Below are 144179 nucleotides of genomic sequence, written 5' to 3'. Positions count from 1 at the left end.
TGTCTGGATCTGTTTGTTCTCCCTCCCTGTCTGGATCTGTTTGTTGTCTCGCTCTCTCTGGATCTGTTTGTTCTCCCTCCCTGTCTGGATCTGTTTGTTGTCCCTCTCTCTCTGGATCTGTTTGTTCTCCCTCCCTGTCTGGATCTGTTTGTTGTCCCTCTCTCTCTGGATCTGTTTGTTGTCCCTCTTTCTCTGGATCTGTTTGTTCTCTCTCTCTCTCTCTGGATCTGTTTGTTCTCCCTCCCTGTCTGGATCTGGTTGTTGTCCCTCTTTCTCTGGATCTGTTTGTTGTCCCTCCCTGTCTGGATCTGTTTGTTGTCTCTCTCTCTGGATCTGTTTGTTGTCCCTCCCTGTCTGGATCTGTTTGTTGTCCCTAGTTTCTCTGGATCTGTTTGTTCTCCCTCCCTGTCTGGATCTGTTTGTTGTCCCTCTCTCTCTGGATCTGTTTGTTGTCTCTCTCTCTCTGGATCTGTTTGTTGTCCTTCCCTGTCTGGATCTGTTTGTTGTCCCTCTCTCTCTGGATCTGTTTGTTCTCCCTCCCTGTCTGGATCTGTTTGTTGTCCCTCTCTCTCTGGATCTGTTTGTTGTCCCTCTTTCTCTGGATCTGTTTGTTCTCTCTCTCTCTCTCTGGATCTGTTTGTTCTCCCTCCCTGTCTGGATCTGGTTGTTGTCCCTCTTTCTCTGGATCTGTTTGTTGTCCCTCCCTGTCTGGATCTGTTTGTTGTCTCTCTCTCTGGATCTGTTTGTTGTCCCTCCCTGTCTGGATCTGTTTGTTGTCCCTAGTTTCTCTGGATCTGTTTGTTCTCCCTCCCTGTCTGGATCTGTTTGTTGTCCCTCTCTCTCTGGATCTGTTTGTTGTCTCTCTCTCTCTGGATCTGTTTGTTGTCCTTCCCTGTCTGGATCTGTTTGTTGTCCCTCTTTCTCTGGATATGTTTTATCTCCCTCCCTGTCTGGATCTGTTTGTTCTCCCTCCCTGTCTGGATCTGTTGTCCCTCCCTGTCTGGATCTGTTTGTTGTCCCTCTTTCTCTGGATCTGTTTGTTCTCCCTCCCTGTCTGAATCTGTTTGTTCTCCCACCCTGTCTGGATCTGTTTGTTGTCTCTCTCTCTCTGGATCTGTTTGTTCTCCCTCCCTGTCTGGATCTGTTTTTTGTCCCTCCCTGTCTGGATCTGTTTGTTGTCCCTCTATCTCTGGATCTGTTTGTTGTCCCTCTCTCTCTGGATCTGTTTGTTGTCTCTCTCTCTCTGCATCTGTTTGTTCTCCCTCCCTGTCTAGATCTGTTTGTTGTCCCTCTCTCTCTGGATCTGTTTGTTGTCCCTCTCTCTCTGGATCTGTTTGTTGTCTCTCTCTCTGTCTGGATCTGTTTGTTGTCCCTCCCTGTCTGGATCTGGTTGTTGTCCCCCTTTCTCTGGATCTGTTTGTTTTCCCTCTTTCTCTGGATCTGTTTGTTGTCTCTCTCTCTCTGGATCTGTTTGTTCTCCCTCCCTGTCTGGATCTGTTTGTTCTCCCTCCCTGTCTGGATCTGTTTGTTGTCCCTCTCTCTCTGGATCTGTTTGTTGTCCCTACCTCTCTGGATCTGTTTGTTGTCTCTCTCTCTCTCTGGATCTGTTTGTTCTCCCTCCCTGGATCTGGTTGTTGTCCCTCGTTCTCTGGATCTGTTTGTTGTCCCTCCCTGTCTGGATCTGTTTGTTGTCTCTCTCTCTGGATCTGTTTGTTGTCCCTCTCTGTCTGGATCTGTTTGTTGTCCCTCTTTCTCCGGATCTGTTTGTTCTCCCTCCCTGTCTGGATCTGTTTGTTCTCCCTCCCTGTCTGGATCTGTTTGTTGTCCCTCTCTCTGGATCTGTTTGTTGTCTCTCTCTGGATCTGTTTGTTGTCCTTCCCTGTCTGGATCTGTTTGTTGCCCCTCTTTCTCTGGATCTGTTTGTTTTCCCTCTTTTTCTGGATCTGTTTGTTCTCCCTCCCTGTCTGGATCTGTTTGTTCTCCCTCCCTGTCTGGATCTGTTTGTTGTCCCTCTCTCTGGATCTGTTTGTTGTCTCTCTCTGGATCTGTTTGTTGTCCTTCCCTGTCTGGATCTGTTTGTTGCCCCTCTTTCTCTGGATCTGTTTGTGTCCCTCTTTCTCTGGATCGGTTTGTTGTCTCTCTCTCTCTGGATCTGTTTGTTCTCCCTCCCTGTCTGGATCTGTTTGTTGTCTCACTCTCTCTGGATCTGTTTGTTCTCCCTCCCTGTCTGGATCTGTTTGTTGTCCCTCTCTCTCTGGATCTGTTTGTTGTCCCTCTCTCTCTGGATCTGTTTGTTGTCTCTCTCTGGATCTGTTTGTTCTCCCTCCCTGTCTGGATCTGTTTGTTGTCCCTCCCTGTCTGGATCTGTTTGTTCTCCCTCCCTGTCTGGATCTGTTTGTTTTCCCTCCCTGTCTGGATCTGTTTGTTCTCCCTCCCTGTCTGGATCTGTTTGTTGTCCCTCTTACTCTGGATCTGTTTGTTGTCCCTCTCTCTCTGGATCTGTTTGTTGTCTCTCTCTCTCTGGATCTGTTTGTTCTCCTTCCCTGTCTGGATCTGTTTGTTGTCTTGCTCTCTCTGGATCTGTTTGTTCTCTCTCCCTGTCTGGATCTGTTTGTTGTCCCTCCCTGTCTGGATCTGTTTGTTCTCCCTCCCTGTCTGGATCTGTTTGTTCTCCCTCCCTGTCTGGATCTGTTTGTTCTCCCTCCCTATCTGGATCTGTTTGTTGTCCTTCCCTGTCTGGATCTGTATGTTGTCCCTCTTTCTCTGGATCTGTTTATTCTCCCTCCCTGTCTGGATCTGTTTGTTCTCCCACCCTGTCTGGATCTGTTTGTTGTCTCTCTCTCTGGATCTGTTTGTTGTCCCTCCCTGTCTGGATCTGTTTGTTGTCTCTCTCTCTGGATCTGTTTGTTGTCCCTCCCTGTCTGGATCTGTTTGTTGCCCCTCTTTCTCTGGATCTGTTTGTTTTCCCTCTTTTTCTGGATCTGTTTGTTCTCCCTCCCTGTCTGGATCTGTTTGTTCTCCCTCCCTGTCTGGATCTGTTTGTTGTCCCTCTCTCTGGATCTGTTTGTTGTCTCTCTCTGGATCTGTTTGTTGTCCTTCCCTGTCTGGATCTGTTTGTTGCCCCTCTTTCTCTGGATCTGTTTGTTGTCCCTCTTTCTCTGGATCGGTTTGTTGTCTCTCTCTCTCTGGATCTGTTTGTTCTCCCTCCCTGTCTGGATCTGTTTATTGTCTCGCTCTCTCTCGATCTGTTTGTTCTCCCTCCCTGTCTGGATCTGTTTGTTGTCTCACTCTCTCTGGATCTGTTTGTTCTCCCTCCCTGTCTGGATCTGTTTGTTGTCCCTCTCTCTCTGGATCTGTTTGTTGTCCCTCTCTCTCTGGATCTGTTTGTTGTCTCTCTCTGGATCTGTTTGTTCTCCCTCCCTGTCTGGATCTGTTTGTTGTCCCTCCCTGTCTGGATCTGTTTGTTCTCCCTCCCTGTCTGGATCTGTTTGTTCTCCCTCCCTGTCTGGATCTGTTTGTTCTCCCTCCCTGTCTGGATCTGTTTGTTGTCCCTCTTACTCTGGATCTGTTTGTTGTCCCTCTCTCTCTGGATCTGTTTGTTGTCTCTCTCTCTCTGGATCTGTTTGTTCTCCTTCCCTGTCTGGATCTGTTTGTTGTCTTGCTCTCTCTGGATCTGTTTGTTCTCTCTCCCTGTCTGGATCTGTTTGTTGTCCCTCCCTGTCTGGATCTGTTTGTTCTCCCTCCCTGTCTGGATCTGTTTGTTCTCCCTCCCTATCTGGATCTGTTTGTTGTCCTTCCCTGTCTGGATCTGTATGTTGTCCCTCTTTCTCTGGATCTGTTTATTCGCCCTCCCTGTCTGGATCTGTTTGTTCTCCCACCCTGTCTGGATCTGTTTGTTGTCTCTCTCTCTGGATCTGTTTGTTGTCCCTCCCTGTCTGGATCTGTTTGTTGTCTCTCTCTCTGGATCTGTTTGTTGTCCCTCCCTGTCTGGATCTGTTTGTTGCCCCTCTTTCTCTGGATCTGTTTGTTTTCCCTCTTTTTCTGGATCTGTTTGTTCTCCCTCCCTGTCTGGATCTGTTTGTTCTCCCTCCCTGTCTGGATCTGTTTGTTGTCCCTCTCTCTGGATCTGTTTGTTGTCTCTCTCTGGATCTGTTTGTTGTCCTTCCCTGTCTGGATCTGTTTGTTGCCCCTCTTTCTCTGGATCTGTTTGTTGTCCCTCTTTCTCTGGATCGGTTTGTTGTCTCTCTCTCTCTGGATCTGTTTGTTCTCCCTCCCTGTCTGGATCTGTTTATTGTCTCGCTCTCTCTCGATCTGTTTGTTCTCCCTCCCTGTCTGGATCTGTTTGTTGTCTCACTCTCTCTGGATCTGTTTGTTCTCCCTCCCTGTCTGGATCTGTTTGTTGTCCCTCTCTCTCTGGATCTGTTTGTTGTCCCTCTCTCTCTGGATCTGTTTGTTGTCTCTCTCTGGATCTGTTTGTTCTCCCTCCCTGTCTTGATCTGTTTGTTGTCCCTCCCTGTCTGGATCTGTTTGTTCTCCCTCCCTGTCTGGATCTGTTTGTTCTCCCTCCCTGTCTGGATCTGTTTGTTCTCCCTCCCTGTCTGGATCTGTTTGTTGTCCCTCTTACTCTGGATCTGTTTGTTGTCCCTCTCTCTCTGGATCTGTTTGTTGTCTCTCTCTCTCTGGATCTGTTTGTTCTCCTTCCCTGTCTGGATCTGTTTGTTGTCTTGCTCTCTCTGGATCTGTTTGTTCTCTCTCCATGTCTGGATCTGTTTGTTGTCCCTCCCTGTCTGGATCTGTTTGTTCTCCCTCCCTGTCTGGATCTGTTTGTTCTCCCTCCCTATCTGGATCTGTTTGTTGTCCTTCCCTGTCTGGATCTGTATGTTGTCCCTCTTTCTCTGGATCTGTTTATTCTCCCTCCCTGTCTGGATCTGTTTGTTCTCCCACCCTGTCTGGATCTGTTTGTTGTCTCTCTCTCTGGATTTGTTTGTTGTCCCTCCCTGTCTGGATCTGTTTGTTGTCTCTCTCTCTGGATCTGTTTGTTGTCCCTCCCTGTCTGGATCTGTTTGTTGCCCCTCTTTCTCTGGATCTGTTTGTTTTCCCTCTTTTTCTGGATCTGTTTGTTCTCCCTCCCTGTCTGGATCTGTTTGTTGTCCCTCCCTGTCTGGATCTGTTTGTTGTCCCTCTCTCTGGATCTGTTTGTTGTCTCTCTCTGGATCTGTTTGTTGTCCTTCCCTGTCTGGATCTGTTTGTTGCCCCTCTTTCTCTGGATCTGTTTGTTGTCCCTCTTTCTCTGGATCGGTTTGTTGTCTCTCTCTCTCTGGATCTGTTTGTTCTCCCTCCCTGTCTGGATCTGTTTATTGTCTCGCTCTCTCTCGATCTGTTTGTTCTCCCTCCCTGTCTGGATCTGTTTGTTGTCCCTCTCTCTCTCTGGATCTGTTTGTTGTCTCTCTCTCTCTCTGGATCTGTTTGTTCTCCCTCCCTGTCTGGATCTGTTTGTTGTCCCTCCCTGTCTGGATCTGTTTGTTCTCCCTCCCTGTCTGGATCTGTTTGTTCTCCCTCCCTGTCTGGATCTGTTTGTTCTCCCTCCCTGTCTGGATCTGTTTGTTGTCCCTCTTACTCTGGATCTGTTTTTTGTCCCTCTCTCTCTGGATCTGTTTGTTGTCTCTCTCTCTCTGGATCTGTTTGTTCTCCCTCCCTGTCTGGATCTGTTTGTTGTCTTGCTCTCTCTGGATCTGTTTGTTCTCCCTCCCTGTCTGGATCTGTTTGTTGTCCCTCCCTGTCTGGATCTGTTTGTTCTCCCTCCCTGTCTGGATCTGTTTTTTGTCCCTCCCTGTCTGGATCTGTTTGTTGTCCCTCTATCTCTGGATCTGTTTGTTGTCCCTCTCTCTCTGGATCTGTTTGTTGTCCCTCTTTCTCTGGATCTGTTTATTCTCCCTCCCTGTCTGGATCTGTTTGTTCTCCCACCCTGTCTGGATCTGTTTGTTGTCCCTCTCTCTCTGGATCTGTTTGTTCTCCCTCCCTGTCTGGATCTGTTTGTTGTCTCTCTCTCTCGATCTGTTTGTTGTCCCTCCCTGTCTGGATCTGTTTGTTGTCCCTAGTTTCTCTGGATCTGTTTGTCCTTCCTCCCTCCCTGGATCTGTTTGTTGTCCTTCCCTGTCTGGATTTGTTTGTTGTCCCTCTTTCTCTGGATCTGTTTGTTTTCCCTCTTTCTCTGGATCTGTTTGTTCTCCCTCCCTGTCTGGATCTGTTTGTTCTCCCTCCCGGTCTGGATCTGTTTGTTGTCCCTCCCTGTCTGGATCTGTTTTTTGTCTCTCTCTCTCTGGATCTGTTTGTTCTCCCTCCCTGTCTGGATCTGTTTGTTGTCCCTCTTTCTCTGGATCTGTTTGTTGTCCCTCTCTCTCTCTGGACGTGTTTGTTGTCCCTCTCTCTCTCTGGATCTGTTTGTTGTCCCTCCCTGTCTAGATCTGTTTGTTGTCTCTCCCTGTCTGGATCTGTTTGTTGTCCCTTTTTCTCTGGATCTGTTTGTTGTCCCTCTCTCTCTCTGGATCTGTTTGTTGTCTCTCTCTCTCTCTCTGGATCTGTTTGTTGTCCCTCCCTGTCTGGATCTGTTTGTTGTCCCTCTTTCTCTGGATCTGTTTGTTGTCCCTCTTTCTCTGGATCTGTTTGTTCTCCCTCCCTGTCAGGATCTGTTTGTTGTCCCTCTCTCTCTGGATCTGTTTGTTGTCTCTCTCTCTCTGGATCTGTTTGTTGTCCCTCTCTCTCTGGATCTGTTTGTTGTCTCTCTCTCTCTGGATCTGTTTGTTCTCTCTCTCTCTCTCTCTGGATCTGTTTGTTGTCTCTCTCTTTCTCTCTGGATCTGTTTGTTGTCCCTCTTTCTCTGGATCTGTTTGTTCTCCCTCCCTGTCTGAATCTGTTTGTTCTCCCTCCCTGTCTGGATCTGTTTGTTGTCCCTCTCTCTCTGGATCTGTTTGTTCTCTCTCTCTCTTTCTCTCTCTCTCTGGATCTGTTTGTTGTCCCTCCCTGTCTAGATCTGTTTGTTGTCTCTCCCTGTCTGGATCTGTTTGTTGTCCCTCTCTCTCTGGATCTGTTCGCTGTTCCTCTTTCTCTGGGCATGCTTACTCTCTCTCACGTATACAGCTCACATGTTGATCTCTGCCTTGCATAGAAGCTTCTCTTTCTGCATGACCCATCATTTATTTATGCCTAACAAAAGTAAGACATGTGCTGTACAAATTTATCTGAATGCTTAAACATCTACTCGCTTTAAAAAAAAATCACTAACCTTCATCAGATATGCTCCCTCAGCCCTGTCAGCCTTCAGGTTCTTTACCTCATTCCTGTCTGCTGTGTTTTGACATATATTGTGATTAAACTCATATTTATAACAACTCGAGGCTTAATAGGTGATTAATCAGTTTAAGTTTTAATTTGTTTGTTTGAACTGCCTCTCTTGAAGAATTTACGTATATCCATCTAACGTTAGTCGTTAGCTAGCCTACCGTTGAGAAATTGAGGATAATACAAAGACATTGTTATCAACACTATGTCACCTTTTCTACACATGACCTACTTACAGTGCCTTGCGAAAGTATTCGGCCCCCTTGAACTTTGCGACCTTTTGCCACATTTCAGGCTTCAAACATAAAGATATAAAACTGTATTTTTTTGTGAAGAATCAACAACAAGTGGGACACAATCATGAAGTGGAACGACATTTATTGGATATTTCAAACTTTTTTAACAAATCAAAAACAGAAAAATTGGGCGTGCAAAATTATTCAGCCCCCTTAAGTTAATACTTTGTAGCGCCACCTTTTGCTGCGATTACAGCTGTTAGTCGCTTGGGGTATGTCTCTATCAGTTTTGCACATCGAGAGACTGAATTTTTTTCCCATTCCTCCTTGCAAAACAGCTCGAGCTCAGTGAGGTTGGATGGAGAGCATTTGTGAACAGCAGTTTTCAGTTCTTTCCACAGATTCTCGATTGGATTCAGGTTTGGACTTTGACTTGGCCATTCTAACACCTGGATATGTTTATTTTTGAACCATTCCATTGTAGATTTTGCTTTATGTTTTGGATCATTGTCTTGTTGGAAGACAAATCTCCGTCCCAGTCTCAGGTCTTTTGCAGACTCCATCAGGTTTTCTTCCAGAATGGTCCTGTTTTTGGCTCCATGCATCTTCCCATCAATTTTAACCATCTTCCCTGTCCCTGCTGAAGAAAAGCAGGCCCAAACCATGATGCTGCCACCACCATGTTTGACAGTGGGGATGGTGTGTTCAGCTGTGTTGCTTTTACACCAAACATAACATTTTGCATTGTTGCCAAAAAGTTCAATTTTGGTTTCATCTGACCAGAGCACCTTCTTCCACATGTTTGGTGTGTCTCCCAGGTGGCTTGTGGCAAACTTCAAACGACACTTTTTATGGATATCTTTAAGAAATGGCTTTCTTCTTGCCACTCTTCCATAAAGGCCAGATTTGTGCAATATACGACTGATTGTTGTCCTATGGACAGAGTCTCCCACCTCAGCTGTAGATCTCTGCAGTTCATCCAGAGTGATCATGGGCCTCTTGGCTGCATCTCTGATCAGTCTTCTCCTTGTATGAGCTGAAAGTTTAGAGGGACGGCCAGGTCTTGGTAGATTTGCAGTGGTCTGATACTCCTTCCATTTCAATATTATCGCTTGCACAGTGCTCCTTGGGATGTTTAAAGCTTGGGAAATCTTTTTGTATCCAAATCCGGCTTTAAACTTCTTCACAACAGTATCTCGGACCTGCCTGGTGTGTTCCTTGTTCTTCATGATGCTCTCTGCGCTTTTAACGGACCTCTGAGACTATCACAGTGCAGGTGCATTTATACGGAGACTTGATTACACACAGGTGGATTGTATTTATCATCATTAGTCATTTAGGTCAACATTGGATCATTCAGAGATCCTCACTGAACTTCTTGAGAGAGTTTGCTGCACTGAAAGTAAAGGGGCTGAATAATTTTGCACGGCCAATTTTTCAGTTTTTGATTTGTTAAAAAAGTTTGAAATATCCAATAAATGTCGTTCCACTTCATGATTGTGTCCCACTTGTTGTTGATTCTTCACAAAAAAATACAGTTTTATATCTTTATGTTTGAAGCCTGAAATGTGGCAAAAGGTCGCAAAGTTCAAGGGGGCCGAATACTTTCGCAAGGCACTGTATAATTGTTTTGCAATGGCCTACTGAATGAAAGCAATTGAGTATGAGAAGATATGTGCATGATGTTACGTCATCTGTCTCATTTATAGCCTGGAACTTTGATTATGACCAAAGTCTATAGTAGTGAATACTGAATATCTTCACTTGAATATCTCTCTCTCTCTCTATCTCTGTTCTAACTTACCATAAATTCACATCATAGACTATTTGCATGAATCCGTCCTGTCAGAGCCTTTTCTTGTCAGTTTACTGTTAGCTAGTAGTCAAGCCACAGCAGTAGCTAACGTTAACCAAAATGTTAGCTACAAGTAGACCTAACTGTCAGTAGCAAGTGCAGCAGCCTCTGCAGCAGCAGCCCCCTCCAAGTCCTAGTGCCCGCCCGGTAAGACGTTTAAGATGCGATGGAACGGTTGATAAAAAAAAAAGAAATCACATAGAAAACGCCCCCCTAAAATAGGCCTAGCGACGCCCCTGGGTGTGAGCATGCCTGTTGGGTGGTCTATCCCCTCACTCTGACAGACAGACAGCTGGCAGCCAATTAAAGGAATGTTGTAGTTAATCATTAGACTGAGGCATGTACCCTACTCAACATGAACTCGGTGACCTAGTGGTTAGAGTGTCTGCCCTGATAAATCAAATACACATTTTTTGGTCACATACACGTGTTTAGCAGATATTATTGTGGGTGTATTGAAATGCTTGTGTTTCTAGCTCCAACAGTGCAGTAATATCTAACAAGATTTATTTAACAATTTCACAACATATACCCAATACACACAGATCTAAGTAAAGGAATGGAATTAAGAATATATCAATATATGGACAAGCTATTTCAGAGCGGCATAGACTAAGATACAGTAGAGCAGAATAGAATACAGTATATACATATGAGATGAGTAATAGAAAATATGCAAACCTTATTAAAGTGACTACTGTTCCATTTATTTAAGTGGCCAGTGATTTCAAGTCTATGTATATAGGCAGCAGCCTCTAACATGCTAGTGATGGCTATTTAACAGTCTGATGGCCTTGAGATAGAATACGTTTTTCAGTCTCTCGGTCCCAGCTTTGATGCACCTGTACTGACCTCGCCTTCTGGATGATAGCGGGGTGAACAGGCAGTGGCTTGGGTGGTTGTTGTCCTTGATGATATTTTTGTCCTTCCTGTAACATTGGGTGCTGTAGGTGTCCTGGAGGGCAGGCAGTTCGATCCCAGTGATGCGTTAGGCAGACCGCGCCACCATCTGGAGAGTCCTGCGGTTGCGGGCGGTGCAGTTGCCATACTAGAAAGTGATACAGCCCGACAAGATGCTCTCAATTGTGCATCTGTAAAAGTTAGTGAGGGTTTTAGGTGTCAAGCCACACTGTCTGTGTGGGTGGACCATTTCAGTTTGTCAGTGATGTGCTCCCTCTGCTGTTTCCTGGATCATCTCCTTTGTTTTGTTGATATTGGAAGGTTTTTGTATTTCAATGTTTAAAATATTTAACCAGGTAGGCCAGTTGAGAACAAGTTCTCATGTACGACTGCGACCTTTCCAAGATAAAGCATAGCAGTGTTACACAGAGTTACACATAAACAAACATACAGTCAATAACACAAAATAAAATAAAATAGAAAGAATCTATGTACAGTGTGTGCAAATGTAGAAGAGTAAGGGAAGTAGAAATTAAATAGGCCATAGAGGCGAAAATAATTACAACTTAGCATTAATACTGGAGTGATATATGTGCAGATGAGGATGTGCAAGTAAACATACTGGGGTGCAAAAGAGCAAGAAGGTAAGTAATAATATGGGGATGAGGTAGTCGGTGTGCTATTTACAGATTGGCTGTGTACAGATACAGTGATCGATAAACTGCTCTGATAGCTTATGCTTAAAGTTAGAGAGGGAGATAAAAAACTTCAGCTTCAGAGATTTTTGCATTTCGTTCCAGTCATTGGTAGCAGAGAACTGGAAGGAAAGGCGACCAAAGGAAGTGTGGCTTTGGGGATGACCACGACAAGTTGGTCAGGATGATATCTAAGAGGGTGCCCATGGTTACGGATTTGGGTTGTACCTGGTAGGTTCATTGATAATTTGTGTGAGATTGAGGGCATCTAGTTTAGATTATAGGACGGCTGGGGTGTTAAGCATATCCCAGTTTAAGTCACCTTACAGTACAAGCTCTGAAGATAGATGGGGGGCAATCAATTCACATATGGTGTCCAGGGCACAGCTGGGTGCTCAAGGGGGTCTATAACAAGCGGCAACGGTGAGAGACTTGTTTCTGGAAAGGTGGATTTTGAAAGTAGAAGCTCGAATTGTTTGGGCACAGACCTGGAAAGTATGACAGAACTCTGCAGGCTATCTCTGCAGTAGATTGCAACTCCGCCCCCTTTGGCGGTTCTATCTTGTCGGAAAATGTTACCGTTAGGGATGGAAATTTCAGGATTTTTGGTGGCCTTCCTAAACCAGGATTCAGACACGACTAGGACATCCGAGTTGGCAGAGTGTGCTAAAGTAGTGATTAAAACAAACTTAGGGAGGAGGCTTCTAATGTTAACATGCATGAAACCAATGCTTTTACGGTTACACAAGTCAAAAAATGAGAACGCCTGGGGAATGGGTGTGATGCTGGGGACTGCAGTGCATGGGTTAACCTCTACATCACCAGAGGAGCAGTGGAGGAGTAGGATAAGAGTACGACTAAAGTCTAAAAGAACTGGTCGTCTAGTGCGTTCGGGACAGAGAGTAAAGGGGGCAGGTTTCTGGGCACGGAAGGATATATTCAAGGCATAATGTACAGACAAGGGTATGGTAGGATGTGAGTACAGTGGAGGTAAACCTAGGCATTGAGTGATGATAAGAGAGGTTTTGTCTCTAGAAGCTAGAAGCCTCCAGAAGCCAGGTGCGGTCACCGCATGTGTGGGAGGTGGAACAACAGGGCTAGCTAAGGCATATTGAGCAGGGCTGGAGGCTCTACAGTGAAATAAGACAAAAATTACTTACCAAAACAGCAATAGACAGGTTGGGCGTTTGATCACCGGTTGGGTCATACAAAAGACAAAATATGGAACCTGATGCATCTCTTCTTGGCACTCAGTATACAATTTTAAATAAAATACAATATAATCAAGATAAACAATCAAATTTCTCAGCAATCAACATTTTGTAAATCAAGCTGCCTGTCGCTAGAAACAGAAGATAGGCTACTATCCTATAGGCTGTTCTAGCTCAGACGAGGCTTACTGAATGCTGGTTACTCTATCCCTCTCAGAGAAACAGAAGATAGGCTTCTATCCCATAGGCTGTTCTAGCTCAGATGAGACTTACTGAATGCTGGTTACTCTTTCCATCCATCAGAGACCATGGAGCAGATGGAGAGGAGACGGCAATTAAATCCAGTAATTGTTTTATTAATTAGACTATCATGGAGAGCAGGTGGGCAAGACGCTCTTATGAATTACGTAGGGAGACTGATAATCACCATACATATATGTTTTCTGGTTGATTTATTAATTATCAGATGTTTTAGATGTTTATCAAGGATGATCTGTAGTTTGAATGGCGTAGGGAGACTGATAATCATGTCATCATACATGGAAGTGTTTTGGTTTGTTTATTCATTATCCGATGCTTTGGATGTTTGTATAATTGGGATGGATGCAGTTGTTGACGTGGCAACAATTTATTATCATCCTAGTGTCGCTGCTGTAGTGGTGACTGGTTTATTATGCATACTATTTAATTATGTAACAAAGTTAATTTATTGAAAATTAAATACTGAAATATCTTATTTACATAAGTATTCACACCTCTGAGTCATTCTTCCAAGATGGCGTAGCAGTCAGGCGTCTTTGTCTTCGTCTGGTCGTGTCCCGTGTATATATCTTTATATATATATTTTAATATCTTTTTTCTTCACATATATTTTTTATATTTTTCTTAACCCCAACTTCAACATAGTCTCCTGCAACCCGCTTCACCCAAAGTGGTATGGATCTGATATTTTCTTTACTTTAGAACCGGAACCCCCAACAGAAGCTAGCCAGCTAACTAGCTACTAGCTACTAGTCAGCTAGCCACTGCTAGCGGTCATCAGCTAACCTTTAGCCTGGACAACTCGTGCCAGTCTGCACAGCGCGATTCAACCCAGATCTTATCGGACCTCTTTTTCTCCAAATCTCTGGAGTCCTACCACAAGCTCTGAACCTCTTCACCTGGATCATCGCAGCTAGCTATCTGCTTTCCGATTGGCTTCTCCTGGCTAACATCTCTGTCCAGATGCAAGCACCAATTAGCCTGGAGCCAGCCTATGCTAGGCCCATCTCCCGACTAGCTGAAGACATCCATCAGCCACTTCTTGGGCTACAATACCTATTTTGCCAATTGGCCTGGACCCCTTTTATTGCCGATACGGAGCCCCGCTGATCCATCATGACTGGACTACCGACGTAATCCGCCAGGCGGGTTTTTTTTCAACAGGCTCCTCCTTTGCGACGTCCCCTGAATGCCCATCTGCTAGCCTGCTAGCTGCGGCCCGCTAGCTTCCCAGAGCATACCAGACTGTTAGCTGAAGAGGTCCATCACCCAATTTCTTGGGCTACTATACCTATTTTGCCAATTGGCCTGGATCCTTTTACTACACGGACCCCTGCAGATCCAACACGCCTGGTCTGCCGACGTAACCGCACGAGGGGGCTACAACAGACTTATTCCGTCGCAACTTCCCTCTAAGGCCCTTCTGCTAGCCTGCTAGCCCCGGCCCGCTAGCTGTCTGAATCGCCGTGTCTCCAGCCCACCCAGCTACTCACTGGACCCTATGATCACTTGGCTATGCATGCCTCTCCCTAATGTCAGTATGCCTTGTCCATTTCTGTTTTGTTTCGTGATTATTGTCTTATTTCACTGTAGAGCCTCCAGCCCTGCTCAATATGCCTCAGCTAACCCTCTTGTCCCACCTCCCACACATGCGGTGACCTCTCCTGGTTTAATTGATGTCTCTAGAGACAATACCTCTCTCATCGTCACTCAATGCCTAGGTTTACCTCCACTGTATTCACATCCTACCATACCTTTGTCCGTACATTATGCATTGAATCTATTCTACCGTACCCAGAAACATGCTCCTTTTACTCTCTGTTCCAAACATACTAGACGACCAGTTCATATAGCTTTTAGCCGTACACTTATCCTACTCCTAGCTTCTCCTTTCAAAATCCACCTGTCCAGAAACAAGTCTCTCACCATTACCGCTTGCTATAGACCACCTTCTGCCCCCAGCTGTGTGCTGGACACCATATGTGAATTGATTGCCCCCCATCTTTCTTCAGAGCTTGTGCTGTTAGGTGGCCAAAACTGAGACATGCTTAACACCCCTGCCATCCTACAATCTAAGCTTGATGCCCTCAATCTCACACAAATGATCAATGAACCTACCAGGTACAACCCGAAATCCGTAAACACAGGCACCCTCAAAGATATCATCCTAACCAACCTGCCCTCGAATTACACCTCCCTAAAACACTTCAGTGAGCAGGCCTTTCTAATCGACCTGTCCAGGGTATCCTAGAAGTATATTGACATCATCCCGTCAGTAGAGGATGCCTGGCTGCTCTTTAAAAGTGCTTTCCTCACAATCTGAAATAAGCAAGCCCCATTCAAATAATTTAGAACCAGGAACAGGTATAGCCCGTGGTTCACTCAAGACCTGACTGCCCTTGACCGGCACAAACACATCCTGTGGCATACTGTATTAGCATCGAATAGCCCCTGTGATATGCAACTTTTCAGGGAAGTTAGGAACCAATATACTCAGGCAGTTAGGAAAGCAATGGCTAGCTTTTTCAAACAGAAATTTGCATCCTGCACCACAAACTCCAAAAAGTTCTGGGACATTGTAAAGTCCATGGAGTATAAGAGCATCTCCTCCCAGCTGCCCACTGCACTGAGGCTAGGAAACACTGTCACCACCGATAAATCCACGATAATTGAGAATTTCAATAAGCATTTTTCTACGGCTGGCCATGCTTTCCACCTGGCCACCCCTACTCTGGTCAACTGCCCTGCACCCCCCACAGCAACTTGCCCAAGCCTCCCCCATTTCCCCTTCACCAAAATCCAGACAGCTGATGTTCTGAAAGAGCTGCAAAATCTGGACCCCCTACAAATCAGCAGGGCTAGACAATCTGGACCCTCTCTTTCTAAAATTATCAGTCGAAATTGTTGCAACCCCTATTACTAGTCTGTTCAACCTCTCTTTCGTATCGTCTGAGATCCCCAAAGATTGGAAAGCTGCCACGGTCATCTCTCACTTCAAAGGGGGAGACACCTCTAGACCCAAACTGCTACAGACCTATATCTATCCTACCCTGCCTTTCTAAGGTCTTCGAAAGCCAAGTAAACAAACAGATCACCGACCATTTCTTATCCCACTGTACCTTCTCCGCTATGCAATCTGGTTTCCGAGCTAGTCATGGGTGCACCTCAGCGACGCTCAAGGTCCTAAACGATATCATAACCTCCATTGATAAGAGACAGTGCAGCTGTATTCATAGACCTGGCCAAGGCTTTCGACTCTGTCAATCACCACATTCTTATCGGCAGAGTCAACAGCCTTGGTTTCTCAAATGACTGCCTCGCATGGTTCACCAACTACTTCTCAGACAGAGTTCAGTGTGTCAAATCGGAGGGCCTGTTGTCCGGACCTCTGGCAGTCTCTATGGGGGTGCCACAGGGTTCAATTCTCGGGCCGGCTCTTTTCTCTGTATACATCAATGATGTTGCTCTTGCTGCAGGTGATTCTCTGATCCACCTCTACGCAGATGATACCATTCTGTATACTTCTGGCCCTTCTTTGGACAGTGTGTTAACTAACTTCCAGACGAGCTTCAATGTCATACAACTCTCCTTCATGGCCTCCAACTGCTCTTAAATGTAAGTAAAACTAAATGCATGCTCTTCAACCGATCACTACCAGCACCTCCCTGCCCATCCAGCATCACTACTCTGGACGGTTCTGACTTAGAATATGTGTTCATCTACAAATACCTAGGTGTCTGGTTACCCTGCTGAAAGGTGAATTCATCTCCCACTGTCTGGTGGAACGCAGACAATCATGTTTTTCTCTAGGATTTTGCCTGTGCTTAGCTCCATTCCGTTAATTGTTTATCCTGAAAAACTCTCCAGTCCTTAACAATTACAAGCATACCCATAACATGATGCAGCCACCGCTATGCTTGAACATTTGAAGACTGGTACTCAGTAATGTGTTGTATTTGATTTGCCCCAAACATAACACTTTATATTCAGGACAAAAAAATAATTGCGCTTCCACATTTTTTGCAGTATTATTTTAGTGCCTCGTTGCAAACAGAATGCATGTTTTGGAATATTTTTTATTTTGTACAGGCTTCCTTCTTTTCTCTCTGTCAATTAGGTTAGTATTGTGGAGTAACTACAATGATGTTAATCCATCCTCAGTTTTCTACTATCACAGCCATTAAACTCTGTAACTGTTTTAAAGACACCATTGGCCTCGTGGTGAAATTCCTTCCTCTCTGGCAACTGAGTTAGGAAGGATGCCTGTAACTTTGTCATGACTGAGTGTATTGATACACAATCAAATTAAGTGATAATGCCCGAGAAGTCGGTGTTTGGAGGATATATTGGCATGGCTATTGTTAAGCCCAAGATGAAGTTGAGGGTTGGAAAACTGTGCCAATATAAGGAATTGGAGTTGTACAACTGAATGCATTCAACTGAAATGTGTCTTCCTCCATACAACGGGCTACCAACATACTCAAATAATGATTGACATATTTTCATAAAACATTTTATTTGGATGAATTTATTCATACTATTTCATCCTTCCACAAGATATAGTCCCGACACAAATCTAGGGTTGCTACCCAAGCCGGCTGGTCATTCGTTCTATCGGTTCGGTTGCCAGAGACGCGACCCAGTCTTTTTATTCTGTATCTATTGAAGCGACCCAGTCGTTCGTTCTAAATGTTCCATTGCCATACTGGCTGGCAACGTTCTTATCCCTTGCTTGCTTGCTAGCTAGCTAGCCAAATAAGGCTAACTTACAGTCACATTAAACAGTACAGCCAGAATAACAACAGTAGCTGCATTTGCATTTGTTTAAGCTTTTCTAGTGACATTTATTTGGACACATCCATGACAATGAGCTAAAGGCGCAATTTCACCTGGCATGGAAAATCTGCTCTTGTCAGGACACTGTTGTTCAGAGGAGCTAGCCAACCACACCGCTAACATAATCACTTCAAACTGAAGTTGGAAAGACAGCAAACTAGCTGCATTTCATTTCATTATACCTTTTTTCAATTGACATTTACTTGTATATATCCAATCAAATTATGCTATCTGATTCATGATTTCGAATGGCTGAGAAACTCTGCCTGCCTCTCTGTCTTGTCCCATCTCCTGAAATAGGACAGCTGGAGATCAAATTGGAATATTAAAATAATGTTGCAAGTGTCGAAGAGACAGACAGCAAGGTTTATACAAATCTCCGCTGTTGAAAACTCAATGTTAGTCTAAAAGAAATGTGAGATAATGTCTCGATGCTTTTTATAGTAGAGATCAAGTGTATAAATTGCCTGGATGGGCTGATGAGACAGGGGATTGTGCAGTCGGTTGGAACAGAGTAAATAGGCATTTCAAAATCATAGATTTTGGTAACTTGTGGTATAGACACCGGCTGGAATGATGTTTTAAGCTATTAGCATTCAGGATTAGACCCACCCATTGTATAAATTGTAATTAATAACTTCACCATGCTGAAAGGGATATTCAATGTCTGCTTTCTTTTACCCGTCTACCAATAGGTGCATTTCTTTGTGAGGCATTGGAAAACATCCCTGGTCTTTGTAGTTGAATCTTTGTTTGAAATTAACTGCTTGACTGAGGGACCATACAGATAATTGCATAAGTGGGGTACAGAGATGAGGTAGTCATAAAAAAATAATGTTAAAATAACTATTATTTCACACAGAGTCCATCCAATATACAGTTGAAGTTGAAAGTTTACATACACCTGAGCCAAATACATTTAAACGCAGTTTTTCACAATTCCTGACATTTAATCCAAGTATAAATTCCCTGTCTTAGGTCAGTTAGGATCACCACTTTATGTTAAGAATGTGAAATGTCAGAATAATAGTAGAGCAAATTATTTATTTCAGCTTTTATTTCTTTCATCACGTTCCCAGTAGGTCAGACGTTTACATACACTCAATTAGTATTTGGTAGCATTGCCTTTAATAAATTGTTTAACTTGGGTTAAACGTTTTGGATGGCCGTCCACAAGCTTCCCACAATAAGTTGGGTGAATTTTGGCCCATTCCTCCTGGCAGTACTGGTGAAACTGAGTCAGTGTTAAAGGCCTCCTTGCACGCACACACTTTTTCACAACTGCCCACAAATGCTCTATGGGATTCTGGTCAGGGCTTTGTGATGGCCACTCCAATACCTTGACTTTGTTGTCCTTAAGGCATTTTTCCACAACTTCGGAAGTATGCTTGTGGTCATTGTCCATTTGGAAGACCCATTTGTGACCAAGCTTCAACTGATGTCTTACCATGTTGCTTCAATATATCCACATAATATTCCTTCCTCATGATTCCATCTTTTGTGAAGTGCACCAGTCCTTCCTGCAGCAACGCACCTCCACAACATGATGCTGCCACCCCCGTGCTTCACGGTTGGGATGGTATTCTTCGGCTTGCAAGCCTCCTCCTTTTTGCCTCCAAAGATAACGATGGTCATTATGGACAAACAGTTCTATTTTTCTTTCAACAGACCCGTGTCCCCATGTGCAGTTGCAAACCGTAGTCTGGCTTTTTTTATGGCAGCTTTGGAGTAGTGGCTTCTTCCTTGCTGAGCGGCATTTCAGGTTATGTCGATATAGGACTCATTTTTACAATGATATAGATACTTTTGTACCTGTTTCCTCCAGCATCTTCACAAGGTCCTTTGCTGATGTTCTGGGATTGATTTTCACTTTTCGCACCAAAGTACGTTCATCTCTAGGAAACAGAACGCGTTTCCTGAGTGGTATGGTGGCTGTGTGGTCCCATGGTGTTTATACTTGCGTATTATTGTTTGTATAGATGAACGTGCTACCTTCAGGCATTTGGAAATTACTCCCAAGGATGAATCATACTTGTGGAGGTCTACAATTTTTTTCCTGGGCTGATTTCTTTTGATTTTCCTCTGATGTCAAGCAAAGAGGCACTGAGTTTGAAGGTAGGCCTTGAAATACATCCACAGGTACACCTTCAATTGACTCAAATTATGTCAATTAACCTGTCAGAAGCTTCTAAAGCCATGACATAATTTTCTGGAATTAGTGCATCTGGTCTCCAGTGCGTCTCCTCAGGCCGGGGTACATGGCACCAGCCCTACGCATGGTGTCCCCAGTTCGCCAGCACAGCCCAGTGCGGGCTATTCCACCTCGCCGCACTGGCCTGGCTACGGGGAGCATTCAGCCAGGTAGGGTTGGGCAGGCTCGGTGCTCGAGACCTCCAGTCCGCCTTCACCGTCCGGTCTATCCTGTGCCACCTCCATGCACCAGCCCTCCGGTGGCAGCCCCTCACACCAGGATGTCTTTCCGTCTCCTCCCCACAGGTGCTCCCGCCTGTTCAGTGCTGCCAGAGTCTCCCGTCTGTCCTGAGCTGCCAGAGTCTCCCGTCTGTCCTGAGCTGCCAGAGTCGCTCGTCTGTCCTGAGCTGCCAGAGCCGCTCCGTCAGTCAGGAGCTGCCAGAGCCGCCCGTCAGTCAGGAGCTGCCAGAGCCGCCCGTCAGCCAGGAGCTGCCAGAGCCGTCCGTCAGCCAGCAGCTGCCAGAGCCGTCCGTCAGCCAGGAACTGCCAGAATCGCCCGTCACTCCGGAGCTGCCGGAATCGCCCTTCACTCCGGAACAGCCGGAGTCTCCTTCCTGTCCGGTGCCGCCGAAATCTCCCGTTCGTCCGGTGCTGCCGGAATCTCCCGTCCATTTGGGACCCATTACTAGGGTCCCCAGTCCGAGGTCGGCGGCGAGGGTTGCCGCTCAAAGGAGGCCACAGAGGTGGTTAAAGAGGCGGAGAAAGACTATAGTGGAGTGGGGTCCACGTCCCACGCCAGAGCCGCCACCGCGGACAGACACCCACCCAGACCCTCCTGTCAAACAGGAGATGTCTCTGAAGGAAAGACGGATATCATGTTGTGGCCTTTAAAGAGTTTTAAGTTTCTCCAAAATAACATACTTGAACATACTGTAGCTATAGTCATCACTCACTTAAGTTTGTCAAGGTCCCGCAATCAGCATTCACTATCCTGCTAGTTTAGGTGGGTTGTCTATGTTCCTTTTTCTATGTTTCGGGATTTCTGTGTTTGGCCTGGTATGGTTCTCAATCAGAGGCAGCTGTCAATCGTTGTTCCTGATTGAGAACCATACTTAGGTAGCCTGGTTTCACTTTTGAGTTGTCGGTGATTATTTTCCGTGTCAGTGTTTGTGCCACACAGGACTGTTTAGGTTATTTAGTTCTTTCACTTTGTTATTATGGATTTTGTAGTGTTCAGTTTTACATTAAAGTGGACACTTACCACGCTGCAAATTGGTCCGATATCGCTTACTCCTCGTCAGAAGAAGAGGACGAACGTTACAGTCATGCACAAAGTACATGTCCTAAATGACTTGCCAAAACTATAGTTTGCTAACAAGAAATTTGTGGAGTGGTTGAATAACGAGTTTAAATGACTCCAACCAAACTGTATGTAAACTTCCGACTGTATTACGTGAATTGTTAAGCACATTTTTACTCCTGAACTTAATTAGGCTTGCCATAACAAAGAGGTTGAATAGTTGTTGACTCAAGGCATTTCAGCTTTTCAATTTTAATGAATTTGTAAACATTTCAAACAACATAAGATAGAATACAGTAGACGGCACACGTCAAACGTGTGATTTATGACCCTATATGACATAGGGTCATAAATCACACGTGTGTATGCTCATATATGGACATCCTGACAGGAAGTTCTCACGTGCTCTAGGGAGTGCCCATATATGGGCATCCTGTCGTTCGGTTCTCACGCTTTAGAGTGAGTGTTTATTTAAGCATATAGTGCATCTGTTCCTTTGAAGTTGTCATGATGATGTGTAGGGACCTCGTTGAACTGGGGGATGTGTTTGAACATTTCAAAGAGTATGGCCCCCACCCTGTTTTAGTGACCTTAGGGTAGTTGTCTATGAAACAGGAATATCCGGGGGTATTGGGGGGCAGAAGCATTATAAATAAAGCCCAGAACACCACAAGCGACCACGATAAACCACTAAAATAAATTAAACATGGATTTTGTGATCAGTGACACACACGTGATGACTGTAACAACGGAAGCAGGACCTTGTTTGAAACATAGAGAAAGGTCTGAGTATAAAGCATCAATATATGATGTGCCAAAAAATCGGTTTATAAATATGTATAGAACCCAAATACCGCCCGCAACTGCGCTGAAAGATCAAGTGATGCTGTCTAATGGACAGCTATGGGGTTATCTGTTTGATTACCCAGCCTGTAGAGTGAAACTCTATACCGTAGGCGAAGAATATACAGACCAGACTTTATGAGTGGACTACAGGCTTGAAGACTGGCAGATGTTTCGCAAGGTGGTGTGTCCCGAACTGAGAGTTATCACAAAGGGGTATAGCTTGTTCACGGGCTACGAGACCCATTGGGAAGGTGCCCCTGACTCCTCAAGAAGAATATTTCATAGGGTGAAAATACAAAGAAAGAATGGACTTCCATGTGGGTGCGTGGAGTTCTGTATCAGCAACGAGAAAATCCGCAACGGCAACAACAGGGATGGTGGCCTGACTGGGGATTTTAGGTTGCGTATGCTTATTCCTTTTAACTTCTTATGGGCAGGTGGGACGGTAGCGTCCCACCTGGCCACCATCCGGTGAAATTGCAGAGCGCGGAATTCAAAAATACCAAATTCAAATATTTAACATTCTTGAAAATATGTGTTATACATAAAAATAAAGCTTAACTTCTTGGTAATACAGCCACTGTGTCAGATTTCAAAAAGGCTTTACGGCGAAAGCAAACCATGAGATTATCTGAGGACAGCGCCCCGCATACAAACACATGAAAATCATATTTCAACCAGGCAGGTGCCCCACAAAAGTCAGAAATAGCGATATAACTCATGCCTTACCTTTGAAGATCTTCTTCTGTTAGCACTCCAAAATGTCCCAGAAACATCACAAATAGTCCTTTTGTTCGATAATGTCCTTCTTTATGTCCCAAAAATGTCAATTTATTTGGCGCATTTGATTCAGAAATACACCGGTTTCAACTCGCCCAACATGCCTACAAAGTATCTAATAAGTTAACTGTAAACTTGGTCCAACCATTTCAAACATTCCTAATCCAACCTCAGGTACCCAAAAACGTAAATAATCAATCAAATTTGAGACGGAATAAACTGTTTCCAATACCGGATAAAAACAATGTGAAGCGCGCTCCAGTTCACACGCATCAAAACAGTAGTCCGCCTGGACTGACACTTACAATGAATAGGACTACTTCATAATTTCTCAAAAGAAAAAGCTCAAACAATTTCTAAAGGCTGTTGACATCTAGTGGAAACCATAGGAACTGCAACCAGGTTCCTCATAAATAGGGGTTCCCATAGAAACCAATTGGAAAATCCTATGACCTAAAAAAAAAAGCCCCCTGGGTTGGTTTGTCCTCGGAATTTCGCCTGCCATATCAGTTCTGTTACACTCACAGACATTATTTTAACAGTTTTAGAAACTGTAGTGTGTTTTCTATCAAAATCTACCAATTATATGCATATCTGGGCCTGAGTAACAGGCAATTTACTTTGGGCACGTTTTTCATCTGGAGGTGAAAATACTGCCCCCTACCCAAGAGAGGTTAACCTCTCTAGGGTATGTGGGACGCTCCCACCTGGCCAACATCCAGTGAGATTGCAGAGCGCCAAATTCAAATACAGAAATACTCATTATAATAATTCAGAAAAGATACAACTATTTTACATCATTTTTAAACCTATCTTCTTGTGAATCCAACCACGGTGTCAGATTTGAAAAATGCTTTACGGCGAAAGCATACCTTATGATTATTTGAGAACATAGCCCAGCAGACAAATCATTACAAACAGTAACCAGCCAAGTAGAAGAGTTACACAAGTCAGAAATAGAGATAAAATGAATCACTTACCTTTGATAATCTTCATATGGTTGCACTCAGAAGACATTCATTTATTCAATAAATGTTCCTTTTGTTCGATAAAGTCTCTTTATATCCAAAAACCTCCGTTTTGTTTGCACATTTTCTTCAGTAATCCACAGGCTCAAACGCAGTTACAACAGGCAGACCAAAAATCCAAATAGTATGCGTAAAGTTCGTAGAAACATTTCAAACGATGTTCATAATCAATCCTCAGGTTGTTTTCAGCCTAAATAATCGATAATATTTCAACCGGACAATAATGTCGTCAATATAAAAGGTAAACAAGAAAGGCACTCTCTCGGTCGCGTGCATGAAAAAGCTCTGTGACACGGCAGGGTCCACTCATTCAGACTGCTCTTACTCCCTAATTTTTCAGAATACAAGCCTGAAACAATTTCTAAAGACTGTTGGCATCTAGTGGAAGGCATATGAACTGCAATTTGAGTCCTAAGTCAATGGAGACTGTAATGGGGTGGTCAGTGGTCAGTACTATTTTTGTGGAAACCACCAAGGCCTCTGTTGCCGTACATTTAGACGTGGTGATTGGAGAGTATATAAGAGAAAAAATAATCGGTTGTGAGATCAATCACCCCAGCCAACGACGACATCCGTGTTTATATGTCCCACAGCGGTATTACTTCTTCAACCATTTTGAGGAGCTGGTGAAAAGACTGTGGTCCAGCCACTTTATACATTCGATGGTCAGAGCCCTGGAGTCTATGGGTCTTGTGCCATCTATTCCCAGAGTTTAAGGGTTAACCGAGGCTTTCCTACATGAACTGAAGGAGTCGATCTACATCCACGAGAAACTCAAAGAAATCCGGCACACACTGGTGGACAACAACAAATACAAGGAAGATTTTGTGGCTGATGTGGAGACTTTCTGGCTCAATAATCCGATAGAGAACAAGTAGCAATACATATTGGAGCAAATCATGAATCATGTAAGACATACGGGCGAGAGTCTACAGTCGTGGCCAAAAGTTTGAGAATGCGGAAATTAAAATTTGTGTCAAAGTTTGCTGCTTCAGTGTCTTTAGATATTTTTGTCAGATGTTACTATGGAATACTGAAGTATAATTACAAGCATTTCTTAAGTGTCAAAGGCTTTTATTGACAATTACATGAAGTTGATGCAAAGAGTCAATATTTGCAGTGTTGACCATTCTTTTTCAAGGCCTCTGCAATCCACCCTGGCATGCTGTCAACTAATTTCTGGGCCACATTCTGATTGATGGCAGCCCATTGTTGCATAATCAATGCTTGGAGTTTGTCAGAATTTGTGGGGTTTTGTTTGTTCACCCGCCTCTTGAGGATTGACCACAAGCTCTCAATGGGATTAAGGTCTGGGGAGTTTCCTGGCCATGGTGTCACGTTCTGACCTCAGTTCTTTTGTTATGTCTTTGTTTTAGTATGGTCAGGGCGTGAGTTGGGTGGGTTGCCTTTGTTCGTTTTTCTATGATTTGCTTTTCTGTGTTTGGCCTTGTATGGTTCTCAATCAGAGGCAGCTGTCAATCGTTGTCCCTGATTGAGAACCATACTTAGACAGCCTGTTTTCACCCTTGAGTTGTGGGTGATTGTTTCCTGTGTCTGTGTTTGTACCACACAGGACTGTTTCGATTTTCGTTTGTTCATTCACGTTGTTATTTTGTATTTTTGTAGTGTTCAGTTTTATATATTAAAATGGACACTTACCACGCTGCGCATTGATCCTCCGATCCTTCCTACTACTCCTCTTTGTCAGAAGAGATTATCAGTATGTCCGTGATGTTTTTCCTGGAGAGAAGTGGCTTCTTTGCTGCCCTTCTTGACACAAGGCTATCCTCCAATATCCAATATTCACCGGTGCAAAGGACTGGAGGCATGTGCTCGCTACTGTGCTGAATCTCAAGAGTTTCATCTGCTAGGGCCTATTCACTCGGACATTTTCTTTCGAGAATGTTTACTCTTAAATTCAGTTGATTTAAGGCTAAAATTAACCAGGGCCAAGGATGAGTTTTGTCTGAAGTCTGCCCAAGAAGGTGACATTAGTTTAAAATTTTGGGGGCAACGCTTTTTATTTTAAAAAGTGTCTGTATCTCCGGCCTTTTGTCTGGGTCATTCACAGGCTTTGATGAAAGGAAATGCCCTTTACCCTCTCCAAAGAATTACCATGAAAACCTTTAGCATACCGGTGGGCAGTAGAATCTGTAGTCAAGAAAACCCTTTTCTAGGCCCTTTACCCCGCTACATGGTTATAGACTTGGTTGATCACGCCTCTAATACGGGCAGTTTACATTAAAAAAAACGTTCATTTTCAACATTTCAATGCAAAGTATGTAGCTCTCTGTCATGACGGATGTCAGGTCCCTGCTAAGGCTTTCCAACCTCAATTTAATAACATATCTGTGCAAGAATTTTACAATCTATTCCTGGCTACCGGGAGGCATCGATAAGGTCTCTCTTTACATATTGACAGAAATTATTTTGCACATGGTTACACATTGTATGTATTCAATTTATCATCTGATGATGACACCTCGGAAAATCTGTCTGTGGTGTCCCAGATTCCAAGAACACAGGATGAGATGTTACTATCCTTTGTGCAAGCACTCCCAAGGTAACCTCAGGCTGGAAATGCGTTTCCATACACCTTTATTCAATCTTGGAAGTGAATGCCCGAAGACAAGTCTTAGTGGATTATTATTAATTAAGGATTGTTGAGCAAAGACATGAACACCCAAGAGCTAGAAGGTCTCATGAGCCCCTTAATTGGAAAACAATTTCGTGGAGTGTGGGCTTGTGGTGAATTACCTATTGAGAAATGGCAGGAGCGACCGGCCATGTTTATTGTCAATATCCATCCTAAACACATGCCGGGTGAACATTGGCTAGCTGTGACATTAGAAGACGAAGGACGAAGAAAAATCTAAACTTTTTTTGATTCCTACGGCTTTCCCCCCGGATTTTCACATTTCCCCAAATCTATTAAACAGTTTTTGACCAAAAATGGATCATAATCTACTACAGCATCAAACAAATACAAGATAACCTTTCCACTACATGTGGTCAACACGGTGTATTCTACCTATGACAAAGAGCCCGTGGATTTTCTTTTGAAGATGTTATGTCTCTATAATGATGATGTAAGAAGTAAGGATAGTGTTGAAGATTGTTTTGTTAGAAAATATAAAAAGTGTTCAAGTATGTGTCCTTTAAGACCCTGTAATCAAGGTGTATGCTCACGTCAAATGTTTCAAGAATGTCACAAATGTTAAATTGTATCATTTTTCAAATAAAATGTATTGAATTTAATCATAGTCCTTCAAAAGTCATTCAAAATTCTAACCACACTGAGATATCAGGATTACGAAAAGGTCTGGAGACATTCAGGGGTGTAAATGAGTTATCATCATCATCATCCCTTTCAAAGGGGGGAGGGGTTGTTAGAACATCTTTAGGGGTGCTGTAGCTCATTGAAGGTTTTTGTTATAAAGTTTGAATCTGTTGACGAAGCTTATAATTTGGTACACCCAATAGGGGAATATTGAGGATTGCCAGGGCCTTAAGAAACTGACGCCACCTGGGAGGTCTACTGTCATCAGCAACCTTGTGGGCTGCTGTGGTACTTTTAAGCAAGTCCATCATATGAGAACCCTTGACAACAGCGCCCTGAAAGATTAACTCTCCTTTGTCATTCCAAGTAGCAGCCCCCTTTGAGTTTTTTATCTTGTTCATAATGTATCTAACATTTTTTCTGTTACGTGCCAGAACATGTGTCAACATGTCATGCATAACATTATCTTCAATAGTCATTTGATCTTCAACCGGTAAGATCGCCAGTCCAGGCATTACAGGGGCTTGGCTCTCTCTAGGCACGTCATCTTTTAAAGGGTCCGGTAGGGAAAGCGATAAATGTTTGCTCTCTCTCTCACCTTGTTTTACCAAGGCCAAATACCTTTGCAAGAGGTTTGTGTATTTTTGGACCTTATCATAGGGGTTCAATCCTTTTCGGTTCAAAATATCCTTCATGGTCATATCCAAATCATTTCCCGCTGTTTGTATGATATTTTCAGGACCCTGTAATTGCTGTTTAAGTCTATTCAACTCTTGTTGAGGCACCAAGTGGATTTTATTTTCCATCACACTCTGTGTTCAACACCCACGTCTGGCAGCAATAAGGCTGGTGATGAAGGGCACTGCTATACTTATTAAAGGTAGGAGAAAACCCCCAGACTGTTGTATGCTTTGTCTTTTCTTTTGAAGACTGGCCCTTTAATTGGCAAAGAGTTTGATCGCGGTCTTTTGTCTCTTTATTTTTTTAAAATTGTGTCAGGGTGAGTGGAATGCGTCCTTTGAGAAGATTCAAAGCAATCTCACATAGGAATAATATGAGATCTGAAAAACAGTGACCCAAGATGGCCTTCTGTTCTTTAGGGGTAGCCCCAACTAGGGGTAGCCCCAACTAGGGGTGGCCCCAACTAGGGGTGGACCCAACTAGGGGTGGACCCAACTAGGGGTGGCCCCAACTAGGGGTGGCCCCAACTAGGGGTGGCCCCAACTAGGGGTGGACCCAACTAGGGGTAGCCCCAACTAGGGGTAGCCCCAACTAGGGGTAGCCCCAACTAGGGGTAGCCCCAACTAGGGGTAGCCCCAACTAGGGGTAGACCCAACTAGGGGTAGCCCCAACTAGGGGTAGCCCCAACTAGGGGTGGACCCAACTAGGGGTAGCCCCAACTAGGGGTAGCCCCAACTAGGGGTAGCCCCAACTAGGGGTAGACCCAACTAGGGGTAGACCCAACTAGGGGTAGCCCCAACTAGGGGTAGCCCCAACTAGGGGTAGCCCCAACTAGGGGTAGACCCAACTAGGGGCAGCCCCAACTAGGGGTAGACCCAACCAGGGGTAGACCCAACTAGGGGTAGCCCCAACTAGGGGTAGACCCAACTAGGGGTAGACCCAACTAGGGGTAGCCCCAACTAGGCTTCTCAAGAGCGGCAGGTTTCTTTTTAAACGCAGAGACATAGAGGTTACTTTTTAGGAATGTAAGTCGCCGGCCACTCCCAAGGAAACAAGTCTGTTCGGAGCCTCAGGTGTTCTGGAGTATTTTATTTTCAATCCACGATTTGGTAGCGTCCTCATAGCTCTCCATAAAGTAGGATTTAATTCCAGGGTACATCTGCTGAGCTAGAGTGTTTATTTGTAGTTTGTCTCTAAAACCATGTAATTGGCGTTCAAACTAATGGTACGGCTATTTTTACCTTGGTGAAACACATTCTGCACCAAGTAAAGCACGGACAGGTTTCTATGATGAGTATATTGGGTAAAAGCTTGTGCAATTTCAGGATGTTCGCTACCTGCAAATAGCATATCGTCCAAAACCAGCAGATTGTTTTTATGAGGAGGTAAAAGTTCATCATCACATAGGGATGTGGGTATATTTCTATTTTCTTCAACAGCTCATCATACAAAGGTTGATAACATGAATAACACCACACAATATTGTCAGGTTTCTGAGATAATACATGTTCAGAATTCTCCAAAATACTTTTTACAAAACAAGTTTTACCGCTATTGGATGGGCCTGCGATTAAGGCCGAAAATGGTAGTTGCAACCTGGGGTCAAAACCTTCTACAGCAGCCAATATATCTTAAGGTTTAAGACACACGGGGCTTGTAACCTAAGTCAGTAGCCAAAGGGCAAGGTGGTCCCGTCAGGTAAAAGCAGTCTCTTGTCATAGACTACCCGGAATCTTTTAGTAAGTGGGGCATTCCTTAGATGGAAACCCTTTTTATCCCTAACCCTCTTTTTGTAGGAGCTCAAAATTTCCAATTCACTATTCCGGTCATTTATGAACCCCTCGACCATTTTCATAGTTTTGAGTCACGCCTTTGGCTTTCAACACCACATGCTTGTCTTTAGTCCTAAAAGCATAGCTTTTGGGATCACAGGAGGACCACTCTGTGATATGGTCACCATCTTCGAGTTCACTTGTTAAACCACCCAGATAGTTGCTAAGAGGGGGGTTCCAATCACCCGGTTTGCTTACATAGACCACATAGTCTGTGTCATGATAAAGAACACGCCTCTGCAACTGTTCCATGAGCATGTACAGTTCAAGTCGACCATAGGCCGTGGTAAACGCTGCAAGAAATACATTTACATTACCCGGAGGTAGAACCCACTTATTGTTACGTCTCCATTGCACCAGGGCAATGTCTTGACTCAAGAATGAAAAATGTGAAATTTCGTATTGGTCCAAAAAAACAAATTACAAAAATGATTCTGGGTTTTTAATGATTGACGTTGTTAGCATATTGCTTCTCTGGGAAAGTTTGCCCCAAAGCAAGTTTAAGTACAATTTCGACAGATTTCTTTTGGTTTTGTTGACCTCTATTCTGTCAGGGTCAAGGCCTATACCTTCTCTGTCGTGATAGTCTTGAATGTACTTGTCTTTGCTCTCTTGACCTGTGACCGATGCAGGATAGCCTGAAGCCATTTGCTTGCATCTCAAGAAGGTCTTGATGTACTCTTTAAAAAGAGTGTCTGATTTCCTGGAAAAGTTCCACTCTTCAAAGATTTTGGCCACACAATACCCTTTCTCTAGAACCTTAGAGAATTCAACTGTGAACCATACACCTGTCAGGGCACTTTCTTGATCTGAATGATCACAAGGCTTTTCCTGGTTGTTGTTTTCACTGCAGGTGCGACAAAGGGGAAAGAAAAGTATTCCTTGAGGTCCCTTGTAAGGCAACACCGGCAGAAACAAACCCTGGGGCGGGTAAACAGTTGCCTTGATCAGACCTAAATAGTTTTGGGGTAAGTCAAAGTCACGGTGAATAATTTCAGGGTGCCCCATAGGATAGCAGGAGGAACTCATTACATGAGGATAAAGGGATGTAAAATCTACATATCCTATTGTCTCGTCTGGTTGTGCTACGTACCATAATGTCAAAGCATTGGTACAACCTCCATACAAGGCCTGTCGGGGTTCCAAGGGTTCTGGTGTGTCAAAGCTGTAAAGGAAAGCTCGAACATGAGGATCAGACTTTTTGAGTTGGGTCCACTCATGTTCCCACATCACATTCACTTTCAACCTGTAAGTCGCCTGTAAAGATTCCAATTTGTCTTGGAACTCCTGGTACATATCCCCAAAAGTATTTTGGGTTAGGACACACATGGCCTGGGGCACAAAGCAAGAATACAACCTTGGAAGAAACACCCGTTGTACTCAAACACTGTTTCAACACTGTCAATCTGTGTGTATCCATCTATGTGATACGGCCCAAATGCCTTCTCCCCACTATTCAAAGCATGTTGAATATTTTTTTTAAATCCTGGGCCAAGTACTCCAACCACTCCAGGGATCAATGCCGGCATCTTTGATTACCTCTTCTCTGAATCTGAGGCATCCTTCACGAAGTATAACCACATCATTGTCACAGTATGACTCCATCTCTTTATGGAAATCGAAGGTGCTATGACATACTGTCTCATACCATGTCATGAATCTCTCTCGCTCTTTGGGAGACATTTGGTCACACCCGGACATTTCGGGGCTGGGATAAGATCCAATATAATGTAGATTCTCCTCAGACGTGAAGAAATGAGGAAACCAACCTTTCACAGAGTTTTCAAAACCCAAGGCCTCAGGCATTTGAGCCAGTCTCATGGGTAAGAAACTTAAACTGTCAATGTATCTCTGGTTGAAGGCAGGGTCTACAAAACACAAGATTTTACTACCTTGCGTTATCTTCTTAAGGTATAGGGGGCAGCATTTTCACTTTTGGATAAATAGCGTGCCCAATTTCAACTTCCTGCTACTCATGCCAAGAATATAAGATATGCATAGTATTAGTAGATTTGGATAGAAAACACTCTGACGTTTCTAAAACTGTTTGAATCATGTCTGTGAGTATAACAGAACTTATGTAGCAGGCAAAACCCAGAAACTTTTCACCCTTGAAAGTCACGGTAGATACAACAATAGGCAAATTAACCCCTGATTGCTGATTAGTCTCAAAATCATAAAACACATATTTCTCTGAATGTTCATCTTCAGCCAAGGGCTGAATATAACACTCATGTGGCACTTCTTGAACCACTTCAGCGTCTGCTTTTCAAAGGCGCTTTACAGATTGGGCAATGTATGATTCCACACACATGAGGTTTAGGGCTGTCTATTTTAAGGTTCTAATTGCAATGGCATTTTGGACATATCTTGTTATTGTCACAACTGCTTACAGATTTACATGCCTTGGGGTGCCACGTTTCAATTTTGTGTTTTTCGTAGCAGTAGGCCGAACGACATGTGCGTTTACAATCCGCACAGGGTGTTAGGTTTAAGGGTTGCATCGGACATGTTTCATCCAGACATACTGAACAGTTATAACAACAAGAGTGCCCCCCCCTTTCGGGTGTAACCTGTATGACATGATGGACACACATGGCGCTCCTAAAAACACGGTGATGTTGGTAATAGCATAATAATGGCCGTTTTGCACATAAAAGTACAGAATCTGAGGATGAGGTTGTGGGTTGTTCTGGAATTTCAAGAGAGCTGCATTAGGTCTACTGTGGTACAAAACCACAATCTTGATGTTCAGAAATTTTTCAAATTTGACTATGTCAGAGAACGCCACAGCATCCTGTATACCTAGACCCATGTCATTTTGGAGCTCCCTAGCATTTTGTAAAGCCTCTAGATCAATACATCCAGGGTTGAGTAAATGTGCTAGGCCTATTGCAAAGCATAACTGATTACCAGGATTGTGAACGTTTATGAGATACAGTGAGGGAAAATAGTATTTGATCCCCTGCTGATTTTGTATGTTTGCCCACTGACAAAGAAATTATCTGTCTATAATTTTAATGGTAGGTGTATTTGAACAGTGAGAGACAGAATAACAACAAAATAATCCTGAAAAACGCATGTTAAAATGATTTATACATTTTAATGAGGGAAATAAGAATTTGACCCCCTCTCAATCACAAAGATTTCTGGCTCCTAGGTGTCTTTTATACAGGTAACAAACTGAGATTAGGAGCACACTTAAAGGGAGTGCTCCTAATCTCAGCTTGTTACCTGTATAAAAGACACCTGTCCACAGGAGCAATCAATCAGATTCCAAACTCTCCACCATGGCCAACACCAAAGAGCTCTCCAGGGATGTCAGGGACAAGATTGTAGACCTACACAAGGCTGGAATGGGCTGGAATGGGCTACAAGAGCAGCTTGGTGAGAAGGTGACAACAGTTGGTGCGATTATTCGCAAATGAAAGAAACACAAAAGAACTGTCAATCTCCCTCGGCCTGGGACTCCATGCAAGATCTCACCTTGTAGAGTTGCAATGATCATGAGAACGGTGAGGAATCATTCCAGAACTACACGGGAGGATCTTGTCAATGATCTCAAGGCAGCTGGGTCCATAGTCACCAAGAAAACAATTAGTAACACACTATGCCGTGAAGGACTGAAATCCTGCAGCGCCCGCAAGGTCCCCTTGCTCAAGAAAGCACATACACATGCCCGTCTGAAGTTTGCCAATGAACATCTGAATGATTCAGAGGACAACTGGGTGAAAGTGTTGTGGTCAGATGAGACCAAAATGGAGCTCTTTGGCATCAACTCAACTCGCCGTGTTTGGAGGAGGAATGCTGCCTATGACCCCAAGAATACCATCCCCACCGTCAAACATGGAGGTGGAAACATTATGCTTTGGGGGTATTTTTCTGCTAAGGGGACAGGACAACTTCACAGCATCAAAGGGATGATGGACGGGGCCATGTACCGTCAAATCTTGGATGAGAACCTCCTTCCCTCAGCCAGGGCATTGAAAATGGGTCATGGATGGGTATTCCAGCATGACAATGACCTAAAACACATGGCCAAGGCAACAAAGGAGTGAAGAAGAAGCACATTAAGGTCCTGGAGTGGCCTAGCCAGTCTCCAGACCTTAATCCCATAGAAAATCTGTGGAGGGAGCTGAAGGTTTGAGTTGCCAAACGTCAGCCTCGAAACCTTAATGACTTGGAGAAGATCTGCAAAGAGGAGTGGGACAAAATCCCTCCTGAGATGTGTGCAAACCTGGTGACCAACTACAAGAAACATCTGACCTCTGTGATTGCCAACAAGGGTTTTGCCACCAAGTACTAAGTCATATTTTGCAGAGGGGTCAAAAACGTGTTTCCCTCATTAAAATGCAAATCAATTTATAACATTTTTGACATGCACTTTTCTGGATTTGTTTGTTGTTATTCTGTCTCTCACTGTTCAAATAAACGTACCATTAAAATTATAGACTGATCATTTCTTTGTCAGTGGGCAAACGTAGAAAATCAGCAGGGGATCAAATACTTTTTTCCCTCACTGTATTCCCTTTTATTGTTTATGATTTCTGATTGCATGAGACTATCAGGTTTCCTTCTCTGACCCCCTTCACCTAGGGGTTGAGGTACTATTTGTACAACGAGCTCCAGGGTTCTATCAGCTATGACGGATAAATTAGATTGAACAAGTCGTTCCAGCAGGGTAAAACACGAGACACAGTGTTTTGCATGCTATCTCCACAAATTTCAAGCTGTAAGACATCATGAGGTCTGGCAAAATCTGTTGCCCTCTCTAAAAGTTCGCTCAGAGTATCCAAGATCATCACATAAAAAACTGCATAATCAAGGTTCTGATTCATCCATGTGAAATTAAAAAACGGACAAATCTCTTTATTGCTGAATTTATTTCGGTACACAACCCGAACACAACCCGGAGTTAAAGGAGGTATGTGTGTGTGGTCTGGTGTTGAAGATCTTGTGCTCTCATTAATTTGGTTAATTAAGGATAGGAGTTCTGCCGGGATCTGCGATAACAGGTTTTCATCTGTTGACCCTGTCTCATTCATTTCATTAATTAAGGATATGAGTTCTGCTGGGATCAGCGATAACAGGTTTTCATCTGTCGGAATTATGGAACCCCGTTCCGCTAACGGAACCCCTCGCCAACAGCCAATGAAATTGCAGGGCGCAAAATTCAATCAACAGAAATCTCATAATTAAATTTTCTCAAACATACAAGTATTAGATACCATTTTAAAGATAAAATCTCCTTAATCCAACCACAGTGTCCGATTACGAAAAGCTTTTAGGCGAAAGCAGAACATATCATTATGTTAGGTCAGCAACTAGTCACAGAAAGCAGATTTTCCAACTAAATAGAGGAGTCACAAAAAGCAGAAATAGAGATAAAATGAATCACTAACCTTTGATATTCTTCATCAGATGACACTCCCGGGACAACATGTTACGCAATACATGTATGTTTTGTTCGATCAAGTTCATATTTATATCCAAAAACCTCTGTTTACATTTGGCTTTGCCTCCCAAACATCCTGTGAATTTGCACAGAGCCACATATATTTACATAAATACTCATAATAAACATTGATAAAGATACAAGTCTTATTCACAGATTTAAAGATATCCTTCTCCTTAATGCAACCGCTGTTTTAGATTTTTTTCTTTTACTTTACGGAAAAAGCAAACCATGCAATAATCTGAGTGCAGCGATCAGAGACCAAAACAACCCAAAAAGATATCCGCCATTTTGGAGTCAACATAAGTCAGAAATACCATTATAAACATTCACTTACCTTTGATGATCTTCATCCGAATGCACTCCCAGGAATCCCAGTTCCACAATAAATGTTTGATTTGTTCCATAAAGTCCATCATTTATGTCCAAATAACTCCTTTTGGTTCGCGCGTTCAGTACACAATCTAAACTCACGACGCACAGCAGCTCCTGGCAAAAGTTCAGACGAAAAGTTACGATACAGTCTGTAGAAACATGTCAAACGATGTATAGAATCTATCTTTAGGATGTTTTTAACATAAATCTTCAATAATGTTCCAACTGGAGAATTCCTTTGTCTTCAGAAAAGCAATGGAACGAGAGCTACCTCTCATGTGAATGCACGTGACCAGCTCTTGGCACTCTGCCAGACCACTGACTCAAAGAGCCCTTATGAGCCACTCCTTTATAGTAAAAGCCTCAAACAAGTTTCAAAAGACGGTTGACATCTAGTGGAAGCCTTAGGAAATCCTCCGGTTGGAATATGTAACCCATATGTCCATCACTCATATCCAAAACTCCTTTAAAACATTCAGGGGCCTCACATAAAATGTCCTCGAGGCTTTTGTCAATGGGCCTATGAGACATGTTTAATTTGCTGTTTAATGTTCTGGGTTTATTTTTAATTTCTTGTTTAGTGTTCTGGGGTTTATCGTGGTCGCTTGTGGTGTTCTGGGGTTTATTTATAATGCTTCTGCCCCCCAATACCCCCGGACATTCCTGTTTCATAGACAACAGCCCTAAGGTCACTACAACAGGTTGCGGGGCCATACTCTTTGAAATGTTCAAACACATCCCCCAGTTCAACGACGTCCCTACACATCAATCATCATGACAACTTAGAAGGAACCGATGCACTATATGCTTAAATAAACACTCACTCTAAAGCGTGAGAACCGAACGACAGGATGCCCATATATGGGTACTCCCCAGAGCACGTGAGAACTTCCTGTCAGGATGTCCTTCCTGTTAGGATGCCCATATATGAGCATGACATAGGGTCATAAATCACACGTTTGACGTGTGCCGTCTACTGTATTCTTTCTAACATATTTCCACTTTGACATTATGGGTTGTTATGTCTCAACCTTTAAGTCTTTACTGAAGAATCATCTCTTCAGTGGGTCATATGATTGAGTGTAGTCTGGCCCAGGAGTGGGAAGGTGAACGGAAAGGTTCTGGAGCAACGAACCGCCCTTGCTGTCTCTGCCTGGCCGGTTCCCCTCTTTCCACTGGGATTCTCTGCCTCTAACGCTATTACAGGGGCTGAGTCACTGGCTTACTGGGGCTCTCTCATACCGTCCCTGGGAGGGGTGCGTCACCTGAGTGGGTTGAGTCACTGATGTGGTCATCCTGTCTGAGTTGGCCCCCCCCTCTTGGGTTGTGCCGTGGCGGAGATCTTTGTGGGCTATACTCAGCCTTGTCTCAGGATGGTAAGTTGGTGGTTGAAGATATCCCTCTAGTGGTGTGGGGGCTGTGCTTTGGCAAAGTGGGTGGGGTTATATCCTTCCTGTTTGGCCCTGTCCAGGGGTGTCCTCGGATGGGGCCACAGTGTCTCCTGACCCCTCCTGTCTCAGCCTCCAGTATTTATGCTGCAGTAGTTTGTGTCGGGGGGCTAGGGTCAGTTTGTTGTATCTGGAGTACTTCTCCTGTCCTATTCGGTGTCCTGTGTGAATTTAAGTGCGCTCTGTCTAATTCTCTCTTTCTTTCTCTCTCTCGGAGGACCTGAGCCCTAGGACCATGCCTCAGGACTACCTGACATGATGACTCCTTGCTGTCCCCAGTCCACCCAGTGCTGCTGCTCCAGTTTCAACTGTTCTGCCTTATTATCATTGGACCATGCTGGTCATTTATGAACATTTGAACATCCTGGCCATGTTCTGTTATAATCTCCACCCGGCACAGCCAGAAGAGGACTGGCCACCCCACATAGCTTGATTCCTCTCTAGGTTTCTTCCTAGGTTTTGGCCTTTCTAGGGAGTTTTTCCTAGCCACCGTGCTTCTACACCTGCATTGCTTGCTGTTTGGGGTTTTAGGCTGGGTTTCTGTACAGCACTTTGAGATATCAGCTGATGTACGAAGGGCTATATAAATAAATTTGATTTGATTTATGTGTAGGCCATTGACAAAAAAATATATATTTTATAAAAAATGTATTGATTAAATGTCATATTTCTCAAGGTTCGAGAATTAGTTGCATATTATAGTATCTTGTGTGCCTGATGATGCTCCTCATCCCTGTTTTTCTGCTGGCCGCGCAATATCAAGTGCGCCTGGTGTGGTCTCAATAAAATGATCCACAGCATATACTATAGGCTATAGGCCTAGGCTATACGAAGTGCATGCTCGGAGAAGCACAGGGCAAAGTTATATTTCTAAGAAAATGTACTTCTTTCCCGAGTTTTTGCACTGCTTGGATGGTGTAGATAAAACTAGGCTACATTGCATTACACACTGCAATGGATAGGTGTTCCCAATCATGAGCCCCAGCCTGCCCTGCTCTTGATGATGTAAACTGTTTTGTGCTGCCTAACCAAGGACTGTGCTGTGAATGGTGGCACTTCAGGAGGTGAGTCAATTTGTTTTAGAAAATCTGTGCATGAGGACTAGGCCTACAGATGTCCTATTCATTTGAAAGGGAGAGTGCAAAGATGAGAAGGAGGACCGGAGGTAAGCTTGTTATGGCTATAATTGATTTGAATAAAAACAATATGTTGTTGTCCATAATGAAGCTATTCATACTGACCTCACAATAAGCCATATCGAGTAATTTACATAATTTGCATTACTATGAAGCGGCAGCCACGGAGATGGACAGGACATGGGTGCTGAAAGTGGGTTAACAGTCTTCTTTTTAATTTGACTTAAGTCTACTAACAACAAAACATCTTTGTATTGGGGGCTATTTCTTCATATTCACGAAATAAGCGGTAGGCCTACCTGTTTGACAGACAAAAATATAGTCTACTGTCAATGGATTTCGTTAGCCAATTCCTTTCAGTCACCATTAGGGTTGAATCTTTTCCCAGTATATTACAAGTTTTCCATCCCAAGAATAAATCACTTTTCTCCTGGTAACCCGGTATTTCCCGCCAAAACTGGAAGTGTCATTCAAAAGCATATTAATAGCCAATGTCTGGATTTCATTGGAGCTTTGGTCGGCATTAACATTGAAGCCTGAGCCTGATGAGCCACACATTAAATACATTTTATGAGCCCTACATTAAAGACATATAAGCCCAAAAAAGCCACAATTATTGTGTCACTATCTAATACACAGTCTATGATATATAGGCTACTTCACAGAAAAGCATAAAAGCCTGTAGATGTGGCAATGTTCTCTGAGAATTAGATATGGCTATGCGCTGTCTGACCCCACCCTGAGCATTCTTATTGATCATGCAGATAGCCGAGAGAAGGGCATAGAGAAGCCAGATTTAGACAATAAATACAATTTAACAGTTCCATTTTACATCATGCTGTTCATATAAATAAGGTATTATAATTTCTCACAGTCATTCATTTCTGGAAAAGAGTGTGGATTTGGGCGGTAAATCTCAGTAGCCCAGTTCTCGCTATTCAACCCTAGTCACCATGCCCACCTTAAATATCTTTGTCAGTGAAGAGCTTGGTGTGTAAGTTAAAACCTGCGCTCGATTAAGGGGGTATCTGAGGGTATTGTGGCTTTTGTTAAATAAAATGGCTAAAAGCATAGGCCTACCCCTTGTCAGCTTAAGATAAAAAATATATACATAGATATATACAGTGCATTTGGAAAGTATTCAGACCCTTCAACTTTTTCCACATTTTGTTACCTTACAGCCTTATTCTAAAATGGATAAAATTGTTTCCCCCCCTCATCAATCTAGAAACAATACCCCATAATGACAAACCAAAAATCGTTTTTTTTTTTTTTTTTTTTGCAAATGTATTAAAAACAAGCAACGGAAATATAAAATTTACATAAGTATTCAGACACTTTACTCAGAACTTTGTTGAAGCACCTTTGGCAGTGATTACAGCCTCGAGTCTTCTTCGGTATGACGCTCCAAGCTTGGCACACCTGTATTTGTGGAGTTTCTCCCATTCTTCTCTGAGGATACTCTCAAGCTCTGTCAGGTTGGATGGGGAGTGTGGCTGCACAGCAATTTTCAGTTCTCTCCAGAGATGTTCAATCAGGTTCAAGTTTGGGCTCTGTCCGCTGTCACCATATCTATTCGTTATGGCCATGGAAATGCTAGCTATTAAAATCAGATCAAATACAACATTAGAAGATTAGAAATCAAAGGCTGAAATGTCCATGTATGCCGATGACTCAAGTTTTATGTTAAGTTGTCACGCCCTGACCATAGAGAGCCTTTTTATTATCTATTTTGCTTAGGTCGGGGTGTGACTAGGGTGGGTAATCTAGGTTTGTTTGTTTCTTTCTTTTTGTTTGGCAGTTTCGCGCAAATAAATATGTGGAACTTTAATCACGCTGCACCTTGGTCCGTCTCTCCACACAACCGTGACATAAGTCCGCAAGCTAGACTCCTGCAATGTTTCATTGAAGATCTAGATAACTTTTCTGTACTCTCTGGACTAAAACCTAATTATGATAAGTGTACAATATTACGCTTTGGATCTTTAAAAAATAAAACTTTTACTTTACCCTGAAGTTTATCAGGCTGACAGTGAAGTAGACATACTTGTTATTCACGTCACAAAATATATGAATGAGCTCTCCACAATGAATTTCAATAGAAAACTTGAAAAATATCCTGCAAAGATCCTGCAGCCATGGTGGTAAATACCTGTCTATTTATGGAAAAATGGCCCTGATTAACTCCTTAGTCATATCTCAGTTTACTGACTTACTTATGGCGCTGCCTATTCCTGATGATTTGTTTTTCAAATCATATAAGCAAAAAAACATTTTGCTTTATCTGGGACGCTAAACCAGACAAGATAAAGAGTGCCTATCTATATAGTGAATATGAATTAGGTGGGTTGAGATGATTAAATATAAAAGCACTAAACCTCTTTCTAAAAGCTTCACTTATTAAAAAGTTTTACTTTAACCCTAAATGGTTCTTACTTGTAGTGCCTTACCATAGAGCACCTTCTATCTACCAAAATGTACTATTGTGTACCTTAGTAGCACTTCTCTTCCTCTTCTTTCTACTAGTATACCAGTTTCATTTGAGGACCAGGATGTTGACAGCTGTGCCATACAGATTGCAAAATAGTTGGGAAGAAATTTTTGATGTACCGATTCCATGGTAAAGGGTGTATGAGTTGATATATAAAACGACTCAATATTCAAAACTTCGTGCTTTTCCGCTAAAATTATTATATAGATTTCTTTCCACCAACAATCATCGAAGGGGCATACAATCGTCAAAGCTCTGCCGATTTTTTTGTGAGAATACAGAATCAATAGTCTATTTATTTTGGTATTGCCCTCATGTAGCCTGTTTCTGGTCTCAGGTTCAGGTATGGATGAAAATGCATTGATCATTGATCTAAAATTTACCCTAGAAATAGTACTGTTGGGAGATATGGAGAGACCGGGTCAGTCAATTACTAATATAATAATACCATTAGTAAAAGTATTCATCTTCAATTCGCAATCTGTGGATTATATTCAATTAGATAGATTGAAATTTTATGTTAAACATCACAGCATAGTAGAAAGATATGGTGAGTGGAAATCCAAAGAGGGTGGCCAGCAGAGAGTCTGTTAGATGACTAATTTGACGTAGTTGTTGAGCAGCTTCACTGCAAGTATATTGTATGTTTTAAATATTCAATAATACTATCTATATATATTCAAAAATACTGCAGAAATGATAAATTGACTGGCCTGATAAATTTGGGATGGCCGGGCAGTGATAGTGGTTCCTCTCCATCGCTCGTTGTGTTGATTTCATCATGTCCATTTGGTGATGTTTTTTCACTATTGAATCATATTGCAAATGCACTGTGCATTTGCAATATGTTTCAATGGGCTTTTACCATCACGAATTGTTCATGCTCAAAAATACTGCAGAAATGCAAAATTGACTGGCCTGATGAACTCGGGATGGCTGGGCAGTGATTCTGGTTCCTCTCCATCGCTCGTTGGGGTTGATTTCAGAATGTCACTTTGGTGATGGTACCTCACTGTTTAAACATATTGCAAATGGACAAAAGTCAGCCAGCAAGTCACCGTCCATCAGTCAATTAGATGTCATTCTGACACCAAACTGATAAAAACTGACACCACACCCACTTTTTCCAACTCGTTTAGAAGCCAACTATCACATATTTCAGAGCAGGCCCAAAATTCACAGCGCCTTCTGTTCAAACCATAATAAAAACGTAAAACATGTAGTTACATAGTTACGATAGTTTTGTTCATTATAACTACAGCCTACTCCGGTTGTTAAGTGGTGCCATGTCATGAACTCAATATTTATAGGTTAGAAATACATTGTATATTCAGACAAAGCTGTGACTCTCCTGTCTGTAACTAGAACAGTAGTTGCTTTAAAAATGATCTTTCTCCCACAATAGCATTTTGAACAACGGTCATATGCATGCTTGTGCTTCTCTGAATCTCTCCCTACTCCGTGCTCACAGTGTGGAGCGTTGTGAGAGTTGTGAGAGTTGGCAGCTGACAGGGAAACAGGGGCAGGCAGATACTTTCATAGCAGGAATCAACATAATGAATAGGTTATTACCAAGGGTGCAACTTTGTTTTTAGAAGTGAGGGGGTCCAAGTCGGTCCTTGCTCAGAATTTTTTTGAACACCTAAAGCTAATTTCCTGCATTTCTACTAGAGCTGCCCCTGACCAATTAAATATTTTATTTTGATTAATAAATTTGTTGAACATTTTTTAAACTTTTTTAAACATATTTTTCCATATATAGACACAATGTATGTGTTTTAATCAAATCAACTGTATGTTTTAAGCATGCTTTGACTAAATAATGAAGACACAAATTACTCAAAGTGAGCCAGAGATCAAGATAACCTGTTCCCGACCCACCTGCTGCTGCTGGCCTTTGGCCTTCCTAGATTCTGCTGTTATGCTCCTGAAGTTGGCTACACCAGTGGTTGGCAACCTTTTTTGTTTGGGGTGCCAATTTATCTTACTATTTCCACCAATCTGCATGCCAGTTCTGATTTTCATATGAACATTTTCATGAAACAGTTTTATTTCATTTATAATAGTCTTTGTATCTCAAAATTATTGTATCATGACACAAGGCGAGACCCAGATGCAGACACAGGAGGCAGATGGTTGGAGTCTTACAATATTTCTTTATTCTATTGTAAGGCAAGAGAATGGTCGTGGACAGGCAAAACCAGTTCAGAGTCCAAAAGGTACTGAAGGGCAGGCAGAATCAAGGTCAGGGCAGGCAGGATGATCAGGCAGGCGGGAAAGTATTCCAGAGTCAGCCAGGGGTCAAAACCGGGAAGACTATCAAAAAGCGAATAGCAAAAGGAGTACGGGAAAAAAACGCTGGTTGACTTGACTAACATACAAGACGAACTGGCACAGAGAGACAGGAAACACAGGGCTAAATACAATGGGGAGAATACGCAACACCTGGAGGGGGTGGAGACAATCACAAGGACAGTGAAACAGATCAGGGCGTGACACATTGTCTGTGGTTATTCTATAGTCTATCTAAATATAAATGAAAATTGTACAAATCTGAAAGTATATTTTATTGTCATTGCCAACTATGTAATAATAGCCTACATAAAGCCAACACATAAAAACATTGCAGCCTGCAGGTAAAAAAATATCCTGATAAAAATAAATACTCTATAAATCACATTGGCTATGCATGGCCTGTCTGCAACAATCTTGAAACATTGTGTGAACTATCAACTGGTTCGCACCCAAAAACTCTCTCTAGCAAACTTTAAACATTCTATAAAATATTCTGGGCTCCCTCAGAGTTTCCATTGCCAGTGAGCTATAAGGGATGAGAAGTAATCTGTCATTATGACGTTTCTACTGGATCAGAGCGTTACATTTTTCTCTTTCATGTCGAGTGGTTATCGATCTGGAAATATTTTTCAAATACTTGACTGCCTCCTCAGATTCAAAGTTAAGATCATCCATGGCGAAGGAGAGCATCTATTCAGCAAGTTCGCCCCAGGGGTTCCTCCCGTTTTCCCTCTGGGTGGGCCAGGCTGCTATTGTCATTCTCAATTGATTCTAAAAACACTTTGTTTACTCGCATTCTGAGGTGAAGAAAAAATGACTTTGAGAAGCCCAACAGCTCAAAAGTGGTGGTGAGTTTTAAGACAATCAGAAATACTATCAGACGTCACCAAATGGGCACATGTATAGGCCTACATTGCACGCAGGCCAGGTAGACGAGCCCTACTTCTACACTCAGCAAAAAAAGAAACGTCCTCTCACTGTCTACTGTGTTTATTTTCAGCAAACTTAACATGTGTAAATATTTGTATGAACATAACAAGATTCAACAACTTGAGACAAACGGAACAAGTTCCACAGACATGTGACTAACAGAAATTGAATAATGTGTCCCTGAACGAGGGGGGGGGGGGGGTCAAAATCAAAAGTAACAGTCAGTATCTGGTGTGGTCACCAGCTGCATTAAGTACAGCAGTGTGTCTCCTCCTTATGGACTGCACCAGATTTGTCAGTTCTTGCTGTGAGATGTTACCCCACTCTTCAACCAAGGCACTTGCAAGTTCCCGGACATTTCTGGGGGAATGACCCTGGCCCTCACCCTCCGATCCAACAGGTCCCAGAGATCTGGGCTCTTCGCTGACCATGGCAGAACACTGACATTTCTGTCTTGCAGGAAATCACGCACAGAACAAGCAGTATATGGCTGATGGCATTGTCATGCTGGAGGGTCATGTCAGGATGAGCCTGCAGGTAGGGTGCCACATGAGGGAGGAGGATGTCTTCCCTGTAACGCACAGCGTTGAGATTGCCTGCAATGACAACAAGCTCAATCTGATGGTGCTGTGACACATCGCCCCAGACCACGACGGACCCTCCACCTCTAAATCGATCTCGGTCCAGAGTACAGGCCTCGGTGTAACGCTCATTCTTTCGACGATAAACGTGAATCCGACCATCACCCCTGGTGAGACAACCGTCAGTGAAGAGCCCTTTTTGAGGATTGTCTGGTCCAGCGACGGTGGGTTTGTGCCTATAGGTGATGTTGTTGCCGGTGTCTGGTGAGGACCTGCCTTACAACAAGCCTACAAGCCCTCAGTCCAGCCTCTCTCAGCCTATTGCAGACAGTCTGAGCACTGATGGAGGGATTGTGCGTTCCTGGTGTAACTCGGGCAGTTGTTGTTGCCATCCTGTACCTGTCCCGCAGGTGTGATGTTCGGATGAACCCATCCTGTGCAGGTGTTGTTACACGTGGTCTGCCACTGCAAGGACAATCAGCTGTCTCTCCTGTCTCCCTGTAGCGCTGTCTTAGGAGTCTCACAGTATGGACGTAGCAATTTATTGCCCTGGCCACATCTGCAATCCTCATGCCTCACGCAGATGAGCAGGGACCCTGGGCATCTTTCTCTTGGTGTTTTTCAGAGTCAGTAGAAAGGCCTCTTTTAGTGTCCTAAGTTTTCATAACTGTAACCTTAAATGCCTACCGTCTGCATCTTCATGTTGCATGTTCATTAATTGTTTATTGTTCATTGAACAAGCATGGGAAACAGTGTTGAAAGCCTTTACAATGAAGATCTGTGAAGTTATTTGGATTTTGATGAATTATCTTTGAAAGACAGGGTCCTGATAAAGGGATGTTTCTTTTGTTGCTGAGTTTATGTGCGTAATCAGGTGCGGTCCTTACGCTACATTGACAGGAGCATTTCAAACAAAAGACAATTAATAAATTGACAAAACTCGTAAATGAAATAAACAGAGTTGTTTCTCATAAGTGTAGCATAGGTTGTGAGTCCTAAAAAACACATATCCACTCAGACAATGAGAACGAACAGTAAATTACTGTAGTAATAATATACTGAGTGCATTAAGAGAAACGATACAACCAAACAAACATTGCAGATTAGAAATTATGGTAATTAACAGTAAATGTAGGCTACTACTGGTGATTCATTTAATGGGGAATTCATAGGCACAGCTAACAATGCACACAATGAATTCAATGAATTCCCACGAAATGGTGGGAGAGAGCGCATTCTGGAGAGAGACGTGCCTTGTGCATCTGAGCCACAATCCACAAATTCTTGGACTGTGCCATCCCCGCAGCCTCCTCAATGGATTAATCCACTGAGACAGGCACAAATCACACAGGTGTCTCATGTGCCATGAAAAAATATGTATATTTGTGACTGCTTGACAACAACAAAAAATTATGTTTTCAATAAAGACCCCTACCCTTTTGTCATACATATTCCATATAAGGTACCTTATGAAAGTTGCACAGTATACCCTTAATCTTGTAATAAATCAAATATAATGACAGACAACTTGACATTTCTGCCATCCATTGGATAACCAACCTTCCAATGAATGGAAATGCATTTCTTAGTCGCTGTAAATGCTAGGTTTCACAGTGTCTTCTGATAACAGTCTCCAAGATCAACATTTCCAAGAAAACAAAACCAGGGAGAAGGGAGAATCTGTGACACTCTGAGATAAAATAATACTCTTTGCCAGAATTCTGCCAGCCTTCACAAGATCATAACATATGCAAATATGTCCCCTTTTGTGTGTTACACCTCCAGCAAGGAATTACATTTCTGAGTGCATTATATTTAGTTTCACTGGCAAACGTCAGTAATTTATTTCTGAAATTATGTGAACATGACTGGGCACTCAAACATATCTGTATCCATTCATTATCATCCATAGTTTGTTGTGTACTGACTGTGCACCATGATAGTGTCACAGGTGTAGAGAGGAGTAGGCAGGAGGCAGGAGGCAGCCGCAGGTTTAGAACTACTGAATTTATTAAAGCACCATAGATCAAAGCTGGACAAAACCCAAAGTGCAAAATAATAAAGTACTCAAGAAATAGTAGGAGAGATTCCTCTCAGGAGAACAAACAACATTTACAATGACCAACAAAGACAAATGACAGAGGGAGTATATATACAGTGATAGAATGGAGATTGGAATCAGGTGTGTGTCATGATGATGAGACAAGTCCGGGGTTGATGAGTGAAGGGCGTTTTCTAGCAGCAGGTTCGGCAGCAGCTAGAAGCCCTGCGACGCCGAACGCCTGAAATGGACAGGACGGGGAGCCAAAGCAAAGGCCGGTGTGAGATATAGTGTAGTCTGTAGAGCTGTTTATACTGTGTCAGTGTGAAAAGTAGGGAATTAACTGGGCAAACTGACAGATCAATAACATTACATTGCTATACTGACTCACATTGGGCTGTCAAAAAATGTCAGAATATCTGTCTTCAATCATTTGTCCACTGGTTTCATTGTTTGATTCAGGTCTAGTGTGATTGAGGCAAAAATAATAGCTAAAGTTAGTGAGCTAGCTAGCTAATGTCAGTCAACTTTTGGCTAGCTCTAATGGTACATCAACTGCCGAAAACTAGCCTAGTTAATTTACTTCTGTTGGAACGGGACAAAAAAGCTACAAAACATTTCCATACACACAACAGATGTTAGATACTGCTACATTATCTGATAGATACTGTAGCTAGAGGCTAGAGCTGAACGAGCTGTAGAGCTGAACTAGCTGTGGGAGCTGATTTAGTTCTGGGTGCCGAGATTAGGGTTTCACTTAAGGGGCTCTATTTTAACAGAAAAAGTCACATCCGGTCAGTAGCTGTATCAAAGTGGCATGAAAATAGTGTTTCTCGGAGGCGAAAGGGCTGGGTTTTGATGAAGCAACAAGTTGTGGGTGTGTCCAGGCTTGGCCCCTCATTATCCAGTCAGAACATGCTCCATGGCTAAATATGTGGTTTCTTCAAGTTATGTATTTATGGTCTTTTATGTATTGTGTTGATATCAACTCCAATTCAAATGTTAGTCCGATATAGCCTAGTTCATTAAATAGCCGGCCCTATATTTGCTAAATATTTTGAAAAATGTTCAGTCCACATTGTTCTAATGGCATTGCTTCAATATGGAAACACAATGTTAAACATACGCTGTAACATTCACACTTATATAGGGGCTAGACCTACTGTAAATTGTAGTCTTGTCATGGACATGCCACCATAGTCAATAAGAACGATTACATGCATTAGGCTATTGATAAGACCTAAAAGACAGCTTATAATTCAAATAAAATCATAACAACTTTTTTTTTTAAAGGCTATGTCTAAATACAGTTACAGGCACCATTTGCTCCCCATAGGCATATAATACAGACTCCACTTAGATTATAGAGGTTTTACACACAGAAGCTGGATAAAGATCCTATATAAAGAGTGTCGTGTCTTTGGCTATGCCGGAATAATTGTTATGACGTCAACATTAATCATCATCTTACTTCAGTCTCATATTCTGAAAGTTGTAAATTCTTGGTTATCTGCAAGAATCCTGGCTAAAAAGTTGCAATAAATATTTATTCTGAGCTGCGCTTCAGTAAGTTGGTGGTAGATGGAAGGCCGTGTTGCCAAACCGAGTCCTTTGTCCTTTGAAGAATGTCTCTGGTGGTCACTTGAATAAGTTGTAGTGACGTCGTTGTGTGGTAAAACGCTGTTGTGTGGTAGATGGGATACTCTGTCTGTTCCTTCCTAACCTGCGTTTGCAGCTGCGGTCGCTAACTCAACGGCTAGGAGGTATCACTTCTGTCGTGAATAAGAGTTCAAAGTTCATACCATTCGCAACCAAAGCTCATGCTGATGTTGGCTTCGTTCTTGTAGTTTTGTCTGACCCATTCGGACATGGGATCGTCATCTCACATCCGCGGAACAGAAAGTTATGTTGTAGTCAAGAGCTTATATAGGAAGGAAGAGGAGGGTGTGTTTGAAAAGTTTTATAGCCTTTGTCCCTTCACAGGGGAGGGCCACTGATTGAGCAGCCCTATCTTATGAAAACCCAAATCTCACATTTTAGAAGCTAAAATCACATTTCATCCCATCACAAATAATTTCATATTCAAACATTTAAATTGAACAACAATTCCATGTGAATCAGATAACTCTGATGTATAGACTTTCCATTGTGGAGTTTATGTCATCTTATCATTGATGAGAATGTCTCAGATGACAACCGAACTGACATCATATTCATTAAGTACCACTGCACATGTTTAATTGTTCGGATTACCAGATTACCATTTCCCCCACATACTGATATTCCCAGAATATCTATGTTAACCAAGGGGTTTTTAAATGTAACCTCAGTAGGTTAGAGAAGAGAAAAGGGGGGAAGAGGTATTTATGACGGTCATAGACCTATCCCCCAGGCCAATTTCATGACAAGAGAAAGGGGGAATGTCCACTCACATTTATACTGCTCACAAATGTAATGTTTAAAACATCATAGACCTATCTTACAGATCATATTTGCAGTTCTCCACGCAATTGCATTGCATTTGAGCCATGTACGTTCTCACTTTCTAATTAGTTTGGCTTTTTATTTCAATTAAACAACAAAACAATGTGTTTTTTAAGCATACTTTTTAAACTACTGACCACAACCACAAAACTACTGACCACAACTACTGAACCACAAACCTACTTACCAAAACTACTGACCAAAACTACTGATCACAGCTACGCAACTACTGACCACACAACTAATGAACCACACAACTAATGACCCAACCATACAACTACTGACCACAACTACTGATCACAACCACAAACCTACTGACCACTACTACTGACCACAACTACTGATCACAACCACACAACTACTGACCACTACTACTGACCAGAAATACTGACCACAACCACAAAACTACTGACCATTACTACTGACCACAACTACTGATCACAACCACAAAACGACTGACCACTACTACTGACCACAACTACTGACCACAACCACACAACTACTGACCACAACTACTGACCACAACTACTGACTACGTCCATACTGAATGGCTCAAAGATCCTGCAACACAACTGCACAACTACTGACCACACAACTACTGACTACAATTTCTGACAACAACTACTGCTCTGTCCTGCACTAGCTTTGTTCCTATGTGTAGTAGCCAGCTCTAGTTCGCACTAGCTCTGGTATGCACTATAAATTATAACTACATATATCGACATAAATATGCATAAATAAAAATGCATACATTTAAATATGCATCAATTAGTAAGTTGATCTGCTAATATGTAGATGCAAATTATTGTGAGGTAGAAAATGGCGTCCACCAATGCTGCTCGAATTGGATACAACAAAGCTGTCTCCGTTCTCTCACTTCATATTTCATCCGATCACTTCCCAATGCACTTCTTTCAGTTTTCACACGCAACAACTGTAGCTTAGACACTGACCACAACTATTGACCACATCCATACTATAGGGCCCAAAGAACCTACAACACATCTACAGAATTACTGACCACAAATACTGACCACAACTAGACCACATAACTACTGACTACAATTTCTATCAACCACTACTGACCAAACTACTGACCACAACCACACAACTACTGACCACAACTACTGAATCACAGACCGATTTACTAAAACGACTGACGGCTACTGACCACAACTAATGACCACAACCACACAACTACTGACCCCAACTACTGATCACAACCACACTACTGACCATAACTACTGACCACAAAAGTGCTGAACCACATAACTAATGATTACCACACCACAGCTATTGAGCACAACTATTGACCACATCCATACTGTAGGGCCAAAGAACCTGCAACACAAATACCCAACTACTAACCACAACTACTGACCACATAAATACTGACTACAATTTCTGACACCTACTGACCACAACTAACAAACTACTGACCATAACTGCTGAACACAAATACTGACCACAACTACTGCTCTGGTCTGCAGTAGCTCTGGTCCAGTTCTGGTCCTGGGTGTAACTAGCCAGCTGTGAGATTAGTAATAAACTAAAAGCTGTCTTGAGTCAATAAATATTCAACACCTTTGTAAGTTTAGGAGTAAAAATGTGCTTAAAAATCACATAATAAGTTGCATGGATTCATTTCGTGTTCAATAATAGTGGTTAATATGATTTTTGAATGACTACCCCATCTCTGTACCCCACACATACAATGATCTGTAAGGTCCTTCAATCGAATAGTGAATTCCCAGCACAGATTCAACCACAAAGACCGTGGAGGTTGTCCAATGCTTCGCAAAGAAGGGTACCAATTGGTAGATGTGAAAAAAGAAAAGAAAAGAGCAGAAGCTGAATATCCCTTGAGCATGGTGAAGTTATTAATTACACTTTGGATGGTGTATCAATACACCCAGTCACTACAAAGATTCAGGAATCCCTAACTCAGTTGCCAGAGAGGACTTAGACTTTTCAAGGTTTTAATGGTTGTGATATGAGAAAACTGAGGATGGATCAACAACATTGCAGTTACTCCACAATACTAACATGATGACGTGAAAAGAAGGAAGTCTGTACATAATAAAACATATTCCAAAACATGAATCATGTTTGCAACAAGGCACTTAAGTAATACTGCAAAAAAATGGCAAAGAAATAAAAATGTTGTCCTGAATAGAAAGCGTTATGTTTGGGGAAAATACAACACATCACTGAGTATCACTAGTTTCAAGCGTAGTGGTGGCTGCATCATGTTATGGGTAAAATCGGCAAGGGAGATTTTTAGGATAAAAATGAATGGTTACAGCTACAGTGCCTTGCGAAAGTATTCGGCCCCCTTGAACTTTGCGACCTTTTGCCACATTTCAGGCTTCAAACATAAAGATATAAAACTGTATTTTTTTGTGAAGAATCAACAACAAGTGGGACACAATCATGAAGTGGAACGACATTTATTGGATATTTCAAACTTTTATAACAAATCAAAAACTGAAAAATTGGGTGTGCAAAATTATTCAGCCCCTTTACTTTCAGTGCAGCAAACTCTCTCTAGAAGTTCAGTGAGGATCTCTGAATGATCCAATGTTGACCTAAATGACTAATGATGATAAATACAATCCACCTGTGTGTAATCAAGTCTCCGTATAAATGCACCTGCACTGTGATAGTCTCAGAGGTCCGTTAAAAGCGCAGATAGCATCATGAAGAACAAGGAACACACCAGGCAGGTCCGAGATACTGTTGTGAAGAAGTTTAAAGCCGGATTTGGATACAAAAAGATTTCCCAAGCTTTAAACATCCCAAGGAGCACTATGCAAGCTATAATATTGAAATGGAAGGAGTATCAGACCACTGCAAATCTACCAAGACCTGGCCGTCCCTCTAAACTTTCAGCTCATACAAGGAGAAGACTGATCAGAGATGCAGCCAAGGGGCCCATGATCACTCTGGATGAACTGCAGAGATCTACAGCTGAGGTGGGAGACTCTGTCCATAGGACAACAATCAGTCGTATATTGCACAAATCTGGCCTTTATGGAAGAGTGGCAAGAAGAAAGCCATTTCTTAAAAATATCCATAAAAAGTGTCATTTAAAGTTTGCCACAAGCCACCTGGGAGACATACCAAACATGTGGAAGAAGGTGCTCTGGTCAGATGAAACCAAAATTTAACTTTTTGGCAACAATGCAAAACGTTATGTTTGGCGTAAAAGCAACACAGCTGTACACACCATCCCCACTGTCAAACATGGTGGTGGCAGCATCATGGTTTGGGCCTGCTTTTCTTCAGCAGGGACAGGGAAGATGGTTAAAATTGATGGGAAGATGGATGGAGCCAAATACAGGACCATTCTGGAAGAAAACCTGATGGAGTCTGCAAAAGACCTGAGACTGGGACGGAGATTTGTCTTCCAACAAGACAATGATCCAAAACATAAAGCAAAATCTACAATGGAATGGTTCAAAAATAAACATATCCAGGTGTTAGAATGGCCAAGTCAAAGTCCAGACCTGAATCCAATCGAGAATCTGTGGAAAGAACTGAAAACTGCTGTTCACAAATGCTCTCCATCCAACCTCACTGAGCTCGAGCTGTTTTGCAAGGAGCAATGGGAAAAAATGTCAGTCTCTCGATGTGCAAAACTGATAGAGACATACCCCAAGCGACTTACAGCTGTAATCGCAGCAAAAGGTGGCGCTACAAAGTATTAACTTAAGGGGGATGAATAATTTTGCACGCCCAATTTTTCAGTTTTTGATTTGTTAAAAAGGTTTGAAATATCCAATAAATGTCGTTCCACTTGATGATTGTGTCCCACTTGTTGTTGATTCTTCACAAAAAAATACAGTTTTATATCTTTATGTTTGAAGCCTGAAATGTGGAAAAAGGTCGCAAAGTTCAAGGGGGCCGAATACTTTCGCAAGGCACTGTATAAGAACAGGTAAAATACTAGAGGAAAACCTGGTTCAGTTTGCTTTCCAACAAACACTGGGTGACAAAGTCACCTTTCAGCAGGAAAATAACCTAAAACCCAAGAGTTGCTTACCAAGAAAACATTGAATGTTCCTGAGTGGCCTAGTTGGAGTCTTGACTTAAATCGGCTTGAAAATCTATGGCAAGACTTGAAAATGGCTGTCTAGCAATGACCAACAATCAACTTGATAGAGCTTGAATAATATTTTAAAGAATATTGGGAAAATATTGTAAAATCCAGACCCAAAAAGACACAAACCTGTAATCGCCGCCAAAGGTGCTTCTCCAATGTATTGACTCAGGGGTGTGAATACTTATGTAAATTTGTAAGTAAGGAAACATTATTAAAGTGACTGGTGTTCAATGACTCTATGTATGTCAGGCAGCAGTCTCTAAGATGCAGGATAGAGGACTGGGTGGTAGCGGGCTAGTGACACAGTCTAAGGGTCAGAGCAGGGTACTGTGCGGAGGCCTGCTAGTGGTGACAGTTTAACAGTCTGATGCCTGGAAATAGAATATAATCTGTTTATTAGTCTCTCGGTCCCACCTTGGATGCACCTGTACTGTCTCTGCCTTCTAGATGACAGCGGGGTGAACAGGCATGGCTCGGGTGGCTGAGGGCCTTGATGATCTTCATGGCCTTCCTGTGACACCGGGTGCTGTAGATGTCCTGGAGGGTAGGCAGTGTGCCCCTGATGATGCGCTGGGCTGACCGCACCACCCTCTGGAGAGCCCTGTGGTTGTGGACGGTGCAATTGCCGTACCAGGAGGTGATACAGCCCAACAGGATGCTCTCAATTATGTATCTGTCCCGTGTGGCTCAGTTGGTAGAGCATGGCACCTGCAATGCCAATGTGAAAATGTATGCACACTGTAAGTCACTCTAGATAAGAGCATCTGCTAAATGACTCAAATGTAAAATCTATAGATGGTTGTGAGGGTTTTAGGGGCCAAGCCAATTTCTTCAGCCACTTGAAATTGACGCTGTTGCGCCTTTTTCACTATGCTGTCGGTGTGAAGGGACCATTTCAGGTCTTCAGTGATGTACACGCAGAGAAACTTGAAGCTTTTGACCCTCTCCACTGTGGCCCCGTCTGAAGGTGGAAGGGGGGGGGGGGTGCTCTCTCTGCTGTCTCCTGTAGTCCACAATCAGCTCCTTCATTTTGTTAACATTGAGGAAGAGGTTATTTTCCTGGCACCACTCTGCCAGGGCTCTCACCTCCTCCCTATGGGCTGTCTCATTGTTGTTGGTAATCAGGCCTACCACTGTTGTCTTGTGATTGAGTTGGAGATGTGCAGTCATGGGTGAACAGGGAGTACAGGAGAGGGCTGAGCACCCACCCATTTGGGGCCCACGTGTTGAGGATCAGCGTGGCGGAGGTGTTGTTGCCTACCTTTACCACCTGGGGTCGGCCCATCAGGAAGTCTAGGACCCAGTTGCACAGGGAGGGGTTCAGACCCATGGCCCTGAGCTTAGTGATGAGCTTGGTGGGCACTATGGTGTTGAAGGTGGAGCTGTAAGCAATGAACAATATTCTTACATAGGTATTCCTCTTGTCCAGGTGGGATAGGGCAGTGTGCAGTGCAATGGCGATTGCGTCGTCAATGTATCTGTTGGGGCGGAATGCCAATTGTAGTGGGTCTATGGTAAGGTGGAGGAGATATGATCCTTAACTAACCTCTCAAACCACTTCATGATGACAAGTGAGTCCTGCGGAGCAATAGTCATTTAGCTCAGTTTCCTTCGCTTTCTTGGGAACGGGAAAAATGACATCTTGCAGCAAGTGGGGAGGGAAAACAGACTGGGGTAGGGAGAGATTGAATATGTCCATAAGCACTCCAGCCAGCTGGCCTGCACATGCTCTGAGCACCCTCAAAGCTCATCACTAAGCTAAGGACCCTGGGACTAAACACCTCCCTCTGCAACTGAATCCTGGACTTCCTGATGGGCAGCCCCCATGTGGTAAAGGTAGGTAACAACACATCCACCACGCTGATCCTCAACACAGGGGCCCCTTAGGGGTGCGTGCTCAGTCCCCTCTTGTACTCGTGTTCACTCATGACTGCACCGCCAGGCAAGACTCCAACACCATCATTAAGTTTGCCGATGACACAACAGTGGTAGGCCTGATCCCTGACAACGATGAGACAGCCTATAGGGAGGTGGTTAGAGACACCACCGTGTGGTGCCAGGAAAACAACCTCTCTCTCAACTTGATCAAGACAAAGAAGATGATTGTGGACTACAGGAAAAGGAGGACTGAGCACGCCCCCATTCTCATCGACGGGGCTGTAGTGGAGCAGGTTGAGAGCTTCAAGTTCCGTGGTGTCCACATCACCAACAAATTAACATGTTCCAAGCACACCAAGACAGTCGTGAAGAGGGCACGACAAACCTATTCCCCCTCAGGAGACTGCAAGGATTTGGCAAGGGTCCTCAGATCCACAAAAGGTTTACAGCTGCACCATTGAGAGCATCCTGACGGGTTGCATCATTGCCTGTTATGGCAACTTCTCGGCCTCTGGCAAAGCACTTCAGAGGGTAGTGCGTACGGCCCAGTACATCACTGGGGCCAAGTTTCCTGCCATCCAGGACCTCTATACCAGACGCTGTAAGAGGAAGGCCCTAAACATGTAGGTATTTTCTTAAAACTGCATTGTTGGTTAAGGGCTTGTAAGTAAGCATTTCTCTGTAAGGTCTACCTACACCTGTTGTATTCGGCGCATGTGACAAATAACATTTGATTTGATTTTGATTTGACACGGATTGGGATGTCATCTGGGCGGACAGCCTTGCAAGGACACTTGCACAGAAGAGAGCAGTGGGTATGTTTGACAATCTCAGTCTACTGTCAACCTTCCACCAAGGCTCAGAAATACATTGACTATGCTCCTTTTGTCAGTAGCCATGCCAGAACATACGCTATCTATATAGATCTTCAATGCATCAATATGCTGCACCACCACCAACATTCCAAGAAGCTGTTGCTCCAATACAATGCTCCATCGATGGGACATTTGGCCTTCGATCAAAAGTGTTATCCATTACACTGCATTCTCATGCACTGTCAGGGGCGCAACTTTCACTGAGGACGAGGGGGACATAACCCCCCAACCCCACACATTCTGAAATGGCATTTCTGTCCCCTCCAGTTTTATCAATTCACTGTGATACAACTCTGGGGGTGCTTTAGGTCATTGCGGATGCCTCAGTGAGGTCAGGTAGGCTGTTTTCCGGTTTTAGATGGCTGGATTATGGAGACCACAGAGCGTACAGACAGGCTGTGTGAATGAAAAGCTTCTGAAAGGCTGGAGTATAGGACCAGCACTGGAGAGCTGAACAGCTGCTCTCTGTGTTGTGCATTTTCTCTGAGTTGTAAAAGGAAGCAGAGCAGAAACTGGATACTCTTTAGCTGATTTATCTAGCTGGCAAGGTAACTGCTGTTTGACAGAAAATAAATATATATTCCCAGTGCTGAGCTAGTAGTGTAACATTAGCTAATGTTTTATCCCATCTTGACGGAAGTGAATGAATTACTAGCAGCTACTGTAGTTAGTTAGCAAGTAACTACCACAGCCAGTTCAGCTGTAGCTAGCCTCTAGCTATCTGTGACTTAGCTGTATTTAACAGCTGTTGTGTGTATGGACATGTTTTATAGACTTTGTTTTGTACCGTTTCAACAGAAGTGCATTTTATGATGTACCATTAGCTAGCAGAGCTAGCCAAACATTGGCTAATGTTAGCTAGCTATTATTTTTCCCTCAATCACAGTAGACCTTGTTGGATTCGATATTTTGAACATTGAGATATTAAAGACATGATAGATCAGACGCATAGTATATTAATAAGGAGTGAGATCTGTAGAAAGACAGTGGCTGTGGAATGTGCTGGATGGACAGGAGGAGCTCAAATGATTGCTATAGGGGAGGCAGATACCTGTGGACTAGAAGAAGGAGGGGTTGAGGTCAGGAGGTGAGGTCAGATCCCCTGAAGGGAGTAATAAAAGTTTACTACCCTTTTCCTGTGGAACCATAAGATCTAAGGATTGGAGAGAAGGAGGAGTGTCTTAAGGGGGATATATATACCTGATATGGGAGAAATGTTGGGTTGTCTGAATTACAGCTGTAGAGAACCTTTGGGAAGAATTAAACTTTGTTAAAGCTTCTCTAGTGTCCATGAGTTATTTACTCTGAAAAATAAGAACCTAACAGATGGCGTTGTCGGCCGGATTCACCACGAGTTGTAGTCAAACCAAAGAGTCCAGATCAGTGGGGCAGAGCTGGCAACAAACAAGGCAGGCTAGTTCCTATATCTGTTTCCACTCATTTTGACATCTTGGGGAGATGAGAATCGTTGGCTGAACTAATTATGGGATACGGACCTGGAGAGCCTAAGTTTAATTCTACAGGTCCATTGTGTAACGGCCAGTCGTAGCTTTGTGGTATATGCTAGTACCATAAAGTATAGAGTAAGTCCCTAGCAGAATAGATCTGTGGAGGGTAAGTCGCATAAGTCCCGAGCAGGATAGTTCCTGTGGAGGGTAGAATCTCATAGATAAAGTCCCAAGCATAAAGCCTGTGGAGGGTAAAATCTCATAGAGACATGGGAAGTCCTGAACAGGGTAGTCCTGTGGAGGGTAAAGCCAAAGTGTAACGGTATATAGACCCGTAAGGGCAAAAGGCCCAGTCGCAGTGGCCGTGAGAGCGCAGGGTGTGAGTGTATGTGTGAAAGAAGTTTGTTTTGTGACCTGTTGGGGTAGTGAACCATGGCAGATTATGTGGAAATAGGAGGACAAGTGTGAATCATTTTGGTGATGAGTGTTATCAATAATAGGGATATTGGAGGAGATACAGGACAAAGCCGTTAAGTGATCCGTATTCTCCAGTAATACATTTGCAGACGCTATGGTATCGGTTCTAATACAAAGTATAAGTGCTGTGACCAATTAATTATTATCCGGGGGAGTGTGTAGTGCTATCTTAGAACATAGTTAATAGAAGGTGTGTATTATAGATGGGAGTGAAGAAATCTAAAATACCCTGAACACTGTCGGGAGTGTTTAGTGAATAATAACTATATATATGGCGACAAACAGACCCGTTTCTCCCTGTAATATAGAGCTAGCACATTTTAATAAAGCCATGGAGGCGCTGAAAGAAGTGCACAAGCATTCTACCAATTCGACTGGAATATGGGAAAAATTTAGCAAATTAGATAAAAATTTGACATTTTCCTGCTGACGGAGAATGCAAATCAAATAAAGACTTCAGGGAGGCAAATTATGACTTGGCATAAAGACTTGGCAGAATCAAAAGCTCAATATACCAGCGTTTTGATGTCAGTATTCTATCAACAAAAAATGCATCACGATAAACCCAGAATGAATATCAGTACACTACTTCAGAAGGACTGGGAACAGGAGTGTATTGATAGAATTTGCACTTCTGCTTTGATGGCAGGTTTGAACCCTGTGATCAAAACGGTAATTGGGGGGGTGGTAGATTTAATTCAAGACGATGTTTTGAGACTGGAATATAACTCCGCTCACCTTGCAGACGTGCGAGGGGTTAATAGGGCCATAGAGAAAATCACTAACTATAGTTTCAATGGCAGAGATAAGACTAAGAAACGTAGCGAAAAAACATCAAAGCGTAAGGAGATAGCTCCCTGTTTTAGATGTGGGACTATGGGGCATTGGAAGAATGAGTGAAAGGTGATACTGGAACTTGCTGCATTCGAAGGAAATGACGTTATACAAGAGTTTGCATCTTTTTCAAAAGAGCAACAACTAATCGTTTTGAGATTAGCAAGAATAGAACTTTCACCTAGCGGTGTATAGTCTCTGTTCGATCGATAAGTGGTTCATAGAGATTACAGTTTCTATGTGATGGAAGACGTATGAGATCACGTTCTACCTAACTTTTAGTAGAGTACCTATGGAATTTAAAAATAGTTCCACTTGGTATCATTTTGCATTGAAACAATCGTTAAATGGGTGTCAATTTGTAGGTTCTGTGTTGGTACAATACGTGGATGATTTGTTATTAGCGTCAAAAGACGAAGAAACTCATATGCGAGACCGCACCACATTGGTAGACAATTTGGGGGAACAGGATCATAAAGCATCATCTGACAAAGCACAACTAGCAAAGCAAGAGGTAACATATTTGGGGGTTTCGATTTCTTAGGGCAAGATACACAATTACCCGGGATTGGGTAGAAACCATGCGTTCTTTGGCACGGCCAAACACAAACACTCAAACACTTAAATTTTGTTAGACATTTTATTCCGTCGTTCTCTGAAATTGGTGAGACACTTACATAGTGGACGAAAGGGGGGGAAGGGTCCCCATGAGAGGATAGAGTGTAACCAAGAGTGTGAGGAAGTATTTGTTGAGTTAAAGAAGCAATTGTCAAGTGCCAGCATTGGGATTGCCAAACCTAAAATTATCTTTAAAAAAATGTTGTTCATGAACAGGAAGAACATTGTAGCGCGATGGTTACTCAAAAATCAGGAGGGGCAAGAGGAATGCCATTGTGCCGTAGGGCGGTATAGGCAATCGAAATGGTGCTGCATAGCACGGCTTCCATTACAATGGGTCAAAAAGTAAATTTGTATGTTCCACACGCAGTAGCAACCCTAGTGGACAGCACGAAAGCACAACATGTTACTGGTGCAAGATGGACAAACTGGGAGTTAACGTTAAATGGGGAAAATCTACAATTTCATAAGAATGGTGATTTGAATCCTGCATCGTTGATGCTGTTGCATGGGGAGGGTGAATCACATACATGTGACCCAGATCAGATTACACCAAAACCTAGGCCTGATTCGCAAGAGACAGCATTGGAATCGGGAAAAGTATTGTATACAGATGGCTCTAGTAACATGACCACAAAAAAGGAAGAGAGTAACGGGGTACGCTGTGTGTGGTAAGCATTTGGAGTAGTTGATGAATTGGATACATTGTGGTCACAACGGGGCATGTTAACAGTGACAGGAACACCAATAAAAAATGGACTGGAGGTAGAGGCATTATTAGAAGCATGTCAGTTAACCAGTAAATTAGCAGTGGTGAAATGTGAGCCTCATACTAGTCGTACAGATAATATCGGCATAGGTAATCGTAAAGCAGACGAAATGGCTAAGGCGGCTGCCTTGGTGAGAGAAAAAGTGTTAGAGAACCACATGTAATATTGCGGATTCCTTACGATGAGAAATTGGCTACATTTGCCACAGGAAAATGTATTTTGGGTTGAAGATTCTAGGCGAAATGGCAGGGGAATGGATTCTAAAGGTAACACATTTCAATTACATGGCCAAACACTCCTTGCAAATGCAGAAGGCCTTAGGTTTGTTTACATCATTAGACATTTTATGTGGTTTTATTTTTAAATACATTTACATTTTATGTCGTCTTATTCTGGAATGGAATTCTAGAATGGACGAAAGGGTGGAGGGGTCACGAGGAATTAGTATAGGGGTCACAAGGAATTAGTATAAGGGTCACGAGGAATTAGTATAGGGGTTGCAAGACCTCAAATGTACTTTACATTTTTTGGTGTAGTGGTTATGGAGAATCATGGAGAAAAGGAGACCAGTGAATCGCTAGACTCGGTGGAGAGATAATGTCACCGTGTAGTGGGATTTATTGGATGGGGTCTTTTCAATTTAGTTGTGATTGGGATACAGCGAGAGAGAATTGCTGAAGCACGATGAGGGGTGGGGGGCGCTGCTAACATTTATTTGGCCGAGAGTCTCCAGAAAGAGATTTTTGTTAGGTTTTTGGTTTGTTAGGGGAATCACTGGATGATAGCTTGGGACAACCATGAACTGTTTTTTGCTGTCTTTTGTTGTACCCTGTATTCAGAATTGTTATGTTACAATTGTGAGTGGTGCTAAGTTATTAAACATGTACTTTGTTTCTCTTTTCTTTTCAAGTCAATATGTTTTTAGGTTTTGTGGAACATGAGGGACATAAGGGACATTGTTCCAGAGGAGGGAATGATGTATACTGACTAACTGACTTGAGAATGTGTTCGTATGTTTATAACTGTAGAAAATGCATTAGGAGTAGTGACGTGTGTGTTCTGGGTTAGATGTAATGATAGAGGAGTACCGTGTGTTCTGGGTTAGATGTAATGATAGAGGAGTACCGTGTGTTCTGGGTTAGATGTAATGATAGAGGAGTACAGTGTGTTCTGGGTTAGATGTAATGATAGAGGAGTACAGTGTGTTCTGGGTTAGATGTAATGATAGAGGAGTACCGTGTGTTCTGGGTTAGATGTAATGATAGAGGAGTACCGTGTGTTCTGGGTTAGATGTAATGATAGAGGAGTACAGTGTGTTCTGGGTTAGATGTAATGATAGAGGAGTACCGTGTGTTCTGGGTTAGATGTAATGATAGAGGAGTACCGTGTGTTCTGGGTTAGATGTAATGATAGAGGAGTATCATTCCCCAGAGACTGTATATTGTTACAGGAGATAGCTCATAGAAGAGGGAGAGCAGCTAACTGTACACAATATGGGGATTTAGTTGAACATTACACATACTGTACCTAGATCATGGTGAGAGTAAAAGAGATAGTGGTGGCATATCAGACACTTTGGGAAACTTTCACGGCACCTGTGACTCAGAGTTTTGTTACTCCCAACTCAGTCATTTTTTCTCCAATTTCTAACCGACAGTGAACATTTGACAGATTACATGCAGTTATTCTCATTATTCTCATGGCAGTCGCGGTAGGGACAGTAACTGAAGGAGCAGTACTAGTAGCGAAGGATACTATATTGACAGCATGGAATTGGACTACTGTGCAAATGAGGGGTATTGTGAGACTATAGTCATGGGCCATGTTGGAAGTAGCAGTGGTTACTTTAGTAGCAGGGTTGGGATATCAGTTTATGACGACTCATGTCACATGTATTGGTAACTGGTAACTGGGGGACTGATGGGAGGACGGTTATTCAAATGTCACAAATTACGTTGTCAGGAAATGACCCATGTGTTGCAGTGTGTATTTCCTCAGGTGAAAGCAGAGATATAACCAAGGGCACGGGCTGAATTCTGGAGATTGAGTGTACATCAAGAGACACCAGGCGGGGGTGTTGGGACAGCGTTGGTTTGGGACACACGCTACTCCGTACAGTACCTGCAGCGATAAAGATTGTCATGTCTCTCCTTGGGGGGGTGCATAGTTCTCACGTGAAGTGAGGTCCAGCTGCATAATGGGTGACGACACCATGACGGAGGAAGCAGAGAGAGCGAGAGAGCGAGAGAGAGAGAGAGAGAGCGAGACTAGATTCCACTGTAAGACATACAGATGGGTTGGGTCTGGGAGCTACTATAAACATTATAGTTGGTTTGGGGTTTAGCCGCTTTATTGGTTAATGCATCCTATGATAGAGGATAGAGGGGTAATTGTACTCTGAACAAAATGTTGAAGGCATTGATGTGAAAGCATGCACAGTGCTGAGTTACCTCAAGAGGATGGAACGTGGATTAGGGATACGCACTTGCATATCAGGTGACGTGCCGATCAGCTGAAATGGAGGAGACGGGGGAACAAAGTGAAAATGACACCTCTCGGAACCTGGGGCCTAAAGGGGAAGACTGGGTGAAAGCATGTGGAAGCTTTTTAGGGCTTTGATTTTTGTGGAACCCAACAGGAAAGTATCCTGGAGGCATAGAGTCAGGTGAAGATGGAGTGGGAATTGTCATGGTCTCAGACTTTGGTTTTCATGCATATATAATTATGCATAGTTTATCACATCATTAATACTGTCCTGTTTTGTGTATCTTTTTGTTGCTTTCCAATTCTTGTGCTACTACTCTCTTAGGAACCAGAAGGGGGAAGTGGAGAAACTTAAAGCTGCTCCATCTGACATAGAACGAGACAGCAGATTCAGCTGGAATGGCTTTTTGTTGTGTGATGACAGATGGAAATTAAACTGTGTGATCATAGTACAGAGGCCATACGTCTGTAAATTTGTAAACCTCGCGGTGAATGTTTGTTCATCGTTTGTTCCATTTGTTTGTTTGTTTAATTCATGTTTTATAATCATTTGTTCGTTTTTTTCATTCATGTTTTATTATCATTGTTTATCCATTTATTAGTAATTTCTAAGTTTATGTAAATTGAACATTAGGATGCTATTGTTCAAGAGGAGGGACTGTTGGATTCGACATTTTGAACATTGAGATATTAAAGACATGATAGATCAGACGCATAAGTATATTAAGGAGTGATATCTGTAGAAAGACAGTGGCTGTGGAATGTGCTGGGTGGACGGGAGGAGCTCAAATGATTGCTATAGGGGAGGCATATGGACACCTGTGGACTAGAAGAAGGAGGGGTTGAGGTCAGGAGGTGAGGTCAGATCCCCTGAAGGGAGTAATAAAGGTTTACTACCCTTTTCCTGTGGAACCATAAGATGTAAGGATTGGAGAGAAGGAGGAGTGTCTTAAGCTGATATGGGAGAAATGTTGGGTTGTCTGAATAACAGCTGTACAGAACCTTCGGGAAGAATTCAACTTTGTTAAAGCTTCTCTTGTGTCTGTGAGTAATTTACTCTGTTAAAATAAGAACCTAACACCCTGAATCAAATGATGAAACCAGCGGACAAACGATTTAAGACATTCTGGTGTTTTTTTCAGCTCAATTTGAGTTTTTATTAGTCAGTAAAGCAATGTAACGTTATTGATCTGTCCGTTTCCCTAGCTAATTCCCTCCTTTTCACACTGACACGGTATATACAGCTCTATAGGCTTCACTGTGCACAGTCAGTACACAACACTATGCTCATCATGTCTTAGCAGGATCAGATGGTGACAGGTGTCCCTGCAGGGTCAGACAGCCAGGGAAGACCAGTCTATGACAGTGCAGAGGTGAACTTTTGCAGATACAAGATCTCTGTGCAGCAAACACTGGACAAGCAAGAAGCTTCAACGATTGACAAGGCAGTCCGACTAACCTCTAAAATTGATTTCCAAACTGTATCAAGGGTTGATAGGCTTTTCCCGATGACACAAAGCATATAAAACAAACATGGGAGAAAGACCTGGGAGACACTATTGATGATGAATGGATACAGATGTGTTAGAATGCCCAGTCATGTTCATAACATCTCAGTCATAAATTACAGCAGTTTAAGACCATCCACAGAACATACTATATGCCAGTGAAACTGAATTACATGCAATCAGAAATGTTATTCCTCTGCTGGAGGTGTAAAACACTAAAGGGGACATATTTGCATATGTTATGATCTTGTGAAGGCTGGCTGAATTCTGGCAAAGAGAGTATGTTCTTGTATCTCAGAGTGTCTACAGACTCTCTTCTCCCTGTTTTGTTTACTTGGAAATGTTGATACTGGAGACTGATATCAGAAGAAACTACGTAAACTAGCATTTATAGCGGCTGTCACGCCCTGATCTGTTTCACCTGTCCTTGTGATTGTCTCCACCCCCTTCAGGTGTCGCTTATTTTCCCCAGTGTATTTATCCCTGTGTTTACTGTCTCTCTGTGCCAGTTCGTCTTGTATGTTTCCAAGTCAACCAGTGTTTTCCCCGTACTCCTGCTTTTTGCGTTCTCCTTTTTCTAGTCCTCCTGGGTTTTGACCCTTGCCTGTTTCTGGACTTTGAACCTGCCTGCCTGACCATTCTGCCTGCCTTGACCACGAGCCTGTCTGCCACTCTGTACCTCCCTGATTCTGATCTGGTTTTGACCTTTTTGCCTGTCTATGACCATTATCTTGCTTACCCCTTTGGATTAATACACATTGTAAGACTCCAACCATCTGCCTCCTGTGTCTGCATTTGGGTCTCGCCTTGTGCCTTGATAGCTGCTACGAAATGCATTGCCATTCATTGCAAGGCTGTTTATCCTCCCACAATGGATGGAAGAAATGTCAAGTTATGTATCACTAGACTTGATTTATTACAAGATTAAGGGTACACTGCAACTTTCATAAGGTCTGGATGCCTTATATGGAATACTGTACGACAAAAGGAGTTTATATTGGAAACATGCCCACATCAGGGGAATTACCTATTTAGGCATCCCCTAGCTGCCGGGCAGCTCAGTCCTGACCCTGGGGTCTGCCGTCCTGTTGGTTGTCACTCTGGCCTTGGCCTAACACACCTGGAACCAATTATGAACGTTTCACTAAGATCCTAAAGCTGAGTGGGGTGTGTTGGGTTGGGGCGCTGCAGGGCTGTGGACCCCTAGGGGCAGGACGGGTTGACCCAGCAATATTGTATTCAAGTAAAAAAAGAGCTCCACGGTACTATTGTGCCTATTATATCAATTATATGGAGGGTCTACTGTTTCTGTGTGTTAATGTGTATGTATTTTAGAAAACACTTATTTTCCAAATCTTTCCTTGGGAAGGAAGTTGTGTTTTGGGAAGAGTTGACTAGATTGGTGGGGGTCGGGGCGTGCAGGCGGCTTGGGCTGATTGGTCGGTCTGGCTGAAATTTGATATAGAGGTTGTTTTAAGACATTCAAACGTCTTTGTACTTTATCTGTAAGAGTTGTTCATTTGTTAGGCTACTGGTTAAAGGTGCCACACAATATTGACTATTGAATTACTTTTGATCTAGTTCAGTCTTATCAATCTCTTAAACATATTTCATACCTAGCTTGATGATTGTGGGCATTTTTGCTTACTTTGTCGTTCTAAATAGAGACCGCTAGAAGGGCCATGGGTCATATTAGATTGTGTAGAAACCTTTAGATGCCCCCAAAGAAGGGAGGACCCCCCCCCCCCAGACCCCTGCCAAGTTATGCCCCCCGTCTTCTAAAACCAAAGTTGCACCCCTGTGTATTTAATTTGTATTTCAGAGCTGTAGTCTAACTTTCCAATAAATGGTGAAATGATATTAGGATAGCTATGAGGCTCGTATGTGTAAAATAATTATATTTTGAGACCAAAGTAATGGTGGATTGATGAGAAACATATGAAATGGTTTCTGAGGGAATTGCCCTGGTACTGACATTTTCAGTGTCTTCAAGAATTGTAAAGATGAATTTAAAGGTATTCTCCGGGTTGGCTGGTTGGGAAGTGCTTGTAATGAATAAGAGAACAGGTGGGAACCATACTGTAGGTGTAAAGAGCAATGAAATGTATCTGGCAGAAATATCACACTAAGTCTTAAGTCCAGCCATCACCTATTTCAATGACAGAACAACAGATTTGGCACTTATGTGAGCAATTTTGTTGTTTGTTCTTGTGGTGATTTAGAAAATTTTGGCAGCAGGGTTGAATGACTCTTGCATTATAATGGTCTTGCTTAGATTTAAATCTTAAATAGATTTGCTTAGAAACGACTGCTCCTGGTCACCGTCATTACATCCTGCAGGGCTTTGACATGCTAACTGTACCAAAAATGGAGGGACACTCAGTCAATGACATTGAACAAAGGACAAGTCTTCAGTTCCTATTGATTTTCGCCATAAAGTGCTTCTTGGCAACAATGCTTTGGCACAAGTATTTCCCATTGAAGAAATGATTGAAGATGTGAAATTGAAGTCTTCCACCAGAAAAATAAAACTTAATGCTGGCGTAGACATAGACCTTGACCTTTTCTCAATTGGATTTCCTCAACTCCCGCGTCCTCTCGGATCCTTTTGAAAAAGGTCAAAGGTTATTGAAGGTTGGCGGCGAGGAAAGGGAACGTGGACGAAAATATGTTTGTATGAAATCAAATGTTCTATCATCAGGAAACAAGGTAAGACCCAAGTGCAGACTGTGTGAAGTAACAATGTTTATTGTAACAGGGGCAGGCAAACGACAGGTCAAGGCAGGCAGGGGTTGATAATCCAGAGTAGAGGCCAAGGTAGAGGACGGCAGGCAGGCTCATTCAGAGTGGTCAGGCAGGTTGGTACAGGTTCAGGACAGGCAAGGGTCAAAAACCAGGAAGCCGAGAAAAAGCGAGACTAGGAAAAAATCCAGGCGCTGAGAAAAACCACTGGTTGACTTGACCAAACAAGACAAACTGGCACAGACAGACAGAAAACACAGGTATAAATACCCAGAAGATAAGTGGGGAAGATGGGCGACACCCGGACGGGGTGGAGACAAGCACAAGGACAGGTGAAACAGATCAGGGCGTGACAATTATATTGACAAGATAGTCGAGCAACCACTCTAACAATGGGAATACATGTTCTAAAAGGTGGAAGGCAGGCAGGTGAGAGGATGCGAGATCAAGTGGCACCATTCTAGCCAATGAGAGGGCAGATACGTGTGTGAACAACAGCCACAAATTTTATTCAGAGCTAATCTGCCCTGAGTTCCCTGCAAATGTGAATGTGTCTATTTCTTTGATTTATTCTATGCTATCCTTCCAATTTGAATGGCAGCTGAGCTCTTGTGAATGAAATCATCATATTTGTCATATCATTGTGTTTTTTCTCCTGCTTGTGGGTTTTTGCAGCATGGGCGCACACACAGACATCTATAGAACACAATATTGCTATGCTGCCATCACGTGGACATGAAGAGGTAACTGAACTGTGCGTTGAGTGATCGTTATTCTAGTTCCAAATTAACATGCTATAAATCAAATTGACAACAAACTGTCAAAAATGTTGATCATACCACAAATGATTTTCATTTTTAGCTTTTAATTTATCGCGCAACATAAAACAATATTGTGGGTTGTACCACATACACTATGTATTCACATAATACACCATACAGCTACAAAGAGAGACTGAACAAAAACAAAACAACTTTTTTACATACTGCATACTTGACATGAAAACATAGAACCAAGAACAATCTTTGAACTCAAAAAGGAATGTAGCTGCCAGTTGTGGTGTTTTGTTTGTTTTCTGTTTATTTGGGGCAGGATTTAAGCTTGAGCCCAGCTTTAGAACTGAGAGGGGGGTATAAATGGTGATAATATTTGTGTGTGTGTTTATGAGAAAGAGAAAGGGGGACAGCGAGGGGTGTGAGGGGGAGGGGGGCGGTGAGGGAGAGAAGGAGAAAAGGATAGAGAGATGGACTGATTATTATATAATTAATTTCAAAGTTGCTGAAATGACAAGTCCACCTATATCAATCAGCGCATTTGTAATAACCTAAGTATTACAATACTTATATTTGATCAAATTAACCTCATGTAGCCAATTAGCAATTACATTTTTTGTTGACCAAATTCGATTCTCTCTCATTGACCTCCATACAAAAATTCCTCACTTCGTGGTCATATTTTCACGTACAGATTTTGGGCTGCGTAAACCCTCTCACTTTGCCTCTTCCTCTCTGATGAAATGAGACTCTCCTATTCCTCCTGCGTGTCATCAGGCAAATTACGTTTACAGTGGTGTATGCCAAAATAAATGTGTCATTTTTTTTATTTTAAATTAAGCTAATTAAATGAGTTGTGCAAGTCCTTTTATAGATAAAACGAGACGCATCTTCTTCTTCGGTCATGCTTTAACCTCAGACCTCCAAGGAATCCTTGCAGGAAAGATATCATCCCATTATGAGAGAAAATAGCGTAATTGCATCAAAGTACACCCTGCACCTGATTGGCGACTCTTTTGATTTGGGTGATGAGGTTGAACGATGTTGGATTGGACGTTGCAGGAGGTTTAATTCCGTCCAACGTGTAATTTGTTGACCTGGGCAGTGGTTATTTGATTGGTACAGTGTACAGATGGGTAATGGAGGGCGAGGCAGAAATGACAAGGTACTGTGTCATGTCCAGAAGTCGTGATAGAGGCAAGGCACGATGAGGTGCAAAACACATTTTATTCACAGCTAATCTGTCCTAAATTCCCTCCTAATGGGAACGTGTCTATTGGTGTGATTTATTCTATGCTATACTTCCAATTTGAATGGCAGCTGATCTCGGTGAATGAAATCATCATATTTTGCATATCATTGTGCTTTTCCTCCTGCTGCTGGGCTCTTGCTGCAAGGTCGTACATGCGCACACACACAGAGACAGTCAGACAGAGACAGTCAGAGGGAAACAGTGAGAGACAGAGACAGACACAGACAGACAGACAGACAGACAGACAGACAGACAGACAGACAGACAGACAGACAGACAGAGACAGTGAGAGAGAGACAGTGAGAGACAGTGTGAGACAGACACAGACAGAGAGTGAGAGACAGACACAGACAAATAGACAGAGATAATCAGACAGAGACAGTCAGACAGACAGTGAGAGACAGTGAGAGGCAGACACAGACAGATAGACAGACAGACAGAACATAATATTGCTGTGCTGCCACCACGTGGACATGAAGAGGTAACTGAACTGTGCTTTGAGTGATCGTTATTCTAGTTCTAACATGCTATAAGTAAAATTGACAAAATGTAAAAAAAAATATTGATCATACCACAAATGATTTTCATTTTTAGCTTTTTATTTATCGCGCAACATAAAACAATATTGTGGGTGGTACCACATACACTATGTATTCACATAATACACCATACAGCTACAAAGAGAGACTGAACAAAAACAAAACAACTTTTTTACATACTGCATACTTGACATGAAAAAATAGAACCAAGAACAATCTTTGAACTCAAAAAGGAATGTAGCTGCCAGTTGTGGTGTTTTGTTTGTTTTCTGTTTATTTGGGGCAGGATTTAAGCTTGAGCCCAGCTTGAGAACTGAGAAGGGGGTATAAATTGTGATAATATTTGTGTGTGTGTTTATGAGAAAGAGAAAGGGGGACAGAGAGAGGGGGGAGGGAGAGATGGGGGGGGGGGGGGAGAAGGAGAAAAGGATAGAGAGAGAGCTGGAAAGTATGTGAGGAAATATGTGAGATGTGTAAGCAGTTAGTGAGTGTATAAGTACGTAAGAAAATAAGTGCATGAGGGAGAAAAATAGAGTGGGAGTACACAATTGTTCCAATATTGTTCCAATATTTTAACATTCTCCCCTCACCATTAAAATGTACAACATACCCAAAACAGTCATGTTTAATAGAATAGCTTCCGCACATACACTGCAACAAGTTCTCAATTAAGATAACAGTCTGTTCACTTCAATATAATATGATCATTCAATCCCCATACCAGTTAAAAGTACCTTATGGGGACAAGGATTAATAAAAGTGTATGTATGAAATGTGTGAGTGCTTCAATTCAACAGTTGTCTTTTTTTGTTTGTCCACTGCCTTGAACATGAATGGGACGTTCCCATAAGATCAGCACCGGAGCAGTTCCCCACCCACTGAAACGGACATATTTAAAATAATAGTTCCTCTTATCATTCTAAGAGCTATAAAAAATATCAGTGATATAATATAACCCCCCTCCAACACACACACACTATTCCACGGGGGGGCACCATAGCACCAGCCTCCTTTGAGCATGTTTCTGTTATTTCCATCACATCTTGTATAGAAATGTACAAAATTCATCTGAAGAATATAATGACCGGCACCCATTATTACATACTGAATGAATATGACTGAATCATTATAACTGTGTGTGACTCATGCATTATCGTTTTTTAAAAGGGGGGAGTTTGTTCTTAAAGTGAGAATAGAATACAGTTGAAACAGGATCATGAGTAGTGGTGAGACAAAGGAACAGGCATATTTTCCCCCAGTCTCTAAGTTAGTCAAAGTCCTGTTGGTCATGTCTGTGACAATCTATGACAATTAACAAAAGACAATATTACAAACTATACTACCAGGTATTACCTGGTGTCTTCCAGTAATACACTGTACCTTCAGTCTGGTACTACAAGTGTTAAGTTGTCATGGTTTTTCATTAAGGTTACATCGTTTACTACTGTTATAATCACTATCGTTGATAATAATAACCAACAACCACATTGAAAATGAGTTACGGCGGTGGCAACCTCTCACCTCATAGTCTAACACAATGAACAAGATCGATGGCTGGGGCTACACCTCACCTCTGTCACTAGAGTTCTCTCACACATTTCTGATGAGTTTGATTCTGCACCTGTTTGATTCTTGTGTTTAAAAAAAATCAAAATATTTTGAGCTCTATTCAATCCGTATCGTTGAAGCGTTAACAGATTTCGTGATAGAAATGTAGTCATTTCCGATTGCGCCGACATGTGATGCATTTAGCGGGAATGCCGTCTCTTCCAACACCAGACCGTTGCGTTTAAATTTCAATTGGGCTTTACCACTGAATTCCTGCGATACGGATTGATTACAGAGCCCTTCGTTTAGCATTGGTTCTCAGAACGGACATCTAGATATCATACTCGGGTTTATAAGCAGCCTGATTACTGATTAGGTCTATCTCTTCTCACGAAGGGGGACTGGTTGGTTGCTGTCAGAGGTATCGTGTAGTACAGTACTAATGAAATCCGGACAGCAGTATTGAGTATACATCTACAGACACAACAACATATTGGAAATCACTGTGTTGCTTTCTGCTGCTGAAGGCTGTCTGACAAACTGACTGGACTTAAAAGCCTGGAATCATTCATGATTTAGTCATTATCCCTCACCAGTTAAATAATCTTAGCTAAATATTTTAAATATTTACATTTTTTTTATCCCCCCCCCCAAAAAAAACACAAACCAAAAAAACGAAGCTTCAAGTTGTCAATAATCTGTTATTTTTTCAAGATTAAAAGTGCTTTTATAAAATCTTTTCTTCTGTATGTACAATTTGTATTACCTATAAAAAAAAACGAAAAACAATCATCATTATCATGTAATAAATAAGAATAAAAAAGTGGATTAAAATGAGTTTAGATAAGAGAGCACACAGGGAAGCTGTGGACTAATGTTCATCATGTTTCTCTGTCCTCTGTGGTGCCTGTGTGTGTGTGTTTCTAGCTTTTTGCAACCATGACCAGTGTCTCTGCAACGTTGAGGTATAGAGAGCTCTATATCGACAACTTCATAAGCACCAGGGTTTTTCATCTCAGAAGTGAGCACCAAGCAGGCTCTGGTTCTCACACGCACTTACACACGCACGCACACGCACACACACACACACACACACACACACACACACACACACACACACACACACACACACACACACACACACACACACACACAAAAGCTAAGAGCTGGATACAACATGCAGCACTGCACTGCACTGAGTGAGAGGCCTCTCTAACAGGCGGAGGAGGATCTTAGTGCAAGATGTGGAAAAAAGATTCACAACCTCTTGTAGCCCAGTCCACTGTGGTGCACATTAGATAGAGACAGCTGGGGTTCAACCCACTGACTGCAACACTTGATGACTTAGGGCCAATGCAGAGGCAGCCAGGATTGGTGAATAAGGTTTTACTGGCTCTGTTGTGACAATGTATGCATAGAGACAAACCTAGCTCTGCTTCAAGACAACAAACAGCACCATGCAGAAGCAGGACTGACTGACTGAGCCCTTGGTGTGTCGACATGCGTAGAGAAAGCACCAGTGTGTGTTTAGGAGTGCATTTCTGGCCACACACTATTCCCATCTATGTCTCCGGTTTCAGTGTAAAGGCCTTGCGTGGCCTGTGCTGCCTGCGGTCGTTGGAAGGACCAGACTTTGGCGGCCATGCCTCGGTGGTTTAAAGCAGTAAGGCATTGCTCTGTGCTGGCTGGATGACAAGAGCTTTGTGTGTGTGCGTGTGTCTGTGTATCAGTGCACCATTTTACAGGGGCTTACAGGGGAGTCATAGAACTGGAGGGATAGATCTCTCAACCAACACCTGAAGGATGACGAGGACTTCCAGTGCCTGTTGTTCTACTCACTCTACGTCTATGCCATAGAAGCACCCAATTCCTTATATTCAGCATCTAGTGCCATGAAGAGTAGAGAAATGGAGTGACTGACAATCTCCCTGTGAAAAGGATGAAGGTCAACATGAAGCACCAATAGAGTGAGATGGATTGGTAGGGTGAGAGTAACAATGACGAGAGAAGAACCCTTCTCTTCACAGCAAGGCAGACAAGAGAGGAGTTTTAAAAAAAGGCATGAGTTTCGTTGCTAAAAACCGGATGGTTCTGAGAAGTTTCTGTGGGTGGTGGCGTTTCTCTTCACTCTTTCTGGTAATGATTAGTGATTCAAATGTTTAGAATTCCATGCTGGAAAGACTGTGTTGAGGAGCCTTGCAGTGCTGAGAAAGGCCAAGTACAGTCACAAGAATGTCAAAGGCCTACGGAAAAACAACAAAGAAATGGGCAGATTTCCAGAAATATGGGAAAAAATAAAGATCCGACTGAGAGACAGAACCCCTCGGGGAAAAACCAAAACCAATCACATCATTAATAACAACATGAAGGACAAAACAGCCATATCAAACAAAACAAACAAATCAACTCAGCATCATAAAAATAACAATACCTGTAATAACAACATTGACAGTAACAATAGCAATCGTAATAATATTGATAATAATAGTAATAATTAGGAGGATCATTAAAATTCTATGAAGAAGGAGAAGCGATGGAGTCCCCCCGCGGAGGAAAGAGGACGAGCACCACAGGCAGCGTGTCTGTATGGCCCAGGGTCTGGTCCAAACTGCTGCCTGACATGAGGTACAAAAACAAACAAAACAAAACGAGGAGTTAAACCAGTAGTCCCCCTCCTTCCAGCCCAGAGGAAACAGAGCAGGAAGAGAAGGATGGAGAGAGACACGGGACTAAAGGAAGGGCTGAGACACTCCTCCCTGGCCTGCTCAGCCCTCTCTCCCTCCACCAGTCTGTGTCTGTGTGTCCATCCATCCTCACACAAAGTGGCTGTAGGGCCCGGTGAGGGTGGTAAAGGCGTAGGGGGATACAGTGATGGTAGAGGTGGTGTGTCGCGTGGAGGCCAGCCGTGTCACCGGCCCCTCTCTCTTGTCCGTGGTCTGGCCAGGCCCCGGGCTGGCCCCTGCTGCCGTGGCCCCCAATTTGCGTTTCTTCCCAGGTTTGATGTCGTCGTAGGGCAGCCCCAGTAGAGCTGCCTCCTGCTGCCTCTCTCTAGCCCGCTCCGCCAGCATCTTCATCTTGGCCTCCCAGATCCACTGGCCGTGGCACGGCTGGTTCATGTTCTTGTGCTGGTAGAACACTAGGGAGATGCGGGTGGGGTGAGAGCGGTCAGGCCTCTTGAGCGGTGTGGTGGCGTGCAGCTCGCGCCGGGCGCACTCAATCAGGATGGACCCGTGGGCGGGCGCCACCGCCACCCCTCCGATGCTGGGGTCCAAGAAGTTATGCTCGCTGTCCGACCACCGCTCTTCCTCCTCGAGGTTGCGAGGAGTCTCAGCCTGGGACTGTCCATCCGACTGCTGTAGGGCATCGGGGAACAAGCGTCCCTCTGGGGCCGGGGACGGTGTACCTGCCATAGAGCCTCCGGAAGACTTCCAGGCCTTCTCCTGGAGCCCCAAGGGGGTCGAGCCCCAACTCTCGCCCGCCTTGGACCACATCTTGTCGGGGAAGCCTCCGACGGGACTGGGGCTATAACCAGCAGGAACCATGCTCATGGGCCAAGCCTTAGGCTGAGGGCTGGAATCAGGGCTGTCCCAGTGGTGGGGGGTGCCGGGGTGTGAGGAGGGAAAGGGGGACGGGGGTATCTTTATGGAGGGGGACGGGGAGGGAGCAGGGGAGGCAGTGGGGGTGTTTGGGCCATGGTAAGAGTTCCACTGCTGGGAGTATGGGGAGGGCTGTTGTGGGGGATGCTGATGCTGCTCTTGGAGGTATGGGGACTGGAAAGTCTGGCGAGGTCCCTGCTGGTGAAACTGCTGCTTGTCTGAAGTGAAGGGAGCCTCCGGGGGGCCTGGTGGTTGGAGGTTGCCTTCCCAACTGCTGGGCACCCTAATGCCGTTGGGCTTGTGCCCATGCCAGGGCCCTCCAGCAGCGCCAGGCTGAAGGGTGGTGCTGGGCATGCTGGGACAGCTCTGGGCATTGACCTCCTTATAAACTGGCATATCCATGGGCTCCTGCTTGATGACGGGGGTCCCTCTGTGGGAGGGCTCTGAGGAGGCTGAGGAGGGACGTGATTGGTTGTAGTCAGGCTGGTGAGGGTGTGGGTAAGCGCTGCGTTGGTGTTGGTTGGCTGGGTCTCCGTGCTGCTGCTGCTCAAGGTGGCCTGGGCTCGAGTAGGAGTGAGCCAGCCTGGCCTGGAGGCTCTGAACGTCTGGCTTCTTGTCCAGAGGACTGGGGGAAAACTTGGGCCCCATGTGGTGCCAGGAGCCGTTGCAGCCCTCGTAAGTGAGCTCATGGGGGAAAAGTGTGCTAGGGTTGGGAGGGTAGGTGTAGTAGCTATAGGGCAGTGCTGCCGGTAGATTAGGGCGGTAGCCATTGACAGGGCCTGGTGGAGGTGGAAGGGCAGGGGGCTGGCCATTGGAAGAGAGGCCTCCCCGTGCGTAGTAGCCAGGGCGGGAGGGGTAGACGTGGTAGGGGTCGGCAGCCTGGGCAGGGTAGCCCTCCAGCTGACCATGGAAGGGCTGGAAGCGCTGGTCCACTGGCTCCTTCTTTATGGTGGGCTTCACCTCCTGCTTAGGGATGGCTGTGGAGGAGGGAAGATAGAGGGGTGATAAGACAGGTAAGATCAAGCGGTTTTAACCTCTTGAAACTAGGGGGCACTATTTTTATGTTTGGAAAAATAACGTTCCCAAAGTAAACGGCCTATTTCTCAGGACCAGATGCTAGAATATGCATATAATTGGCAGATTAGGATATAAACACTCTATAGTTTCCAAAACTGTCAAAATGTTGTCTGTGAGTTAAACAGAACTGATATTGCAGGCTAAAACCTGAGGAAAATCCAATCAGGAAGTGCCCCTGTTTTTGAAACCTCTCTGTTGTTATGCATCCCTATTGCCCATTTAAAGGGATATCAACCAGATTCCTTTTTCTATGGCTTCCCTAAGGTGTCAACAGCCTTTAGACATAGTTTCAGGCTTTTATTTTGAAGAATGAGCGTGAACGACCACATTGCGTAAGTGGATAGGTGGGGGCTCTCAGAGTGAGTTGTGCGCAAAAGAGAAAGGTGGCTATACTCCCGGTCTTAGTGAAAAGCCAACTGTCCCGGTTGATATATTATCGAATAGACATTTGAAAAACACCCTGAGGATTGATTATAAAAAACATTTGACATTTTTCTGTGGACATTATGGATATAATTTGGAATTTCTGTCTGCGTTGTCGTGACCTTTCCGGTGGATTCCTGGGCATAACGCACCAAACTAACGGAGGTATTTGGATATAAAAAATATCTTTATGGAACAAAAGGAACATTTGTTGTCTAACTGGCAGTCTCGTGAGTGAAAACATCCGAAGATCATCAAAGGCAAACGATTCATTCGATTGCTTTTCTGATTTTCTTGACCAAGTTACCTGATGCTAAGTGTACTTATTGTTTTGTGGAGTGATCGATAAACTTACACAAATGCTTGTATTGCTTTCGCTGTAAAGAATAATTTCAAAATCTGAGACGACAGGTGGATTAACAAAAGGCTAAGCTGTGTTTTGCAATATTGCACTTGTGATTTCATGAATATGAATATTTTCTAGTAATATTATTTGACTGGGTGGTTCAGAGAGGTTAATGGTTCACTTGGTTGGACTTTTGGGATTGATGGGTTTGATTCCTGCATGGGCTGCATACTGTAAGCCGACTAGCTATAGGTTCGTAACCGGCCGCCACCGGGAGGACTGTGGGGCGAAGCACAATTGGCCTAGCGTCGTCCGGGTTAGGGAGGGATTGGCCGGTAGGGATATCCTTGTCTCATAGCGCACCAGCGACTGCTGTGGCGGGCCGGGCACAGTGCGCGCTAACCAAGGTTGCCAGGTGCACAGTGTTTCCTCCGACACATTGGTGCGGCTGGATTCCGGGTTGGATGTGTGCTGTGTTAAGAAGCAGTGCGGCTTGGTTGGGTTGTGTATCCGAGGACGCATGACTTTCAACCTTCATCTCTCCTGAGACTGTACGGGAGTTGTAGCGATGAGACAAGATAGTAGCTACTAAACAATTGGACACTACGAAATTGGGGACAAAAAGGGGTAAAACTTTTTTTTTTTAAGTAAAAATAAATAAAAAAAGACTAGCTATAGGTGTTAAGTGTAGGTCAGTTTAGATTAAAGCATCTACTCTCGGGCTCCCCAACTGGTAGACCATATGTTCCAGCCCCCAGACCGTCCGTCCAAGAAAAACGATCCCTGATCTGCTCTATGACCACACTATTATCATCGTACTGTAAAGCTGGTTGGAGTTTTGCTCACAATACTAGAGTGATGGGTTTATTGTTATCATCAACCTCACAGTACTCATAAAGCCACTCTCCTACATGTTTATAGTAGAGTTCAGAGGTCATCTCACCTTTATTGCCATTCTGTCTGACAGGGGAGCCAGCGTGCCGGACCTCCATCTTGATCCCGGGTTTCTCCGGCGTCTCTGTGGGCGTTGGCGGCTGCTGCTTGCCCTTCTTCTTCTCGGAGGCACGGTTCTTAGCGTCCAGGCGGCGCTGGCGGCAGGACTTGGCTCGCTCGGGCAGCTTGCGGACCTCGCGGCGGAAGTTGTTGAGCACCTGAATGGCGCCTGTACGCATCTTTTGACGCTGGCCCTCCTCGCTGCCGAACTCGTCTGTGAGGGCGGCCTTGTAGAGGGGAAGTACGTGGAGCTGCTCGTCCTCTGGGATCTCCCCCACCGTACGGTTGTCCTCTTTAGTCAGCGTGCACACCTGGGGGTGAACAGAGGGGTGTTAGCGTAGCGAGAGAGACAGCGTAACTGCTGTGTGTCGTACAGTTGTCCTGCACAACTTTCAAGTTTCATGTACTGGCCCTCAAAATTCTCACTTGCAAGTTCCTTCGCGACAATGCAACAACAATAAGAAATAATAAAAGATAAGAATACGAACATAAAGTAAATGGCTCAGTAGAATAGAATAAACATTTTAGCATAAGTACAATACAGGAAGGCAGAATTTATAGTCCAATATTTACACGTGCTTTGTGGAAGGGGGTATTGGGGGGCAAGTGCACCTGGACCGTACAGGGGGAGTGGTAGGGGTGGAGGAAGGGTTAGGGTGGGACACTCACTGTCTGTTCTATCCTCATGTAGTCAGACACAGACTCTATACCAACCCCCATAGGCCCCCCCACACAGCGGAGCATCCATACAATGTCCACAAATAGAGAGGGAAAGAGCGAGAAAGAAGATTGACGAGAGAGTGACGGAGAGAGCGACAAAAAGAGAGAACGAGACAGGGGCAGAGGTAAGGCTGTGTGTCGTACCACAGTGCAGCCGTTGTAGAGGTTGTGCTGGTCCTTGTGGGCATGGGCACAGAAGTCCATACAGGCGGTGACGCCGGAGAACGGCCGGCCTTCCTTCAGACCCAACCTGCAGTCTGTGGCTTTCGTCTCATTCTGACACTGAGGGACAGGAGAGGGGACACAAGTTGGGTTAGCGTGGTTTTACTCTACAGACCATATCTAGCACTCATTGCAGCCGTGAGTTTTTATTGTGCACTTTTTGGAGGGACACAGGGAAGAGGACGGCATGTCCCAGAACAACCTGTTACTGTACACAACATATCTAACACATAGCATCCTTCAGCTTGTTTTGTTTACTTTCAGATGGACCGTCTACTATTTAGAGTTCCGGTGCTGGTCTCAGTTAGGTGTACACTCTTAGAAAAACCCCCTGTGGGAAGGGTCCTACAATGAACCCCAACGGGTTCTACACGGAACCAAAAAGGGTTCTTCAAAGGGTTCTCCTATGGGGACAGCCGACGAACCCTGTCAGGCTCGAGATGGCACCTTTTTCCCCTAAGAGTGTAAGTGCAGGTAGGTGATGGTGAGTGAAAAGGCAGATGTTACCTGGTTACTGTAGGCCTGTGGGGCCAGCTGCTTGTACAGGGGAGCCACCTCAGTGGCCAGATCCTGGAAGTTATCCCTGAGTTGATCCTCCTAACATACACACAAAGACAGATACCCTGGTAGCTCAATCACAGTGTTAGCTTAGTGTGGTGTGGTCAATAATAATAATTGTACACAGGTGGTATGTCGTTTTTGGATATAAACGCGAGGAAGGGAGGCATCTCTTGTCTGTGGAGGCTGTGAGTCTGTGAGTCTCAGTAGTACAGATATGGTACTACACATTACCTCTTGGGGGTGGTCTCCTGCCAGTCTGAACTTGCGGGGTGTTTTGCTGCGGGCGTACTTGCAGCCGTTGAAGTACATGCTCCAGGAGCAGCCGAAGGAGAACGAAGCTCCACAGCTGTCGGGGTCCTTGCCTTGGCACGCGCACGTACGACTGCAGGCAGGCAGGGGGAGACAGAGAGCACGAACACAGTCAGCACCACTCACAAACCCCCATCAGACACTCACAAGGTAATGTTCATCGTTCAGAAAGAGAACACCTCAGTGCATTGAATGTCTATTGACAACGACAATGAAGTAGTCTGCAGTCCATAAGTAGACTAACTTGCTCATTTATTTTCATGCACAGACGTTCTGTCTGAAAGCCTCCCTCAGTGCACCATCTAAACATCTTTGCACTGCTGAGTTTACTGCTAATTTAAGAAGAATATAAGCATATTCAGCCGACTCATTCGTGGTTCTGTGAACGTTTCCTGTCACTCACTCGTCGTTGAGTCCACAGCGGCGGCTAGTGGGGTTGCCGAACTGTGTGAGGGTGGCGGAGAGCTCTCGATAGAGCTTGTCGCCTAGCGCCCGGGGCACGCCCTCCCACGCCATGATGAGGATGATGATGAAGGCGTTGGGACAGTGGTGACCCGCCCGGGGACGCACCAGACACAGCAACTTCTCTGTATCACTGCCCCGACGAATCACCTGACGGGAGAGGGCGAGAGAAAGGGAGAGAGAGAGTGAGAGATTGACATCCGGATTCTCCTCTACTCTATCAATAGTGTCTGTTGAGAAGCCATGAACCCGTTAGCAGGGTGTCAAAGAGAGTGACAGAGGTAGAGAGTGACAGAGGTAGAGACCTCCAGCTGGGCAGGAGAGGGCTCAGGGAGACCCCCTACTGGACCCCCTACTGCTTTACTGTCTGAGGGTGAGGCTGTGGTGTTTGTCTACTACCTCTGCTCTACTCCCCCTCATTTTCACTAATGGCTATTAGTATATAGAAGGAGTGAAGTGTGAAATGTCTGTTTGGTTTTACAATGTCTGGTGAAAGTTGTGTGTTGATAAGAAATTGTTTGTGGTTACCTACACTAGTGTGTTGTGTCAGCCCAAGGGCCAGTCTGTTTGTGCTACCATGTCAACCCCCTGTCACTCATGGTCATGTTTGGCTTGGTAATGAGACCAATGGAGTTGGTTAGAGCACACACAGATCTGGGACCAGGTGTTGACACACAAATCTGGGACCGGGTGTTGACACACAGATCTGGGACCTGGTGTTGACACACAGATCTGGGACCAGGTGTTGACACACAGATCTGGGACCAGGTGTTGACACACAGATCTGGGACCGGGTGTTGACACAGATCTGGGACCGGGTGTTGACACACAGATCTGGGACCTGGTGTTGACACACAGATCTGGGATCAGGTGTTGTGTAAGGTTAGGCTTTGTTTGTTCTGTGAGAGGTAGGTTCAGTGTTTTATGTACTCACCCACTTGGCGATGGGACATCCCTGAGAGCTCTTGCCTTCCCGGCCGGTGTAGACTACCTTTTCAATACGGATAGCATCTCCCTTCTCTCCATACCTGCACCGAGAGACAGACAGTACAGTGTGAGTGTATGTCTTCCTGAACACAACAGTTCAACTGATTTGTTTCCAGTATAAAACGTTCACATCGTGCCTTAAAACACCCGTGAGCTGTGGTATATTAACTAATGGCATTATTGGTTAGTAAGCAAGTAGCCTATGAGCTTCTGCATGACCATAATGCAAATATTTGAGAGTTGAAGGTGTCTTGTCAAACACAGAAACCACAAGCTGGCTGGCCAAGAGGAGTGTTCACAGGACACCGTTGATATTCACAGAGGCGTGACGGGAGCAGCCAAAGCCCAACATAATCTGACCAGAACATTGTTAGTCAGTGTGTCTGACGAAGAGAATGAAACCCGAACCCTTCAGGGCCGTCCACGCCATGCGATAACTATAACGATAATTATAACCATATCATTTTTTTGTTTTTTTTGTTTTTATCGTTCTTGTTCAAGTGAACAGGAGCATTCGAAGCTTCAATGATAACCACAAAGAGAGCGGAGATCGACTAACGAGAGCTACGGTTTGTCCCTGTCCCTCCGATGATAAAGCGTTGACAGCCAATCAAAAAACGTGTTCTATTGAAGAGTTTGTCCTTGGTTCTAGGTGTGCGAGGCTGCTTGGAACAGGAGAGAAGGCAAAGTGCACAGTAACGTTGCCTGAATAACTGGGCATGTGTGAGCATATTGGTGGCCACATTAAATTATAGGACGACTTGGGAGAATGATCAACGTCAAAACAGTGCCTATCTGTACGAGAAGGCCATGTTTTCTGATGGTATCTGTTAACGGAGATACAACCCGACATAATACACACTATGACGAGCCTGCTAATATGCCTTTCTGGACCTTGTAAACTGCAAAGAAAAGTCCCATTAGCCTACTGATCCAAATGGCTGCATAATCAGGCCAAGGCTTTATGCAGTTATATTGGCATGAGTCATTCAAAACAGGACGTTGGAGCAGTTACTCAAATTAGCATATGCATCACTGCAGTTTTACAGTCCTGTAGAATAATTGTGTACTCACTTGATACAATAATACATTCCTCATTGCACTGTGTCGTTGTCTCCTAGGTAGAATAATGTTCTTGTTTAAAAATGTAGAAGTAATCAACAGTGGAGCTTTGTGTGCCAGAAAGGACTTGCAGAGCGCAGCCTGGAGGAATGCACATATTTATTTATTTGTCCTGCACTTTGACAGGTAAATATGAATAGCCCTACTATTTAGATAATGACTGGCCTAATATTTAGCTTCTTACTTTGGCTACAACTCTAGCCCTTCTCTTCCAGCTGTTCCAGTGTGCAATAGGCTATATGGCTACAATAGGCTATATGGCTACAATAGGCTATATGGCTACAATGGGCTATATGGCTACAATAGGCTATATGGCTACAATAGGCTATATGGCTACAATAGGCTATATGGCTACAATAGGCTATATGGCTACAATAGGCTATATGGCTACAATAGGCTATATGGCTACAATGGGCTATATGGCTACAATAGGCTATATGGCTACAATAGGCTATATGGCTACAATAGGCTATATGGCTACAATAGGCTATATGGCTACAATAGGCTATATGGCTACAATAGGCTATATGGCTACAATAGGCTATATGGCTACAATAGGCTATATGGCTACTCCACTATTGCTCTTCTCGTGAAATCGCAGGAAAAGCTATAGGCTACAAAATAGGACATTTCTTTAGCACTTTTTATACTAGGCCTAATATCATTTTGTGGAGAGAAGCAGGCCTGCCCTTGCTAAAATGTAAAAAAGGCCTTGGGTAAATGAACTGTCAGTTAAGGAGAGAGAGTGCGTTGGTGTGATCCCTTTGGCCGGTTATGATACTATGGTTGCACTGATGCATTGCACATGGTTGCACAGGACATACAGAACGATGAGCACAGTGGGAAAAAAGATCCAAGCGAATTGACAAGCATAAAAAAAATGGAAATCACTTGCAAACGACTTGAGCAAAGAGGCAAGCAATGTCACGTCAAAGACGTGCAGGCTAAACCGCGTTTGTTGTAGAACTGCTACATTCAAATACAAGTTTCAATATTATTTTTCATTTTCATTGGTTTAAATAGTACCCGCAAAACACCAGTCTCAAAGTAAACAGTGAAGAGGCGACTCTGGGATGCTGGCCTTCTAGGCAGAGTTGCAAAGAAAAAGCCATATCTCAGACTGGCCAATAAAAGGAAAATGTTCAAATGGGCAAAAGAACACAGACACTGGACAGAGGAACTCTACCTAGATGGCAAGGATCCCGGAGTCGCCTCTTCACTGTTAACGGGGCCTCCCACTCCTTTTTCTATTCTGGTTAGAACCAGTTTGTGCTGTTCTGTGATGGGAGTAGTACACAGCGTTGTGCGAGATTTTCAGTTTCTTGGCAATTTCTTGCAAGGAATACCCTTAATTTCTCAGAACAAGAATTGACTGATGAGTTTCAGAAGAATGTTCTTTGTTTCTGGCCATTTTAAGCCTGTAATCGAACCCAGAAATGCGGATGCTCCAGATACTCACCTAGTCTAAAGAAGGCCAGTTTTATTGCTTCTAGTCTAAAGAAGGCCAGTTTTATTGCTTCTAGTCTAAAAAAGGCCAGTTTTATTGATTCTTTAATCACAACTACAGTTTTCATCTGGCAAAGGGTTTTCTAATGATCAAATAGCCTTTTAAAATGATAAACTTGGATTAGCTAACACAACGTGCCATTGGAACACAGGAGTGATGGTTGTTGATAATGGGCCTCTGTACGCCTATGTAGATATTTCATTAAAAAATCTGCCGTTTCCAGCTACAATAGTCATTTACAACATTAACAATGTCTACACTGTATTTCTGATCAATTTGAGGTTATTTTAATGGACAAAAAATGCGCTTTTCTTTCAAAAACAAGGACATTTCTAAGTGACCCCAAACTTTTGAACTGTAGTGTATATATATATATATTTTTTGGGGGGGGGACATAAAAGAATGTAAAAACTACAGGAATTCCGCTCCAAGTGATTTTACTTTAAGAAATCTGTTCCCAAGTATTCACACGCATAATAGATACGTGATCATATACAAATGTACGCAACATGTCGATCTTGTCTTATCGCTGCAACTCCCCAACAGACTCGGGAGGCGAAGGTTGAGTCATGTGTCCTCCAAAACACCCGCCCGCATAACCCGGAAGCCAGCCGCACCAATGTGTCGCTGACATCCGAGGTCACCCTGCAGGTGGATGCTCCAACCTTAAACCTGACCCTTACTCTAACCCTAAACCTAACCCTTACTCCAACAAACCTAACCCTTACTCCAACCTTAAACCTAACCCTTACTCTAACCCTAAACCATAACCCTAGCAAGCGGTTGCATATCAACATGTGCAGTTGATCATTTGTGGATACTATGACCTAATCTCTTGATCATCTATAGGGAACTATCCAAATCAAGTGTAACCGCATCCGTGTGCGTTGGCTTGGTATATGTGTATGTGCCTGGTTAGGTTCTGGCGCGTGTCCCTCGCTGCACAATGTGTAAAGAGATGTGGCTGAGTTAGCTACCAGCATTACTCAGATGTTCCTTCTTCCCTGTGTATCATACCTGTCATGTTGATAACGTCACCCCTGACCGGGTCTATCATGGTGGGACACATGTGGCTTTGTCCTTAATGGGAACTCATTCACCAATTATCAGCCGGTCAAAGTGTGTTGGCTCGGCCTCCACAGGGGTGGGCCAATGGGGTCAGAGGTGAGTCAGAGGTCAGGGGGAGACTATGGAGGGCTTTAGTTCTTACGTCATCTCTCAAACAAAGAAGGCTCTCCCTCCTCTCCTCACCTACCTACCTACACCCCCCCCCCCCCCCCCCCCCCAATCCATCCTGATGAGTCACTGGTCTATAGAAACAGTCCTCTGTCAATATAATGGCCAGTCACTCTCGGTCCCGGTCCCCTATACAACAATGTGTGGGTCCCAACCTAAGCAGCCCCCCCATGTTTAGTCAGTGAAAACTCAGCTGCATTTGAACTATTCCTGTTTTGTCAGTTGATAATTGCGTAACTATTAGGATACATGGTAAATGTGATTGTTTCCATTCCCTAGTTTCACGTTACCATTCTCCCAAGAGGAATTATGAAACTGAGTCTATCCATTCCCTAGTTTCACGTTACCATTCTCCCAAGAGGAATTATGAAACTGAGTCTATCCATTCCCTAGTTTCATGTTACCATTCTCCCAAGAGGAATTATGAAACTGAGTCTATCCATTCCCTAGTTTCATGTTACCATTCTCCCAAGAGGAATTATGAAACTGAGTCTATCCATTCCCTAGTTTCATGTTACCATTCTCCCAAGAGGAATTATGAAACTGAGTCTATCCATTCCCTAGTTTCATGTTACCATTCTCCCAAGAGGAATTATGAAACTGAGTCTATCCATTCCCTAGTTTCATGTTACCATTCTCCCAAGAGGAATTATGAAACTGAGTCTATCCATTCCCTAATGAAAATGTACTCGGTTTGATTCTCATTATCTCTCTCTCTCTCTCTCTATATATATATAGAGAGAGAGAGAGAGAGAGAGAGAGAGAGAGAGAGATATATATATATACCGCTCTCTGTCTCCCTCTCTGTCTCCTCCTCTCATCTCTCCCTGCCTCTCCTTTCTTTGTCTCTTCCCCTCATCTCTCCCTACCTCTCCTTTCTCTCTCTTCCTCTCATCTCTCCCTACTTCTCCTCTCTCTTCCTCTCAACTCTCCTTACCTCTCTCCTATCCTCTCTCTATGCCTAGCCCTCTTCTCTGTTTGGTCTGATCTGCTGATGCGGTTATTTCCTGTTCCTCCTATTGGATTCTGGGTCAGGGATTCCCTGGGGACAGGATCACAGGGGTGTTAAGGGGGGGAGAGTAGGAGGACAGCAGCACTGGGGAGAGAGAGCAAAATAGAGGGAGGCATGGAGAGAGAGAGAGAGAGAGAGTGGGAAGAAAAGAGAGAGTGATGCTAGCTCACAGCTGTGAGAGAGTTTGATGCCAATACTCTTGTTCATAGGCAGAGGATAGGAGAGAAGGAATGAAAAGAGGGGGAGAGAAAGGGAGAGGGCAAAGGGTAGAGAAAGGAAGACAGAGGGAGATGGGGAGGGAAAGGGGGAGAGAGAGGGAGAAGGAAAAGGGGAGAGAAAAGGAGCGAGCGAGAACGAGAGAGGGAGAGGGGGAGAAAGAGCAAGCGAGAGTGAGAGAATGTGAGGGAGTGGGAAAGGAGAGGGAGAAGGGGAGAGAAAGGGAGATGGGGAGAGAAAGGGGGAGAGCGAGGGAGGAGGGGAGAGAAAGGGAGGGGGGGAGAGAGGGAGAGAGAGGGAGATAGAGAAGAGGAAAGGGAGACAGAGAAGGAGAAAGGCAGAGGAGAGACGGAGAAGGGGAGAGACGGAGAGAGAGCGAGAGGGGGATAGAGAGGAAGAGGGGACAGGAGAGAAGGAGGAAGAGGGAGAATGAGAGAGAGACTGTGAAGAAGAGGACAGCTAGCTCTGCTCTAGGTGAATCAGGAGACTGCCATTGCCAGTTGCGTGGCTGTAATCTAGGGTGCTAAAATCCCTGGACAAGCACACCAGCTACAACAGTATTTTGTAGTGTTTCCTCCACCCACCCGTCAATTTCAGTCCATGCTCCTTTTCCCTGCCTTATCTAGAGGTAAATACTAGTATGTATCATACTCCTATGGTTTCTGAGTTATTTCAGTCTGTCAGTCTCTTCTCTAACAGGTATCAAGTATGCTCCAGAAGTCTCACCTGGTCTCCATCAGGTCTCGTATGGAGGCCACAGTGGGCCCAGAGCCCAAGTGATTGTAGTACGGACCCTCATCCTTCTCTAGGATTTGCTCTGTAAAGAGAGAGATAGAGTTACAGACAGAGTTCACAATGCAGTCCAAATTCAACCAACATTGTAACTTCCATTTGTATGATTTGGATTAGTGCAGGACAGTTCTGTGACATTGCAGGTATCAGAAGTAGTAGTGCCCAATTATTCAGATCTAACAAGCCATGGAAACAACAAGGAACCATAGATTGGTGTGACTGAAGCCAGATGTAAAACCACACACACTTCCTGTATCCTGTGACTGACTATGTTATGACAGGGGAATAGTGGTGAGCTTCTGAATAAAGGGAGAGTCTGGGTGGGGACACTACAATAGAAACAAGGGTGTTTGAGAGAGCGAATTAGTCTGTGTGTGTGTGTGTGTGTGTGTGTGTGTGTGTGTGTGTGTGTGTGTGTGTGTGTGTGTGTGTGTGTGTGTATGTGTGTGTGTGTATGTGTGTGTGTGTGTGTGTGTGTGTGTGTGTGTGTGTGTGTGTGTGTGTGTGTGTGTGCGTGCCTGCATGCGTGTGTGTAAGAAGGAAAGCTAGAGTATGAGAGAGTGTATCTGAGGTCACATTCCTGTGACAGTGCAGGGAGGAACCAAGGCAAGGCGTGGTCAGAGAGAAGCAGGAAATACTACACAGGACTACTGGCCTAAATAGTGTGTGAGAAAATAGTTGTGTGAGGGGGAGTAGTGGTTCCATGTTTGGAATCAGCAGAGTAGAGGGATTTGTAAAACTATGCTTGCTTCTCTGAGAGAAAGAGAGAGAGAGAGAGAGAGAGAGAGAGAGAGAGAGAGAGAGAGAGAAAGAGACAGAGAGAGAGGAAGAGACAGAGAGAGAGAGACAGAGAGAGACAGAGAGAGGAAGAGAGACAGAGAGAGACAGAGAGAGAGAGAGGAAGAGAGACAGAGAGAGAGGAAGAGACAGAGAGAGAGAGAGGAAGAGAGAGAGAGAGAGAGAGAGAGAGACAGAGAGAGACAGAGAGAGGAAGAGACAGAGAGAGAGGAAGAGACAGAGAGAGAGACAGAGAGAGAGGAAGAGAGAGAGAGAGAGAGAGACAGAGAGAGAGAGAGACAGAAAGAGAGAGGGAGAGAGAGAGAGACAGAGAGAGACAGAGAGAGAGAGAGAGACAGAGAGAGAGAGAGAGAGAGAGAGGAAGAGACAGAGAGAGAGAGAGAGACAGAGAGAGAGAGAGACAGAGAGAGAGAGAGAGAGAGAGAGAGAGGAAGAGACAGAGAGAGACAGAGAGAGACAGAGAGAGAGAGAGACAGAGAGAGAGAGAGAGGAAGAGAGAGAGAGAGACAGAGAGAGACAGAGAGAGAGAGAGAGAGACAGAGAGAGAGAGAGAGAGAGAGAGAGACGGAGAGAGAGACAGAGAGAGAGAGAGAGAGAGAGAGAGAGAGAGAGAGAGAGAGAGAGAGAGAGAGAGAGAGAGAGAGAGAGAGAGAGAGAGAGGTGCAAGAGAGGGGCGAATGAGTCCATGTGTGGGTGTGTGAGGGAGTCGGGTTACACATGGGGTGTTTCTGTGTGGTGTTGACAGGGCAGTGTGTAAATAGGCTTCACTATGGAGACCCGTTGTCTAGTGGCCTTTTCTCTTGGTAACAGCCTTACAGCACACGGCATAGCAAGTGTTCCCTGCAGCTGCTTTCTCTCTCTCTCTTCTCTCCCTCCCTGTGATCCCTGGTCAAAAGTAGTGCACTAAATAGGGCACGCAAATAATAGTGCACATTTGGGAAGCGGACCGAGAGGCCGTGTGCCACTTTGTCAGACATGTAGCCTAGACAGTGGCCTGCTCTGTGCTGTCTGCCAGCCAGACCCTCACAATGGACTCCTTCTCGTGTTGTATTACTCTCACCGTCTCCCTCTGAACCTTGCACTGTAGCTGACTGGAGAGTAGAGGCCTGCATCACACTCACCTCGGCAACACACAATCCGGCAACACAAACACACTCCGGCTGGCAACACACACATTCTCAGACACACTCATGTGATGTTCAGAGAGAGGAGCTGGAGCAGAAGTGACTGGGCCACTTGATGTATACCTCTTGATAAACTGGGTGGTTGGTGCCCTGAATGCTGATTGGCCTACAGCCATGGTATATCAGACCGTATACCATGGGTATAACAAAACATGTATTTTTTACTGCTCTAATTACGCTGGTAACCAGTTAACAATAGCAATAAGGCCTCGGTGTTTGTGATATATGGCCAATATACACGGCTAAGGGCTGTGTCCAGGCACTCCACGTCGCGTCGTGCAGAATACCTGCTGCCGCCTGCTGTATAGCATCAGCCACTGCTGTACAGAATATTTAATGTTTTCTAGTAATCCTAAATGTATGGAGTAAGAGGATTTCGATATAGCATGCATGTCTTCTATAGGAGTTTGTTTGTTTCTATACTAGATACTATATTGTTTTCTGGTTTTATTATTGTGTGCAGCCCAGTCACTGGGAGTGTAAAGCATGTGTAACTCTGGGGCCCAGCAGTGGTCGAAATGTAGCTACATTAAAACTGCGTAGTTCAACACAGACACACTACTCACCGACACAGTCGCAGGTTGGGAACTCAGCCTGGAGGTCCTTGGCGGGCATGTCTAGCAGGCTTTTAGTGGGCGTGTCCAGGTAGCGTAGCGGCGACTCCAGGAAGCCTTTTAGGGAGGGGTTGAGGGGGAAGCCGTCCTTAGTGGGGGTGTCGTCCTCGCCCCCCTCAGAGAATGATCCAGTGGTGGAGAGGACAGCCACGTTCCCATTCGTCTCGATCTTCATGCGTTTGGGCAGCGGGGACATGGAGGGGGAGAGAGGCACGGTGAAGGGGTCTTCAAGGACGCGGTGCTGCTGCTGCTCCAGATGGACCTCTTGGCGCAGCGAGAGAGGCAACTGGGCCCCCTCGGGCTGCTCCTCCATGGGGCTCTCAGTGCAGGGCTGTGTGGCGGAGGGGTAGGATGCTTCACTCACACCCCTTGTCACATTCTCCTTGTCCACCTCCATGTCCTGGTCTGCTGGTGGGGCTGTGGTAGAAGCTAAGGGAGTAGGGCTGCAGGACTGGGTGGCGGTGCTGGACGGTGACGCGGTCCTGGCTTGTCCTGAGGTAATGTTGGGCTGAGACTCTATCACCACGGGCTGGGCTGAGGCTGAGGGGGACTGGTCCTGAGGCTGGATCTGAGGAGGGCAGGGCACTGGGGCCGAGGATGAACTGTCCCCGAACTCTGCCTCGAACTGGAGGATCAGCTCCTCAAACTTGGGGTCCAGGGAGCTGAGGCCTGGTATGGACTGAGAGGTGGTGGAGGTCTGTGTGGCGCCGGCCTCCCCTGAGCTAGCCGGGGCGTCCGGGGCTGCAGGGAGAGGCAGAGGGGTTGAGACGGCTGGACTGTTTACAGAGAAGGCAGGAGCAGTGACAGAGCGTGCAATAGAAGAGTTTAAAATGGATACCTGAGATTGGGCCGGGGTTGGGAGGCCTGCGGCAGCCTGAGTGGGGTTACTGAGGAGGGGGAAGGTAGGGAAAGGGAGAGAACCTGAATGGGCGCTGGCCAGAGGCAGGGCTCCGATTATGGTGAGTGGAGACGGTTTTTGTATGGAGATCTGGCTGTGAGGCAGGAAGGTTGGCAGGGAGGCCTTCTGCTTGGTTTTCTTGATGACTATGGTCTTGGGTTTTGGACCTGGATAGTGCAGCATCCCTGGCTGCTTGAGGAGCGGCGATGTCCCCACCGTGCTCTTCCTCCTCTTGGGCTCCTTGGGCTCCTGCTTGATGGCCACAGGGATGAGGTGGCCCTCGGGGCCCATCTGTTGGGGCCACCACTTGCGGAGGTTCTGGCAGGCCTGGGTAGGCCGTGGAGGGCAGAGGCCTGGGGGGCCGGGGGGGTTAGAGAAGAGGTTCCTCTTGTGGTGAAGGTGCTGCTGCAGGGCTGTCTGGGTGGAGTAGTGGATGGCTGTGCTGCCCGCGGAGAGAGGTGGACCAGGGTACCCAGGCTGCTGCTGGCCGTTCATCAGGCCGTAGCGACCGCCCATGTAGGCACAGGCAGAGCTCTGGTACTCCCCAGAGTTTAGCTCCTGCTTGACCTGAGGCATCCCTGGTTCCTGCTTGATGTGGTGGTGTGGGACGGGCAGCTTGAAGGGGTCATTTATGTACTTTCCGCTGGAGTCCCCCAGTAGCTGTTTGAGCTCGGACATGGGGTCGCCAACGCTGTGGCCACCGGATAGAGGGGCGAAGTGAGACTGCTGGGAGTCTGAGTTCATCATCATCCACCGGTTCCTCTGCTCTTGGATTCCCCCAGGGGCCTGCTGCTGCTGCCACTGCTTAGGGTGGGGGCTGCCTGCCTTGGTCTGCTCGGGGAAAAGCAAAGTGGAGGACGGGAGAGGGGAGGCGTGGGCCGGATGACCCTGGGACTGGGGTCTGTGCTGCTGCTCCCACGACCCGGAGCTCTGCTGGGGGTACAGTCCAGGGGGGACAGATTGTGACCGCGAGGAGGACAAAGAGGACATGGGGCCGGGGGAGGAGGGGAGCAAGTGGTTGCCGTGCTGGGGGTGTAGAGGGGGTTGTTGGTGGCTGGTGGAGGAGGCCTGGGCAGGAGGGACCACAGTCTGGGGGGCAGTGGCAGACAGTTGGGTCAGGGCCTCGATAGCTATGGCCGTCTGCAGACTGACGTTCTTCTCCTTGGCAATGGAGAGGACCTGAGGGGAGCAGGGGACAGAGCCTGGGCGTTGGCCCTGTTGGTATGGGTGAAGGGGTGGACAGGAGGGCGGGTTACCTCCATTGACATGGGGGTGAGGATGGTGGTGGGGGTGAGGGGGCTGCTGTGAGTGTGGTGGCTGTTGATGAGGCGGCGTGTCGGCGGCCATCTTGGAACAGGGTGTGTTGTTGTCCTGCTCCTCCCCTGCCCCTGCCTGTTTGAGCCTCTTTTCCAGCCACTCCAAGTAGTCTGGGCAGTCGGGCCCATCACAGTCACAGTTTGGGGGCTTGTGGCCGTGCCTCGCTTGGCTCAGGGCAGTCTTCAGGGCAGTCTTCAGGGTGGTCTGCAGGGTGTTCAAGTCCTCTGGTGGGCTAGCCTGGTCCCCTCCCTCTGGGGCTTGGAGCCTGGCTTGAGCCGCGGCCCCTTTAGCAGTGCCCATCTCCTGGTTGAACTTCTCATACAGCTGGGCGGTGTAGGACTGGGCCTCGGGGATGGGGGCCAGGGAGCCCACATTAACGCTGGCTGAGAAGGCTACCAGATTGCGTGCGTCCTCCATGTCTGCCTCGTGGACGGGCTTCCCAGGAGTCCTACCACTACTGCTCCAGCCACTGCAGGGCAGCTGCTTCTGGGGTTGAGGGGCTTTGCCCTGCCCAGGTACCCAACCCTGTCCCGGGGAAACACTACCTGACCGATGGGGCTCCCTCTGGGTGTCCAGGCCGGCTCCACCCTCTTCATTGGTGTCACTGGGTTGCCGGATCACCCCATTGGTTGGTTCCAGGCTCAACGAACAGCCTTCTTCGAGGCGGTCATGTGACCCAGTTTCCATCTGGCCTCCTCTTCTGGGGCCATCCACTGAACCAGTGTCCGAAACAGTCTGCGAGAGAGAGAGGGAGGGCACAGAGGAAAGAGGTTAGAGACCAGAAAAAAATGTATAGGAACTGTGCACCAAGTTGGAATAAGCAATAGCAATCAATATATACATTAACAACAAGTTTTATTCAGTTGATCTTAGCTTAAAATCATACTCAAACAAAGCATTCACAGAGAAGGGCAAATCAAGATATCATAATGATTATGACAGGGCACTGGCTAGAATCCATTCCTCATTTCAGATGTCTTGGTTTGGGTTCCACACACACGCACACACACACCACACCACACACACACACACGCACACGCACACGCACACACACACACACACATACACACACACATACACACACACACCACACACACACACACACGCACACACACACACACACACGCACACACACACACACACACACACACACACACCACACACACACACACATACACACCACACCACACCACACACACACACACGCGCACGCCAGTTGGGGAAATGAATTAAGTGTTGCTTCAACAGTGTTTCCACAATGATCAGAGTGTTCAAGTCACAGACCATGTGACAACATTGCGCAGTAATGCTCACGCTACTTACTACACACAGCAGTCAGCCCATGTAAAGATTTACCATCCCTCCCAAAGGCACAAAGGACCACACAAATGATAATTTAAAAAGTAATCAAATATACAAAATTCATGGCAATTACCGCCACATATCTGTTTCACTCAAGGAAGAACGAGGAGAATGCTGTGAACTACGGGCAGCATTACTGCATCTCTACCATAAACTTTCAACTCCTGGTATACACATACCAGTGTATATATTAGCTCTATACGTTGTCAATGACTGTCTATTAGCCAAGCGGGGTTCCTGGTTCCTGATCCTGTGGTCCTGAACCTCTCCCTCCCTTAGGCCTTTATGACTGGTGCATTCAACACCTGTCATATCACCATGAGGTAGGACTAGACACGCTCAATAAATGCATGATGGGTCAACAAACGCAATAAGAATGTGTCAAGGATCTAGAGAGCAAAGATGTAGCAAAGAGTGGTGTGGTGATTAAGCAATAACGCCCGAAGGGGTGTGGTATATGGACAATATACCACGACCAAGGGCTGTTCTTAAGCACGACGCAACGCAGAGTGCCTGGACACAGCCCTTAGCCATGGTATATTGGCCATATATCACAAACCCCCGAGGGGCCTTATTGCTATTATAAACTGGTTACCAATGTAATTAGAGCAGTAAAAATACATGTTTTTACTGTTGTTTTTATATTTCCTTACTTATCTATTGTTCACCTAATACCTTTTTTTTTTTTACTTAAAAATTGCACTATTGGTTAAGGGCCTGTAAGTAAGCATTTCACTAATAGGTCTACTACACCTGTTGTATTCGGCGCACGTGACAAACAAACTTTGATTTGATTGGATACCGGTGGTGTACGGTCTGATATACCACGGGTGTCAGACAATTAGCATTCGAAGCTCCGACCGCCCTGTTCATAATACCAAATCATGTGCATTGATGGTCCACGGTGACATTCCTGATGCCATTTCGTAAGATGATAGTAGAGCCTTGTATGACTCTCACTTCCATTAGAGTCCATTAGAGATAGAGCACGATGATCTCATCTGATTGTTGACGCTGCTCATCCCAATACATTAGCTGTGATGACATCACTGTTTACTGGAGCTGCAGAATGAAGGCTGCAAGGTGATAAGACTATAGGGGAGGATCTGGTCTCCTGGCTCCTGGTTTTGGAGGGGGAAACTAAAAGTGACATTTCGACCGTGTAACCAAAGCACTGCTGTTGTCAAAACACACTATGTTGCTTCAAACAGCCTTCTCAACATGACACTGACTTCAAAACAGGTTGGAAATGCAACCGATCTGTGCTTGAATCGTGTATCTGCAGTGACACCCCTTAAATGGACATCATGCAAGTATTGGAAGGACTGGGTCTGCTGTTTTGCAATATGACACTGTCTGTCAGTGGTGTGTATAAAACAGGGAGAACCCAGGTCTGAAGACGATTCATTATGATCTACTGTGTTTGAGGAGGCATAGCAAACAAAGATAATCCAAGTACAAACACAGAGTACAGGTAATGAATATGCACCACAATATGCACCACAGTTCAAAAGTTTGGGGTCACTTAGCAATTTCCTTGTTTTTGAGATAAAATCCCCCCCCCCCCCCCCAAAAAAAATGTGTCCATTAAAATAACATCAAATTGATCAGAAATACAGTGTTAATTATTCTTTAATCAGAACAACAGTTTTCAGCTATGCTAACATAATTGCAAAAGGGTTTTCAAATGATCAATTAGCTTTTTAAAATGATCAACTTGGATTAGCTAACACAATGTGCCATTGGAACACAGGAGTGATGGTTGCTGATAATGGGCCTCTGTACGCCTATGTAGATATTCCATTAAAAATCAGCAGTTTCCAGCTACAATAGTCATTTACAACACTAACAATGTCTACACTGTATTTCTGATCAATTTGAGGTTATTTTAATGGACAAAACCAAGGACATTTCTAAGTGACCTCAAACTTTTGAAATGTAGTGTATGTTTAACCACTTCTACACTGAGACACAAATCCATGACACACTGAGTATCCAAATAACCAAATAACACATTTCATATTTTTGACTTTGCCTCGGAACATCTTCAAGTCCTATTCTACAATAGCCTAAACTAAATAAGGAAGTCTTCACCATGGCACTGTGGACATGTCAGAACAGGGAGTGCAGTGGCATTGAGGCTATAGCAGGTGAAAGGCAAGCCCTGCTCTTTGCCCCAGACAGACACACGTTGATAACGCTTGATGTCCTGTGAGCTCAGACAGACTGAGCTCTATGAGGATTACACACAGTCATAATCATATCCGTACACTATGTTGTACACACGGTACATACTGTATACTACACCGCCATGCGCACACACCGTTTACTGCACACACTGATCCACATAAAGGTAGACTACACCATGTCAAAAGGCTGCCTGTACCTAGAATAGGAACTAGGCTGGTTTGTTGTTTTGAGTTATGATCCAACAGGTCTGTGTGTAACGCAGACTACATCACATCTATATTCACAGTGAGAACACAGCTCTGGTTTGTAGCTCCTACAGTTGGTTGACAGCTGAAGTGGACCAGACACCCTGCTTCCCGTGATTTAAATATATTGAAATTAGCCTTTTGAAGTGTCTAATTATTGGACGGGCCGCTTGCTCGGGCCCTTTGAATTCACCTTCTGTGCCGGGTGTCTGGTGGGGGTCCCTGGGGGGGGGGGGGGGGGGGGGGGGGGGTGAACAGCCGGCCGGCGATACGTGAGAGGCCCCACGTTGCCCCATCACAGACTGATCATCAGACTGAGCTTAGTGGATGGGGGGGGGGGTGAGACAGAGTGAGTAAGAGAATTGCAATATATTGAAACAGCGTGGTCACAGAACTGTACAACCCAACAACCCCAGAACCAGTCACATTGTTGTTGTTCATCTCCGTTTCTCACAGTCGATGAACTGAGACACTTCCTCTCACACGTACAGCACCAATTGAATCGCCGGTTCCACACGCCCGGCTTCAACCCAAAACACTTTAACAACACAATCATAACGACAGTTCTCATACCCAGCCAACTGGGACTTCACAGATGTATTTAGCCAAATGAGACTGTCACAAATACCTTCTCTCTCTTCATGCACACTGCGTTATACACACCGCGGCACGCTTACACCTGCGGGCACCTACCACGGTGCTTCTGACAGAGCAGACCACGTGCTCGGACAACTACTGGCGCTGTGTGAGAGCCTACTCTTTCCTGCCAGGACACACACACACACACACACACACACACACACACACACACACACACACACACACACAAACGGCACGCACCGCACAAGGCTTCCAATCCAAAACATCAACACGCCCAACCAGAAGAGACTGCCTAACCTGTTAGACACCCTAAACTCTGAGACTAGTCCCTTTAAACGACACACAGGCAGTACGTTGCCGGCTAAACAGTCAAGCTGGTCTATCCTACAACTGGACCACTACGCGTTTGTCCCCACCTCACGTCCCCACCTCCACCAGACCAGAACAGATGCCTCCAAGGTTGACAGCACAAAGTCAAAAAGGAAGGAGGGTGGGGAGACAAAGGGGGTGGGGGGCATAAAGCCTGGGAGTAGACATAAATCCAAACAGTTAGACACACGACACCCTCCCTCTCTCCTTCCTTCTACCCCCCCTGGCTTTCCTGCCGTGTCTGTCGTCGAGAAAACATGAGAACCATGAGAATAAAACCCAGAAAAGAGTAGAGAGCCCCACACAGCTTCAGTACTTACATGGGTCTAGACGTCCTGCCAGTGGAAGTGGAGAGACACAGCAGGGAGAGGAGGGGAGCATGCAATAGTGGTGCTATGAGGGGAGCCACTAGCAATGTGGTGGAGGCTTTTTTGTTGTTGTTGCGGCACACAAGCACCGACACGCACGTACACACACACGCACACACCTCCCCCCATGGAACTCACGGCCGCTCTCTGTCTCTTCTTACAGCCGTCACTTTCTGTTTTCTCCTTTTTCCTTTCTCATTACCTCTCTCTGCTCCTCCCTTCCCTTTTCAATATCCTTTTTCTTTCTCTTACACTCACAGTCTGGTTCTACTTGCAGCCCCCACCTTCCCCTCTCTCTCTCTCTCTCTCTCTCTCTCTCGCTCACTCTCCCTCCCCCTCTCTCTTCTGTGTGTGCAGAGCGAGAGGCCATTATCTGAGGCACAGTGGGCACGTACGAGGGAATGGAGTGTGCAGTGAGCAGAGAGAGAAAGAGAGAGCTCGGGGATGGACGCTAGCGGCAGCCCTAGAAACAGCAACACATTGCAGGAGAGCGAGAGCTGTTACCAGGCAAAGCTCTCTCTCTCTCTCTCTCTCTCTCCACCAGCACAATCCCTTAGTGAATAGGAACACCTTGAATACATAACAATGTGTTTCGGATAACATGATGTTATGTGTTTTAGTCTATCTAGTCAGGTCTAGTCATTTGGGTAATCTAAGAGCGGAGCGGTTTCTGAGCATGTGGACGCGATGGAAACCACTAGGCGAATGCCAATCTCAGCGGCACTTGCTGGAACATCAACAAGAAAATTAGATCAAAAAGCAACAACATTAAAATGTCCACATATATGTGGTTTGAACTCGACCGATTCAGACTCAGACTTTCTCCTGCGAGACAAGCTGTACGTCCATCTTTCTGTTTCTGTCATAGTCCGTTGGTCGTTACAAAGCCGCTGACGATCTCTCTGTTCGTCTCTCTGTCGTCTACCACAACAACAACAAAAAAAACGTTAATAGTAGCTACTTCTTTACAGGTCTGTTACCTGCCCCGGCCGCTGATGTGTCGCTCAATGCGAGGTGATGCCCGGGGGAAGAAGAGAAGCCTAGGACTTGTAAAAGCGAGACGAAGCATAGCGAGTCTCCCACATACCAGAGGACAGCGATGGCTTGAGAGGACTCTCAAAGGGTGCCAATACGTTTCACACTCAATCGTTTCTAAAGCCTATAATCTCCTGATTAATACATACGCGAAAGAGGGAGCAAATGGATTGAATGTGATTGAGAGATGGGGACAAAGACTACAGGACTGGAGGCTGGGGAACTGCACAAGCAGCAGTCGATGGCCGTTTGGTAACATACAGATACACAGGGATAAAGGAAACCAGAGGGACAGTAGAGACGAGAGGAACATCGAGGGGAGACTAAGGAGAGATGTTGAGCTACAGCAATGCAACAGTCACACACACACATAACAACCTAGTAAGTTGTCTTATTCGTGTGACTTCGGCTCGATCGAGAGAGGAGACCATGGATAAGAGGAGGACGAGGGAGCAGAGGAGCAGCGATCGAGCGGCTTGTCGCCTGACAGAGACCGTCCGCAGTGGCATGGTGCTACTAGAGACATCGACAAACGGCAACATCATTTGCACCGACGTCTACGAGGACAGAAGTGATTCCGCTCTCTCTCCTTCTCCATGGCGTGCCTGCTTTCCCTCTCCTCCCATCCGGCCGGTCGGTCACTCTGTCCCGCCAATGTTCTCCCAACGTTATCCCCTCACCATTGCTTCAGCTTTAGCACCACCATTGCTAGCTCACTCCACATGCTACCCCTCTGACCGCCCTTCTCTCTGCTCCTTCTCTTCTCTCTGTCCCCTCTCTCTATCTGGAATCAGATTTATCAAAGAAGAAGGGGGAAAAAAACATGGCCGACGTCACGTCTCTCCTCCATGCAGTTGAGATCCTTGTCAGCTCCTGCACAGTATCGTTTTATTATTATGAATGAGCATGTGGACTCTGCGCATTGGCTGGATTTATTTGAGTAATCTCTCTTTCACTCTCTCTTTTTTCCGCTCACACTTTCTCTCTCGTGTTTTCTGTCCATTCCTTTCCAACGCTCCAGGTTCATGGCAGACAGTGTCACTCCAACCCTGTCGGAGGCTTTCGTTGTCTGGCCCTGTGACTCACACAGTCCTCCACCAGCGCTGCCTGGCATTCACACACACCGCACGCGTGCGCACACGCAACCCAAAGACAAACACGGCACAACCCAAGCTGGTGCCTAGTAGTAAAGGGAAGTGTGTTGTGTCACATGTCCAGGAAGCACCAATGAGAGCGTGAGTGAGAGAGAGAGAGAGAGAGAGAGAGCTAGTGAAAGCATGTAGTTATGACATAACTGTTACATCATCAGAACCCGCCCGGCTGCCCCGCCTCACACAGGCCGGACTTAAGTCTCATATGACACCGTGTGTAGACCCCCCCCCTTACCCCAATACACACACACACACTCGCATTCATTCACCCTCCTGACTAGCGCTCGCTCTCTCCCGCTGTGCAGTGACACAGCATTTCTCGCTCTTAGAGCAAACTTAACCGTCTCCGTTCGGTGTAACACACTCATCTGCTCAACGCCAACAAGAGAGTGCATGTACAACAAAGAAAGAAGCAAACTGTGTAAACCCCCCCCCCCCCCCCCCTCCCCCGTGTTTTAAGAACCTGAATACGATATGAATTCCCAATATGAATTTGATTAGCCCCAACCGATATCTAAAAGGCTGTTCTGGCCATGTCATATAGACAGTTCAAACAGCGTAGGATAATCCAAATGCTTTTAAGCAACTAGCGGGCCAATCACAGGAGGTTGGGAAGGGCGGGCTGGTGGTAACGGCTGGAGCAGAAACAGTGGAATGGTATCAAATACATCAAACACACGGTTTACAGGTGTTTGATGCCATTCCATTTACTCCGTTCCAGCCATTAATGTGAGCCGTCCTCCCCTCAGCAGCCTCCACTGGCCAATATATAGATGCTTTCTGCAGTGGACTCATAAAGGGACAGTTTACCGGACACAGATTAAGCCTAGTCCTGGACACTAAAATAATTTAATGTAAAATCTCCCATTGAGTTTGTTTCTAGTCCTGGACACTAAAATAATTTGATGTAAAATCTCCCATTGAGTTTGTTTCTAGTCCTGGACACTAAAATAATTTAATGTAAAATCTCCCATTGAGATTGTATCTAGTCCAGGACTAGGCTTAATCTGTCCCCGGTAAACTGGCGCTTTATGTATAGGACAAGATAAACTAACATCCACTCTTGTCAAAGTTAAATGTGAAAAATGATTTTAACTTAAATCGACCCACGATGATATAAATCTATACACATATTAGCCCTATATTGTAACCATATGTTCCAAAAGACTCATCAAAACCAAAGGAGACTATTTTACTCCCAAATGGCAGAAACTATTGTTCTGTGATCTCTTCAGCAATACACCAGAGAGAGGGGTTCTTATGTCTCAACCACCTGCAGACACAACTGTCACGTGTACTTTGAAGTCCTTCAGGCAAACCCCTGACTACCTTGTGTTCCCTAGACCCAAACCGCCAGACAGTCACAACAACTGAAGTCCTTCAGGCAAACCCCTGACTACCTTGTGTTCCCTAGACCCAAACCGCCAGACAGTCACAACAACTGAAGTCCTTCAGGCAAAACCCTGACTACCTTGTGTTCCCTAGACCCAAACCGCCAGACAGTCACAACAACTGAAGTCCTTTAGGCAAACCCCTGACTACCTTGTGTTCCCTAGACCCAAACCGCCAGACAGTCACAACAACTGAAGTCCTTCAGGCAAACCCCTGACTACCTTGTGTTCCCTAGACCCAAACCGCCAGACAGTCACAACAACTGAAGTCCTTCAGGCAAACCCCTGACTACCTTGTGTTCCCTAGAACCAAACCGCCAGACAGTCACAACAACTGAAGTACTGCCAAACCCCTGACTACCTTGTGTTCCCTAGACCCAAACCGCCAGACAGTCACAACAACTGAAGTCCTTCAGGCAAACCCCTGACTACCTTGTGTTCCCTAGACCCAAACCGCCAGACAGTCACAACAACTGAAGTCCTTCAGGCAAACCCCTGACTACCTTGTGTTCCCTAGACCCAAACCGCCAGACAGTCACAACAACTGAAGTCCTTCAGGCAAACCCCTGACTACCTTGTGTTCCCTAGACCCAAACCGCCAGACAGTCACAACAACTGAAGTACTGCCAAACCCCTGACAGACATATTTTGTTTCCAACTGTAAAGAACACAACTAGCACATAGACAACTCTCAAGCATTACAGAAATGAGCAAAAGTGAGTGCTCTGCTCTCAAAACACTGCAGGGTAGCCACTCTGCAAAAACTGGTCGAATAAACATTGTTTCCACGTCATTTCAACCAAAAAGTATAATGTGAGGATGTTGAATCAACGTGGGAAAATAATTGGATATGGAAAAAGTCATCAGCGTAAGGGAATTTAGTATTTTTTTCACCCAACTTTAGCTAAATCCAATGACATGGTGAAATGTTTTGTCGATTTTACGTTGAATTCACGTTAGTTGACAACTCAACCAAATGTAAATCAAAACTAGTCGTTGAACTGACGTCTGTGGTCAGTGGGTAGTTCCATAGCAACAAGTGGTCAGCTGATGTATAATAACAAGACAGTGCTGGTTTAATGAGGGGGCCTAAAGAAGGAGAATGTGATGATTTTAAAAAACAAAAGGGCAATTCAACACTTACGGTAGGAGTACTCTATTTGAGCATGAGGTGCGTGGTATGTGGTAACTCAGAAATGAAATAATTATCTGACTAGTTCTCAGATTTATCAGTAGATGTGATTCCACATCTCAACTCTCCCTCTCTCTCTCACAAAGCATTGTAGGAGTGATGACAGAATAGAGTGAGTGCAGCTGGGGCCGTGTGTTGGGTTCACCTCTTTCTACCATGACTAAGACGGACTGACTCATCTTTTCCTTCAAACAGTCACCCACACACACTGACAAAGAAAACACACACCCCCTCACACACAAATCAACACATGTACGCGTTTACTGTATCAAGAAGGCACAGGTGGTGGGTGAAACTCAAAGAATGTATCATTTATTTCTACAGGGTACAGAGGAATCCAGCTCTCAGTGTTGAGGAAACAGCCAATACAAGACAGCATGTAAGCCTAGTGGCTGATGCAACTACGCTCAACCCTCTCACCTTATTTGTAGGGAGGCTTGTGTCAGAACATACCATATGTCTTAAGTCACATCTTCTAAAACACCAGAGAGGTCTAGGGCGTTGTACAGTGCAAGTCTTCTAAGGAGTAACATAGCCTAGGTCAAATACCATCAATAGATTAGGCGGTCCAGCCACCCAAATTAGATCATTGCTCGAGGTTCCTGACAGAGCAGAGACCAACCCCCAATCTAATGTTTTCCTGTCAGTCCCTGACCCCATCCCTCCATCCCCCGACCCACGTTACACACCCTACTCCCTTCCAGCCTCATGCCATCAAGGTCATCTGTTCTGATACACACTTCATGTAACACACAGAGAGAGAGAGAGAGAGACGCACACAGGCAGAGATACACACAGGCAAACGCCTGGGGAGCACAAGAAAACAGGGGAGCACACGCAAACTGGGGAGAACACGCAAACTGGGGAGAACACGCAAACTGAGGAGAACACGCAAACTGGGGAGAACACGCAAACTGGGGAGAACACGCAAACTGGGGAGAACACGCAAACTGGGGAGAACATGCAAACTGGGGAGTACATGCAAACTGGGGAGCACACGCAAACTGGGGAGAACACGCAAACTGGGGAGAACACGTAAACTGGGGAGAACACGTAAACTGGGGAGCACACGTTAACTGGGGAGCACACGTAAAGGCTCTCTGCGGAGTACAGGCTAGCTGGCTTGTGTAACACACTGTTGCACCCTCAACAACTACTGTGATTATTATTATTTGACCATGCTGGTCATCTATGAACATTTTAACATCTTGGCCATGTTCTGTTATAATCTTCACCTGGCACAGCCAGAAGAGGACTGGCCGCCCCTCATAGTATGGTTCCTCTCTAGGATCCTTCCTAGGTTCCGGCCTTTCTAGAGAGTTTTTCCTAGCCACTGTGCTTCTACACCTGCATTGCTTGCTGTTTGGGGTTTTAGGCTGAGTTTCTGTACAGCACTTTGTGACATCAGCTGATGTAAGAAGGGCTTTATAAATACATTTGATTGATTGATTGATTGATTGATTGTGCTCTCACTCACACGCATACAATGACTGAAGGTGGTCCCAAGTGGCTCAGTTAGTGGAGAATGGCGCCTGCAACGGCAGGGTTGTGGGTCCGATTCCCACAGTGGACCAGTATGAAGAAAGAAAATAGTAGTATGAAAATGTACGCACTCACTACTGTAAGTTGCTCTGGATGGGACCTTCTGCTAAATGGCTGAAATGTAAACAAGGGTCATTGGGTGTGTTGGTGAGGGTGAATGAGCAGGTGCCGAGTGGAACTGGAAGTGTAGCATAGAATACAGATATCTCAGAATCTATCCTCGTCGTTCCGCTCAACTCCTTCTCTCTGTTTTTCCTTCCTTTGTCTTATTTTATCTCACACTCTACACTCTCAGAAGAAGAAAAAAAGCGTTACCTTTTAGGCAGGGTTTCTGTTGTGTGGCGCCAGACATCTGAGAAATGTACCGGACCCATATGCATTGGGGTGCGTAACCTGATTAGGGCGTCCACCCACGGTGCTCAGAATGACAGGAATCACATTTACATTTTGGTCATTCATATTCACAGAACATGCAAATTGAGTCTGAAACGATGTGCCGGGGCCCTTCTTACCGAATCCTGATGTGCACTTTGAACATGTTAGAACAACAGTCCACATTTACTTTTCCTCAGCCAACAAGATGAGTAATGAACAGCAGAATCACTGGCCTATGTCAATCTACTATCACCCATAGCAGAAAAGCGTACCTATTCCATTGGTCAGCTTGTCAGGAAAGAAAAGGTCTATTCCAAACCGACAGTTGCGGGACGATAGATCCCAAATTCATACAACGAGGCTACATAAGAATTTAAACAACGTTAAAAGGAATGAGTCAGATGCAACAGATCAGAACTTTTAGCTTAAAATGTTGATAGACTATGATGCTCAACAATGCACACAAGGCAGCAAGCAGTATCCTCGGGAGAGTTCGTTCCATAATGCAATTAGCAGGAAAACACAGTTGTCAAAAGGGCACGGCACATGCGAGCGGTTTCATGTGACAGAGAGGTACATATCAATTTGAAATGTAGAAAGAGGTGAGATCTAATAGGCAAAAACTAGCATGGGTTGCTAATACGACTTGGGTTGTGTCTTTGGCTACTGGACAATGAAAGAAAGTTGATATAAAATAATTGCCTCCACAAATATGGTCTGATTTTGGCTCGGCTACTTTGAAGCAAGGTAAGACATGCCTCATAATATGTCTAAAAAAAAATGTTTAGGTTTCAAACAATTAAGTATATGTTTTCAAAATGCATACTGCTTCCAGATCATTGCAAAGTGGCGTTTTTATTTATCGGCTTTTCAAAACAAACAAAAACATTGCCCAAAAGACAGCTAATACCGGTTAATAGAAAACCCTGAAGTTTTTACTATTTCTCTGTCTTTCTCCATCTGTTTCTTCTTTCTTTCTCTCTCTCTTATTTTCTTTAACTCTGTCCCTGTCCTCTCCTCGGTGTTGTCCCTGACCTGTGAGCTCCTCCTCTGCTCTGGGCAGGGACGGAGAAGTACGGAGAGGGGGACAGGGAGAAGGACAGAGAGGTACGGAGAGGGGGACAGGGAAAAGGACAGAGAGGTACGGAGAGGGGGACAGGGAGAAGGACAGAGAGGTACGGAGAGGGGGACAGGGAGAAGGACAGAGAGGGGGACAGAGAGAGGGACAGACAGATGGACACAGAGAGGGAGAGGGACAGAGATATGGACAGACAGGGGGGACAGAGAGCGACAGACAGATAGACAGAGAGGGACAGAGAGGAACAGGGAAGTGTAAGGTATCCACCGTGTCATAGCTCCTGACTCTGCCCTTCCTGACACATGGCACGTGCAAGTCAGCACGCACACACACACAGCCCAGCTGGGAGGGAGAGGTCTGCCTGCCTGCCTGCCCCACTACACCACTCCTCACAAAGAGAAGGGGAGAAAGGAGGAGAGGAGGGAGGGAAAGGGAGGGGGCGGAGCCACCAAAAGCACTCCAGCACCAGCAGAGGGGGAGGAAAGTGAAGGAGGAATAGTGTTTTTGAAAGACTGGTCTTTGTGGGAAAGACTTGGGACTGAACGAAAAAATAGAGGGAAATATGAGGAGGCAAGGAATGGGTGGAGGGAAGATGGTGGAGAGAGGGGGGGGAGGGGTGAAAGGGTGAAAGGGTTTAAAGTAGTAGTGGAAATAATACCCGTACATACTGTAGTTGACAAAGACAGTAGAATTGATAGCAGATGATGTCACTAACGCGATGAGGTTATACTGTTTAAATCAGTACTAACTTTCAGTTGGAACACTTTGGGGAGGAGTCTGACTTACGACCCATCCATCAAAGACAGACAGACAACAAACAGTACAGGGAGGGAAAATATTAGAGAATAAAACAACTACGGTGCAACAACATAACACCTAGGGGGAGGGCTACACTGGGAGAGAGCGAGAGAGGGGGGAGAGATAAAGAGAAGGAGAGAGAGAGAGAGAGGGAGAGGGAGCTAGAGAGAGAAATGTATAGATAAAAGGGAAAGAATCGGGTGAGAACCTTCCCCAGCCCCTGCATGGCGGCGTGTTGCTAACATTAGCCCCCCGCCCCCCCCCCCCATCATATGTTCAAGTCAAGTGCAGCCCGTTTTAAAAGGTCCAGCGATCTCCTTGCCTGTCGCGCTGCAGAGAACCTATAGCATCAATCGCCTTGCTCTGTGTCATGCTTTACATCAACTACTACATACCCTACATATCCAACAACCATGACGTTTGTTGTAAACAAACATTTTCAAGCCACTTGAGGCCCTCCTGTATCGCCTATAAGTTTGTAGCCTACACTCGTAGAAAAAAAAGGTGCTATCTAGAACCTTAAAAGGGTTCTTCGGCTGTCCCCATAAGAGAACCTTTTGAAGAACCCTTTTAGTTCCAGGTAGAACCTTTTTAGTTCCATGTATAACCCTTTCCACAGAGGGTTCAACATGGAACCCAAAAGATGTCTACCTGAAACCCAAACGTGTTCCACCTGGAACCAAAAAAGGTACTCCTTTGGGGACAGTTGAAGAACCCTTTTGGACCCCTTTTTTTCTAAGAGTTTAGCCAACTGGATCCATGTGTTTTCACACCAGACTCCAATACTGTATCATGAAAACTCAAAACAGAGCTACAGGGATAACTTCTAAATCCTGTCATATAGTCATGGTTTGGCGGAGAAAGGTTGTGGATTGGCTGGATTCATTACTGTACTATACAGAGTTGGTTCCTGTGTAGTGCTGTACTATACAGAGTTGGTTCCTGTGTAGTACTGTACTATACAGAGTTGGTTCCTGTGTAGTGCTGTCCTATACAGAGTTGGTTCCTGTGTAGTACTGTACTATACAGAGTTGGTTCCTGTGTTGTACTGTACTATACAGAGTTGGTTCCTGTGTAGTACTGTACTATACAGAGTTGGTTCCTGTGTAGTACTGTACTATACAGAGTTGGTTCCTGTGTTGTACTGTACTATACAGAGTTGGTTCCTGTGTAGTACTGTAATATACAGAGTTGGTTCCTGTGTAGTACTGTACTATACAGAGTTGGTTCCTGTGTAGTACTGTAATATACAGAGTTGGTTCCTGTGTAGTACTGTACTATTCAGAGTTGGTTCCTGTGTAGTACTGTACTATACAGAGTTGGTTCCCAGTCTCCGAGAGAGAGAGCAGCCAGCAGAGAGGTGAGAATTTAAGACATGACACAACAGCCTCCTCCTCCTCCCTCCATTCATTTTTCATTAACCGTGGCAGGCAGCGGTGCTCGGCCGCTCAGCCATTCTGTCCTCCAGGAGAAACCAGACGCCATCCGGCACGGACGAGAGCCACAACACTTCAACCACACAGGGCAGCGCCAATGAACCATGCCAGGACTTAAGCCAAGCCACGGGCACTCAGTCAGCCCCACAGACAAGACCCATGACGGGGAAGAAACATGACTGGGAACTGGGACGAGCGTCTGTTAGAGAGCATTAATTAGAAAAGACACATTACAAGAGAGCTGCTGATGACAGTCAATCCCTTCTTGACATTTGAGTGGTCCCTGGAGTCTGCATCAGGGGAGGTGAATTAGTGGGTGAATGCAGAACATGAATCAAAATGTCATTTCGGATCCCATTGGGGCTCAATATGTTTCCTGAGCATCTTGGTTGGTGAGTAATACGGGGAGACAGTCACTTGATTTGAAGTGGTTTGCATAACGGTTTGATGATTTCTGAGTAATAATTCCAGAATATCTGACGTAACCAATGGGAAAGTAATCACGAGGAATGATTGTTCGTTGTGCTCGACAAGTTTCGTTCTTAAGACGTTGCGAGCTGTCATCTATAGGACAGGAGTGCATTGAGACTCATAGCGGAAAGCACTGACACTTGGTCAATCACATTCAACAATCGGCTCCATTTGAGTTCAATTCCTCTACACGGGGGCACTATAAAACCCCACCTCCTCAATCCAACAAACAGTAGATGGACATTTGGCAACAGGCATCAGGACCATGATTACGTTTCCATGCACAGTAATAATTTGATATTAAACTGATTATGGCAGTAGGCAGATAATGCAATAGTCATGCAAACAACTTACTCTGCTTATCTAAAATCGGCGTCAGGTCAAAGTTGAAGTAAGCATACGCCGATTAAAACACCTGGTTTCCTGAGCCATCTTTCAAATGATTAGGACGTGTCAACACCTTAAAATCGGTGTTCCAGGGGTGTATTTGATCTGTGCATGTGTTAGCACCAGCCGAGAGAGCCTCCCTCTTTTGCCCGAATCAAGTGAGTTCAGAACAACTGAATGAATGAAGTGAGTTCAGAACAACTGAATGAATGAAGTGAGTTCAGAACAACTTAATGAATGAAGTGAGTTCCGAACAACTGAATGTATGAAGTGAGTTCAGAACAACTGAATCTATGCGACTTAGCAGTCGTTTTCACATACAAACTTTATATGTCCGAACTCAGAATCAAATACGCTTCCCAAAAAGAACATGGTCGCTGTGGTGGAACGTTTATTTTGACTAAGCGATTTTCTGCATTTATCAGAGTCCCATCAGGTAGCCTGAATTCAGATATGTCCATGTAAACAGGATTATTGGGGAAATAGATTGTTTATTTTTTTAAATGTAACTATTATATTCATCTGACTATCGACAGTAATCGCATCATTGTCTGCCTGTAACCGTATTCAGTGACAGGTCAACAACAACAAAAACGACGCTGAATGTAACTAACCTGGAAGGCCGCACACTCCCCCCCCCACACACACACACACACACACATGCAACCCATCTCATCACAGTTCAAATTACAGTGATGTCATCTGCCACTCACTGTTACCACATAAACGAGGTCACGGTTAACCCTTTCTAATCTAATCGAGGGTGGGGATTCCACAACATGGCTGTGTTCCAAATGACACCTTATTGCTTATATAGCTAGTGTTTGACTAGGGCCCATAGGAGTAGGTTGTCATTTGGGACACAGTACAGTTCAACCAAACCTGCTAGCGCTGTACTTTCCATTTGTAATCAGAAACACAATGACTAATTCATGTCTTTGCTCCGTCTACCTTTCCGGTAACCAGTCTACATGTATCTGCAGATGGTGGAAGTGCACATTTGATGATAGAAAAGGAAATAACTGCGTATGAAGAGAAGAGAAATCACGCCAGCACAGTCTGTTGTAACCGCTCACGTTGCTCTAGTGTTTCCTGAAGAGATACTACAAAGACCAGTAACCCTTCTAGAGCTGAAACTAAATGTTAAAAAACAGCAGTGTATACTTAAAATGTATACAATATATGTACAGTTGAAGTTGGAAGTTTACATACACCAAAGCCAAATACATTTATACTCAGTTTTTCACAATTCCTGACATTTAATCCTAGTACAAATTCCCTGTCTTAGGTCAGTTAGGATCACCACTTTATTTTAAGAATGTGAAATGTCAGAATAATAGTAGAGTGATTTATTTCAGCTTTTACTTCTTTCATCACGTTCCCAGTGGGTCAGAAGTTTACATACACTCAATTAGTATTTGGTAGCATTGCCTTTAAATTGTTTAACTTGAGTCAAACGTTTCGTGTAGCCCTCCACAAGCTTCCCACAATAAGTTGGGTGAATTTTGGCCCATTCCTCCAGACAGAGCTGGTGTAACTGAGTCAGGTTTGTAGGCCTCCTTGCTCACGCACGCTTTTTCAGTTCTGCCCACAAATGTTCTATAGGATTGAGGTCAGGGCTTTGTGATGGCCACTCCAACACATTGACTTTGTTGTCCTTAAGCCATTTTGCCACAACTTTGGAAGTATGCTTGGGGTCAATATCCATTTGGAAGACCCATTTGCGACCAAGCTTTAACTTCCTGACTGATGTCTTGAGATGTTGCTTCAATATATCCACATCATTTTCCTTTCTCATGAAGCCATCTATTTTATGAAGTGCACCAGACCCTCTTGCAGCAAAGCACCCCCACAACATGATGCTGCCACCCCTGTGCTTCTTCCTTGCTGAGCGGCCTTTCAGTGTATGTCGATATAGGCACGGTCAACATAAGTGTCTGTAAACTTCCGACTTCAACAATATATATATATATATGTATATTGTATGTGTACACTGGAGAATTAAAGAGTGAAAACTTGATTTTTATAGAGTGCTTCTTCAACAGGGCGTTGTTTGTGTGGATGTATGAGCCAGTCTTGACTATTTTCCAGAATGATCCTTGAATCATGACAACAACAGATGGTGACCAACAGCCTCAGCTGATGAGAAGTATGTGTCAGCACTTGGACCGTAGTAAGTTCACTGAGTTCAAAAGTAGCATGACAACCAATTCCCTGACCGTCTGAACATGTATAACGGAAACCGTGAGGATCATTAGCGCGACAAGAAAAGCCTACGGCTAAACTTGAATCTCCTTCCTCATATTCAACTGGCCCAAACTCAACTTTGACAACCAATCTTACAATGAAAGAATCCATTCAAAAAACAAGACATACGTCAGAATACTGGACATTGATTAGCTATGCCAGTCTCTCTAAACAGATTGCCAGTTCAGCGACAGCATGGGCGGAATCCTCCGTCTGAACCCAGAGCTCAGAGATTCACCTCGTATATAAACACACAAGCGTGCCACGACTTGGCAGACCAGAGAACAGCGGCGCGCCAGCACTTAGAGGCCACGTGCTAGAGGTTACTATAGTTCACACACACACACACACACACACACACACACACACACACACACACACACACACTCTGCCAGATAAACATGTGCGCATGCGTGTCTGTCTGACCCGCTAACTTACTCCCTCGGCCGACTTCCGAACTCTGAGAGGAGGGCCCGATCCCTGGCTCCTGAACCTGTGGGTACGGTTCCTCCTCCTCTCCTCTTTCTCTCATCCTCCTCCTGCTCTCGCTGGCCGCCTCTCTCATCACATGCCTGGATCTGCCGCCAATCGCCGCCCAGCCCGGGACGCTTCAAACCCGGCCCAGCCTCGTCGCCTGCCACTTAATCACAGCAACCTAGCACAAAACGCAGCCGCCAGATAAAGCCTGCGCTCTGAGCTAGCAGCCATGCAGCCAGCTAGAGGGGGAAGATAACTAACTAACTACACACTGCACCGCGCTGCAGTATAAGTCTGTTCACACGCCTGCCTTTTTAAAGGCCTCTCTTCTCCTGTGAGATGGAGCTCAGACAACTCTGAACACAAACCACACGTGGTCACCGGCATGAGCGCCAACAGACAGATGACATGTGGATGTCTATTTACTGTCAGTTTGTCTGTTGATCAAGGGCTAGTGTAAAGCTCCATGATATAAGTGCACGCGTGCACACAAACACACACACACACCGGTTTCTGCAGCACTATATGCCCTTCCTCCCTTCTAACGTCTGCAAGCCTCCAACTACTCTTCTCTCTTTTAAACCAACAACACCAAGACAAACAGAACAGACACACGGGGAAATCGCAGACAGATGACAGCCCAGTCAGTGTATCTGTCAGTCCCCCCCCCCACTGCGGTAACACGAGGATTCAAGCCCTCCAATCCCACTAATAACCCAGAAATACAGCACATAATAGGCCGTCTGAAAGAGTAGCTCTGTCTCCACAGTATCTGCCCCAGGAGTCTTCCTCTTACCTCTGTTGCCAGACTGGGCTTTACCGACCAGGCTTTCCTGTAGTCCTCAATATGTCCCACCTTTCCAGCCATTCAGGAGAGTGAGAAAGGGAGAAGGAGAGAGAGAGAGAGAGAGAGAGAGAGAGGGAGGGAGAGAAATGGGGGGAGAATAACAATCAATCGAACAATGCGACAAGAGCTTTCCAAAGAGACGACACGTCAATCCAGACAACATGAGCACCTAAAGAATACCCCGTCTATATAATCCCCTTCTCAAATTCTCTCCTCCTGACAGGAAAGGACCCTAACACATATCACTTCTATTTGCCTTCAAATGGCAAGCCAAGCCGGCGCGTCCCCACTGCTATGAGCGAGTGTGAGAGACAGTGAGAGAGCAAGGATTCTATTTTAAATGATAGAATTATGTAATGCATCAGGAACGAGGAGGATAGCCTCTGATCACGATTGTAGCAATGTGCCTTTGAATATCACCATGACAACATGCACATATACAATTATTCTGTAAATGGTCATGCATTACAGCGTCTTTATAATTCATATACATTATTCACGCATAGGTTACGGTCAATGCGATGATAATAACACGTTTAAATAATCCACTCCATCACACTAGAAAGGGGCTGTAACAGTAACAGCAGTAATAATTGAAGTCCTGAAACAATGAACACAGAATAGCAGCAGTGTACATTGGATATGCCCCTCTAACCACTTCTAGCTGTTGAGAGTGCCGGCAGTGTTTTGTCTCCAGCTAACCCTCCTGGTCTCTCCACCCCCCTCTCTTCTATCTCAAATAAACCCCACAGACTCCCCTCTCTCTCTCCCGGCTCTCTGTGTCCCTGTCCGGCATTCTGCCTGGTAATTAATATTTACCCAGTGTGCCAATCTGTCTTGGTGTGCTGCTCTCTCTCTCTCCGCCGGATGGCCGTATCCCCATCAGAGGACTCAAGCTCCCTCTCGTCTAACCTCTACTATCACTCTCTCTCTCTCTCTCGCTCTCTCTAGTCTGTGCTCCAACCCATTCAGGAAGCCATCTTGTGTTTTTAATCCTGTTTTACATTAGCCCTAGTACACACACATTCTCTCCCTCCCTCCCTCCCTCTCTCCCTCCCTCCCTCCCTCCCTCGTTCCCCTATGCTAATAGGTCTACCGCACACACACACGCACGAGTGAGGATTTTTTTTTCAAATCCAGCCTCTGTGATCGTTTTCACTGCTGCTCTACACACTACCTCCCCCCATTCCTTCTCCTTTCTTTAAACCCCCCTCCTCCCTCCTCTCTTTCTCAGTCTTTCCATCGAGTAAAACTAACTGCACTCGTGATGTGAATACTCCCCCCTACCTCCTCTTCAACAATACACTCGCATGAACACACGCACACACACGGCCGGCGAAACGTCACGCTACACACCGCACACAAAGAGAGTCAAGCAACCAATCAGCGGCCAGCCTGAGCTCTGCTGCTAGGGTGAAAGAGAGAGAGAGCGAGAGAGAGGGAGGGGGGGGGGTCTGTGTATGCTTGCTTGCACATGCAGCCCTATATCGAGTTAGTGAGAATAACACAGAGAAAGAGAGAGAATAAGAGAGATAGACGGAAGGTGGACTGGGGGATGGGACCTCTCTATGGCTGTCAATTATCTCCTTGAGCTCAGCTTCCCTAAACAATGCCTCTGGTATGTGGTATAGCTGAAGACCATCTGTGTCAGGGCTGCCTGCAATAACTGGACTGGACTACAGTGCACAGTGCACAGTGCACACACACGGACACACACACACACAAACACACACACACTCTCTGTGTACCGGGGAACAGACACTTACACAGCAACACAGCCATTTAAACATGCTGACTCAAGATCCATACACACAGACATAATGTAGCAAACATTTCTGAATTGTGCAAATTTATGGAAATGTGTACAAACGTAACACAAGGTAGAATATGAAACATATTTTTGTACCGTGTGAACACTGTGTTGCACAGTTCATTGACAAAAGTTCAAATGAAATGAGAGAAAACACACTGCCCTAATTAGTATCATTCTGATAGACTAAATAACCCCCAAGGTTGTACAGTAAAATGACTTCCCCTCCATTCTGAGTTGTTCTCTTTTAGGAAATTGACCCTACGAGATTAACATACCGATCATATTTAGGAGGTCTGGGGGGGGGGGTTTGTTTATGTCGGTTTTAAAGGGAGAGAGATCTGCTAGTACCATCTCAGACGCAGGTAAAATATGCTCTCGGTTTAGCTTTCACTGACACTAGTAATGTGCCTCTGAATGACAGCCAACTATTGAACAAAGTTGTATCTGGGGTTTACCAGTTTCTTCTACTTTTAAGTCTAGGTGAAGAGGGAAAAGTGGCCGTTGTAATTTCCAAGCTTCACAGAGTGCCAGGCACCTGTAGCGCCGATGTATATGAGCTTACCTGGATTCCTTGTTGTTAGTTACACAGGTTTACTGACAATCTCTTTTGAGAGAAGTGTAAAAACATTTTAAACAGCCATTTAGTCAAAGAAAAAGCACAAATCACAAAAATAAAGAGAACGAGTTCATGTTGAAGACAGAGAGAGAGAACGACAGAGAGAGAGAATGACAACGAGCGAGAGAACGGCAGAGAGAGAGGATGACAACGAGAGAGAGAGAGAACGACAGAGAGAGAGAAGGACAACGAGAGAGAGAGAGAACGACAGAGAGAGAGAACGACAGAGAGAGAGGATGACAACGAGAGAGAGAGAGAACGACAGAGAGAGAGAGGATGACAACGAGAGAGAGAGAACGACAGAGAGAGAGAGGATGACAGAGAGAACGATTGAGAGAGAGAGAACGATTGAGAGAGAGAGAACGACAGAGAGAGAGAATGACAACGACAGAGAGAGAGAGAGAACGACAGAGAGAGAGAGAGAGACAGAGAGAGAGAGAATGACAGAGAGAGAGAATGACAGAGAGAGAGAGAACGACAGAGAGAGAGAGAACGACAGAGAGAGAGAGAACGACAGAGAGAGAGAACGACAGAGAGAGAGAGAACGACAGAGAGAGAGAACGACAGAGAGAGAGAGAGAGAGAACGACAGAGAGAGAGAGAGAACGACAGAGAGAGAGAGAGCGGACAGAGAGAGAGAGAACGACAGAGAGAGAGAACGACAGAGAGAGAGAGAGAACGACAGAGAGAGAGAGAACGACAGAGAGAGAGAACGACAGAGAGAGAGAGAACAACAGAGAGAGAGAGAACGACAGAGAGAGAGAGAACGACAGAGAGAGAGAGAATGACAGAGAGAGAGAGAACGACAGAGAGAGAGAGAACGACAGAGAGAGAGAGTGGTAGTAAAGCAAGCAACCAGTCAGTGATACAGCGTTTGTGATGCCTTTCTGAGCCTCAGCCTCTTATATGGCTGGCATGGAAATTCCCTGCTCTGACGTCACTCAGAGTGTGTGTGTGTGTGTGTGTGTGTGTGTGTGTGTGTGTGTGTGTGTGTGTGATGTGTGTGCATAAAGGGGTGTGTTTATAGTAAGCGGTACAGCAAGAGCGGCTGCGCAGCGTGTTTGTGTTATGGGTGGCGACCGAGCAACGTCATTGTACCTGCCGGCGTGCCGTGGTTCCGTTGTGTGGCACGCCTAAATTACCGCTCCAACATGAGTGATACAAATATCTGAGCTAAAGTCTGTTAGCCTCGACTCAGACACGCGACTCTAACGCCGGACGTTTGTGGACTACTCTGCCTTGGGTAGTGTAGTATATATCTCCAACTCATCTCATAGTCAGCACTGACTGATCTGATTACACTGCACCTGGCCTCCCCAGACAGCCCTCCCCATTTTCTCTCTCTCTCTCACACACACACACACTCTCTCTCACACACACACACACACGCACGCAGGCACACACACACACACGTTTGAGTCATTTAGCAGACGTTTTTATCCAGAGCGAGTTAGTGTATTCATCTCACAATAGCTAAGTGGGAGAACCACATCTCAGTCATAGTAGATATATTTTCCATGAATAAATGTGCTATTAGCAAAGTCAGTGCTAGCATACACACACGCACACACACACAAAATCCCATCTGCTCAATGACATTACTGTAATCCTGTTGTATAAATAACCTCCCCCAACTCAATCTCAGCTAATTCCCACGTACTCTGTATGTCAGTCTCCCTCACCCCCACAAATGACAGATAACTGTTCTGGTAACCAGGACGTCACCATCTCCCTTACAACTTTGGTTACAACAAATTGAACAAGTGAAGCAAGAATGAGTGGTGTTCAGTCTGGTGTAACCGGGCTACCAACCCGGCAACCCTCCAATATCCTCCTCACTCACCCAGACCTGTGACAACCCACTCCCACTCCCACATCCCTCTAGACTAGGACAAGAATCAGGGGAGGGAGACTAATTACAACCACTTTAACAATGAGTTGTAAAAATCAGCAACTCACAGGGGGAGGAGTGGAAAGAGGTGGCCGGCTGTAATTACAACACTATTAACAGTATTAATTAACTAACACTCTGACTTCCCACAGCCGTCCCCTCTGTCCTCTCCTGTCCTTCTCCCCTCTGTCCTCTACTCTCCTGTCCTCTACTCTCCTGTTCTCTACTCTCCTGTCCTCTACTCTCCTGTCCTCTACTCTCCTGTCCTTCTCCCCCCCTGTCCTCTACTCTCCTGTCCTTCTCCTCTCCTGTCCTTCTCCCCTCCTGTCCTCTACTCTCCTGTCCTTCTCCCCTCCTGTCCTCTACTCTCCTGTCCTTCTCCCCTCCTGTCCTCTACTCTTCTGTCCTTCTCCCCTCCTGTCCTCTACTCTCCTGTCCTGTCCTTCTCCACTCCTGTCCTCTCCTGTCCTGTGATGTCCTTGTCCTGTTCTCTCCACTCCTCATGTCCTCTCTAAATTACCTATGTGGCTTATTTAGCCTCGGGTTAAATAAAAGTGGCAGTAGACATATAAACACCATATGCATCTTTAAGAGTAATGTACATAGGCTATACTAGTCTTGCGTGGCCTTCCTTCCAAATTATAAGCCTGGCCTCCTGTGACTAAGGCAATAGAGGTGTAAACACCACGAGATGTGTGGTCAGACCTCGTGTCTGGAGAGGAGAATAATAGATGGAGATGATGGGATGTGGTTGCCAAGGCAATGGGGACACAGCTGGTGGACCTACACAGGGGCCAGAGAGGACAGAAGAGGAGAGGGGGATGTGAGGAGAGGGAGATGTTCAACCTCTGCTCAATATAGTTCACCTAAAGAGCACAGCTACAGCTTCCTCTCTCTGTCTATCCTACTTACTGCTGGCCTAACCAATACAATCTTACACTGTAAATACAGTTGAAGTTGGAAGTTTACATACACCTTAGCCAAAAACATTTAAACTCAGTTTTTCACAATTCCTGACAATTAGTCCTAGTAAAAAGCCCCTGTTTTAGGTCAGTTAGGATTACCACTTTATTTTAAGAATGTGAAATGTCAGAATAATAGTAGAGAGAATTATTTATTTTAGCTTTTGTTTCTTTCATCACATTCCCAGTGGGTCAGAAGTTTACATACACTCAATTAGTATTTGGTAGCATTGCCTTTAAATTGTTTAACTTGGGTCAAACATTTCAGGTAGCCTTCCACAAGCTTCCCACAATAAGTTGGGTAAATTTTGGCCCATTCTTCCTGACAGAGCTGGTGTAACTGAGTCAGGTTTGTAGGCCTCCTTGCTCACACACGCTTTTACAGTTCTGCCCAGAAAATGTATATGAGATTGAGGTCAGGGCTTTGTGATGGCCACTCCAATACCTTGACTTTGTTGTCCTTAAGCCATTTTGCCACAACTTTGGAGGTATGCTTGGGGTCATTGTCCATTTGGAAGACCCATTTGCGACCAAGCTTTAACTTCCTGACTGATGTCTTGAGATGTTGCTTCAATATATCCACATCATTGTCCTCCTCATGATGCCATCTATTTTATGAAGTGAACCAGTCCCTCCTGCAGCAAAGCACCCCCACAACATGATGCTGCCACCCCCGTGCTTCACGGTTGGGATGGTGTTCTTCGGCTTGCAAGCCTCCCCCTTTTTCCTCCAAACATAACGATGGTCATTATGGCAAAACAGTTCTATTTTTGTTTCATCAGACCAGAGGACATTTCTCCAAAAAGTACAGTCTTTGTCCCCATGTGCAGTTGCAAACCATTGTCTGGCATTTTTATGGCGGTTTTGGAGCAGTGGCTTCTTCCTTGCTGAGCGGCCTTTCAGGTTATGTCAATATTGAACTCGTATTACTGTGGATATAGATACTTTTGAACCTGTTTCCTCAAACATCTTCACAAGGTCCTTTGCTGTTGTTCTGAGATTGATTTGCACTTTTCGCACCAAAGTATCTCTAGGAAACAGAACGCGTCTCCTTCCTGAGCGGTATGATGGCTGCGTGGTCCCTTGTGGAGGTCTCCAATTCTTTTTCTGAGGTCTTGGCTGATTTCTTTTGTTTTTCCCATGATGTTAAGCAAATAGGCATTGAGTTTGAAGGTAGGCTTTGAAATACATCCACAGGTACACCTCCAATTGACTCGAATTATGTCAATTAGCCTATCAGAAGCTTCTAAAGACATTACATAATTTTCTGGAAGTTTCCATACTGTTTAAAGGCAGTCAACTTAGTATATGTAAACGTCTGACCCACTGGAATTGTGATACAGTGAATTATAAGTGAAATAATCTGTCTGTAAACTATTGTTGGAAAAATGACTTGTGTCATGCACAAAGTAGATGTCCTAACCGACTTGCCAAAACTACAGTTTGTTAACAAGAAATTTGTGGAGTGGTTGAAAAATGAGTTTTAATGACTCCAACCTAAGTGCATGTAAACCTCTGACTTCAACTGTATATACTGAACAGAAATATAAACACATCATGTAAAGTGTTGGTCCCATGTTTCATGAGCTGATATAAAAGATCTCACAAATTGTCCATGCACACAAAAAGCCTATTTCTCTAAAATGTTGTGCACAAACTTGTTTACATGCCTATTAGTGAGCATTTCTCCTTTACCAAGATAATCCATACACCTGACAGGTGTGGCATATCAAGAAGCTGATTAAACAGCATCATCATTACACAGGTGCACTTTGTGCTGTGGACAATAAAAGGCCACTCTAAAATGTGCAGTTTTGACACACAATGACACAGATGTCTCAAGTTGAGGGAGTGTCCAATTAACATGCAGATTGCAGGAATGTCCACCAGAGCTGGTTTCAGAGAATTGAATGTTAATTTCTCTACCATAAGCCGCCTCCAACGTTATTATAAGGAATTTGGTAGTACGTCTAACCAGTCTCAGAACCACAGACCACGTGTAACCTCGCCAGACAGGGACCTCCACATCCGGCTTCTTAACGTGCACGATCGTCTAAGACCAGACACCCGGACAGCTGATGAAACTATAGGATTGCACAACCGAAGAATTTCTGCACAGACTGTGAGAAACCATCTCAGGGAAGCTCATCTGCGTGCTCGTCATCCTCACCAGGATCTTGACCTGACTGCAGTTCGGTGCTGAAACTGACTTCAGTGGGAAAATACTCACCGTCGATGGCCACTGGCACGCTGGAGAAGTGTGCTCTTTACGGATGAATCCCGGTTTCAACTTTGCTGATGGCAGACAGCGTGTATGGCTTCATGTGGGCGAGCGGTTTGCTGATGTCAACGTTGTGAACAGAGTGCCCCATGGTGGCGGTGGGGTTATGGTATAGGCAGGCATAAGCTACGAACAACAAACACAATTGTATTTTATCAATGGCAATTTAAATGAACAGAGATACCGTGACGAGATCCTGAGGCCCATTGTCGTTACATTCATCCACCACCATCATCACATGTTTCAGCATGATAACGCACAGCCCCATGTCGCAAGGATCTGTGCGCAATTGCTGGAAGCTGAAAATGTCCCAGTTCTTCCATGGCCTGCATACTCACCAGACATGTCACCCATTGAGCATGTTTGGGATGGATCGACGTGTTCGACAGCGTGATCCACTTCCTGTCAATATCCAGCAACTTCGCACAGCCCTTGAAGAGGAGTGGGACCACATTCCACAGGCCACAATAAACAGCCTGATCAACTCTATGCGAAGGAGATGTGCTGCTCTGCATGAGGCAAATGGTGGTCACACCAGATACTGACTGGTTTTCTGATCCACGCCCTTCCCTTTTTTTTATGGTATCTGTTACCAACAGATGCATATCTGTATTCCCAATCATGTGAAATCCACAGATTAGGGCCTAATGAATTTATTTCAATTGACTGATTTCCCCATATGAACTGTAACTCAGTAAAACCTTTGAAATTATTGCATGTTGCATTTATATTTCTTTGTTCCGTGTAGTTTGTGTTGTCATGGCCTTATAGTCTAATGCTTAAACACATATGTACACAAACACACATGTACACAAACATGTACACAAACACACATGTAGACAAACACACACATGTACGCAAACAAACATGTACACAAAGACACATGTACACATACATGTACGTACATACAATCGCCCACCCTCTTTCTCTGTGAGGGGATTGTCATTATTAGTCACATATCATCTAGAACTCTGATCTCTCTAATCACACTGTTACCAGGGTGCAATGGTCTGTTTCTATGAGAAAGTCACCATCAATATCATATACAGACGTGCTCAAATTTGCTGGTACCCCTCCACAAAAAAATGAAGAATGCACAATTTTCTCTGAAATAACTTGAAACTGACAAAAGTACTTGGCGTCCACCATTGTTTATTCCATATTTAATAGAAATCAGACTTTGAATAGAAATCAGACTTTGCTTTTGATTTTTTTATTCAACATAATACTGTAAATAATAAAACAAAATGAAAATGGCATGGACAAAAATTAGGAGACCATTAACCTAATATTTTGTTGCACAACCTTTAGAGGCAATCACTGCAATCAAATGTTTTCTGTGGCTCTCAATGAGACGTATGCACCTGTTAACAGGTCGTTTGGCCCACTCTTCCTGAGCAAACCGCTCCAGCTGTCTGAGGTTTGACGGGGGCCAAGTTTCAGCTCTTTCAATAGATGTTTGATAGGACTCAGATCATGACTCATAGAAGACCACTTCAGAATAGTCTAATGTTATGTTCTTATCCATTCTTGGGTGCTTTTAGCTGTGTGTTTTGAGTCATTATCCTGTTGGAGGACCCATGACCTGCAACTGAGAGCGTAACGTTGTGCGCTAAGAGTCGGGAAGCAAGTTCAGGGAGTGAGTGTTTTAATAAAATAAACGGAACATAATACACAACATGAAACACTAACAGCACACAGACATGAAACTGAAACACCTGGGGAAGGAACCAAAGAGAGTGACATATATAGGGAAGGTAATCAGGGAAGTGATAGAGTCCAGGTGAACGTTACGATGGTGACAGCTGTGCACCATAACGCGCAGCCTGGTGACCTAGAGGCCGGAGAGGGAGCACACTGACAGAGAGAGGGTTTTCTGACACTGGGCAGTACGTTTCACTCCAGAATGCCTTGATCGTCCTGAGATTCCATTGTGCTCTGCACAGATTCAAGGCACCCTGTGTCAGGCGCAGCAAAGCAGCCCCAAAACAGAACCCAGCCTCCATGTTTCACTGTAGGTATGGTGTTCTTTTCTTTGAAAGCTTCATCTTTTCCATCTGTGAACATAGAGCTGATGTGACTTGCCAAAAAGCTCCATTTTTGACTCAGCATTTTAGCAAATTCCAGTCTGGCTTTATGTTTTTCTTTCAAAAGGGGAGTCCTCCTGGGTCTTCTTCCATGGAGGCCACCTTCGCTCAAAAAAGCGACGGATGGTGCGATCAGAAACTGACGTACCTTCACCTTGGAGTTCAGCTCGTATCTCTTTGGCAGTTATCCTTGGTTCTTTTTCTACCATTCGCACTCTCCTTCTGTTCAATCCGGGGTTGATTTTCCTTTTGTGGCCGCTCCCAGGGAGGTTGGCTACAGTTCCATGAACCTTAAACTTCCTAATAATATTTGCAACTGTTGTCACAGTGATATCAAGCTGCTTGGAGATGGTCTTGTAGCCTTTACCTTTACCATGCTTGTCTATGATTTCCTTTCTGATCTCCTCCTTTGCTTTCTCTGGTCCATGTTCAGTGTGGTGCACACAATGATACCAAACTGCACGGTGACTACCTTTCTCCTTTTAAATAGGCTGAACGACTGATTTACAAGATTGGAGATATGTGTGATACTAATTAAATAAACTAATGAGCTTGAAATATTACTATAATCCAAATATTTATTATCTTTTCTAAGGGGTACCAACAAATGTGTCCAGGCCATTTTAGAATATATTTGTTGAATAGGCAATAATTCATCTCTTTTCACAGCTTCTTTGCTTTATTCTATGACATACCAAAGGCATGCAAGTATACATGATAAAATAGCTTTACATTTCATCACTTTTCAGGAAGAAATAAGCATTATTTCAATGAGCTTTAAGGGTACAAACTAATTTGAGCGCGTCTGTACATACTGTTTGTCTAACTTTTAACTAGACCTAAACTAAGCAAAAAAAGAAACATCCCTTTTTCAGGACCCTGTCTTCAAAGATAATTCGTAAAAATCCAAATAACTTCACAGATCTTCATTGTAAAGGGTTTCATCACTGTTTCCCATGCTTGTTCAATGAACCATAAACAATTAATGAACATGCACCTGTGAAATGGTCATTAAGGCACTAACAGCTTAAAGCAATTAGGTCACAGTTATGAAAACTTAGGACACTAAAGAGGCATTTCAACTGACTCTGAGAAACACCAATGAAAGATGCCCAGGGTCCCTGCTCATCTGCCTAAACATGCCTTAGGCATGCTGCAAGGAGGCGTGAGGACTGCAGATGTGGCCAGGGCAATAAATTGCAATGTCTGTACTGTGAGACGCCTAAGACAGCGCTACAGCTGATCGTCCTCGCAGTGGCAGACCATGTGTAACAACACCTGCACAGGATCGGTACATCCGTACATCACACCTGCAGGACAGGTACAGGATGGCAACAACTGCCCGAATTACACCAGGAACGCACAATCCCTCCATCAGCGCTCAGACTGTCCGCAATAGGCTGAGAGAGGTTGAACTGAGGGAAATGTCCAGAAACTTGCAGGTGCCTTGATAGAAGAGTGGGGTAACATATCACAGCAAGAACTGGCAAATCTGGTGCAGTCCATGAGGAGGAGATGCACTGCAGTACTTAATGCAGCTGGTGGCCACATTTACCTTCCCACCAAGGCCCTTTTTGCCTTTACCTCCCTTCTCACCTCATTTGCTCACATTGTATATAGACTTGTTTATACTTTATTATTGACTGTATGTTTGTTTTACTCCATGTGTAACTCTGTGTTGTTGTATCTGTCGAACTGCTTTGCTTTATCTTGGCCAGGTCGCAATTGTAAATGAGAACTTGTTCTCAACTTGCCTACCTGGTTAAATAAAGGTAAAATAAATAAAATAAAATAAAAGATACTGACTGTTACTTTTGATTTTGACCCCACCTTTGTTCAGGGACACATTATTCAATTTATGTTAGTCACATGTCTGTGGAACTTGTTCCGTTTATGTCTCAGTTGTTGAATCTTGTTATGTTCATACAAATATTTACACAAGTTAAGTTTGCTGAAAATAAATGCAGTTGACAGTGAGAGGACGTTTTTTTTTTTGCTGAGTTTACAAAGCTAAAAAGGCAGCTACAGTAAGAGACAGAAAGACAGCTACATGTCAGTGTTACTATTACTATGGTTCAGACCCTAGCTACTGAACAGCAGGTTGAATAGAGGAAGAGTTCCCCTAGAGTTCACTGGTATAATCTATGGTGGCCATAAACATTCTACTTTTAACAACAATGGGACTGAGTGAGAACCTCTGGAAGGTCATATATCCAATCCATAAACACTAGCTGGGCTGCTTCTGTATTCCTCTCTGAGACAGATAGAAGATGTCCACATGAGTATCATGTTAGATATAGCTGGACGTTTCTACAATGTTAGGCTATAAAAATGGTATAGTCCCTGAATATGGAGTTACTAAAAGTGAATGCAAGACAATAAGTTAGGATAAATCCATAAACGTAAGTTATTCCCACTCAGGACTACTAAAAAGTCTGGATTTACAACTCCTCTCCAAGAACCTCATCTTCAACTATGACCACATGTGAGGTCTAGGTAACCAATCACATTCAACTATGACCACATGTGAGGTCTAGGTAACCAATCACAGATTGGGACAGTGAGTGTCTGAAAACAAAGGGGACAGAGTGACCGAGCAGGGGAGGGCAGTCCAGGAGGGAAGCCAAGATGTCCTGTGATTGACTGAACCTGTTCCCCCCTCTTCAGACCTTTCCCTCTGTCCCCAAGGCTGCAGGCCACCATGTCCTTACTGTCATCCATGTCCCTGTCTACAGAGTCATCCCCCCATCCTGAAACACACACACAGAGGGAAAAAGGCCTTCCCTAGCCAGTTCAGAGTTGTTCCTGAGCCCTCCTCCCTTCCTCCTCACTGCTGACTATTTATTTACATTCTTCCTGTCCTCCTGCCTTTCAGCCCCATCCTGTGTACGCACCGCACACACTGTCCCTGTCTCCCTGCCTCCCCTCCTCCCTCCGTGGCCCTGGACCTTAGGTCAACCCCCACCCTCCCTATCCCTCCTCGGCCCTGGCCCTAAGGTCAACCCCCACCCTGAGTGTCAGTGCGGGGCCTCAGGGGTCAGGGGAGAAAACGCAGAGGGCGCTGGAAGGAATTCTACACTGCTGCTGTTTGTTGACTGGAAGGAGAAACCAAACACGACCCTCATCTCAATTATTCCACAAATAGAGCTAACGGAGACAGTTCTGACGTTGGCATAAAACCTCAGTCAAACCAAAATAGAATGTAGTCAAATCTTCTGTAATACATGTATATCAAGTTTTCTATACCCACGAATGTACATAGCGCACATGAACATATACCCACACTTCAGTGGATATCTCACCTGTTTCCATTACTTTTAAACAGGCTGGAAATCTGCTGAGTAATAATTCCCCCAACGGATTTACAATGTCTGTTTGGGGCAAGGACTGGTCTTCTAGTTGCTCAACAACTTAGTCTGAGTCCATTCATGCTATTTGGAGCACACTAAAGGCTTCTTCTGCATGCTTCGGTTCGGCTGGGGCTTAGCCGTAATCAGCTAGGCGAACCGAACGAGTGTGCTCCCATACTCCCTTAAAAAACCTATGCTTGAAAAATGAGAAAAATGCGGCAATAGTACCGTTTGTCCATCTTGAGACGCCGTAGCCAAAACAGTTCGAATTAATCTAAGATAACTCAAGAAATATGTCATTAATTTTGACGTTTTTGTTGATCTTAGTCGCGCAATTTTACATCTAACTAATATGTTTGGTACAGTACTTCTCAAGTGAAAAAATGTGCATGAGAACGAGTCGGCTATCATTGAATGACAACGAACACCTCATTGAAGAATCCCTACTGTTGACCAATGACCGATGAAGGGGCGTAGACTTCGGCTCCCAACTTCGACTTGCCTCATGAAATAATGTTGTGTGCACGAACAGCCGATTAAACCCTTGCCAAAGACCAAAACAAACAAAAACATCACAAACTGTTAATACATGCACAAACTCTTCCGAACTGTTTCGGATGGGAAGCATGCGAACGCCTTCAGGGCTCCCTCTCTCCACCACTGTTTGTTCCTAGGTAAACTTTAAGGTATAGGCAAGATTAGGTGTACTGTATGTGTAATTTGGGTGGACTGTTCATTTAACCAGGCCTTGGGGTGATGCATGTCCAGATTTGACAACTAAAGGATGTTCAAGGGGATCCAGACAGGGGCTTTAACGTCAGCTTGTCATGACTTTGGTGGTCTGATGAAAACCTTCTAAGACAGCCAGCTGCATGCATTTTAAAAGTTAGCTGTTTTTAAATAAATGTGATTCATCAGTTATCGAACCCAAATACAATCCTCCTCTGCTGTGGTATGTACACATATGGTCGTTATCTGTATACAAACTAAACCTAGAAACCCTTTCATGTTTAAACTGTTAAACTTATATGGGTCATGACACTTACATTTTAGGGCCATATATCTTAGAGAGACATTTTCTAGTAAACATTTTCAACTTCAATTTCCCTCAATCAGCTCTAAACAGTCTCACACTGAGCTATGAGAAATAGCCACTGGGAATAAGTCTCACACTGAGCTATGAGAAATAGCCACTGGGAATAAGTCTCACACTGAGCTATGAGAAATAGCCACTGGGAATAAGTCTCACACTGAGCTATGAGAAATAGCCACTGGGAATAAGTCTCACACTGAGCTATGAGAAATAGCCACTGGGAATAAGTCTCACACTGAGCTATGAGAAATAGCCACTGGGAATCAGTCTCACACTGAGCTATGAGAAATAGCCACTGGGAATAAGTCTCACACTGAGCTATGAGAAATAGCCACTGGGAATCAGTCTCACACTGAGCTATGAGAAATAGCCACTGGGAATCAGTCTCATTTCCACTCACCTCGCTGTCCTTTTGTCCCTTCTTCTTCAGCTGGTCACATTTACGCAGCTTACATATCTGCTTCCCAATCTTACGGTTCATACAGTTGCTGCAGGTGCCACAATTCTCCTTCTGCATACAGGGTGCACACACGCCGCACCGCCTCCTCTTCTTACCCTGAGGGCCAGCGTGAGGCACTCCATGGGCGGGGTGCCTGAGAGAGAAGAGACCGCCTTGCTGGTGCTCAGTCTGGATATATTCGGAGTGAGGGGACAGGGGCACCGCTGGGCCCTCCATGGCTACCCTCGGGCCCCGCAGAAAGATCTGGGCCCCGGTCTCGTCACCGTCCATGGAGAATTCATAGATGTCCTGGAAGGGTGGGGGGCCAGGCCCTCCCTTGGCCCTGTGCATTCTGACAGACAGTCCAGCCTAAAGCCTAGCTGCACAGTCCTGGTAGCAATATGAGGGATAAAAACAGAACAGCAGCAACACAGAGTAGTGTAGTCTAATGGGAGAGTTCTGGAGTTGGGAAGGTAGTTGTTGTGAGAGCTGAGAAGGGCTGAGACAAACGCAACTTCTAGATGCTAGTCTAGTCCATCCTGTCCTGTCAGTCTCCTGGTTGGCCTGCTGGATGAGATTGGTCGTTGGGGATAGGGCATCTTTCCCAGCTACCCAGAGGGACAGATAGGGGTCAGCCATAACCACAGCAGGGGAGGAGGTGTGAGAGGAGACATGGTCTGGTCTTGCCAATCCAGCAGTAGCCTACCTGGTTGCTATCTGAAAGTGGGAATAGACAGCATGGAGAGAAATATGGAAGAGAGAACAGTTACTTACAATGGACAATAGCAATGTGTGTGTTCCATGTAGGCCAATAAACAGAGAAAATATGAGAATACAAATTCACCAGTCATCCCCCAAACACACACAAATGTATCAATTACTGCTTTATAGGGAAATACATAAATCTCACATCAGGATAGGTATTAGTAGTCTAGACCTGTCATTAGAAATGGATAGGTCTGGGGATGCCAGTCTATTGTAATATTGTCTGGGAGTCTTACACAGGCAGATGAAATGCACATGGGTCGATATGGGCCTACGTGCAAATTGAGAAAAATGCCGAGTTCTATAATGGCGATCCCTCCCCACGAGGAGGGGGCTTTGTTTGTCCTGTATGAATGAGAAAGGGAGTTTCGTTGATGCCCGCGACCGAGCTCTTTGTTCTGCAGTCAGACTCATTAAACTGAAACGTTTTAACTGCGTCGATACACCCGGTGTAGCCAAATTGTTTCTCCACGGCAGCAGGCCTACGCCGACGTTGAATCACTGCGGTAGCATTTTGTTTCATACTTTGCATATACAAAGATAGGATACACTCAGAAATGTATAATTCTCCTTTCTAATTGAACGTGCTTTGACGACTTATTATCAGGCCCCCTAATATTGTCAACGTGTCTGGAATTCGAATGACATGAAGAGGATGCTTTTCAGTTGTGCAAATCCGCAGATGAGGTGAAGACTTTATTTTTGCGATAGGGAACCCACTAGTTACTTTCTTACTTTAGTTTTGCAATGTTGTCAGTCGTCCCAAACATTGTTACAAAGTCGTTATTATTGCAACATTAGTCACAACCACTATTCAGACGGAACAGTGTGTCATTATGAGAACTTGGGACTAAGGTTCTATCTGCATTTTTATTTTAAAAAGTGTTTTTGGCATAGCCTTGTTTTATTCAATGTTCTCTACCTATATAGTGCTTTAAATAACCCAATTCATGTTGTTAAGTTCAAAAGAATACAATATATATTTTTAAAAATGCTGACACCATTCAAACCAATGAGGGTTCGGTAATGTAAAGCCAATTATATCAGAATCATCGTTTTGCAAAATGAACCTTTTAGTCCCAAGCTCTCTGATACAAACCAATCACATGAAGTTTTACTTCATTTATTAGGCACGATAGAGACCTAAAAGTCTGCATATTGGGTGTCAATCTTCTACATCCAAGCCTAGGCTTCATCGACCCCTATTGTTGTCCAAAAAAATAAATACATCTACAACCTTTTTAGGAAGCCTATGCATCATCAATGCAAATATATAGACGCCAAATGAAGTGCCTATGGACAGGTGAGCGTAAATTCACCATGCATACTGAGCGTAAATACAGGGTGAAATATTAGTTTATTTTTGTCTTGTTTGGTTGTGTGCAAAAACCAATATTCAACAAAAAAATAATTATGCTGGAATGGAAAAATCGTTAAGAAAAAGCCTAAATATAGGCTATCCAATGAGACCTGACATGCTCGCTAATATAGGCCTAGCCACACAATTAGACAGTATTTGGCAACGGGTATTAATTAGGCTACTTTCCTGTGAAAGTCTTGTGCAGAATCAGATGCAATGGCACGTTGCCACAATGCAACACGCGCTCCACTACCCTACTTCCCAAATAAGCACATGGCTTATTCAGCAATTTATACCGGGTGCTTTAACTGGAGGCAAACTCCAGCGCTGTACAAGACTGGTACACAGTCCCATTATTATAACCAACGATGGTTTAACTCGTGTATTAAACACTTTGTCAATAGTTTATTGAAGTGTCAGTTAAAGGGGTTGGAGGGGAAAGAACTTCAAATCGACTTTTAAAATATCACTCCCGGGATCAAATAGACAAGAACAATGATCAAAGGATAAAAAGTGAGAAAAACATCAGATAAAACAATACACAATTAGATGGTATCAATACATTTACATAAACCTCAATATCTGTCAAACAGAACACATAAATCTGTTAAGGCATGTGTGAAGTCGCACACATTAAATAATGGGAGTTTATCAGTGGGCCCAATGTGTATTTGACTAATTGCTTTACTGATGAGATACTACTCACTTTCATTTGGTGGAATACACATCCAGATTTATTTCGACAACAAGCTGTTAGGCTATTGGAAAGGCTGATGGCCACAGAAAGGAAATAGAGAAATATCTCAAGAGATAGGATACATACCAAGTTTGACGGGTGGGTCTTTAAATCCCTCGATTTTTTTTATACCTTAGATAAAGTTTATAAAAATAAAACAGCATAAACTCCACCTTCAAAGGCAAAGCAAACGTCTAGATATTATTATTGAAAAGTTGTTCGAAGGTGAATTATGAGAAAAATTATGCAAAAATTGCAGTGGAACAGTAACATAAAAAGCAACTCAACTCCCAGAATAAAAACAAAACGTAGCCAATAAACTTTGAGAAAATGCGCGATTCTTTTACACAGTTTTTCACTTAGTGACTCGTTGAAGGTCCGAGGTCTGGTTAGAGTTAAAAGACGAAGAAAATAATAGCAGAAAACGTTGTGGAGCGCTTAAAGTGATCAGCAAATTACGGAGTGGAGTTCGATACACACAGTGGAACAACCGGGTTAACGCTTCTCCCTATGACGTCATTCTCATCTCAGACAGTACACATTTTTACGTTTTACACACAAACCCTCAAAATGAAAACATGAAATTACATTAGTTATAAATCATGGGATTCTTTTTTAGAAAGTAAGAAAACAAATATGAGATGGGCTATGTCCTCCTAATCAAAATGATGAAAATTGGTATTTGCCATGAAGTCATTTCCCACATAATAGTAACTGGTGTGGGCTATTTGTCGAACTGTTAAGTTTGGAATATCTGTGGAATTCAAAGATCGAATAAATTGAGAGGAATGTTCGTTGTAGCCTACCCATGACGTGGGATAGAAAAGAAGCACAACCCACACCGTGTGTTCATCACTTAGTTCATCAAACCAAAAACATTAAAAGCTCCCATACATCTTCATTAATGGCCTCTCATAACAAGATATCATGACAGAAATGTGTTTGAAGTTACAGACATGTAGAAACAGTTGGCCAGATCGATCTACACCGACTACATTGTGGTCGTTACCAAGTAGCCACTAACTGAGAGGACCAAAATTAACCCGATAATTCAGGGTATATCATATCAATTCTTAAATCTTTAATATCATACCATTGTAAAACTCAAGTTTGAATTCATTTGACAGACACACAAACAAAAGCCGCAAACACAAAAGCAAACCTTTAAACATTCTTGATAGGGCAACCCATCGTCATCAAACGGTAGTACGTCAGTCAGTATAGAGTAATAAAGATACATCTGTGCTGCATTATATAATAGGGCTATACAGTATAGGCTTGTGCTTGGATCAGGATTCAGTCCCTGATCAATCATTGGTCAATAAATAATCATTTAAAAAAAAGGTAATCAAGAGTGATTAAGGTGGACAAAACTTCAGGTAGGCCACAGCAAAGTGCTCAACATGACACCTTACATGATATAAAGAGAGAAAAGCAGTAACATATCACCCAGCATAATACAACCGTTAGATGTGATATGGAAGGACATGGTTACACATACAGTATTAACTGATGATAAAACAATGAATATGGTTGTGCATAATTCAGGGGAAGGGATTTCATGTCACATTCTCAAACTCTAATGTGTTGACTTCAGTGTTGATGACAGACAGGCAAACAGACAAATCCATAAACATGGTTCGGAGGACTGAGAAGAAAAATTCAGGAAACGGGGGAGTTTCGGAATAAGTGAGGGTAGAAAATACCAAGGGGACCGAGGAATAACATAGGAATGTAATAGAAGTAGCACCAGGAGTGTTTCCTGGCCATGTGACCTGACCAGAAGAAACTCTGGGCAATGTTGATGATAAGGAATTGATTGAAGCACGAGAAAAAGGGTACTAGCAGTAGACTGTAGTGACACATCTGAGGGAAGCACATAAACCGGTTTGCCTGCCATTCTCACTCACAAGAGGAACTCAAAAGGATAGCAAAGAGCTTGGAAAGAGAACCAGAAATGACAACAGAGATACCCATCTTAGGCCTGCTACAAAAGCCGTAGCTACACTGAGACTGGTAACCTCATAACTAACACATTTGACAGTGCAAACAACTCCATTAAAAACAGGATTTTGTGTGTCGCGTCACACATTCTGTAGTAGTTCAGTTAGACAGCAGAGCCTCTAGTTTGTGAGGATAAATCCTGAAATGCATTTACACAGGGAATGCATCATAGCCACACACAACCCCCCCCCCCCCCCCCCCCCCCCCCCCCCCCATCTGAAACCACCTCCTATCTGTTGTACAGTAGTGGTGCAGAGGCCAGAGAGTGACGACTCAAGCCTCTATGTCCGGACCTGGAATTTGCCAGCTTTGGTCATGTACTTGATGCCTTTGAATGGCTTGTACTTCTCCCCGTACATATCCAACCGATTCACCTTCAGTCCTGGAGAAGAACAAGGAAATTAAAAAGGAGAAAAGGTGTCACATTGCTATTCAAAATGTATTTCTACAGAAAGTCACATAAAACATTGATTTGGTCACTGCAAGGGTCGTAAGATACACGTAAACCCCTTTTGGAAACAGATACAAACCTCTCTGAGGATCAGATAGATTAAATAGAGATTGAGTATCTTGTTTCCATCTAATGGGAAAAGGTGTCACTGTGAATGAGCTGTGTGGATGTCATGTGATTGTCTGCTGAGCATGCTTTGTAATATGGAGTTAGTAGATAGAATATTAATAAGATCTGATCTAGGGTTAGATATTTATTTAGTCCCTGAAATGATTATGGGTCAAGTAAACTGATACTAAATCAGCTGCTAAGTGGCAACGTCTACTCTAGAGTGTAATAACCAATTATGATAAAGGTGTGTGTATACTACTAATAATTTGTGGGGGTTCTTATATTAGTCTGTTAAACACAATTGTGTAATGTATTTTTGTTGTTGTTGCATATACCAACTTCCACTGACACCTGCGGGGTCACGGCCAGGGTCACCATTGTACAGCCCCCCTGGAGCAATTAGGATTAAGTGCCTTGCTCAAGGGCAGAGCAAATTATTTTTTTACCTTGTCAGCTCCAGTATTTGAACCAGCAACCTTTCGGTTACTGGCCCAACACTCTAACCTCGAAGCTACCTGTGTGTGTGTGTGTGTGTGTGTTTTACCAGAGAGGGCCGACTGTTGGATCTTGAACTGGATGTTGATGGTGGGGTTCTCGTCTGGCTTGGAGGCCCCTGCCTGCAGGCTCATAGAGCCTTTTAGACTCGGCAGTTTCTGAGGGTTGATCTTACCCACGTCCCACGACAGGAGCTGCAAAGGGACAACACAATATCCTCACAATGTTATTACCCCACATAGGGAGAAGGGTATAATTATGAATACACAGAGGTGGGTGGGGGGAGAAATCAACCATTCCATGGAATGTATGACCACTGACCCTTATGTAAGTTTACAGCATACACCACCACCTGGTCGGGTTAATCCATATCGGCACACACGCACGCATACATGCACTCCCTTCCCCACCACCTTACCTTAGTGACAGGGTCGAAGGTGTATGTCCCCTGGGTGGGGTTGAGGTTGGTGTTGAGAACTCCGCGGGGCAGCTGGCTGCTGACCAGAACAGCCTCTACTCCCTTCCCCATGGTCTGCTTGGGGCCCAGGGTCAGCTCAAAGCGGCCCTGAGAACTACCCTCCCTGAACGTGATGTTGTGCTTGACGTACACTGGGATGGCCACCAGACTGAGGGGCAGACACAGAGAGTGTCAGAATAACACAAGTAGGACAGACACCGAGACAAAAACATCCCAGAGCACACTGAACAAAGTGTAACAGTGACTAGGACTAAATTAAACAAGTGAATCATTTTCTGCTCAGATGTCAGTTTGTTATTACAACTTTTAAAAATGTGAAACTTCTTACTAAAAATGTGGAAATACAAATGTAAACTGTCCGGGTCATACTGGCATTGGCGACAAATATCGCAAAAACCACAAGAGATAATGATCCAATCTATACCAAGACACGTACAGTACTGCACTACATTCCTAAAAACTATACTACTTACATCTAATGCTTTGTCAAATGGATGTTTTGTGAATAAAAACATCAATTTGATAATTCATGTAAACACTCAACCAAACACGGGTCTTCATCTAGCTAACACTTTAACAACAACTCGAGTTTTGGGTCGAGTCACAACTACGATGTCAATTTACTTTGAAATACCTTGCTGACCTTAATGGGTGGAGACTAAAATTAAGACAACGACAAGAAAAAGTCAACATTCAGAAAATGGGAAGCAAGCAGACGTGTGTGTTATGCCTTAAGCACATGCACGACATGGCCAAGACTATGTGGACACCCCTTCAAATGAGTGGATTTGGCTATTTCAGCCACACCAGATGCTGACAGGTTTATAAAATTGAGCACACAGCAATGCAACGTCCCATGACAAACTTTGGCAGTAGAATGGCCTGTACTGAAGAGCTCAGAAACGTTCAATGTGGCACCGTCATAGGATGCCAACTTTCCAACAAGTCAGTTTGACAAATTCATGCCCTGCTAGAGCTGCCCTGGTCAACTGTAAGTGCTGTTATTGTGTAGCGGAAACGTCTAGGAGCAACAACGGCTCAGTCGCGAAGTGGTAGGGCACACAAGCTCACAGAATGAGAACGGCAAGTACTGAAACGCATAAAAATCATCTATCCTCAGTTGCAACACTCACTACCGAGATCCAAATTGCCTCTGGAAGCAACAGCAGCACAATAACTGTTCATCAGGAGCTTCATGAAATGAGTTTCCATGACCGTGCAGCCGCACATAAGCATAAGATCATCATGCGTAATGCCAAGCGTTGGTTGGAGTGGTGTAAAGCTCGCCGCTATTGGACTCGGGAGCAGTAGAAACGCTTCACCATCTGGCAGTCCAATGGACGAATCTGGATTTGGTGGATGCCAGGAGAACGCTACCTGTTCGAATGCATAGTGCCAACTAAAGTTTGGCGGAGGAGGAATAATGGTCTGGGGCCGACTTTCATGGTTCGGTTTAGGCCCCTTAGTTCCAGTGAAGGGAAATCTTAGCGCTACTGCATACAATGACATTCTAGAAGCGAGGTCCATACAGAAATGGTTTGTTGAGATCGGTGTGGGACATGCAGAAAGACAATGATCCAAGACACAATCAAGTCAACATGAAAATGGTGCAAAAGCAACAAATTTTAAGTTTTGGAATGGCCTAGTCAAAGTCCAGACATAATCTCAATTAAGATGATGTGGCAGGACTTGAAACGAGCAGTTCATGCTTGAAAACCCACAAATGTCAATGAGTTAAAGAAGTTAACTCAGTGACAAGAGTGGGCCAAAAGTCCTCCACAGCGATGTGAGACTGATCAACTACTACAGGAGGCATTTGGTTGTAGTCATTGCAGCTAAAGGTGGCACAACCAGTTATTGAGTGTAAGGGGCAATTACTTTTTTCACACAAGGGAATTGGATTTTGCATAACTTTGTTAAATAAGTATCTTTGTTTTGTTATTTGTAAACTTATGTTCCATTTACCATTACCACATATTTTTGGTTGAAGATCTGATAACATCCAGTATTAAAAAAAAATGCATAAATAGAGAAAATCAGAAACGGGACAAATACTAGTTAAGGCACTGTATGTGGTATAATATTTTAAAGCCAGTGTAAAGCCTGAGAAAACAGAGCAGAAGAATAGAGGAGAACAGAGCTACTGACTTCTGGGAGCTGACGTGGTAGGAGAGCAGCCGGAAGTTTCCATCTGGGGGGATGAAGGAGAGGATCCTCTCCGCTTCCCAGCGCTTGAACCTCACACACGGGTGGAAGCTCACATCATCCAGCAGACGAGGGTTCTGTGACAGGATCAAACAGGGGTATCAAGACAGAGAGAAAGAGAGTGGGAGTGACAGAAACCGATAGGACCATTTTGACACAGTTAACTTCAGTATGTCATACAGAGAGGCAGAGAGTGATCGGCTATTTGCAGGGGACAGGATTGGAGATAAACGATTGGCTACAGAGGATCCGGCTCGCCAGCCCATTCAATCTGTTCAGCGGGAGGTTTGAGTAAAAAAAAAATGTATAATAAAAAAATTCTAATAAATAAAATAAACATATAGTACCAGTCAAAAGTTTGGACACACCTACTCATTGCTCAGCATATGTGGGAACTCCTTCAAGACTGTTGGAAAAGCATTTCTCATGAAGCTGGTTGAGAGAATGCCAAGAGTGTGCAAAGCTGTCATCAAGGCAAAGGGTGGCTACTTTGAAGAATCTCAAATCTATTTTGATTTGTTTAACACTTTTTTGGTTACTACATTATTCCATGTGTTATTTCATAGTTTTGATGTCTTCACTATTATTCTACAATGTAGAAAATAGTCAAAATAAAGAAAAACCCTTGAATGAGTAGGTCTCCCCAAACTTTTGACTGGTACTGTACATACATTCACACTCCTCTGCGTATTTATTTTGACTTCTACATTAATATGGATGCTACCATGACTACAGATATTCATGAACAAATCCTGAATAACTACGAGTGAGAAAGTTAGAGGCATAAATCCCCCCCCCCCCCAAAAAAAAAATGTTAACCTCTGCTGTTATTGGCTGGTAATGGTAGGAGGTTTTAGGGGCATGATACGCTATATATACACAAAAGTATGAAATCAAGCACACAGCCATGCAATCTCCATAGACAACAATTGGCAGTAGAATTGCCTTACTGGAGAGCTCAATGACATTCAATGTGGCACAGTCATAGGATGCCACCTTTCCAACAAGTCAGTTCTTAAAATTACTGCCCTGCTAGAGCTGCCACAGTCAACTGTGTGTGCTGTTTTGTGAAGTGTGAAAGTCTAGGAGCAACAACGGCTCAGCTGCGAAGAGGTAGGCCACAAAAGCTCACAGAACGGGACCGCAGAGTGCTGAAGCGCATAAAAATGGTCTGTCCTAAGTTGCAACACTAACTACAGAGATCCAAACGGCCTCTGGAAGCAACGCCAGCACAATAACTATTTGTCGGGAGCTTCATGAAATTGGCTTCCATTTCCGAGCAGCCACACACAAGCCGAAGATCACCATGCGCAATGCCAAGCATCGTCTGGAGTGGTGTAAAGCTTGCCTCCATTGGACTCTGGAGCAGTGGAAACGTGTTCTCTGGAGTGATGAATCACGCTTCACCATCTGGCAGTCTGACAGACGAATCGAATTGGAACGCTGACTGCGAGCCTGGCCTAATCGCTCAACATCAGTGCCCGACCTCACTAATGCTTTTGTGGCTGAATGGAAGCAAGTCCCTGCATTTAGTGGAAAGCCTTCCCAGAAGAGTGGAGGCTGTCATAGCAGCAAAAGGGGGGGCAACTCAATATTAATGTCCATGATTTTGGAATGAGATGTTCAGGAAGCATTTTGTCATGTAGTATTTTTGTGCATCTGTACTTTCCACTGATCATTAAACATGATTAATTCAGAATTATCCATAATCATGGTAGCATCAACATTAATGTAAAGTGTTCAGAAATATATTCTAAATCAAATTTTGAATTACATTTTTTTTATATTGACATACAAATTGGTGGTTACAGTCTTGTCCCATCGCTGCAACTCCCGTAAGGACTCAGGAGAGGTGAAGGTCGAGAGCCAATGCGTCCTCCGAAACACGACCCTGCCAAGCTGCACTGCTTCTTGACACACTGCTCACTTAACCCAGAAGCCAGCCGCACCGATGTGTCAGAGGAAACACAGTACAACTGGCAACCGTGTCAGCGTGCATGCGCCCGGGCCGGCCACAGGATTCCCATCGCGCTCTAGCGATAAGGACATCCCGGCTGGCCAAATCCTCCCCTAACCCGGATGATGCTGGGCCAATTGTGCGCCCCATCATGGGTCTCCTGGTCGTGGCCGGCCTCGACACAGCCCGGGGTCAAACCCGGGTCTGCAGTGACTCCTCAATACCACTGCGCCCAAGATATTATATTCGTATTTACAATAAGTGACTACAAAATGACAACATATAATTTACCATTCATTTCTATTGGGCCCAACACATCCAAAAAGTTCTAAAAAAATAAGTGAATTTGTCCAAATACTTATGACATCCTCAAAAATGGGGACTAGATACAAAATGCATTCATTTCTAAAATGGTATAACAGGTATGAAAATAGCACTACAAAAAGAAGGTGACATTCTGTTCTGTCGCCTCATAAATAATGTGATCTCAAATACAAAATGATGGTGTGTAGAGACAAATGTAAATATTATTTGTGGTAAAAAAATATTTTTAAAAACACTCTTGAACATCTTAAATTATACTGAACAAAAACGCAACAATTTCACTGAGTTACAGTTCATATAAGGAAATCAGTCAACTGAAATCAATTCATTAGGCCCTCATCTATGGATTTCACATGACTGGGCAGGGGCGCTGCCATGGGTAGGACTGGGAGGGCATAGGCCCACGCACTTGGGAGCCAGGCCCAGCTAATCAGAATGAGCTTTTCCCCACAAAAATTGATTTCTTACAGACAGAAATACTCCTCAGTTTCATCAGCTGTCCGGGTGGCTGGTCTCAGACAATCCCGCAGGTGAAGAAGCCGGGTGTGGAGGTCCTGGGCTAGCGTGGTTACCCGTGGTCTGCGGTTGTGAGGTTGTTTGGACGTACTGCCAAATTCTCTAAAATGATGTTGGAGGCGGCTTATGGTAGAGAAATGACCATTCAATTATCTGGGAACAGCTCTGGTGGTCATTCCTGCAGTCAGCATGCCAATTGCATAGTCCCTCAAAACTTGAGACATCTGTGGCATTGTGTTGGGTGACAGAACTGCACATTTTAGAGAGTGGCCTTTTACTTGAGAAAAATAAGCTTTTTGGGCGTATGGAATTTTCTGGGATATATTATTGCAGCTCATGAAACATGGGACTAACACTTTACATGGTGCCTTTTACCTATTTTTTGCTCAGTACAGATAGAAAGCATGCCAAAATGATCATGAACCTATATTTTAAAATAACTGCAATTTTTTTCTGGCCCGTAATGCATTTGAGGAAACAAATTGCCCCCCCCCCCCCAAAAAAATATGGAATTTCGTAATCACGATGTGGCCCTCGAGACAAAATGACTGCCCGCCCCTGGGCTAGAGAGACTGAGCGAAAGAGAGGACTCACCATGAACGAGAGAGTGAGGTCAGGCATGCCTGTTAATTTCACACAGGCATCAATCACCCCCTGGATCTCTGCTGTGATAGTGGAGCCTAACAGTGTGTGAGAGAAACAGAGAGATGGAGAGAGAGAACAACTCAATCAGAAAGTCAAATTCTGTGTTGGTTATTTTTAATGGGTCAGGATAGATTTACAGGAGAGCGTGATGGGGCAGTATGCCTACCATACCTGATTTATCGATTATGGCATCAATCTCCTCCACTACATCAAAGTAGGCCTCGTTGTTTGTGTACTTCACTCCAGTGCGTCGCCATGGCACCACGGACAACTGGCCAGTAGGGAGCTGCTCCCCTACATTGGTACTGCCTACAAAACAACAGTCAAATATAATGACACACAAACAGGATGCACACATTCAGATAGTTGTGTACAGTGACATGGGTCTAGATGCAAAGTTTAAAAACAAATCATAGCCAACTCCCACTGCCAATAATCTGTAAATAAATAGAACTATTGATGAACACATATGTCATGACTAAGGGGCCAGAGTTTTTCCTGGTCAAGTTGCGTTGTGTAATACTAGGGTGTTGAGGTTGTTATGGTCAGGAAAAAGTGATGACATAGTGACTGTGCAGAGGCAAACTTAGTCATCTTCAGGTACCTGTGATGGTGTTGACCACTGTGCGCAGGATGGTGGGCGGCTTGATGAGCTCTTTGAGGATATTGGACTCTGTGGCCAGGGGGAAACCATTGTCCAGCATCTCCTCTAGTAGCTCATATACTACCACCACATTGTCCTTGATCGCTGCCTCCGTGCACACCCCAAAGTAGTCCTGACAACAGGGAGGGAGGGAGTGAGAGGCCAGGGGAGGGAGGGATCAGTTGAGGGAATGAAGAGTGAGAAGAGATTTTTCACTAAATGAATTACAACATTTTAAAAAGTAACACTTTAACTTAACAATAAGACAATCAGTAACTCAAAGAAACAGTTGGATTACATTGCAAGGTAGACTTAGGGTGCATTTGTAAATTCCCTCTGGCCATCTACTCTGATTTCAAAGCACTCTCTTTTGAGTGTGCTAGAGCGCAGAATAACTGATGCATTTACGAACGCTCAACACCCGTTGAATATATGGCCGGTGTCAGTAAACGTCAGCAAAAAGCGTAATTAAATTGTTGCCAGCAGCACAGGTAGTCACCAAAGCTCTGGATAACATGAAAACAGCCTAACAAGCTCTGCTAGGGTGAAAGATCTGTTCAGAGTGAGGTGTTCTCTCATTTATGTCTGGAAGTAGCTAACTAACTTTAGTCAGTTAAAACCTCTACGGGATCAGTGTCCCTAACCCAGGACAGTTGTTGCTCAATTTGCGATAATGTGACTAGAATGACGTTGTAAACAGCTAATTCCGGGACATAGACATGTTTAATATGGGCAGAAAGAGCAAAAAAAAATACCATGCTATTGTTTGAGGATAGTGCACAGCAAAACACTTTTATCATGACAACTGGTTTGATACATTCACCTCTGAAGTTAAATAATGTACTTACATTCTTGCTCTGATTTGTCATCCTGAGGGTCCCAGAGATAAAATTGATTTTTATATTTAAATGTAGGAACTGGGTTCTACAGTTTGACCCTGCTTGGTTCTACAGTTTGACCCCACCCCCCAAAACCTTTTGCACACACACTCTTGTGGACAACATCTAAATTACACCTAGAATGCTATCCCAATGTATGGCCTTTCTCTTGCATTTCAAAGATGATTGAACAAAAACAAAACATATTTAAAAAAAATGTTTTTTTTTGTTTGTATTATCTTTTACCAAATCTAATGTGTTATATTCTACTACATGAATTTCACATTTTCACAAGTGTTTCCTTTCAAATGGTATCAAGAATATGCATATCCTTGCTTCAGGTACTGAGCTACCGGGAGAGTTGGGAATGTCATTTTATGCGAAAATTGAAAAAAAGTGCGAGAGCAAAAGGCTCTGAATTTACGAACTGACAACTCTCTGAATTTACAAACGCCCTGAGCACATGGAGCGCACTTGGCACTCCAGAGTGAATTTAGGAACGCACCAAGGTGATTAACAACCTGTGTGAAAGTGAAAGTGAATGGACGAAAAGTAAGTATACCAAGTTCAAGTACAAACCTGGAATGTATCAACCACCCTGTGTAAGAACTCAATGACAAAGAGCGGCGGCACCTCGCTCTGGATAACTGCCACAAAGTAAATGCGGTGCCTTAGCACACTGATTAGGTAGTGGTGTGGGGTCGGGATGACTGGGGGCACGTTCTCTGGCTCGCTAGCGCGCTCTTGCGCCTCGAAAAAGTAGTCGCACACGGAGCGGCTCACAACGCTCTTCCAGTGCTTCTCCAGGAAAATGTCCCCCGAGGAGTTCACGAGGAACAGGCTGTGGATCATTTTGGCTGGAGGGTGAGACAGAAAAATAACAAATATTTAGCTAGCGACTCTAAAACGATTCTAGCTATACCATCCATGCAGTTGGAATACAATATACATTTGAGTTACACAGCGCTTGTGGTACTCTCAATATAGACATACATATATGATGAGTGACAATGTAACTTGTGATGTGGAGAAAGGGATAGGACAGGTCACACCGTTTCATTAAATATTCGGCTGTGCTATCGGGTTCCGCCGTGGACGGCCGTAATATCAGTAGGCATGCACACGAACCTGTGAAATAAGATGACTACAGATGATGGTGATATATGGTGTTTTACTGGACGATAGGCCTGCCTCTGTATTCTTACAACATCCCCTCCTCACCGTTGTCTTGTGACAGCAGGCGAGCGCCGTCATACAGCGATGATGAAAACGGAATTATTCATGGCTTGCGCTCAATATTTTAGTGCTATTCCTTATATTCATAACGTGTAATTACTTACCGGTGTCAATCTATTTGTGTTTTCGTCTCGCCTTCGTCTTTTTTCAATGAAAGATTAGAGAAGGCCGTCGCTTGTTCTCAGTTAGCTGGCCTGAATGACGATAAATCTGACACCAGATAGGACCAATCGGAGACGAAAAAAAGCAAGAATGCCCTCCTCTCCCAAATAGCGATTGGTCCATAGTGCGGAGGTTCGTGCCTGTCAGTACCACTCGGAACTCAATTGTAATTGGACAACGTCCAGTAAACACAGGCTGAACATGCACCTTGATTGGCTAAACGGCACCGTCGTGTCTGACATTTTGTGTCAAGACATCGTCCACGGATCATATCAGATTTCATTTTGTGGATACATTTTGTGGATACAAAATATATATATTTCCAATGAATAAAATGTAATGGAAAATAATTTACTTGGTTACATTGAAACCACCATGTGTCTAATCTATCAAACCCATAGCCCATGGGAGGGGTAAAATCTATATATTTTTTAAAGTGTAGGCTTTTTGAATATACATGTGTATATAATTTATATCATTGGCACTTACATACTGTATGTGAAATGGAGATAAATTGGCCTACTGTTAAATCAGAATATAATTGGTCCCTTTGGTACTGTTTTCCATATGTGAGTCTGTAAATATGATAAATTGGATAATGGACTCACTCATATTGAAGATGTCTTATCAAGTAGATAGTCGTTTATGGGGGTGATTGGCAATTTTCTTCAAATGGATCCTTTAAATGGATGCCAAATATGTATTTGCATTCAGTCTGACCTTTTGCAGTCACAGACTACCTTCTGATCCACTCTTATACTGAACAAAAATCTAAACACAACTTTTTTTATTTAACTAGGCAAGTCAGTTAAGAACAAATTCTTATTTACAATGACGGCCTACCCCGCCAAACTCGGACGACGCTGGGCCAATTGTGCGCCGCCCTATGGGACTCCCAATCACGCCCGGATGTGATGCAGCCTGGATTCAAACCAGGTACTGCAGTGATGCCTCTTGCACTGAAATGCAGTGTCTTAGATCACTGCACCACTCGGGAGCCTAACATGTAAAGTGTTGGTCCCATGTTACATGAGCTGAAATAAAAGATCCCATGTGTTTCATATACACAAAAAAGCTTATTTCTCTCAAATGTTGTGCACAAATTTGTTTACATCCCTGTTATAGTGAGCATTTCTCCTTTGCCAAGATAATACATCCACCTGACAGGTGTAGCTTCTTCTTCAGTGGTGTTTATTGCCACCCTATGAGACTCCCAACCACAGCAGGTTATAATACAGCCTGGATTCGAATCAGGGTGTCTGTAGTGACGCCTCTAGCACTGAGATGCAGTGCCTTAGACCACTGCGCCACAGAATCCTGCCAGCCTGTCCCATTTCTCTTAAAAAATATAAAATATTTGAGATTGTCTAATGACGTTCTACTCAATATACTCTTTATACTAATTTCCTGTATCCCCTTCTCCCTCATACTAGATCTCAGCCTCTCTCTTTCTCTCTGATACTGCCCACACTGTATCAATACATGCCCCAATGTCTCTGTTTCCTGGCAACAATCACACTTTCCTGTTGGATGATATCCTATCACATTTAAGGACTTATTCAATTGGCTGTGTCCTACCCTTAATGTTTTAAAAATAGCCTCCCCAACTTCTCTCTGTACTTGAAATAAATGCCTGCTCTTAGTATCTCTATTCCACTGCTCCTGCCATCTCTGCAACATCACTGTCCATATCAGGCTTTTTGCCTCTGCCTTGCTCATTGAAACTACAACATCGCCACTTCTAAGTGCTTGTTTAGCCAGTACATCAACTGCCACCCCCACATGGGCTGGAACCCAAGTAAATCTGATCTGTATATCCATCTGTCTAATCCTGCCATGGGCTTGTAGCACCTCACAAAGCAGGTCTTGTCTGCTACATGACCTAAAGGACTGTAGATTCATTAACACTGCACATGAATCAGAGCAAATAACTTCTGGCTGGACTTCCTCCACCCACTGCAAGGCCAAGAGTGTGTCCATCAGCTCCACTGTATATACAGCCAGATGATCTATAATACATGTCCTTACTTCCACCCCACATTCCTGCAATACAAATGCTGACCCAGTACTTCCTGTCCTTGGATCTTTTGAACCATCTGTGTAAATGGCCACAAAATCCTGATACACAGTATCCAGATGTCTCTTAAACAAACCAGATGGATCAACACCGTCCCTATCTTTCTGTAGTCTCTCCAAGACAGGTGTGGCATATCAGGATGCTGATTAAACAGCAAGATCATTGCACAGCTGCACGTTGTGCTGGGGACAATAAAAGGCCACTCTAAAATGTGCAGTTTTTTCACACAACACAATGCCACAGATGTCAAGTTTTGAAGGAGCGTGCAATTGGCATGCTGACTGCAGGAATGTCCACCAGAGCTGTTGCCAGAGAATTGAATGTTAATTTCTCTACCATAAACAGAGTTGGGTAGGTTACTTTCTAAATGTAATCTGTCCAAAATTGTCATCAGTAACTCAACTTTTTGATTACCCAAACTCAGTAATGTAATCTGATTACATTCAGTTATTAAGAAGCATTAGAAGACAAAAATGTATGTTACCAATTGAACGTCATCTTTTGCAGGATAAATCAGTGTTAAAGTTTACATAGCTGGACATATAATGTATAGCTTTACATTAATATATAATTTATAAGTCCAAAAATGGATGAGTAACTACAGATTTCCCCTTTAAGTCTATAAAAAGTGTTTGAGTTTGAGCCTGTGTCCATTAGGCCTATTGATATAATGTTTTTTATCAGCATGAATTAGATTGAACAATAAAAGTCCCACTTTTATTCCATAGGCTTGGATCCGCACTATACAGCTGTTGGAAGAGTGCATTTTTCACTGAATGTCCACTGGTTTCAAAAACAATGATTGATAGGCATCTTAAACTTCTTGAATTCAACCATTATTGGGTTCAAATACACATTTAGATTTGTGAACAGCCATCCACAACCACAATCCGTAAGGCACAAATAGCTAAATGAGAGCAGCAGTGTGATTCACATCAATGCGCTATGTAGATATCAATAATAAGTGATATCCATATTGCTGTAGACTACAGTCGTGGCCAAAAGTTTTGAGAATGACACAAATATTAATTCCCACAAATTTTGCTGCTTCAGTGTCTTTAGATATTTTTGTCAGATGTTACTATGGAATACTGAAGTATAATTACAAGCATTTCATAAGTGTCAAAGGCTTTTATTGACGTTGATGCGAAGAGACAATATTTGCAGTGTTGACCCTTCTTTTTCAAGACCTCTACAATCCGCCCTGGCATGCTGTCAATTAACTTCTGGGCCACATCCTGACTGATGGCAGCCCATTCTTGTCAGAATTTGTGGGTTTTTGTTTGTCCACCCGCCTCTTGAGGATTGACCACAAGGATGGGATTAAGGTCTGGGGACTTTCCTGGCCATGGACCCAAAATATCGATGTTTTGTTCCCCGAGCCACTTAGTTATCATCATGCTGGAAAAGGCATTGTTCGTCACCAAACTGTTCCCGGATGGTTGGGAGAAGTTGCTCTCGGAGGATGTGTTGGTACCATTCTTTATTCATGGCTGTGTTCTTAGGCAAAATTGTGAGTGAGCCCACTCCCTTGGCTGAGAAGCAACCCCACACATGAATGGTCTCAGGATGCTTTACTGTTGGCATGACACAGGACTGATGGTAGCGCTCACCTTGTCTTCTCCGGACAAGCTTTTTTCCGGATGCCCCAAACAATCGGAAAGGGGATTCATCAGAGAAAATGACTTGACCCCAGTCCTCAGCAGTCCAATCCCTGTACCTTTTGCAGAATATCAGTCTGTCCCTGATGTTTTTCCTGGAGAGAAGTGGCTTCTTTGCTGCCCTTCTTGATACTAGGCCATCCTCCAAGTCTTTGCCTCACTGTGCGTGCAGATGCACTCACACCTGTCTGCTGCCATTCCTGAGCAAGCTCTGTACTGGTGGTGCCCCGATCCTGCAGCTGAATCAAATTTAGGAGACGGTTCTGGCGCTTGCTGGACTTTCGTGGGCGCCCTGAAGCCTTCTTCACAATTGAACCGCTCTCCTTGAATTCTTGATGATCCGATAAATGTTTTTCTTTTTAGGTACAATCTTACTGGCAGCAATATCCTTGACTGTGAAGCCCTTTTTGTGCAAAGCAATGACGGCACGTGTTTCCTTGCAGGTAACCATGGTTGACAGAGGAAGAACAATGATTCCAAGCACCACTCTCCTTTTGAAGCTTCCAGTCTGTTATTCAAACTCAAACTGCATGACAGAGTGATCTCCAGCCTTGTCCTCGTCAACACACACCTGTGTTAACGAGAGAATCACTGACATGTCAGCTGGTCCTTTTGTGGCAGGGCTGAAATGCAGT

The 144179-nt window shown here is 44.3% G+C and overlaps 2 protein-coding genes across 8 annotated transcripts; both read right to left on the bottom strand.

Annotated features, from left to right (window-relative positions):
* Window positions 1-68847: 68847 nt before the first annotated feature.
* LOC110525859 (methylcytosine dioxygenase tet3) lies at window positions 68848-129893 on the bottom strand. Of its 5 annotated transcripts, XM_036980012.1 has the most exons (12): window positions 127789-129893; window positions 124802-125557; window positions 110259-110318; window positions 88486-91483; window positions 85872-85962; window positions 80000-80093; window positions 79007-79215; window positions 78526-78676; window positions 78241-78330; window positions 77656-77793; window positions 76742-77102; window positions 68848-74929 (listed from the first exon to the last, which is right to left on the bottom strand). In XM_036980012.1, exons 2-12 carry the CDS (start codon window positions 125189-125191, stop codon window positions 73170-73172), a joined length of 6342 nt encoding a protein of 2113 aa, XP_036835907.1. In that variant the 5' UTR covers window positions 125192-125557; window positions 127789-129893; the 3' UTR covers window positions 68848-73169. The 5 variants fall into 5 exon arrangements, with proteins under 5 accessions (XP_036835907.1, XP_036835908.1, XP_036835909.1 ...); XM_036980013.1 differs by lacking the exon at window positions 110259-110318; XM_036980014.1 differs by lacking the exons at window positions 124802-125557; window positions 127789-129893 and adding an exon at window positions 111129-111353.
* Window positions 129894-129919: 26 nt separating this feature from the next.
* Window positions 129920-139904, bottom strand: LOC110525861 (AP-3 complex subunit mu-2). 3 transcript variants are annotated; one of them, XM_021606332.2, is made up of 10 exons: window positions 139749-139886; window positions 139537-139635; window positions 138988-139265; window positions 137492-137663; window positions 137059-137196; window positions 136837-136922; window positions 133389-133522; window positions 131181-131388; window positions 130812-130956; window positions 129920-130087 (listed from the first exon to the last, which is right to left on the bottom strand). In XM_021606332.2, the coding sequence occupies exons 3-10, from the start codon at window positions 139258-139260 to the stop codon at window positions 129987-129989; spliced, it is 1257 nt and encodes a 418-aa protein (XP_021462007.1). In that variant the 5' UTR covers window positions 139261-139265; window positions 139537-139635; window positions 139749-139886; the 3' UTR covers window positions 129920-129986. The 3 variants fall into 3 exon arrangements, with proteins under 3 accessions (XP_021462007.1, XP_021462006.1, XP_036835912.1); XM_021606331.2 differs by lacking the exon at window positions 139537-139635 and having other exon boundaries at window positions 139749-139904; XM_036980017.1 differs by lacking the exons at window positions 139537-139635; window positions 139749-139886 and adding an exon at window positions 139402-139420.
* Between the last annotated feature and the right edge of the window lie 4275 nt (window positions 139905-144179).

Source organism: Oncorhynchus mykiss, chromosome 6 (assembly GCF_013265735.2).
Source record: "Oncorhynchus mykiss isolate Arlee chromosome 6, USDA_OmykA_1.1, whole genome shotgun sequence".
Lineage (NCBI taxonomy): Eukaryota > Metazoa > Chordata > Actinopteri > Salmoniformes > Salmonidae > Oncorhynchus > Oncorhynchus mykiss.
The sequence above is the reverse complement of the archived record's forward strand: the minus strand, read 5'-3'. Positions and strand labels throughout refer to the sequence as shown.

What these genes read in the sequence shown, in the direction of transcription:
- LOC110525859 (XM_036980012.1), bottom strand. Translation starts at nt 125,191, where the DNA reads ATGCACAGGGCCAAGGGAGGGCCTGGCCCCCCACCCTTCCAGGACATC. An exon ending in AGCCCAGTCTGGCAACAGAG is followed by an intron (nt 91,484 to 110,258) that starts GTAAGAGGAAGA and finishes TCTCTCTCGCAG; the next exon opens with ACTGTTTCGGACACTGGTTC. An exon ending in CGAGACCTGATGGAGACCAG is followed by an intron (nt 80,094 to 85,871) that starts GTGAGACTTCTG and finishes CTCTCGGTGCAG; the next exon opens with GTATGGAGAGAAGGGAGATG.
- LOC110525861 (XM_021606331.2), bottom strand. Translation starts at nt 139,260, where the DNA reads ATGATCCACAGCCTGTTCCTCGTGAACTCCTCGGGGGACATTTTCCTG. An exon ending in ACCTCACTCTCTCGTTCATG is followed by an intron (nt 133,523 to 136,836) that starts GTGAGTCCTCTC and finishes ATCCTGTCACAG; the next exon opens with AACCCTCGTCTGCTGGATGA. An exon ending in TACCACGTCAGCTCCCAGAA is followed by an intron (nt 131,389 to 133,388) that starts GTCAGTAGCTCT and finishes TCTGCCCCTCAG; the next exon opens with TCTGGTGGCCATCCCAGTGT.